Consider the following 141212-nt stretch of genomic DNA (forward strand, 5'->3'; position numbering starts at 1 on the left):
CACATATGTCTGAAATTGGCGTGATCAGACTAGAAACAGACTAACTACTAACATGTACAGCGGACTAGAAACAGACTAATTACTAACATGTACAGCGGACTAGAAACAGACTAATTACTAACATGTACAGCGGACTAGAAACAGACTAATTACTAACATGTACAGCGGACTAGAAACAGACTAACTACTAACATGTACAGATGACTAGAAAGAGACTAACTACTAACATGTACAGCTGACTAGAAAGAGACTAACTACTAACATGTACAGCTGACTAGAAACATACCAACTACTAACATGTACAGCTGCCTAGAAAGAGACTAACTACTAACATGTACAGCTGACTAGAAATAGACCAACTACTAACATGTACAGCTGACTAGAAGGAGACTAACTATTAACATATACAGCTGACTAGAAAGAGACTAACCTTATGTCCTCTCTTGTCTCACTCCGTCACTGCCCGGTGACAAGAACTACTTGTCGTCTGCTACTGCTCACTTTTAAATCAACCCAGTCGCGGGCGGTAGAGGGGCTCGGGGATGCTGTGTGTGTGTGTGTGAGGAAGAACTTGCAAAGGGAGGTAAGTGAAATCAATTAGTGCCAACAGGCTTTTTCTGTGCAAGAGTAGAGGGCCTTCATTGATCTCGATTGATGTAGAAGCTGATAAATTTGTTTACATAATGAATGAGCATCCCGCAACGTTGAAACTCATTATTAATGAGACGTCACAATTGTTTTGTACACAAAGATAGCCCGGCTAAAGGACAAGTTTGGCTTTTAGGGCCATTTGGAGCTTAGAATTTCTGTTACTCACTGTCATTGACTACTCCATACCTGGGTGAACATATAACTATTTCTGAAACTTGCTTATCTCTGATAATGATCCCGTAGGAAAGAAGGACGCTTCATTGGTATTAACTTGATGTCATTTAAGCGTGCCGATTGATTATATAAAGTAGCTCATGGGCGTAGCCAGTGGATGGGTTAAGTTTTCCCACCTTATCAAATAAAATGTTTCCAACGATGATTTGTATTTCTACCAATTCCTGGAATCCACCAATAAAGTAAATCTATGAAAATTTAACCGACAGCCTGAGAACAAGTAAAGTAAAATACAATTACCAAATTATGTGTACGTAGCCGTGAGGAGTTTCTTCTTCTTCCTCGTTCTCATTGTTATGCTGGAGTGTTCAGATGACTAGACCAATGAGAGGAACTGCGCAGTGGTTTCCAAATCAGGGAGTTCTCCATATAGTTTTGTATTTGTATTGGAGTGTTTTGGGGCCAGTGTCTTGTTCGAGCCTCTTGGTAAAGAATGCAGTTTTGAAGGACATTGTCAGCATTCTCTGGTGACTCACTATTTCCAATTTTGAGCTTCCAGGACCTATGTTGTCTCATTCCGTTGTGTCCGGTTCTAAGGCGAAAGATTTAGACGTTGATCTTGTCGCGATAGCTTATAATAGTCGTTATATGAGGGGTGTGACCCCCCAATTCAAACATTTCACACATTCATTTGTTTCCCTATTAAAAGCTGGGCACTAATAAAAAAGTAAAGTGAATAACAGATTTGATATTTGACCTGCACATTTCTTTGGATAGAAGAATAGCCAAATATAGCGCCACAAGCATCTCAGAACATGCACATTTGAACTACATACTTAGATAGGCTGTTCGTAAATCTGGATCTCTAGATCATGGGGACTTCAATTTGGTTTTAATTCAATACAATCGTGACGATAACCAAAAAAAAAAAAATAACAATAAGCAATTACAAATAAACGCATTTTTTTTTTTCTCTCTCTCTTTCTCTCTCTCTCTCTCTTTCACTCTCTCTCTCATCAGCTTGTCACCTCTCTGTCTCATTCTTTTTTTTTTTTTGACAGGGAACTGACTGAGAAAAAATAAATAATGGAACTGTATAAAAGCAATTGATGGCGCTGACCAAAACAAATTAATTAACTTTCCAAGACTCAATCAACAGACATCACTCAACGATAATACCAGCAATCTACCCAGTAAATAAAGCTAGATAAAAGAGGATTTCTTTTTTTTTTCCCACCGACACCAACCAATATCTGTACAAGTTACTCCATCCAAATGTTGTATCTGAAAACTGTCGAAAATTTCTAGCAGGAGCTAGCTCTATGAAAATAAAAAAGTAAATGTTTCCCCTTTCAGACCATGTTTCTGTTTCTGTGGCCCATCGTTTACTAGGGTGTCATGTGGCCAGCACAACTATCAGCAGCCTTAAATTTTCCTGCGATCCTCAACTGATCTCAGGTACCCATTAGAGCTGAGTGGACTCAAAGGTACCCTTAAGATCACGGTATTAAAAAACATTGTCTTCACCAGGACTCGAACACGGGACTATCCGGCTCCTAAGCTAAGTGCTTTGCCACTTAGACACCTTTTTTTAGTTATGAATTCTGTATTCTCTACTCATTACACTCCACGTGTATAATATGAAACACTAATTATTAATTGCTATTTTCAATCATATGCCACTTATACTTAATAGATTTTTTCTCTGTAAAAAAATTTAACTTGTAAATGTCGGTAATAAGTATGACAGAAATTATTACATTTAGTAATACAATTTAAAAAAATGTTTGACAAAAATTTTAAACCGTTTGCATAATGCATAAATGTGTTAAAAATAAGCTACATAGTCATTTCTCGTACGAAATCGTCTCTAGTATCTCTTGCTATTAATAGTGCATAGTTGTAAAAATGGTGCATTTTTTATGAAAAAAAAAAACTGCTTGCATAGTTGATTTTTAAAAGTAAATTTTTCGCTTTCAGAAAAGACAAAAGTAGCCATTGCATCAGAACTTTGAAAAATCTAAAATATCCTTCTGTCGGATTTTCCATATCTTTTCTAGTTTACGAGATCTAAACGGGACAGACGGACTGACAGACAGACCACACAATACTAATAGCGGCGGCTAATAAAATACACAAAGATAAAGGTGAATTTCTTATTCCACATGTTAAGAAAAATTAGGTAAATGTGAAAGTAATTCAAGAGTTATTGTTCCCTGGCCTTCAAAACGTAAGCAAATATTAAGTGTAGACAGAAAACATCAATAAAGAGTCTGGAAACAGTTAGATAGACTTCAACGTAGGGTTGTGCAAATACCAACTCCGTTACCGTATTGTAAGCTTATATCATGAAAACACTTTGTGCGAATGTTTGTCTACAATAATATGCAGCAAATGCCTGTGGCTTTGTTCAGACATTGATGATATCCGTGACTGGGACGCACCAGTCTGCGAAAGGACACCCTGACAGCGGAAGGACAAAACGGTCAAGAAGTGTCCTGAATTAGAGTGTCGTTTTTTTCGTTATTGCACCTCTACTCTGCCAGGTGATGTGATAACCTCAGCTACTGCTAAATATGTCAGTCAAACTTTACTACACATAATCTTACAAATACATATAAGGGTCCTGATCTTCTTATCTTATCTTATATAATACAGACGTTACTTCAAAAAAGAAGATGATTACGTCCTACGCGTCATGCATTTAGTCATGCATATTAACCAATGACTTAAATTCTGCCAAGTCACTGGTTTTCCTGGCTAGCTCAGGTTGATTGATTCATTGACAGACAGACAGTGGTTAAATTTCGACAAACATATCTCTAATTGTCCCACTTGCCGTGGACGAAAAAAAAATCGAAAATTTAACCTTTTATCTCATATACCTTGGAATTTAGGACAACTAAGATATTTTTATGATAGAAACTGCAGTGGTTGAAATTCGACCCAATATGTTTTTAAAAGACGACATAATAACATAATACAAAATTAGCACTTCATGTTCGCTCCATCTTACAGGCCTAATTTTAACTTTTTCTCTCCGCAATTATTTACCACATTCTGGTGGAATCAACGTTGGTATCGTTAGTTAGGAGAGAAAGAGTTAATTCTACAAAGTGATACTAGAATTCAAAAGCCAAAAACATACGTGCGTGTGTGTTCCGGTGTGGAGCGTTTTAAAGCGGGTCGGGGAAATTACAATGTGTATGGTGGAAAAAATAACTAAAAATGAGAGAGAGAAAGAGAGATGGAGAGAGAGACAGAGAGTGAAGGAAAGAGATTGGGCCGTTTAATTTCATTGTAACAGATACACAAATTCAAAGGCTAAAAACTATTCTAGGAGTATCGTAATAATGTGGCCTGTTTATTGAAATTTAAGAAGAAAAAAAAAGAATTGGGGGCACCAGCCACAACAAACAATTTTAAAGCCTAGGAACAAATCAATGGTCGTAGCTGGCGTGTAACATCGTGACCTCCGTGTCCAAGGTGCCGGTAGCATCCTTTTATTTATGTGCCTTACGTCATTTCCGTTTCCTTTACAAAATAAACTCAAAAACATTTGCATGATTTTTTTTTTTAAATCCTTTATGCGAATAAATACACTTCCGTTCTTTTTGGTCAATATTTCTTTGATAGTTTTTTCTTTTTTTAAACACTCACAAACACTCTTAGCATTTCGTGGGTGTACCGATACAAAATATTATGTTGTAAATTACGCAGACATGTGTTTTTGCTACCTCGTGTTTGCTTACTAAGAAACAGTTTGTATAAAACTGAGGAGGAGGTTAGGGCGAATTTAAACAAAACAAATCAACAGGCGTAGCCAATGGGTAATGCTATTTTAATCTATATTTGATATTGGTTTAGCATTATTTAATATAGGCCAATATCATTTTTTTTTAAATCGATTGTTAACGAGTAGTAGTGCACTTAATTTAATGTTGCAAAGAACACAAAAATAAAAGAGGCGAACTATCTTCTTCTTCTTCTTATACTATAAAGTAGAAAGTTAGGCGTACCCTATAATAATAATAATAATAATAATAATCTTTATTGTCCGTATGGAAATTTGTCTTACAATTTGTACATTACACCAAACAATAAACATTATAACTATAAGAAACCAATGTATACATTCACACCAGACTCACTCATAATTTACATGTGACAAAGTTTATACCAGATTGTTCTTATTTAATGATTTAATGCCAGGGGAACAAAAGAGTGTTTGTGTCTGTTTGTCTTTGCTATCGGTGTCTTGTATCTCTTTTGTGATGGTAAAATCACAAAATCCTGACACAAAGGGTGATTCTTTATCTCGAGGATCTTGTTAGCTTTTTTTTTATAGATGTTTGTCTCAAACAACTGCCCAAATGGGGATTGTTTTTTGCCAATGATGTAGGCCTATGTATGTATGTAAGTATGTTACAAATAGAAATCAAAACCGTTGGACCAATCTTGATAAAACTTGGAACCGTGACATATGTATAGTAGCCATAAAACAAACTTAAGACCCCAAAAAAAAAAAAAAAAAATCCCCAACTCTATGAAAGTATAGCTATTTTATGGATCTAGGCCACGTTTAAAATGTTGACACGAGAACAGATCGAAAGGATTTAGATCTAGATCTAAGTTTAAGAACTACAATTTGCCTAAATAGTTTTTTACTTCGACACATGAAAATTACAAAATATAGTCTATTGATTTCATTATTTAATAAAATTAAGCTTCAATTTCGTCTTTCAAATGCATTTTTACATAAATTAGTTCCTTATATCTGCGTAGTTAGAAGTCCTGACGTACATTCTTTCATTAGACAAGACTGAAATGTTACACATCTCTCTAATAAACTCTATTCCTAGATCTAATTTAACTCTAAGATGATAGAACTTCTATTCGCAAAGATAGTTTTATACTTTAACACATGAGCATAATAAATATTGTCCATTCATTTCATATTTTAATAAAATTAACTTCCAAATTTGTTTATCTAAAGCATTTTACATACATTCGTTTGCTATAGTGTTGACATACATTTTAATAGTTCCATTCATGTATCGCACAAACCTTACACGCGCAGTGAAAACACACTGTGATTGGATAGGCAAATGAGGCTCTAAATGGATGATATTAAATATACTAACATAAAATAATTAATAAGCTTATTGAACCTTAAATTCAATCTTAAACTGATAGATCAAGCATGTTTAGTGAAGGTAGATGTATTTTACTTAGTGTCGTGTGGTGCAGTGCTACAGGGAGAGCCTGAATAGTGTCGTGTGGTGCAGTGCTACAGAGACAGCCTGAATAGTGTCGTGTGGTGCAGTGCTACAGAGACAGCCTGGATAGTGTCGTGTGGTGCAGTACTACAGAGACAGCCTGGATAGTGTCGTGTGGTGCAGTGCTACAGAGACAGCCTGGATAGTGTCGTGTGGTGCAGTGCTACAGAGACAGCCTGAATAGTGTCGTGTGGTGCAGTGCTACAGAGACAGCCTGAATAGTGTCGTGTGGTGCAGTGCTACAGAGACAGCCTGAATAGTGTCGTGTGGTGCAGTGCTACAGAGAGAGCCTGAATAGTGTCGTGTGGTGCAGTACTACAGAGACAGCCTGAATAGTGTCGTGTGGTGCAGTGCTACAGAGAGAGCCTGAATAGTGTCGTGTGGTGCAGTACTACAGAGACAGCCTGAATAGTGTCGTGTGGTGCAGTACTACAGAGACAGCCTGGATAGTGTCGTGTGGTGCAGTACTACAGAGACAGCCTGAATAGTGTCGTGTGGTGCAGTACTACAGAGAGAGCCTGGATAGTGTCGTGTGGTGCAGTGCTACAGAGAGAGCCTGAATAGTGTCGTGTGGTGCAGTGCTACAGAGAGAGCCTGGATAGTGTCGTGTGGTGCAGTACTACAGAGAGAGCCTGGATAGTGTCGTGTGGTGCAGTGCTACAGAGAGAGCCTGGATAGTGTCGTGTGGTGCAGTACTACAGAGACAGCCTGGATAGTGTCGTGTGGTGCAGTACTACAGAGACAGCCTGGATAGTGTCGTGTGGTGCAGTGCTACAGAGAGAGCCTGGATAGTGTCGTGTGGTGCAGTACTACAGAGACAGCCTGGATAGTGTCGTGTGGTGCAGTGCTACAGAGAGAGCCTGGATAGTGTCGTGTGATGCAGTACTACAGAGACAGCCTGGATAGTGTCGTGTGGTGCAGTACTACAGAGACAGCCTGGATAGTGTCGTGTGGTGCAGTACTACAGAGACAGCCTGGATAGTGTCGTGTGGTGCAGTGCTACAGAGACAGCCTGAATAGTGTCGTGTGGTGCAGTGCTACAGAGAGAGCCTGAATAGTGTCGTGTGGTGCAGTACTACAGAGACAGCCTGGATAGTGTCGTGTGGTGCAGTACTACAGAGACAGCCTGGATAGTGTCGTGTGGTGCAGTGCTACAGAGACAGCCTGGATAGTGTCGTGTGGTGCAGTACTACAGAGACAGCCTGGATAGTGTCGTGTGGTGCAGTACTACAGAGACAGCCTGAATAGTGTCGTGTGGTGCAGTGCTACAGAGACAGCCTGAATAGTGTCGTGTGGTGCAGTGCTACAGAGACAGCCTGAATAGTGTCGTGTGGTGCAGTGCTACAGAGACAGCCTGGATAGTGTCGTGTGGTGCAGTGCTACAGAGACAGCCTGGATAGTGTCGTGTGGTGCAGTACTACAGAGACAGCCTGAATAGTGTCGTGTGGTGCAGTGCTACAGAGACAGCCTGGATAGTGTCGTGTGGTGCAGTACTACAGAGACAGCCTGGATAGTGTCGTGTGGTGCAGTGCTACAGAGAGAGCCTGAATAGTGTCGTGTGGTGAAGAGCTACAGAGAGAGCCTGGATAGTGTCGTGTGGTGCAGTGCTACAGAGAGAGCCTGGATAGTGTCGTGTGGTGAAGAGCTACAGAGAGAGCCTGGATAGTGTCGTGTGGTGAAGAGCTACAGAGAGAGCCTGGATAGTGTCGTGTGGTGAAGAGCTACAGGGAGAGCCTGGATAGTGTCGTGTGGTGCAGTACTACAGAGAGAGCCTGGATAGTGTCGTGTGGTGCAGTGCTACAGGGAGAGCCTGGATAGTGTCGTGTGGTGCAGAGCTACAGAGAGAGCCTGGATAGTGTCGTGTGGTGCAGTGCTACAGGGAGAGCCTGGATAGTGTCGTGTGGTGCAGTGCTACAGGGAGAGCCTGGATAGTGTCGTGTGGTGCAGTGCTACAGAGAGAGCCTGGATAGTGTCGTGTGGTGCAGTGCTGCACAGATCCTGGATAGTGTCGTATGGTGAAGAGCTACAGAGAGAGCCTGGATAGTGTTGTGTGGTGCAGAGCTACAGAGACAGCCTGGATAGTGTCGTGTGGTGAAGAGCTACAGAGAGAGCCTGGATAGTGTCGTGTGGTGCAGTGCTGCACAGATCCTGGATAGTGTCGTGTGGTGCAGTGCTGCTGAAGAGCCTGGATAGTGTCGTGTGGTGCAGTGCTGCACAGATCCTGGATAGTGTCGTATGGTGAAGAGCTACAGAGAGAGCCTGGATAGTGTTGTGTGGTGCAGAGCTACAGAGACAGCCTGGATAGTGTCGTGTGGTGAAGAGCTACAGAGAGAGCCTGGATAGTGTCGTGTGGTGCAGTGCTGCACAGATCCTAGATAGTGTCGTGTGGTGCAGAGCTACAGAGAGAGCCTGGATAGTGTTGTGTGGTGCAGAGCTACAGAGACAGCCTGGATAGTGTCGTGTGGTGCAGAGCTACAGAGAGAGCATGGATAGTGTCGTGTGGTGCAGTGCTGCACAGAGCCTGAATAGTGTCGTGTGGTGCAGTGCTGCACAGAGCCTGGATAGTGTCGTATGGTGCAGAGCTACACTTACCAGATTTTCTTTGCTAAATTTCCAGCCACCCCAGATAATTTGAGATTGTTAATTAAAACGTCTAATGTAGGCTATTAATAGATAGTTTGAGATTGTTAAATAAAACGTGTAATGTAGGCTATTAATTCTTTCTGTTAAGCCTACACAATGCCCATAAGTTTTGTTTGCTGTTCAAATGCCAGGAGGGGCGTTCAGCGTCCAGGACAATTAAATGAAGATGTTGATCCTGAACAAAGAACACATTGGCAACAAGACATTCCAGTGAGTGTACAGAAACAAATAGATAGGATGTGTATTCAATGAAATGTGCATTGATGAGTGTATTGATTATTTCCGTTGTTTGTGTTTCATTAGTTCACGCCCTCCTTGCCAGTGCGTCTGCTCCGTGCAGACCTTGTGGAAGGTTAAGGAATTTTTTTTTCAAACTAGACAGAAAAAAAAATTGTTGCATGTCAGCAGAATTTAATTTTTTTAAAATGTATTTGTAGAACACACGAAAGTTGTCTCGAAAACCACGTGACATGGTCTGCAACTTATTATTATTATCTTTTTGCAAAGCTTATACAAACTCACGCTGTCTGTCTGGTCAAAAGTTTCTAAATGTTATTTCTTCAACACCCGATCTCTGATCAAGCCCTAATTTCGCGAACTTTTTTCTTTTACCTGACAAAAACAAGAATCGATTTTAAAAAAGTAACCAATGAGTTAATTAACTATTAGTCATTAATTATTTTGTTTGGTATCTCGAACAAAGGAAAGAAATTGTACTTGACTGAAGTGGTGGTATAAGCTGAATTATAGGTCGCCGCTTCAAAGTTACTTTATACAAACAATAGATAAAACTATATCATTTTCTATTTTCATAGGCGCCTCACTAGTAGGTAGTTAGGATGTGGGCTTGAACCATGAATTCACACAGAAACCCCCCTTTAAAAGCGAAGGAACTACTTGATTGGAGCTCGTGGCTCACGCTTCCTCGGGCCGACGTAGTGACCCCTCTCCTAGTGAGCTACTGATGACTAGAGAAGATTGTTATATATATATATTTCAATTTAGAGCGCTGACCTATATTAGCCAATAGTTAATTAACTCATTGGTTCATTTTTAAAAATTGATTCTTGTGTTGTCAAAGTAAAAGAAAATAAATGTGCAAAATCTCAGTTTGATTGTACACATTTTTTTTATCAGATCACAGAGGGAGTTGATAAAATCTTTGTAAAAACAATTGATAAAAGCATTTGTAATCTCACAGATTTATTATTGTTGATCTAGAACCCCTAAATCTATTACAAATTTAATTAGGAACCAAGGTATTACATCTAAAGACTGCATCACAAAAGAAGAGTATATGCAGACAGGGTTACAACAGCGATTGGACCCCCCACGATGACCTTCTAATTATTATTTAAACAAAAATGCTAACTAAAACTCTATTGTTATAGAGGCTCGTAAAGACCTTCTTTCAGGGAACAGCATAGAGTTTGGCAGTAGCCAAATGGCTTTGGCCTCTCAGCCAAACCCAAGGGAACTTGACAGTACCATTGCTTTCGCTATAAAAAGTACTCATGTAGACATTTAACGGTACTGTACAGTGTTGGCTTTTGTTCGTCTATGTAAGAAGTCTTGTTCATCCCCATGATATCAAGTGTCAATTGCGAGAGGCAGTCTTTGGTGCACATGGCACACTGGAAGAAAGAAATACTTGTTGACACTGTCCACTCTTTCCTTCATCCCTCACGACTCAATCAGCTGTGTACTTCTGGTAAGTGCTGTGCCATGCAGTCTACTTCTCTTCTGGTAAGTGCTGTGCCATGCAGTGTACTTCCGGTAAGTGCTGTACCCTGCAGTGTGCTTCCGGTAAGTGCTGTGCCATTCAGTGTGCTTCTGGTAAGTGCTGTGCCATGCAGTCTACTTCTCTTCTGGTAAGTGCTGTGCCATGCAGTGTACTTCCGGTAAGTGCTGTGCCATGCAGTGTGCTTCCGGTAAGTGCTGTGCCATTCAGTGTGCTTCTGGTAAGTGCTGTGCCATGCAGTCTACTTCTCTTCTGGTAAGTGCTGTGCCATGCAGTGTACTTATGGTAAGTGCTGTGCCATACACTGTGCTTCTGGTAAGTGCTGTGCCATGCAGTGTACTTCCGTTAAGTGCTGTGCCATGCAGTGTGCTTCCGGTAAGTGCTGTGCCATGCAGTGTGCTTCTGGTAAGTGCTGTGCCATGCAGTGTGCTTCTGGTAAGTGCTGTGCCATGCAGTGTGCTTCTCTGATTAATTCTCCCTTAGGATGTTGGAAATGTATCTCCAGGTTTGTCAGATTTACCTTAAGTTTACTGGAGCACTTTCTGACTTAGATATTATCCTTGATTATGTTAATATATAAATGTATTTTGTAGACTCAAGACTGTGGAATTTATTGTAACTACTTTGTAGTTGTGTAAGTTGTCCAATACTTTTGAAAGTACAAGTTTACTCTGCTGGACCGTTGGAGCACCACGCAAGATTTGTCTACCATCTTTTGGCTTGAACAGAACCACTTTCAATGGCAGGCCAGTCCATTCTTTTATGTTGTCTCCCCATCATTTCATCCATATACCTCCTCTTTTTCCTAGTACTGTTCCCCCTAGGAAGGTCTTTGCAAGCCTCTATGGACATAGTTTTAGTTTGCGTTATTTTTTTTTTATTACAATAGTCAGCAGGTCATCCTAAGGACCAATCGCTGTAGTAACCCGGTCTCTATTCTCTTCATTTGTGATGCAATGTGGTCTTTAAATGTGATACCTTTAAATGTGATACCTTTAAATGTGATACCTAGGTTCCTTCTGTACCACCAATATTTCATTTGTATTCCCTATACCGGTATCTAATTAAAAAAAAAATATGTATCTAGATTAAATACATAAGAGAAAGAAAAAAAGTGAATTTTGATTGTTTTATTCAGTTCATTAAAAAACATTTGAGCCAAACATAGCACATTTGTGGAGTGGAAGGCAAATAAACATGTTAGCCTCACATACACAAACATTCAACAACTTGGATAACAAGACTCCACCATTACATTCACACAACTAGAATAACAAATTGACCAGCCAACTGGATTTACCACTGACTCTATTTGATTGAATAGAGCCTTTTTTTTTTTTTAAATGAAAAACAACTGACTATGTTAAGGTTATGTGATCCATGAATACCAGTACAATGATAGGATGCACAGACATCTAATGTATATACAAGTCAACTTAAAAAGTATTCTTGACTTCAGTTTCTAGAATGAATGCAATGAAACAAAATATTCCTAAGTGAAATAGCCAGAGCCTGAGATCAAGCCAGAGTTCAAGCTAAGTGGCAACTTTACAATATAAACAACAGATACAAAAAATATAATGCATCACTCATAACATAATTTGACATAATATCACTGTCACTATTCATGACAAAAAAAAAAAAAAGTAAAGTGAAACAAATACATTTGAAAAGCCAAATCCTTTGTTTCAATATCAACAAATAAACAAAATGCCGTCTAGATCTTGTAAAGTAAAGATTGCCAATCTAAGCCAAAACATCCATTAAAGTGGAATATTGGCATGTTTCTTCCATGGGTTGGTCCTCGTCTTGCTGGCCAACATGCCCAGGTCTCTGTTAATCCTCATACGTGTCGTTCTTGGTTCTATGATGTCATCCACAAACCCTGAAAAGAAAACAATTTTAAATGTAAACTAAGACACTCATGAAATGTCTAAGTTGGCAGAACATTTTATTTTCAATGCAATATTTAATCAACAATTAAAACAATTTCAGGACAAAATAGCTAAAAAGTTAAAGGGAATTCAAGCTTCAAAGAAATTAAAAATACATTTCTTGTTTCAAATACTTGAACTGTCTCATGTAAGAACTCTTTCTAAAAAAAATAATTCAAGCATGGAACAGATTGGCTAAACCAGTTAGGAAAGCCAAACTCATAATGGAGTTTGAATATTTAATCAATATGACAAATGGAGAACATCTGTCAAATTTAAAAAGATAAATGAGAAGACATCCAGAACTGAATGAATCAGGACAGAACTTAATAGTGCTGCAGGTTATATTGTCAATGGAGAAGACTAGGGCTGGGCTAAACATGAAAGAAAAAAAAAATCCAGTGTTTTAATGGCACATGCACTGGAGATCAAACAGACTTTTTAGATTTAAAAAAATCTGGATATCAGATACTTTTATTTATGAAAAATCAACAGAGTGAACAGTCTTTGCCTTCATTTTATCAAAGGGATTTTTATCTTAAGGACACCTCTGAGGCCACCCAGCTCTAATGGGTACCCTGACATTAGTTGGGGAAAAGTAAAGGAGGTTGGTCATTATGCTGGCCACGTGACACCCTTGTAAACCATAGGCCACAGAAACAGATGACCTTTACATCATCTGCCCTAGTCTGAATGGGGAACTTTACTTATTGGGAGGATATTACAAAAAAATGTATGCTATGAATCTGGAACACAGCCTTCAGACACAAGTGCATGTAGTGGCTTCTTTACCACTAAAAGAAAGTTCCTTGACATGCTGGTGATGTAACAAATCAGTTTGTTGGTTCCAAATTTACAACTAGTTGGCAGCCCTTAACATTTCTTCTTACTTTACGGTTCTTGTACTTGTAGAAAGAAATCTTAAATAAAAGTCATTTTTCTTTTTCTATCCAGTTCCACTGTAAAAAGTAAAGGGATCATCATGTTTCAATGTTAACTTGCTAATGTATGCATTATCTGGCAAAAAGATATGCCAGCAATAAAAAATTCATCATCATTCTTCAGCTTAGCTTCTTATGCCACTGTGTTCTATTATCTTTGAGAAGCAATATGCTCTTGTAGTGTGACTATACTATTCAAGATTTGTGAATGAATTTAATGCTAAACACAAAATACAAACACAAAATACAAATCTTAATAGATTGATTTTGATCTACATCCTAGATTGACTTTTATTTCCATAAGCTATTAAGCATTCTCTTCACAGAACATTCATTGTCAATGAAAAAAAAAATGTAATGAATGGAAATAATAACAATGACTTTATTCAATCTTTTTTTTTCTACTTTGTTAATAAATAGTTTTGAACTTGTTTCTCTCGCCAGTCTGTCTGGACATCAATGCTTCAGTGGAAGTTTAATGGAAAAATCCAAACCTCTTAGGACATGAGATGTTTAGTGTTGTAGCAATGGCAAAAATACATACCTCTAACAGCTGCTGGGAAAGGATTAGCAAATTTTTCTATGTATTCAACTTCATTCTCATGTTGGTTTTTAGAACCTCTAAATATAATAGACACAGCTCCCTGGGAAAAAAAGGGAGACAATTAGAGCCTATCATTTCAAGGGAGACAAATAAAATAAAATTTAATATTTAATCTTTATATCAAGACAGCCAATTATGAAATTTTCAAATATATTACTAGTTTTATTTTGTTAGTATGTTATCTTATTGTTAAATAAGTAAAAGTTGAATTTAAAAAAAAAAAAATCAAATGCTTCAGAAACTTAAGCATTTATTATTGCAGACTTAAAATAGGGCATCAAAAGCTAATATTACCATTCAGAAATTCCCTACATTTTTAATAATGCTCTTTTTAAAAAAAGAAAAAAAAAAAAAAAAAAAAAAAAGGATCTAAAAATAATAAAAAAAAAGATACAAAAATTAAAAAGAGCACTTGTAAAGAGTTTAAATTAACAAGAGTCAGATGAATCACACCCACCTTGGCACCCATGACAGCTACTTCAGCAGTAGGCCAGGCATAGTTGATATCCCCCTTCAGATGTTTAGAGCTCATGACATCATAGGCACCACCATAAGCCTGAAGAAAAGAATAGCAAAGAGTAATTTGAGGAAATTAAAGGTGAAAAATTAATCAAAGACATTGGATTATATGAACTCACACACAATGAAAGCCAATTTCTTAAACTCTACTAGCAAGATTTCATTCTTTTAAAAACATTCCCTTCAATTTTTATTGAACAATTCTTAAATGAAATATTCTTTGGGCATTTAGGAAAAACAATTCTGATTTAAGACAATTGCTAAAAATACTAAAAAAACAAACAAAACTTTTTTATTATTACAAATCTTGAAAATTTTTTATGTTTCAGTAAGTTGGATCAAATACCATTTTTATGAAATGAAGAACAATATACTTGATTTTTTTTTATATAATATGAACTCAGTAAAAACTTTTTAATTAGCTAATTTTTAAGTAATGTCTGACCACTGTCAAAAAAAGGCTAACTTAAACCATGGCTGTATCACAAAGTCCAGAGGGCTGGTAAAGACCTTCCTTTTAGGGAAGAGTACCAGAAAAAAACAAAAGAGGTGGAAAATGCATCAGAAAGACAACACTGAAAAATGGACAGGCCTGTGACCAGTCATTCAAAGAGATACTATTCTTAAAGAGAGGACTGGAGAAAGTTGGTCAACAAATCATGTCAGTTTACATGTGAAAGTAATGTCTTACAGGATGTGTCCCTTCTCCATCCCATCAAACAAATAAAAATACAGTGCAACAATTTAAAGTTTTCACTATTATCACTTTAAAATATTATTACAAGTTTTGCATTAAATAATTCAATGTCAAAATTACATGCTGTGCTTTTTATATATGAATTTTTTTGCTCAGAAATATTTGCTGTTTTTTTTTCTTATATATGGAGTAAGTACTGACCTTCCGGGTAATGATTGTGATCTTTGGTACAGTTGCTTCAGCAAAGGCATATAACAGTTTGGCACCATGGCGAATGATACCACCAAACTCTTGATTAGTTCCTATAGAATGAAAATACAATCTTCATAACTAAGTAAAAACAGCTTTTTAAAACACAACTGAACTAAACATTCAACTACTCAAGCTGGATTGTGAAAAATGTGTATTTTAAGATTCAATCAATCCTGACAATTTGTAAGCTATCAATATATAGTGTGTCCATAACTTTATTTTTAGGGACAGTAAGACAAGAGCTAAAACAATAATAAAAAGTCTTTTAATCTTGACAGTTAAATTTGCACAATTTGTTTTCACATTTCGTTTTATTTATGCAAAATATAAACATTGATTGTAAAATTGTATCTGATGTCATTTTGGCTTAATAACTATAAAGTATTGTGTTTTTTTTAAAATTAAATTAACATAGCCTTGTTTATGAGTTGAATGATAATAGGCTCTCTCTGAAAAGAGAGAGATAAGGAAAAAGAAAGTAAAAGGAATATTACTTACCAGGTAAAAACCCAGGTACGTCAACAAATGTAATGATAGGTATATTGAAAGCATCACAGAACCTGACAAAACGAGCAGCCTTCACTGAAGCATTGATGTCCAAACAGCCTGGTGGGAGAAAAAGTTCAAAACTATTTATTAACAAAGTAGAAAAAAGATCTGAATAAAGTCTTTGTAATTACGTTTATAGGGGCTTGGTAGCTGAGTGGTTAAGTGCTTGGCTTCCAAACATGGGGTCCTGGGTTCAAATCTCGGAGAAGACTTTGAATTTTGGGATTTGTATTTTGGGTTTTTGGCACATCGGCACAATTTAGGCTACGTCATGCCCGATTTGGGATTTGTAGCAGGCCCCTGTGTCCACCCTACTCTAATGGGTACCTGACTTTAGTTGGGGAAAGTAAAGGCTGTTCGTCATTGTTCCAGCCACATGACACCATGCTCATCAACTGTTGGCCACGGAGACAGATGACCTTAACATTATCTGCCCTATTTACTTTACTTTTTTTATCACGCTTATAAGATTAAGTTACAAGAGAGGAAATAATATATGAGATACTGTCTACTTCAAAAGAGTTCAAAATGACCAGCTGCCAACAAAATTTTGATTATAAGAATATTGACTTTATCTAAATTTAAGTAGTGCTCAATAATTAGTGCCAAACTTTCTAATTACAATATGAATTAATGAAAAGTAAAGCAGGCTCAACTGCAAACAGAAGTGTAGAAAGAAATTTGAAACAAAAATTACCAGCAGCTACTTTAGGTTGATTGCCGACTATGCCCACTGTGCGTCCATTCATCCTAGCAAAACCAACAATGATGTTCTTGGCATAAGTGGGCATGATCTCAAAAAACTCTTGTTCGTCAATGATCTGTCAGAACAAGAAAAGTAAGTGTAGTGTAAATACTACGGCAGATTAAAGGCTTGTAAAATATGAGAGTATTGTAGTTATAAACTTCTACAGACTTAAGCTGGTCAGTACCAAAGCTCCCTATATATATATATATCTGATAACAAAACATACTTACACCTGTGATAACATCCAACATATCATAAGCAGCTGAAGACTCAAGAGGAACAACTGTGTCAAGGCCTGGTACTATTCTATCCCTAGGTAAAAAAAACATCTTGTGTCAAGTTAAAATATAGACATTGTTAGGTGTAGATGGAAACAAACAATTTTGAAGTTGATCTATATAACTATTTTCTTGTATTTGTGTTTAGTATTGTAAATAGCACTTGATAGAATCTTGGTTGTAAGATGTAACAAATTCAAGGTTTACTTATTATTATTTGATTGGTCTATTAGTTCAAGTAGAGATTGACAACCCTTGAGAGATTGTTATTGTTGTCAGAGGCCTGAGTTTTGAGTGTAAATCATAAGTCAGGGGGCGCGGTGGCTGAGTGGTTAAGTGCTTGGCTTCTGAACCTGAGGTCCTGGGTTCAAATCTCGGTGAAGGCTGGGATTTTGAATTTTAGGGCGTCCCTGAGACCACCCAACTCAAATGGGTACCTGACTTTAGATGGGGAAAGTAAAGGTGGTTGGTCGTTGTGCTGGCCACATGGCACCCTGCTTGTTAACCGTTGGCCATAGAAAACAGATGACCTTAACATCATCTGCCTCATAGATCGTTAGATCTGAAAGGGGAACTTTACTATACTTTTACTATAAAAGTCAGTTCATAGTTGTGTATATTTAATAGTTTAATATTTGATGCCGTTGTCTACAACTAGTTCTTCTGATTGCTTTTATTAACTTTATATTCTGTTATTAATTGATCTCTGGCATCTTTTGAATTAAAGAAAGGAAGTATGTTTATTTATGTATCCAGGTCAAAGTCATGTCAGGAGTTCACAAAACTTACTTATGATATTTTTGCATGAACTTTATACCATACATATTATATACATGGTATGGTTGAAATAGTTGATACAGTTGAAATAGTTGGTATGTTTACTTTGACAAGGACATTTTTTCTGGCTTTTAGCAGATAGCATCTCTCTCTCTAGATATATATCAAGAACTGCTTTTATTTTTTTTCCTTACATTATTATTCCTCTCAAAATACCATGTTTTGATCATGTTTTGTCTTCATCTTATAAGCATCAGTCTTGTCCAACATTTTACTCTGTATTATCATCCATTAACACTCTACCTAATTATATTCTAATTACTATGAAGACATTTCAGTCTGCTCTGTCAGCCATTATTACAACAGTTCAACAGTCAATGGGTTAAAGGTTTGAATTAGTCATCTCACCAAGGATCATCACAGTCTCTGATTGGCGCTTCATCCACATTACTCAAAGGCAGGTAGTTGAAGAACTCCCGCAGGTTCATTAAAGCATCCACATCATTTTCAAATGCTCTGTGAGCCACACCTTAATTTAATGAAACCAACAATGTGACAATGTATTACACCAATATCATTTTGATTTTCAATCAACAATGTTACATTGTATTAAAATAATAATATAATTTTGATTTTCAATCTATTTCTATTATATTATATGCAAAGGGTCACAATATCATTGTTAGTTCCCCTGGGCCTCATAGAGTGAACACTAGGTTTTAATGAAATGTGTTGTGACCCTGCAAGAGCTTATGCATGAAATTTTAGCTTGTTAGGCTAATGAAAAATTGTAAAAAATTATATTTTTTACTATGACGAAATGTGAGTAAATAGATCTAGTAGGAATTAAACTAGAGTCTAGTTGTATTCCAACTGCAAAAGTCTAGTTGTATCCCAAGTGACAACAAATTGGCATTGTTTTAAACTAAAGTCTAGTTGTATCCCAAGTGACAACAAATTGGCATTGTTTTAAACTAAAGTCTAGTTGTATCCCAAGTGACAACAAATTGGCATTGTATTAAAATAAGTCTAGTTGTATCCCAAGTGACAACAAATTGGCATTGTATTAAAATAAGTCTAGTTGTATCCCAAGTGACAACAAATTGGCATTGTATTAAAATAAATCTAGTTGTATCTCAAGTGACAACAAATTGGCATTGTATTAAAATAAGTCTAGTTGTATCCCAAGTGACAACAAATTGGCATTGTTTTAAACTAAAGTCTAGTTGTATCCCAAATGACAACAAATTGGCATTGTTTTAAACTAAAGTCTAGTTGTATCCCAAGTGAAAACAAATTGGCATTGTATTAAACTAAAGTCTAGTTGTATCCCAAGTGACAACAAATTGGCATTGTTTTAAACTAAAGTCTAGTTGTATCCCAAGTGACAACAAATTGGCATTGTATTAAAATAAGTCTAGTTGTATCCCAAGTGACAACAAATTGGCATTGTATTAAAATAAATCTAGTTGTATCCCAAGTGACAACAAATTGGCATTGTATTAAAATAAGTCTAGTTGTATCCCAAGTGACAACAAATTGGCATTGTTTTAAACTAAAGTCTAGTTGTATCCCAAGTGACAACAAATTGGCATTGTTTTAAACTAAAGTCTAGTTGTATCCCAAGTGAGAACAAATTGGCATTGTATTAAAATAAATCTAGTTGTATCCCAAGTGACAACAAATTGGCATTGTATTAAAATAAGTCTAGTTGTATCCCAAGTGACAACAAATTGGCATTGTATTAAAATAAGTCTAGTTGTATCCCAAGTGACAACAAATTGGCATTGTATTAAAATAAATCTAGTTGTATCCCAAGTGACAACAAATTGGCATTGTATTAAAATAAATCTAGTTGTATCCCAAGTGACAACAAATTGGCATTGTATTAAAATAAATCTAGTTGTATCCCAAGTGACAACAAATTGGCATTGTATTAAAATAAGTCTAGTTGTATCCCAAGTGACAACAAATTGGCATTGTATTAAAATAAATCTAGTTGTATCCCAAGTGACAACAAATTGGCATTGTATTAAAATAAGTCTAGTTGTATCCCAAGTGACAACAAATTGGCATTGTATTAAAATAAATCTAGTTGTATCCCAAGTGACAACAAATTGGCATTGTATTAAAATAAGTCTAGTTGTATCCCAAGTGACAACAAATTGGCATTGTATTAAAACAGATCTAGTTGTATCCCAAGTGACAATCTAGTTAACAGACTAATGAAGAGAGAACACATGGTGATTCCAGTCAGCACTGATCAATCAAAGGGAGGTTAGAGAAGACCTGTCTGGCAGACTACATTCCAGTGCCACTCACCTGATACAGATGTGTGAGTCTTGGCTCCTCCCAGTTCTTCTTGTGTCACATCTTCATTGGTTACTGACTGTGAACAGAGAGAAGAGATTCATTGTCAGTTTGACTAACAATAGATTCTAGTGATGGGCAAAAGTTAACTAAAAAGTTGCTAACTTTTAGTTTAACTAAAAAAAATTAGTTAAGGCCAAAGTTTAATTTAAAAAAAAAAGTTTAGTTAAAATCCTAGTTTAATTATTATTTTTTAGTTACAAACTAAAAAGTTTAATTACAAAGTTTACAAACTTTTTTAACATACATACCAATAAATATTTATATCTATGTAATTTGGAGAATATATATAATGAATAATAGAGAGGAGAATAAACTAGAGGGTGCACAGGTCACTAGAAAGCCTTTTGACCTTTACTCTATAATGGTAGCTATTCCCGCCAATTCAAGGTATTTGAAAGGCGAGAAAAATAAACGTGTTCATTATATTTCTAGCAAGTTTCGCTGCTTGATAAATCCTGATAATTCCTTGCTTCTATAAATCTACATTTTGCTGCTTTTATTAAACACCAGTGTGTTCCTGTATAGCTGCAGGAAAAAGAATTTTGCTTTACTATCGATCTAAAAGAAATGTCGACCCTTTTTTATTTTACAATTTTTACTAGATAGATCTAGAGTTAAAGTCTAGTGACGTCTAGTGACAGTCTAGTATATTAGTATTAGTCTATTACTACTATTAGATCTATAGTCATAATAGTCTATATTTAATTATTTTAGTCTCTTAGTCTTAAGTAGAGTCTAACTCTTAGTAGTCTTAGTCTTATATCTAGATGTAAATTTAAAATTATAAGTCAATAATATTAAATATAGTATTATAGATCTATTAATTAAAATCTATATTACTTTACTTTATTAGACTAGATCTATTAGTTTAGAGATTCTACTATTCTAGAATTAGAGTCTAGATCTAGATTCTAGATATATCTAGATTACTTATTATAGGCCTACTAAGACCTAAGATGCATAGATGATAGATCTATAATGACTGTAATACTAATAGGCCTAATAGTCGTCACTATACTAGATCTAATACTAAATTAACTAAATCTACACTAGATCTACATCTACTTCTATTATAATTATACTTATATCTACTATCTAGAGCTATTAGTAGATCTAGATCTAGTATTATCTACTAGAGTATATAGATCTAAATACCCATATCTGGTTATTAAGATATATACTAGACTTTAGATTTTAGATCTACATCTAGTAGTAGTAGTAGTAGTAACTAGTATTTCTTAGATTATTTTTAGATTAAAATATTAATTATTTGATCTAGGTCTAGTAGATAGATCTAATTCTATATCCAGATTATATTTCTGATCATTTCGTTAGTAGAAGATATTAGATCCAGAATATTCTAGAATCTAGAGTTAGTTAGAGAGTCAACATCCAGTTTTATCATTACTTCTAAAGGTAACTTAGAATATTAGAACTTGGACAATTAGGCCTACTTCTAATTTCTTTCTATAATAGTATCATTCTAGTGATTCTATTAAGATCTACAAAAAATATATCTCATAAAGACGTTTAAATCTTGTTTCATGTGCACAAATAAATGTTTATTACATTTTGCTAAAGAGATTGGTTGTGCTTTATATTTTTCATGTTTGGCTGTTTCGTCCTTAAAAAAGGTCAAAATAGTTAGTAAAAGTTTAACTAAAGTTTCTTAGTTTAGTTTAACTAATTTTTTCAATTTGTGATTAACTAAAAGTTTAATTACTTTTTTTTAGTTCAAACTTAGTTTTAGTTTAACTAAAAAAAATTAGTTTAGTTCCCATCACTAATAGATTCAAGGTAACACAACAGGTCTCCCTGATTGATGTCACTGTCAGGAGCAAGTTGAGCAGTGATAGTAGGAGGGCTTGATGTGGAACTCAATCTATGAACATTGTTTGCCAAAGAAACTAGAATATAGTGAAACCTCAGCATAACACATGACTTCACAACAATGCACATTTTGCTTTCTTTAATTGTACACAACATGTGAAAACAAAGTCTAAGAACACAGCTATTTGAGAAGTAATTTGTTTATTTTTATATTCAGATACTTCATCAGTCCTAATCTACTGCAGTAAAGCAGGGGAAAGAAGAGGGCAGTGTTCAAACCTTGCACAAAAATCCAAAGTGCATACAACACAACCAGGTTTGAGTAAAGGGTGTGTATATTCAAGGTTAAACAATAGTCAGAACAGAAAAAGATTTTTTTTTTTTACAAAAGTATAAAAATAGTTTATCCATTTATAGGGAGTTTAAAGTTGAATTAATTGCCTTAGGATCTACATAAAGTCTGTTGTTTTATTCACAAACTTGTCCACAACTTAAGAAACTAAATGATTAGCCTGTTTAAAGGCAACACAAAATCTACAGTAGGGTGGGCAATACTACAAAACTACTTGTTCTCTTGTTATCTGTTTCACTTGGAGACTACAATGTGAGGATCTAGCAGCTAAACATTTACCAAGTCTCTGGTTATCTTTTTTTTCTTTCAACAATAACATGTTCGAGTTCAGAGTATCCAGTTCTATTAGTTCTACCCGGCATGACCCATTGACCTTACTCACTCCTGTTGAAACGGAGGTCCACGAGTAAATATTGATAAGTAGCTTAAGTTACATTCAAGGAATGAGTTTTTTTTTTCAATTTAGCCTGAAGAGAAATAGTTGAAGAGAAATAGACAGAGGAAAGGGGATCTAATAAGAGAAAGATGGAATGTGGTCACCAAGATCTAATAAGAGAAAGATGGAAAGTGGTCACCAAGATCTAATAAGAGAAAGATGGAATGTGGTCACCAAGATCTAATAAGAGAAAGATGGAAAGTGGTCACCAAGATCTAATAAGAGAAAGATGGAATGTGGTCACCAAGATCTAATAAGAGAAAGATGGAATGTGGTCACCAAGCTCTAATAAGAGAAAGATGGAATGTGGTCACCAAGATAGTACACAGTACCAAGAGAAGAGAATATGAGAGAGAGCTATGTGCAAACTACTTTGATCAAAAGGCCAGTTAGTCACAACTTTTTGTTTTCTTCAGTTTAGTGACTCTACTGTCAGTCATAAAAATGTTTCCTCTTTAGTTAGATGATATACATTTCATTGGAATGCAGTGAGGAATCTCAAACTACAGCTTAGAGAAAAGTGGTCCATGTTGAAATACAAACATTTCACATGTTTTTAAGTTAATTTTTTTTTTTAAATCTTTGTACTGTCAGAGTGTTTCTTTTATTTCCTGTTAAAAGTAGAAATCTGACATTTTCTAATTGGGGTCAGGTGTTTTTAAGCATAAGGATATATCTCTTTTCAGTTTCAATGCCCCTAAATCTTCACTCTTTGCTATTTACTGTTTGGCTTGTCAACTGAAATTTTTTTTTCCTACTCACAAAGCAAATGTCTTTATGAAATAACTCTTAGTAAGCAAACAGAATGTTTCAGTATATATAAACATTACTGGTTGTGGTTTTTAAAGTTGAATTAAACCCAGATCATTCAGGGTTGAATTAAAGTTAAACCAGACCAGTCAGTGTTGAATTATCTTATCTTATAAATTACAGACGTTTCTTTAAAAGCAAATATACATATGTATCAATCTAGTCATGCATGTTAATTACTTAAATCTTCTAAGTCCTTGGTTGTCCTGGTTGATTCAGGCAGCCCCTTTCATGCTCTAATAGCAATAAGTAAGAAGAGGAGAATTATCGTATAAGCCCAAGCCACTCATTGTATGTTTCTTAAAGGGCACACATAAACTTGAGTTCTCTAGTCAATATTGTATACAGTATTTTCTGTGTCAGTAGACCCAAGACATTATCCCTCCCTTCATGTGGTTGAAGAGACAATGCCTTGGTTTTAATTGTCTAGGGCACATTCATTATTGTTTCCAGACAGTATAATACACTCAAATATTCTCTTTCCCAACGGCTACAATACCGACACACACACACAAATGTAAACAAATATTACAAAAGGATGCGACGAATAATCAGTCAACTAGTCAACTTGGTCATCTGATGCTCAGTATGAGGACTGACAAGTCTAATAAGAAAGTGCTACTGTTTAGGATTTAATTTTCGATTCCTGCATTTCTTTGTTTCAGAATGAGTTCACTTGGCGCGCAAAGTCTATCAGCTAATAGCGCACATTTCTAAACTGAACTCTTCAGAGAGTAGCACGCTATTTCTTTCCTCGTGTGCTGTAAAAACAACGGACGCACTTTTTTTGTTGTCTCCTCAGATAGTCGGAATGTTTACATTTATTAAAAGCAGACGAACGTAAAATATACTCGATTACTGGAAGTTTGTTTCTACAGTAAATTCTAGAAACCGCTTGGTGCCGAGAAACAGAGAGCCTTTATTTTGCGTTGTAATATTACGTGTGATTGTTAAGCCTGTTATACTTTCTTCAATTCCTCTTAACGATAACTTTGAAAGCGGATTAGTATCTCCAGTGGTATAACAAAGAGAATCTTCAAACAAAACACCTAGATCTACTTCCGTTAAAACAACAACACACACACTTTTAAGTAAGAAGGGAAAAAAATGAGTGTGGTAAAAACATCTTATGATTTCCTCTCATGAGGGGCTGTGAAATAAATAGAGAGGGGAGGAGGGGGGAGCCCACGTAGCCGAAGCACATGAGTGAGAACCACTTAACTCTGCTCCATCTTTCACCTCCAAAAGTCCTGACATCTGTACATGTCAGTTTGATCCTTTCGGAAGTCCGAGAGTGTCGGGTGTCATGCCGCGAGGGTAGTGAAAGGGGAAAGACAACAGCCAAGTAACAAAAACGTAGAGTAGAGAGAGAGAGACGGGCGTGGTTCCTTGTCAGATACGCACTTGCAGGACTACTCTCTATAGTGTCAATTAGGTAAGACTTGTACATAGATATATCTAGTTTTTTGTTCAAATGTGAACATATAGATCTATGTTGTGTGGCTATAGTGAAAACCACGCTGTACTGTGTTGTAATAGATTCTATTTTTTTAATACAAGTTTTCAAAGGGCTATAAATAAAAATGTCTAAAAATATCCTATCCTATCTGTCAGTGTCTTCCTTTTCTGTCCTAATCAGTTCATCAGACATATTTTTTTTTTAAAAGTATACCAAGAAACCATTTTTTTTTTTAAATACAAACAACTGCTGCATGAACAAGGTAATTCAAAGGGGGACTATTTGGCAGAGGACGGACAGGTTAGAGAGAAATAGAAGTTTAGAGCCGTAGATAGACAGATAGAACGACAGATAGTTAGGTCTGACAAAAAGATAAATAGACAGACAGATAGCCCCCCCCCCCCAATCTTTCACATTATTTTTCCAAACGACCCATTACATATTTAAACCCTAGCTCTCCCCACACACCTACTGTCAACTAGCTCTTACCATTTGTGCCCCCCTTTCATCAGCTCATTCAGCTCGCCATGCCATTAACAGAGAGTTCACTGGGTTACATTACAATAACATTACTGGTCAGACAAAACGCTATCACATACTCTCCCCTTCCACAGCTCAAATAACGACAAGTTTTCACGTCTTTGGTCATTATCTGTTTGAATGTTTTCTCATCAAGTTCAGACAGAAAATGTAAAACCTTACTATCTCCGGCAAGGTTTCAGTGACATTTGGTTTGATCTGACATTGAACTACTCTACGAGTGGAATTATTACACAATACATTATAAATCTATTTTGTTGTTGTTGAGATTGAGGTGGTCAACGTTTAAACATGTCGGCCCAGAGACAATGTATGAACTCACACGTTGATCATAGAACTGAAAAAAGGAACATTTCTTCATAAACAATAACAACAAACAAAAGTCATTTCTAGCATTCATGTATTGTGAACAAAAAAAAAGGGAATACCATCATTCAATGTAACAGTAAAAAGCAGAACGGGAGTACCATCATTCAATGTAACAGTAACAAGCAGAACGGGAGTACCATCATTCAATGTAACAGTAAAAAGCAGAGCGCGAGTACCATCATTCAATGTAACAGTAACAAGCAGAACGGGAGTACCATCATTCAATGTAACAGTAACAAGCAGAACGGGGGTACCATCATTCAATGTAACAGTAACAAGCAGAACCGGAATACCCTCATTCAATGTACCAGTAACAAGCAGAACGGGAATACCATCATTCAATGTAACAGTAACAAGTAGAACCGGAATACCATCATTCAATGTAACAGTAACAAGCAGAACGAGGAATACCATCATTCAATGTAACAGTAAAAAGCAGAGCGCGAGTACCATCATTCAATGTAACAGTAACAAGCAGAACCGGAATACCATCATTCAATGTAACAGTAACAAGCAGAACGGGAATACTTTCATGCAATGTAACAGTAACAAGCAGAACGGGAATACTTTCATTCAATGTAACAGTAACAAGCAGAACGGGAATACTTTCATTCAATGTAACAGTAACAAGCAGAACGGGAATACTTTCATTCAATGTAACAGTAACAAGCAGAACGGGAATACTTTCATTCAATGTAACAGTAACAAGCAGAACGGGAATACTTTCATTCAATGTAACAGTAACAAGCAGAACGGGAATACTTTCATTCAATGTAACAGCAACAAGCAGAAAGGGAATACTTTCATTCAATGTAACAGTAACAAGCAGAAATGGAATACTTTCATTCAATGTAACAGTAACAAGCAGAAAGGGAATACCATCATTCAATGTAACAGTAACAAGCAGAACGAGGAATACCATCATTCAATGTAACAGTAACAAGCAGAATGGGAATACCATCATTCAATGTAACAGTAACAAGCAGAACGGGAATACCATCATTCAGTAGCAACCAATATTTGGTTATCAGAATATAAAGAAAGAATTTAAAACCTCATTTTCCATGGTAAAGCCTCTATTAAAAGACAACACGTTGGTACACTCCTGCAGGTTCTATCACCTCCTCTCTTTGCCTCTTATTCCATCAACCCTTGCATCTGACAACCTCAGCATCACATCCTCCTAATGCATCTCTTGTTTGGACTCTTCCTCCCTTTCCTCCAACGGACCAAATGTTTCCATAATTTATCCCCTTTATACATATCTGGCATCTTGCAACCCACCCCACCTCACCTATCACAAGCCAGGTCGAGACAACGACGGATGAAGAGTGGGGGAAAAGAAGGCGGGGGGGGGGTGGGATGGTGTTCGTAGAAACCCGGTGTGCGGCGTCGCTCAGGAAGCGCCAGGCCTCAGGTAGATTAACTCTGGCGTCGTGAGTACATTTTAATACACATTGATTCAATTTGATAGCCCTCAGGTCACGTGACGCACACACCGGCAGATCGGCACAGACTAGCTCAAAATAAAAACCTCAAAAAAAAAAATAAAAAAACTTTCCGAATTTCAGTTTTTGTTTGTCTCTTCTGAAAGGTGTGGGATACATCTCAGGGACAAGATGAACAGTTTGATGACGTGTCTTGTGGTCTGATGGTCAGCTCATGGTCAAGGTGAAGAACAGGTAAGCAGTTCCTCTTTAATTAAGTCGGTCTGTAAATTCAATGTATTGAGCTAAGATAAACAAACGTAAATGCAAGTTGTATCCATCATGTGTTGAAGATGTTTTGAAACTTATCTAAATTTTAAATTGGAAATGATTCTGGTGATTGACGCAATGCAAAGAGAGTCTGGACATAGATCGAGTTTCGGGCTCAGACTGTATACATATTTATAATGTGGGAGGAATTATTTGAGATTGAAGTATCAAACTATTTTTATGTTCCCATTTCAGACCTTGCTATGGATAGAATAGACCAGGTCAGTTTTGGGAATTAAAAAAAAAAAAAAAGAAAAAAAAACTTGAATTTCTGGACCAATAAAATACGAACGATAACTTCCTCTGCCTATCAATTGACTTCAATTAGTGCGTCTAACAGAAAAACAAAAGTTCTAGAAACATTACCTTCACCAATCCTTTAGTCCAGTGGCGGACTGGGTGTCCAATTCGGACTGGGCATTTATTACAATCAGGCCCTGAGCTGTTTTTTACTAACTCAGTGTGTAGGATGACTCCTACTGGTAGCCCTGTCTACAGATGTAGGCTATTTCATGCTATAACATTAGTTCGGACATTTTGTTAGATTCAATTAGTATTACACTGTAGAGAGATTTCTTTCAAACTCGATTCTCAGAGGGCCCTTTTTGTAAGAGAACATTATAAAACCTTTAACAATTTAATACCTAGTGGCATCCATGCGGCCCTTTCGGTGGCCCTAACGGACCTATCGGGTACCGGCCCACCGGGCATTTGCCCGTTTGCCCATATAGCCAGTCCGCCCCTGCCTTAGTCTGTTGAACCGTTGGAACACCACACATGATCTATTAACCGTCTTTCTCCATTCCTCTGTCTTTTGCCTTGGGTAGCAGTTGGGCCAATTGCAGTTGTAATCCTGTTTCTAATCTCTGTGATGCGGTCTTTGTATGCGTAACCTAGGATCTTCTGTATCTCAATTCTATTGCTAGGTCTTCCAAGATTTGCAAACCTATAAGAATGTGTCCTTGACCAAAGAGCGCATCAGTCGGATTTTATAGTCGAGGACTGTGCCTTTGTCTTTCCAGATAGTTTTGAGTTCTGCTGTGAACTGTGCAGTTCTGGTCAGTAGTTCAGGTTTGGTTCCTTCCTCTGAAACGATAACGCCGAAGTATTTAAAACTACTGTCACTTGACAACTTTTGGCCTCCAATACCTGAAGTACCTTTTAAAGCCCCGTTCATTATTTGTGTTGTTTTTGTTGATTAGCTAACCCTATGCCGTGGAAGTCCTGTCCATGTCTTCTATCCCTAGCATACCTTTTATGTCATTCATAAAGCGCAAGTTTTGTATTTTTTCTTCTTCCTCCAATACTTACAGAACCTTCATAGCCCTCCAGAGAATCTTCCATTATCCTTGCAAGGAAGATATTGAAAAGGGTGAAAGAAGGCAGCCTTGTCTCACTTCGTGATTTTAAACCAGTCCCCAATGTTATTGTTCAGGTACATCGCACTAGTGGCCTGCTTGTAAAGTTTCAAGATGACTTTTGTTATGTTTTCATTTATGTTGTAGACTCTACTTCCCCATTGTCGCCCAGAATGCACCATGCCAAACTTTGGAGATTCTGTTGGTGTTGAAGGTGCAGAGTATTCTGAGGTTTAGGATTTGTTCTGTTGTGCTGTGACCTTGTCTAGAAACATTAGTCTACTAGCGTTCAAACAAGTTTGTATAAATTTTTGTTGTGTTGATTGAAAGAATTGTCGCATTTCGCAGCCTTTCTTTAAGCAATGCGAATGACCTAATGACCTTTTATCTCCAATATTTCTCCCATTTGAAATTTTACAAATAAACTGTTGGGTGATCGACTTATTACAATGATGAAGGCATCTCTCAAAGAGTTATATAGTTCATGGAACACATTCATATCAAATAATGAGAACTGTTTTGTCTGTTACCAGGCTCTTAATCATACAACAAACAGACCCAACAATAGTAGATTATGAGACCTTTAATCTTGGTTCAACAAATAATAATGTCTGAAATAATCTCGTTTACATGACTCCATTTTCCAATCTATTTTCTATTTTCCTCTTTCAATGCGCACGTAACCTAAACTTATAGTTGATTCAATTCTACTGCATTTTCAGAACGATAGATAAACTTAGTTTACGTCTAAAAATAGGTTTCATTTCTAAACGACCCGCAACATTCTTATTTGAGTGTTAAGGCCAGCTTATAGATACAGAATAGAAAAACAAGCAGGCAAGCAGACTCTTGTCAGAGCAGGTCGATGCTTTATCATCTAGATTCTAGGAGCTTTGCTGTTGAAGTGATTTTTTTTTAATTTTAAGACTTACATTAAAAAACAAAACTTCACGCTACAAAGAAGCAGCAAGCCAATAGAGTATCAAGTGTCACGTGTGCCCCATCCAAATACAAAATGGGGGGGGGGGGGGAGCCAGCGTTCAGATTGACAAGAACACAGATGTTTTTATCTGCAGGTAGAAAGATGCACTCGGTGACTGGACTGACTCACTCGAATCAAGTAGCCTACATCTAAGAAACACCGAGGGAGGGGAGGAGTAGGCCTTTCTCGAAGTTCTTCAATCCATTTCTATAGTCAGGATCTATACAGCTCCACTTCTCCCTCCAAGATTAACAGTTATCACATTCGGATGGTGATGTTTAAGATTGGAGTTGAGTTTTTGAGTATGAGTTTTTTGAGATTGGAAATATCACATTCGGATGGTGATGTTTGGAGTTTGGAAATTTCACATTCGGATGGTGATGTTTGAGTTTGGAAATATCACATTCGGATGGTGATGTTTGAGTTTGGAAATATCACATTCGGATGGTGATGTTTGAGTTTGGAAATATCACATTCGGATGGTGATGTTTGAGTTTGGAAATATCACATTCGAATGGTGATGTTTGAGTTTGGAAATATCACATTCGAATGGTGATGTTTGAGTTTGGAAATATCACATTCGGATGGTGATGTTTGAGTTTGGAAATATCACATTCGGATGGTGATGTTTGAGTTTGGAAATATCACATTCGGATGGTGATGTTTGAGTTTGGAAATATCACATTCGAATGGTGATGTTTGAGTTTGGAAATATCACATTCGGATGGTGATGTTTGAGTTTGGAAATATCACATTCGGATGGTGATGTTTGAGTTTGGAAATATCACATTCGAATGGTGATGTTTGAGTTTGGAAATATCACATTCGAATGGTGATGTTTGAGTTTGGAAATATCACATTCGAATGGTGATGTTTGAGTTTGGAAATATCACATTCGGATGGTGATGTTTGAGTTTGGAAATATCACATTCGGATGGTCATGTGTGACGATTACACTTGCCGGGGATTATATGATCAAACTTGACAATTCAATGAAATGAAGAAAGAAACATCTCTCTGTATTTTCTTCAAACTTCTTTAATAACTTCTTCAACTTTCACATCAAATTAACTTCTTAATTCAATAACAACTTGACACTTCATAAATAAAACTTAAAGATACATAAATCTTCACTTAGTATAACTTCAACTTCAACTACTAAAACTTTACTTAATGGACTTATTACTAATCAAGAACTGAGCGAGGACCATCGCTCTACAAGAACTACTACTATGCGAGGACCGAGCGAGGACCATCGCTCTTCAAGAACTACTACTATGCGAGGACCCCGTCTAACTCACTTTCCCCTTATTTATACTTTCTTTGATCGTACGTTCCAGAATCATGGAACCTTCTCAGATAATTATTTTAGTAACTTTGACCTTCTAGAAGCTGACGTGTGCTATTTTTTCCTTAACCCCTTTCTTTGATTGGATACCTAAAATTAACTTGTTTACGCTGGACACTTGCACTGGTTTGAACTTGCTTCTAGAAACTGGTCGAAATAGGTCACAGACTCGACTCGTGACACATGTTTGAGTTTGGAAATATCACATTCGAATGGTGATGTTTGAGTTTGGAAATATCACATTCGGATGGTGATGTTTCGAAATCATTTCGCTAGTCAACAACATCTATGGACTAGAGATAGAGATAACAGAGAGTTTGTCAGGTGACACACATACAAAGGTTGGGGGGGGGGGTACAACGATGAGTGGGCACCACGACTTGAGACACTGGGGGTGTGGATTTCAAACTCTAACATAACGTTTCTAAATGCATACAGGAGAGTAATGTCTAGTACAAGAACCACTACTCAAAGTCTAGACACAACAATGGAGTTGTCCTCATGATGAGATTCATTATGTTTCCACTCTTACTTCTATCATCGATAAAAAAAAAGGGGGGGGGGCTATGTATGATACAGGTCAAATGTATTCTTCACTTTGAAATGTACATGCAGGCACACAAGGGAGGTTCAGATTGAAACTTATAAAGAAACAAGCCGGGGAGGTCCTATAGTTCAGAAACATAAACATTTCAAGAGTTGAACCTCTTCCCCGTATCTACATTTGATGTCAGACAACTCGTCAGCTGTTTCTTAGTTTTTGCACCATTATTTGTGCTTCTTGTTTGCCTTTTTTTCTCGTTTTAAAACTCAAATTGAAAATCAGGTAAAACAAAACACACACAGACGAAACAAACTTTTGTTCAGTAGTTGTTTTTCATTAGCCTACCATTCCAACTAAAAACACTAAGCACTGCAGACGATTGGATGGCATAAAAAGGGGGCCACTAAATCTTTCACTAAGGCAATAGAAAGAAATGGGTCGGAGCTAAGACTGTGGTGCCCACCTGTCCAATATATTCATCCCCACCTCTTCCCCTCCCCCTTCTCACTTTTCTATCACATCAACCGTAAAAACAAACTACTTTACCAGGAACCATCACCGATAACAGCAGAGAAGCCGAGAGAGCCTGTTATCTCCCCTGCCGACACTCTCAAATACATATAACCAAAAAAAATAAAAAAATTCGGAGTATTCTAGAACGATCTCAGCCCAATGGTACATTTTTTACATAAAATACAAGGCAAGTGTAGGTGTTTTTGTTCATGTTTTGTGTGTGTGTGTGTGTGTATATTAATGTAGCACATATATACACTTATCAATATTTCTTTTAAGTTGGTGCAGTTTCGTTCGGCTACAAACACCTTTGGGGCGCTTCTATTCTCTGATCCTCTACATTTCTTTGGATCAGCTAAATCAACAATGACTCATTTCTAAGTATTGATCATGGCAACACAGAACATTAACCGGCATAATGGACGAAAGATCACCAAACACGTTCAACAATAGTGTGTATTGGCTATTGTGACGGGTGCCACGCCTAGCACTGACATTGTCCCAACTAAGCCCAGTGTCAAGCCGTTAGCTCATTTCAGCTTTGATTTGTGTGTGCTAATAGCGTGAAAAGGTCAAAGTGGGCGGAGGGTTATACAACTTCTATCAGAGAGGTGTGCTGGACTACTTCCAGTGGGCTGATCACTGCAAACTGATGGACGTCACTGCTATTCTTGGAACTCGGGATGTGCTCTGAGATTTAGGTTAGGGTTAGCCTAATAAGTGAATACAGAGTTAGACTTGGAGTAAAGTTTTCTTCGGCTTTGGAGGACATATACATTTTGGAGACAAATGTTGCAGGTCGCACCACAACCAAATGGCCTGCCGAGTCCAATAAGGAGGAACCTCAGCTGCTTCAAACAAGCTGCTTCAAACGAGCTGCTACAAACACACTGCTAGCACTGCTCATAAGTTTTCGTGGGGCCGGATAGCACCACGGACCGATATGGCCCGCGCAACGCATCTTGGGCCGATTTGGCTGCGCACCACACCTAGGGCCGATTTGGCACGAGGGCCGTTGTTTGGGCATCAATAGATCTCTAAGGAACAGAATTGGGCTAAAGTCAAGAGCTCGTCTAAGGAACAGCAATGGGTTAAGCTAGTCTAAGGAACAGCAATGGGTTAAAGTCAAGAGCTAGTCTAAGGAACAGCAATGGGTTAAAGTCAAGAGCTAGTCTAAGGAACAGGTCAGTGTGTTATGTATAGGTCAGACGTTTTCAGATTTTCCGAAGACCTGGCGGTGCATTTGTTCGTGCTTTCAGCTCGAGTCAGTTTTCAGTTGATGTACTGTGGGATTAAGACTTTAGAATCTTGAAGTTATCTTAATGAAGAAATACCACCAAACTGTCACTAGCTACTTCCAATACACGTCTAGTCTACTGTTTTTGGAAGTTGAAGAAACATAGACGGGGTTCACTGGTTTAAAAAACATATCATAAAAACCTAGACTGAGAGACGAAACAAAAAAAGGGTAGCAAGATAAATGCATTAAAAAAACTAAATTATAAAACAACAACAACAACATCCAGAGGCAATCATTTCAACCAGAATTAGAAAAACAAAATCTGCTTCTTGACTTGACCAGGTGAGCTGGTGGGGAGGAGGAGGTAATCACAGGGAACGTGTCGGCAAGCAATTTGTACTTGTTCAAACCTAGTTCATTAACAAGATGAATATGTCATATGAATATGTTCAGGTTAATTCATCTCCCTTGTAAATTGATTTTAGAGGTCCCAGTGGCGAAAAGACGCAATGGGTTTTGTGTTTTGTGGACTGATTAGGAGCCCCAGTAAGAAACAATGATGGTCCCAAGACTTGTATGGATTCTAACTAATGTATCTGGAAGTACTTACTGCAGAAAAAAGTGGAAGAGCCGAACTATACCAAACTACTGCTGTGGTACGTGAATTGTGAACCAAGCGCTTTTCATTTAACATAAATAAATAGCACAAACATCTTCCAATCTTCAAATGGCAATTAGCCAAGGAGTTAACAATAGATAAACTTGTTGCCCCATTCAAACTTTTTTGTTTGTTTTTGTTTTAGACGAAACATAATGAAAAAGGACAGGAAGTTGGAACATATTGTAACCTTGAGTTCAAATTAAGGTCATCAACTTCGATCAAAGGGTTCATTTTGGGTCATGAGAGTACATGAAAAAGTCGCTCCACCAGGACTGCAATCACAGAACGTGTCCCCTTGAGTTCTGTGTTACTGCGATGTCACAACCTAGTTCAGGAACTGAAAACCTTCCAAGTCAACCAAAAAGGTGCGAATGTGTTCACAATTCTATTTCTACCTTGCAGCCGCCCATTTCGCTTCCGCCACATCCAGACGTCTGCAGGAAGTACAGAGACTAGCCAGATGTGCCGTGTTGTGATCCAATCTCCAGGGCCTGCAGTTTGTCACGAGGGCTAGATTAGGGGGGAGAATTGGTGCTAACGAGCTGGAAGAAATGACCAGGTGTGTGGGACGGTCCATCTAGAGCTTGTGGAATGTTTTATCACCACACGTGGTGGCTGTATTTTATAGCTACTAAAATTTTACCAGACAGCAATGACTATTTCGGTAGAAACAGAAACTCTGAGAAAATTTGGTATTCTCTGGCTGCCTTATAGTAATCAAGCAACGTGGGTATAAGAAAGGTTTAGAAACAACTTCATGAAAAACCCATTTACCAATTCAGAAATCCTAATACTCAAATATCATCATGAAATTGTAGTCAAACTGAATTTCCATTTGATTGGACCAATAACAAAACGACCAATCATACCGACAAATCCGAACGCTTTAGGTATAATTGGTTAGAAAGGTGCAATAAAACCGCGAAATATCCAATGAAATGAACAAGTATAGCCTGAACTCAATATATTTCCTACACGGTACAAACCAGGACGAAACAGTCTTTAACTTGAGTGCTGTATATTATGATCTACGTCTGATACGAGCTCAATAACAATAGTTAAACATTTTATTAATTGTTTCATTTATGTTCATAATTCTTTACACTTTGACTTACATTGACAATATATTTTGTATTTCAGACTCAGCCAGGAGCTATGAAACGACAACATTAAAACAAGAATGGGCCTGTACAGGACCTTCATTAGTCTACTTTTGTTTTCCACAATGTGTCTCAGTTTCATTTATCTCATGCAAGTGAACGATATGGAACTTAATGCCCGACAGGTGGACTATGGGAATGGAAGCCGATCTACAAAAAATAGCGAAAGTTTAGCAGATCATGAGGGTAAATACTTCGATGGCCCTAGAGAACTGCATACACAAAGTCACTGGGCGCGCGTTCCATTCACAACGTTGACAGACAGTCTCCATGCATTCGGTGTTTACCTGGATGACAGATACCGGCCCAACTATTTTCTGAGGATTCTCATTCTCCAAAGAGGTAATAACCCCACCGAAAGGCTGGCATGCAAGGCTGACGGTGAAGCTTTCAACACTTGGGCCGAGAGGTATGAAATGTGTGAGAACCATGGGAAAACATACACAGGATGGATCTACTCATGTCTGGTTACATACAATACAAAGCCAGACTTAAAGTCAGTGATACTAAATGTCTACAGCCAGAATGGATCGCTCATCAACAGCCAACAGTTTGCAGTCACATCACTAAGTCCAGATTCCTCCACTTCAACCGATATTTCAAATTTACACAGAAACATCAGAAACTTGAGTTTTAAAACCAACTCAAACCTTGGGGTTTTAAGATCAAATCAAACTCTTCCGATTCTTGGATCACAGAATCAAAAAACTCCTCCTAAACCTAAAAATAAAGTCACTTTCAAGACAGATCAAAGACCTGGTGTTTCTATAGGTGTATGTGTGCCACCGTTACACAGTAATCTTTACATTCAAAACTTGATCGACTTCCTAGAATTTTGTTGGATACTGGGTGCCAATAAAGTCTTTCTCTACATCCATGACCTCCCCACTGACTTCATCCATACACTCAGTTTCTACCTCAAAGACAAAACTCATTTGTTTGAGATCCTCCACTGGGATCTGCCAGCAAACATTCGACAAAAGTCATACCAAGTCATATGGAACAATGGTCAGATACTGGCTGTCCAGCACTGTCTCTACCAAAACATGGCCAACTTTGATTGGCTCTTATTTTTAGACATTGACGAGATGCTGATACCGAAAAGTGTGTACAATTGGCAGGATCTACTGCCAACAGTTCTAAAAGGCAGTGATGACAATGTAGCAGCTCTGAGTTTTGAGAGTGCATTTTTTTCTTGGGACTTTGACAGCCAAGTGAGTTCGCCTATCAAATACCTCCGACACCTTCACAGAACGAAGAGAACTACTGTCTTGCACTCCAAGCTTTTGATTCAAGCCAAAAATGTGTTTGAGGTGGGTATCCACCACCTGAGCCGAGCAGTCACGGACTCCATGAGAGTCATCAGGGTCCCAGCGGAGGTGGCACTGCTCCACCACTACAGGGCCTGCATTCAGAGTGACACTGAGTGGATCCAGTGTGACCTTGTGATCCAAGACACCTCAGCCCTCAAGTATGAGACACAGCTGTCAGCCAGTAGAGATCACATAAACAGGCTGTCTCAGTTCACATAAACAGGCTGTCTCAGTTCACATGAACAGGCTGTCTCAGTTCACATAAACAGGCTGTCTCAGTTCACATAAACAGGCTGTCTCAGTTCACATAAACAGGCTGTCTCAGTTCACATAAACAGGCTGTCTCAGTTCACATAAACAGGCTGTCTCGTTTCATCAGAAATTCTACCAGAGTGTGGTGATTGAAACAGGCCAATATTCAATAAGATCAAATACCCAAGTCAGTGCTGGCCTATATTCAATAAGATCAAATGCCCAAGTCAGTGCTGGCCTATATTCAATAAGATCAAATACCCAAGTCAGTGCTGGCTAATATTCAATAAGATCAAATACCCAAGTCAGTGCTGACTAATATTCAATAAGACCAAATACCCAAGTCAGTGCTGGCCTATATTCAGTAAGACCAAATACCCAAGTCAGTGCTGGCCAATATTCAATAAGACCAAATACCCAAGTCAGTGCTGGCCTATATTCAATAAGATCAAATACCCAAGTCAGTGCGGGCTAATATTCAGTAAGACCAAATACCCAAGTCAGTGCTGGCCAATATTCAGTAAGACCAAATACCCAAGTCAGTGCTGGCCAATATTCAGTAAGACCAAATACCCAAGTCAGTGCTGGCCAATATTCAATAAGATCAAATACCCAAGTCAGTGCTGGCTAATATTCAATAAGATCAAATACCCAAGTCAGTGCTGGCTAATATTCAATAAGACCAAATACCCAAGTCAGTGCTGACTAATATTCAATAAGATCAAATACCCAAGTCAGTGCTGGCCTATATTAAATAAGACCAAATACCCAAGTCAGTGCTGGCCAATATTCAATAAGATCAAATACCCAAGTCAGTGCCGGCCAATATTCAGTAAGATCAAATACCCAAGTCAGTGCTGGCCTATATTCAATAAGACCAAATACCCAAGTCAGTGCTGGCCAATATTCAATAAGATCAAATACCCAAGTCAGTGCTGGCCAATATTCAATAAGATCAAATACCCAAGTCAGTGCTGGCCAATATTCAATAAGACCAAATACCCAAGTCAGTGCTGGCTAAGAACAAAACTTTTATGGACAAGGATAGTTTTAAAATAAAACAGTATGTAGATATGTTTAAACATATATTCATTCCAGCAACTGTCCTGCTGATATACTCATTTTAAACTCTGTTGAATCAACATTCTAGTCACTTTACACTCACTCACATTTAACATGACAGACAAGTCAACATTCTGCACTCATATTCAACCTTTCAAAAACTAAAAACCTTTTAAAAAGAAAAGGCAAGTTTTAAGAATCTTTAGAAGGTTTTAAGTGATGACTAGCTCATGACACAATCTAACTGAATTGTTTCACTGCATTCGTACATTTGATCATTCCATTTTTTTTTTGCATCGTCTTTGTTTTCTTTACCAAAGCACCATATTTATGTCAATGTTAAGTTTGTTAATGTAACATATTTGAATAAATTATAAATAAACTTTGTTACAAATTAGACTTTGACTACATCACTAATACTAACAGGGCATTGTTGAAAAAAAGAATGAAATCAGAAGAATGCCTAATTTAATTTAGTACTGCCACACAACAGTGTCAAAGACTGATTACTCCGTTTTGAAATTTAAGTATGAAAAATTGTAGTTCTTTATGACATTATGTTAAGACTTCTCTCTTAGTTGTAAAAGCCTAGGTTTTGGTTCTTTATAGAATTCAATCATTTATTTCCATGACTCAAAGATATGGTGATATATTTTTTTTGGAAATAAATCAACATAAGATGGTCACAAAGTGATACTGCTTTTAGATTTTAAATAATGATTCTAAACAGTTGTTTCTCAGATGAAACTCTAGTCTACAACTGGTGCCTAAACCAGGAAGCTTTGGACAAGGAGGGGCTGAATGCAAACCTCTGCTGCCTTGAGGCTATACCCAAACATGGAAAAGGATTTAGGAGACAACCCTGAGGACCAAAGGCAGCTGGAAGCAACACAGTGCTACACCCTGATAGAGCCTGCAATGCCACTGATCCCAAATAGTATCGACACCTGCCTTTCCTTTGACACATTAGCTTTATGAAGGGGAGGGGGGAGTACTGATGTGTAGGTCACTCATTTCTATGAGATGATTCATAGTCACTTTGCGGCTGCAGGAGGTCATAGATAAAACAGACATTCATAAGAGACCCTTTATTGTAACGGACAGGGATAGGGTGAAGTGAAGCAGCTGTTACAACACAATGTAAACTGCCAAAATGAAATGAAAGTGAAGTGATCAACCTCTAACATTTATTTTTTCGTATTTCATAAAATAAATATGCTTTTTCATCTATTATATTTTTGCTTGCACACTAAAAAAAAAATTGAACAAATAAAACAATAAAAAAAAAAAAAAAAAAATATATAATGCTTGCCATCAACCCTCTCAATTTAAATAATAAAAACAGAGTTATGCCCCTGGTTGCATAGCAACTAGAAATGCACTTCCCATTGTTACCTGAGTTTAGGTCACAATGATTCTAAGCTGGAACAACGCCCTACGCAAACCAGCATAAAGTTGGGCTAAGATGCAATCTTCATTTCTGAAGGAACATCTCAAACTTACAGGTTGTCAATCTTCACTTTACAAGAGTAATGACACAGAGAGGAGACATCCTAAAGTCTAGACTCTATGTAACAGCTAGAAATGAAAAGGTCTAAACTTCTTACCTTGACAACGTCTGGTCCAGTGATGAACAAATAAGATGTGTCCTGTAAGATAATACAATTCATAAGGAAACAATCTAGGCTTGTAATCATCATGTTTACCCATTACATTTACTAGTATTATCCAACAAACAAATAGCATACTAGTAATTTGGTCATTTGGTAGCTTCCAATCAGGAGACACACACTTGTCGCTTTATCTTAATAATTATCTCAACAGAAGCACCAGTCCAATCTAACTAAACATAAATTACTTTCTGCATGTTAAATGTTTTAAGAAAAAAAAAAGACTGGTGTTTTATCCAAGTACTATTTTGCCTTCAACTTGAGTGTAAAATACTCAACTAGACAGCTCAGAGTGAAAAGCATTTATTTTAAGCTTTCTTTTTTTTTTAAGTTTTCTGGTGAATGTTTTTCTGGTTCACAAAACAAAATCTCTTAGAAATGGTGGAATTGTTTTTTTCAGCAGTTTTCTTTTCAAGATTGAAAGTGCTGGGATATTTGATTTCAGCTCTGACATTTTATGTCAAAATTATTAGTGAGGCAGTTAAGGTGGAAGCAGTTGAGTTTCATGGCTGCCATCTCAAAAAATCTCAAAGGGAATTAACCAATGTCAAATGCACAAATGTCTGACAAATGTTGAGTGATGATTTAAATATGTCTGGTGAGTTACAGCAAGCTCAAGTCAGCAGCAGCATTCATATTTTCACCATTATGTCTCATACATTTTTTGGACTATTTATAAATTTAAAAAAATATAATGAAAAAAAAAAATAATTCCTGTGACTAGATCAGCCTTCAGTAGTTATATCAGGTTCAAATCATTATAGAATTGACTCATCTACAACGTATAACAAGCCTGGTCTAAACAATTTTACCAGAATAACTTTAGATGAAAATCTGATATAACAAAAGAACATCTAATTAAGTATAAAACAGTGCCCAATGTTGCCACTTAGCTTACCTTGACCATGAAAGTAAAATCTGTGAGAGCAGGTGAGTAGACAGCCCCACCTGGAAACAAACCACAAGTTTCATTATGCTGTTAACATTTCATTATAAGAATATAAAGATATTAAGAAAATGTTAGAAAATAATATCAAAGACTTAAGATTGCATCCCTTTACTTTAAATCACACTAAATTGTTACAATTTTATGTATGCTTGCATGATAGAATCAAAACCATTAACCAATTTGCCTTTTAAAATAGAGATTTTATCAGTATAAGGGCTCGTTTACAAGTAAAGCATTTTTTAAAGTTTCTTTTAATTTCCTTTATTTGTTTGCTCTAGACTTTTGGGCATTCGACTAGCAAAGACAAATTTAAATACTATTCAAAAAGCAAAACAAATTTCATATCACAAAAGTAAATCCCCCCCCATCCCACCACAAATTTGCTTATTTCCATTTCTCTATTACCCATGATCTGATAAAGAGACTTTGTCTTATTCTTAGACATCTAAATTTGGTTAAACATGTTTGAAAAAAAAAAAAGTATGATTGTAATTAATTGTTGTCACAATAAAAGTAAGGGAAAAGCAAAGTCTAATCCAATTAAAGTCTTGGGAGATAATATTTGTAGATGGCTACATAATGGACACTCACACAATAATTGAGAAATAATTCTAAAAAAAGAAATCAAATTACCCACTTTAAACACATAGTAGAGTGTAATGAAATTTAAAAAAATTTGTTTAACAAAGAGAAGCTAAGCTATTTTAGATTGAACATTTAGCAATAGAAAACATCTACAGAAGAAAGATAAGAAAATTAATTGTATAATAGAGTATCAATCTAAGAGAAACTACAGTCTTTTCTTGTTAAAGCTGTAGATAGGAGTGTCATTACAGAGACAAAGGAGTTAAAACAACTGCAAGCAAAGAATCTAAATAAGGTTTACCTGCACAAGGTCCCATAATCATTGAAATCTGAGGGATAACTCCAGATGATTCAACATTTCTCTGAGGAAAAATAAATAAAATTATGAAATGTTTTCAAAATGTTTGCATTTGAAACTCAGGTAAGATTATTTATAATTGAAGAATCGAATAATGATCTTACATATTGCAGCCAATGTTTCATTGTGTGAACTTACTTGAAATATATCAGCATAGCCAGCAAGAGATTCAACACCCTCCTGAATACGAGCCCCACCAGAGTCATTCAGGCCTATCACTGGGGCACCAACTAACATGGCCTGGTCCATTATCTACATATTTTGGATGAAAGATTAAAATCTTTTTAGTTCCTTTCAATATGTTATAATTTTTTACAACTATTTGGTCATCAACAGAAAATAGTGAACCATGTCTCCTATTTCTTGCCATGATTATTTCACTAAGTAGAGCTTCACTGCCTTACAAATATGCTCACCTTACAGATCTTCTTAGCATGAGCACCAGATAAACTCCCTCCAAACACAGTGAAATCCTGAAACAGTTGAAGCACAGAGTTAGTACTTAGAGAAGAGAACACAAAAATTTACAAAAATAAAATATTTGTTGAGATAATATGGTAATAGGTGGGTGCTATATATAAAATCTATTTGTGAGAGGTTGAAGTGGGTGTAAGTGAATTGAGTCATGCTGTTGTTATACAGCAGGAGAGGAGCCTGGTTGACACCCCCTGGGATAACATTGTTAAGAATGTCTTGTTTTGGAGTACATACCTTATATTAATTAAAAGAGTAATATGCTAATAAGCTAATAAACTTTAAATCTGTTTAAAATCTTAGAGACTGAAGAAAGAACTGTATACTATAGAAATTTAGTAGTCATAATAAAAGATTGATCGTTTAATAGAATTTGACTTTGCTGTTTGTTCAATAATTAAATAAAAGAACTCAATCATAACAATATATACATTCAATTTAATACAACTCACTCATTATAAACGCTTTACAAAATCTAGATATTTCATTTATCAGTTCAAGTTCTCTCCCCTGTTTCATGTACATATCAAGTTAATCTGAATATATAATGTAAATAAAGATTTACAGAAAATACAATGATATACCTGACTAAATATAAATACAGTCCTTCCATTAATCAAGCCTCTCCCAGTCACAACACTGTCACCAGGGTACTAGAGAAGAGAGAAACAAAACAATACGCTTAAAAATATTGCAGAGAAAAAGAAAATAGACAGAACTTAGAAAATGATTACTGTAAAAATAAATTTCATTTGTTCATTCTGATTTAAAATGAATAAAGTAAAAAGTATGGCTGACAAGTCTTAACTACCTTTTGTTTCTCCATCCCAAAGTCAGAACAGTCATGTTCCAGAAACATGTCATACTCAATAAAGCTTTCTTCGTCCACCAACAAATGAATGCGTTCTCTTGCCGTCAGTTTGCCCTGCAAGTACAGAATGCAAATAATAAATTTAAACTGTCGATGGGGATACATCAGAATAAAATACCTTCTGGAGCGGTAAGGTTAGCAACAGTTTTTAAGGCTACAACGCTAGAAGTCTAGATAAAACAACAGTCTTTGCTAAAAAAATACTGAATTTAGAGGATTAGCCTAGAATTCATTTAAAGCGCAGGTCGTGTGTGTAAGGGATGTGAATGTTGTTCTTGTTTTTATCTCTATATTGTTTAAGTAGTAATGCCGGGGTGGACAATAGTAGTCAAACTGAGTTAGAACCAATAAAATTATCTTATAATAAATCTTATTACATTATTGTGGCTAGGTTTCCTAATTACATAAAAAATTTGGCTTATCCCTAAAATGACCTGTGCCAATATAGTTATGAATAGATAAAGTGTGAATATTTGATTAACTTTCACAAATTATAATCTAACTTTTAATAACTAAAACAATGACCAGCTTATGAAGTTTGGTTAAAAGGGGACCAAGAGTCATTCATCAAATTATGTTACCAAATGGTAGGTAAAACTTTATAACATTTTTTTTCCTGCTTCCCCCCCAGCTGATATGTTTTAAAATGTTAAAGGTAAGTGACCTCTACCATCACCTTTGTAAACAACCTTTTTATAAATTCTTTTCTATGAATACAATTAATTAAATAGTATTAATTAACATCTACACTTAAACATAAGAAAATGTTTTTAGATTAGTTTTTTATCTTAACTCTCTAGATGTCTGTTATAATATCATACCCCCTTAAACCTACATTATGTTTATTAACATTGCTATATAAAGTATCATTATTAGTTTTATTATCTTTGTCTATAGAATAGTTGCTAACAAAGGTGATGGGCACTATCATTCTAAGATGAAAATCTCTGTCCCCTGAGTGCAACATTTAGTTTACAAAATTAAATAGGCTAGATATTAAATGTAGGTTTACTATTTAGAAGGGTTTTAAAGTTTATTTGAATAAAAAAAAACACACTACACGTTTGATTGTTGGATCAGACCACCTACACAATCTTATTTTTAAGAATTAAATATGTAATGATTCTAATTTTATTTTAGCAATGACATTTTACTCCTGTCTGTGTTTGTAACAAATGTGCACTAATGTGCAAGGATAGAATAGATAGAAAAAAATGGCATCTCAGAGGATTGCAACAACTGAGTCTGTTAAAGCCTCCAGTTAATTTCTAGTTGTACTGCATCTCTACTATTGATTAACATATATTAATATTTATACTGTTTAATAAACAAGAAACAAGGTTAATCAAGGATTTAACAAAAAAAATATTTTTTAACACAGTACTATATCTAGACTAAAATGTGGGCTTAAAAGCAGTTAATGTACAGCCTAAATGCCAATTAAGGTAAAACAGCAGTATAGACTGGGTAGTATGCCTTTTAATAAATAAAAAACTAAAATGTAAATGCCCACTAGATCTAGCCTAGATTGTAGGATTTAAAACTAGTCGAAATCTAGTTGAGTACATAAAGTTAAGCAGTTATTCTGGACATAAAAGAAGTTACACTTTAGATCATTAGACCTTTATTCTACAACTATAACCTTCAAGAACGCTGTAATCTAGCTAGGTCTCTTCCTTCGTCTTCTCACTAGATCTCTTTATAGACATTCATTGTACACACAATTACAACAAAGCCTAATAGATCTAGAAATGTAATGGATCTAAATGTAGATCTAATGGATTTAGTCCACCTTACTTGAGTCACTTGTGATTAACATTGTGTGGCCTGAACAACCATGTAGACTACAGGCTATTATAGCCAGGTACATCTAGATTCTAGATCTAGAGTAATCTAGAGGGTGGGTGTAAAAGATGAACTGTCTGCTCAATTCACTAAAATTTTATCATATATTATATTTTATTATGTCCATGACTGGTAGGGCATGACATAGATCTTCTATAATCTAGTGACAATCTAGTCTATATTTAACTACACTACTACAGTGTACTCTATAAATTCTATTAGATAGAGACAATAGAGTCAATAGACTGAATAGAGTAATAGTCAGAATTTGACTGACTCAATAAAATTTGAGACTTAAAATTAAAAACAAATGGTGCATATTCATCATTTTAAGTTTAAGTCTATTTAGATCTGTTAGTGTAACTAACTGTTGTCAATATAGTTTATATAGATCTAGATCTAGTAATTAAGGCAATTAAGCCATTCTAATCTATGAATAGATTACAGACTACTCAGTCACAGTCACTAATCTATCTAGACTATCCCTCTAAAACTCTTTTATTTAATCAGAAAACACTAATCAGAAAAATCACACTCAAGTGTCAGTGAGGAAGCCGGCATAAGTGTGTAGCTGGTGTAAATTCAGGTGTGTGCACATTGCCTCTAGAACATGATAACATGAATATAATATGTAACAAAATAACAGATCTAACAATAAATCTAGGACAACCTTTTTGTGCTGAGCTTCAATCCTTTTTTCACCTCCCCCAAGGAGTGCTTGTTGTCTGATTTCTTCAATTCGTCGTTTGACATCTAGCGTCAGTGCTACGCTCGCCATTGTGGACTGCTTGACGTGCTGCTGCTGGCTTGCAAAAGCCTGAATAGGACATGACAGTGTGCGCTGGAGTAAGCCATGACATCGTAAGATTCGTAAGATCGTACGGGAACGATGTACAAGTCTCGCCATTATTGTTGACACTACAAAGGTCACTTTAGCAATAACAGTTTGTCCGTGAAACGAACAGGAAACTCCTATTTTTTTTCTTACTCTCGTGAAAGGAAAACAAAAACATAAACTTTATTTAATGACATTTTGAAATAGGATAGACTCTCTATACCTACCTAGATCTATAATTAGATTTTTTTTTCTCCGTTTCATCACTTCATTATCAGATCTAGAGACAAGATCAATTTCTTTTCGGATAGACCTAAATCTAAATCTGAAGACTTATATTATTAAATATCAATAAATTGAGATAATTTTGATACAGTTTCGATATCTATATATATATGTAGGCCTATTATGCCAAGATTATAATGTAGGTCAAATTTAGGGGAAAAAAAACATATTGGCGAAATTCCTTTTCGGCTCAGCAAAAATACTTTTTTTTGTCTATATCAAATTACTAGTATTACCCACCGGTTACGCCCGTTTATTCCCAATCTCTCTCTTTTTTTTTTTTTTTTATATTTTTGAACTTTCAATATAACGGTCTACGTTTTAACGCTCACGAGCACAACACAAGTACACTTTTGGCCCTTGATTTCTAATAGGCCTATATGTTACATTGAATTCGAACTACCCGCTTTAAAATGCCCTCACTTACTCTTACACAACTATACTGGCCTGTGGATTCTATTATCTGTATCTGTAGCCTATAGGCTATAACTGAAGCAATCCCTGAGCCTTTTGGGACGTTGGGGAATCATGCAAGATTCGTCGACCGTCTTTCTCCATTCCTCTCTGTCTTTTGCCATAGTTAGAAGCTCTTTCAATTGCAGGCCCGTCCATTCTTTTATGTTGTCCTCCCATCGTTTTCCCAGTCTGCCTCTTCTTTTTCCGGGTACTGTTCTTTGAAGGAAGGTCTTTGCGAGCCCCGAAGATCTTGTGATATGGCCATTAATTTTTAGTTTGTGTGTTGTTGTTGTTTTTTACGATAGTTAGCATGTCATCATGAGGGTCCAATCGCTGCAGTTACCCTGTCTCTAATCTCTTCGTTTGTGATGCGGTCTTTGAATGTGATACCTAGGATCCTTCTGTAGCATAACAGAACATAAAGGTCATTTGTTGCTATGTCCTTCATAACAGAACATCCTTTATTCTTGTCTACCATTTTATTTTTGAAATCTTTAACCTGATTGTCAAGCGCCAAAGAACCATTTTTCAAATCCATTTTGTCGATATTGTCTGATGTAGTCACTATATGTACACAAGTAAAGGTACATAGTCTTGAACACGATGTTTCACAGAAAACCTAAAGAGTTCGTGCTTGATGTGCCTTAAGGCTAATCTGACTCGTTCAGCACTTCTTAAGGCTAAGCCTCTTATCTATAAGCCTACATCCATCCAAAAGTTAGGGGCGTAAATACGTGGCCGACTGGCATGAACGGGTTGGCTACCTATCAAGAGAGCTCCAGTTCAAATCTCGAGCTGAGTTGCATGCACATACAAATGATTTATTAATTTAACGAAGAATTTCTAAAAGAAAATCTTGCTATGCGTTTCTGATTGCCTCGTGGAAGCTCTAACACTAGAGCTGCGATAACGCTGAGTGTCCGTTACCTACTAAATACTTCCCAACAAGTCTCTCAATTGTCTACAACTGAATGCTCTTACCTTTAATGACACTGATGCAGACAATGTTATCTCGATATCAGGTGCATCACTTAAAAGTCAATTGACGGAGTTTAAAAAAAAAAAGATAGTATAGGCAACTTGGTTTGCAGAGATCAGCTGAGAACGTGTTTAAGGATGTTTGTCTTATGTCTCACCATAATAAGATTTGTCTCATCTATCCCATATCGATTTATGGTTTTTACAAAGCTTAGGCCTATATCAACTCACTCTGTCTGTCTGGCAAAAAGTTTGTACATGTTATTTCCCCCACGCCCAATCGCGGATCAAGCTGAAATTTTGCATAAATATTTCTTTTATCCGAGGAAACAACTGGAATTAATAATAAAAAAATATAACCAATTAGTTAAGTAACTATTGGTAATTAATTATTTTGTTTGGTATTGAATAAGGAAAAGAAATTGTACTTGTCTAATGTGGTGGTGTAAGTTGAACTAGTCCTCTCTAAACTATGTAGAAAGAAATAGGTTGCTGCTTTAAATTTTTAAACTAACAATATATAACTATAAAGCATTCTATTTTCATAATTATTTCCCTGGCACAGGGAAGTCGACCTAGAATGCCAGTAGGTCGACTTCCACAAGACATTCTGTATGGCGATCGCTCACTTTTACGATATATAGATGTATGTAAGCGCGAAATGAAGCTCTTCAAAATCGGCACTAGCAGTTGGGAAAAAAAGTGGCTCTGGGTAGATCCACATGGAGAGAGAGAGAGCATAAAGGAAAGGTCTCTGATTACAGATGCCATACACAGCTGCAGAAAGATAGGTGAAAATGCAACGGCGCCTGGCGATTACAAATGCCCAACCTGTGACCGCAGCTGTTTATCAAGGATTGGCCTCTTTAGTCACACAAGAAGTTGCAACGGGAAAAGATTGTCTCTGGAGACGTAAAATGCCACATAATCACTTACCCTGTCACAGTGGTTGGTGTATTGGTTGAGGAGGCTTAACTTGGCTTGAGCCATATAGAGTTTGAATTCAGGTCGTTCAATTTTCTTTTCTTTAAATGCATTTAAAAACCGATCACAGTAACCTTCACACAGATATCTCTTCTTACCCCCCCCCCCCTTTTTTTTCCCAACTTGTCTAGACAAGTGATAGGATTATGAAACTGCGCTAAACAAAAACCATCGATAAAAATATTTCTAATTGCACAGATTTACTATTGTTAGTCTAGACTCTAGAACACTCTAGATCTATTACAAATTTAATTACACGACTGATCCAAACTAATTGTTAATATAAATAAAATTCACTTGTTTTTGTTTTTATTGAATTTTTTTTTTTTTTTTCTTGTAGTTTTTTTTTATTGTTACAGCCACTCCGTTTTTTTTTTTGTAACTACTTTGAATGAATCAATGCAACTCAACAGACACGATTAAAAATATGATGCGTTAACTACACGAATAACAAAAACAAAATATGCTGCCATTTTTTTTAATTTAAAAAATATTAATTTGTATTTGGCAAATGCTTTAGTCAAATATGTATATTCCAACAAAATGATGTCAATTTAATGGCATGTGTAAATTATGATACATTTATTACAGTGGAAGAAATACATGTATGTCTTGTATATGACGGAGACACACAGTGTTTATCAACATTGGAAGACTTTCCTTTACGACACCATGTTTAGCACTGGTAGTCTGGAAGACTTTCCTTTACGACACCATGTTTAGCACTGGTAGTCTGGAAGACTTTCCTTTACGACACCATGTTTAGCACTGGTAGTCTGGAAGACTTTCCTTTACGACACCATGTTTAGCACTGGTAGTCTGGAAGACTTTCCTTTACGACACCATGTTTAGCACTGGTAGTCTGTAAGACTTTCTGACATGGTATTTTTATGAGATATGTTTGCACAGAAAGAAAAACATGACAAATGTATTAGCACAGTGCTGGATTTATCTATAGGCAACATAAGCAATATTTAGGTGCTCTACTTTTAACCCCCCCCCCCCCAACCCAAATATTGTTTTAAAGAAAAAAAAATGGAATCAATTTGTGCCTTGTATTTATTACAAAGGGCCCACTATCTCAAATAGCTTATGGCCTTATCAAGTTTAAATGAGTCCTGTATTAAAAGCACCTCATCAAATTCTTGCAACACAGGCTACAAAGTTCTAGGAACATGAAATAATTAGTGCATTGTAAAGAAAAAAAACCACACTATTTTCATCACAAGTATTAATGAGTACATTATATAAGATTTTCAAGTGAACCAAACAATGTCGAGGAAGACGTTTCAATGTTGCCAACTAAAAAACAACAACAACAACAACAAAAGCTACAAATGACAGAGCTTGGAAACTTTGATTATGCATTGCTCAACGTGAATACATTTCATGGAATATATATTAGTCAACACGCTATGATATAATGATAACTAGCCTACATTTCATTAAACTGTGAGCTTAGAGATATTCACAAATTGTGAACTGACACTGACCATAAAATAGCAATGACAATAGTATTATAATGGAATGATAATAATTTAATCAAATTAAACAATAAGATTAGAAATACTTGTCCCTTTTTGCTGGGTGGGGAATAAAGTAAGTTTTTTTTTTTCATAATTATAATTGATAATAAATATTCCCGGTCGCTTTACAAAAGATAAGACTTGTCCACAACAACACTATTAGGTCCTACTTGCTTTTTTTTTTCAAACAACGTACCATAATGAACTTCCCCCCCCCCCATATATATATACTCATATAGCCAGCCCTGCATGCAGAAAACATATATATATATATATATGTTTTCTGCATGCAGGGCTGGCTATATGAGTATTCTGGCAAAACCCGATGGACTGACACCCAGCAGGCTATTGGGTCGGCCGCCTTTTTTTGCTTTAAATGATAGTAGCGCCCGTAAAAAAATATCGGGCCTATGATCTGAATTGAAGAGCCTTTTCTTTGTAGAATGTACAGTCACTACAGTGTAAAACTAGCCAACACGTTGTCTTTAATTAATGATGGAACAATACGGTACGAATTTTAGTGTATGATACCGCAAGGTGCAGGAGGCGCGGTGGCTGAGTGTTAAAGTGCTTGGCTTCAAAACCGTCGGGGTGCCGGGTTCGAATCCTGGTGAAGACTGGGATTTTTAATTTAGGGATCTTTAGGGCGCCCCTGAGTCCACACAGCTCTAATGGGTACAGGACATTAGTTAGGGTTGGTCGTTGTGCTGGTCACATGACACCCTCGGTATCCGTGGGCCATAGAAACAGAGGGTGCAGTATTATTGATGAACTGCTTTGTACAATTTCACATATGTACAAGTTTTAGTCATTGATGCGAGTGTTCATTTTTCAGGGAAATGTACATACGTAGATAATTACAAATGAATGCTTATTATAAGGCACACAATTAGTGGCCCAGATTACATTTTAATGCTAGGGATGATTTTGACACCCAATAAAATTCCAGGATGTTATGAGGGGAAAAAAGGAGGAAAGAAATTAACCAAAATGGTATTGGTCTGTGTGCGTGTGTGTCTTGACTGATGTAAGACTATGATGCTATTGCATACGCTGGGTATAAATGAGGGAAACGGATGATAAAATGGTGCCACAGACTGAGATCGTGAGACGGAGCCACTTGTGAATTCTAAATGGTGACACTGATTAGATTTGATTTGAAAGATAGGCCTACATTGAAAAGAACTTTTACATCTCGTGATTTAATCTATATTTATGTATTTCTACACAAATAGTCAAAGCCTGTAGCTTATTTAAGCTTATTATGGTCATAAAATAGGATTTCAAGCTTGTATTTAAATGTGTGTGTGTGTGTGTGTATTTATTAACACCATCAGTTTAGGTTGAATTAGCTGTTTGTAAAATACAACTAAATTTACGCCTCTAGGTTGAACTGTTCTTATAATTAATAAAATTTATCAAATGCAGTAGATCATTCCATAAAAACAAAGTGGACCAGACCAACAAGAGTTCTCACATATACGTTTTATCCTGATAGGCTACAACATAACATTCTCAATGAGTAATGAGATGAATGAACTTCACGTATTGATAATAAATACAAATGATTGAAAGTACGCCTATGCAACAATAATCTCTTACACAATTCATAAATACACCTTGCTCCCAAATACTACATTATAACTAGTCGTTGCTTGACTGATTCAAATATTCCAAAGTAAACAAAAAAACACATTTGATCCAAGATGGATATTTTAAAAGCAGCATACCATGGTAATGTTAGAACATCTAGTATGCTATTGCAATGTCTTCTCTTCTTGCTTCTTAACACAATATGTTAATGTAAGGGTGTACAAATTGCAAAACAAAGTAGTCAACAACGCTGAGGTACGGGCCTTAGTGAAATTTTGAAATGATATACAAAAAGCCTGTTATGTTGTTTCTATTGTCTTTTTGAACAGAGCCACAAGATTCGAAAAGTCTGCTCTTGGATCCAAACAAATAAATGTCTAACAGTCTGGCTAGTTTGTTGTTTGAATTTGTTTCGAGTATTCATGTGTCCAATTAAAAATCAAAATCTGAAGATCCTATCGCAAAACGTTGAAAAATGTCAACTCTTCTTGCTGTCTATTTCTTGGTCAGCACCTATGCTTTTGTTAGGGAGGACATTTTATCCCTTCTATCCTTTTTGCAAGTAGGCAAGTAGGCTACTGTGCACTGGAGTAAGCAATGGTTTAATAAAATGGGCAATTATGCATTTTTAGGCAGTAGTAATCTTGTAATTTTTTAACGCCTTAGCAGTTTAACCTTTTGGATCAAAAGTGGTGGAATGGTGTGAAATAATTTTAACTTGTTTTTTGCTTTGTCTTAAGACTTGGAATACAGAAGAAACACTGATGCTGTTTTTGTTTTTTGCTGGAGACAGTCTTAACAATTTGACAAGTACAAAGGGCTGAAATCAAATCACCCTAGGCCTTCATCACGGGAGGCTTTTAGCAGCCTACTTTTTTAAAGACTGTTAATCAAATATTGTTATTTGGCAGTGTCCATGAAGAAATAAAATCTCATTGGGTCCTAAATTCCATATGCAAACAGATTCTTATAAATAGACATAGAGATATAAAAAAGCAATGAATGCAGTCATATATACTTCGTTGCTCCATTGTAAAAGTCAACACTTGCAGCCTCCTTAGTCCAGGTCAGGTGGGCTGGGGGCCGGCCAGGATACTTTACATGGAACGTTAGTGACCACTGCCAGCCGGCTCCTTTGTAAACAGTAATTTAAAGACGTGTTACCAATTACATATATATGACATGTTGATAGCTTACATCATCGCTAGATTGGTAGGCAGTCGAGTATTAGTAGTATCATACATCATGAGAGTTTTGTTAGGAATTATTGAAAGAATGTTATAGTAATAAAATATACACTTTTTTTTAAATGAAGAAATAATAAATTATCAGGAATTTCAAAGAGCCATAATCAGAAAAAGAATACTTAAGTTGTGCCCCTTTTTTTTTTTTTTGACGTCAATTTGAAATTATTAAAATTTGGTTCACTTTATACACTTATAACATACAAGCTATAAGGGTCATCGAATGAATTCGAATACCACACATACTGTCATTGCAACAAAGCTCGTGTCTTATATACCTTTTTATCACAAAGCTGTATGAATTTCTTAAGTGATTCGAGGTTATTAACTTGTATCACACGAATATGACCTTTGAACTTATGAGAATCTCCTGATCACAATTATGCACGCACTGGCGGTGGCATGTTTATCACACCATTAAAGGGCAGCAACCTGTGTAAATACATTCTATGGTCCGCCCACAAGAGTTACTTCCCACTTTTCCTTAGCGAGTCCATTTTATCAATCTTGATGCCTAGAGTCTCGAAGTCCAGGTCAAGCATCTCCTCGTCATTCTCCCCGCCAGACTCTCGCGTGCTGTACAGCTCCCGCATGGCCGTGTTGGTGGCCTCGTCCTCAAACTCGGACTGGCCAAACACCTCATCGTAGAAGTACTCTTCCTTGTTGGCCACTTCCTCGTGGGCGTCGTCGTACTCTTCGATGGTGAACATGTCGTCCTGGGCCTGCTTTGGCACAGGGGGATCCATCACATCGTTCTCATCTAGGGCTCTTCTGCTGCTGGAAGTGGAAGACCTTCTGGTTCTTTGATATTTGTAGCACGATAGCCTGGCCAGTTTACTAAAAGGAAAGAAACACGCAAAAGAAAAAAAAAAGATTATTTTGAAGAAAAAAAGCAACAAAGCTTATCTAAGAAGGGAAAGAACCGCTAATCACTGCCATTTTTTCTGAAAATAGGGTTTATCTACCTTTCTGCTATATAAAGCAAAATTAATAAATTAGTACTAAACTAAACAAAACTAATTGTTTAATTTTTTGATTGATTCATGTATTGCCATCGACTATGAATAATTTTGCCAAATTTATACTTGAGCCGAGAATGGGAAGTGGGAGGAAACAAACACGGTAAAACGTAATAAGGGGATTAAATCCATATGTACATCCACATCTCCCATTAAGTAGAAATTATTCCACTTATTTGGATATTAAACAAAATAATTAATCCCCAATACTTAATTAACTAACTGGCTAATTTTTTTTATCAATTCGTGTTTTGATTTGGTCCAAGAATGGGAAATAGGAGAAAAAATATGTTCAAACTTTTTACCAGACCCCCGGTTCATAAGCTAAGCGCTTTACCGCTCAGCCATCGCGCCTCTTCTTTCGTTGATATAAATAACTCTAAGAATGCATTTTCTAATGACAAAACAAGAGTAAAACCTTAAAAAAATATATATAAAGGAAAAGACTGTATTTTTATAGCTATGTCAATTAATACGGTAATATTTATTTTCCTTGATCAATATCAAACTAAAGTTTTAATTACCACTAATTTATCAATTCAATTGTTAATGAGGTGATTTATTCGTGTGTTGTTAGTGACAATAAATAAATGTGCAAAGTTTCAACTTGATCCAAGAACGGGAAGTGGGAATATAATGTGTACAAACTTTTTAGCAGACAGACAGAGAGACAGACGGAGCTAGTTGAAATAAACTACGTAAAAAAAAACACCGTAATGTAACTTTTTATTTTTTTTAAATATGAAGACACAAAAGAAAGTGTGAAAGAGCGCGCGCACGCACACACACACAAAATTAGGGGCCTTCTTGTATTAGAGACGTGTTTATTTTATGACAGTCTAGGGCCTAGGGTGTCATGACCTGAACAGAGAAGTCGGAAACAAACAGAGAAGTCCTCTATGCCAAGGAGCTGGAACATAATAGATCTTGTCTTAGATGAAAGGCTTCAAGATCGATAGGCGCAGATAAATCAAGTGAAAATAAACAAACCCAGCCATGGTTTCACATTGTTAGAATAAATCACAGCTTGACTGGTGCGTGAGCGTGTTCTCAAATGTCTTTTACTGTGTCTGTGTGTGTCTGTAAAGGCATTACTAGATTACTAGATTACACTTTTACGTTATACGGATGTAGGCAAACGCGACATGAAGCTCTTCAAAATCGACACTGGCAACTGGGAAGAGGTGGCACTGGACAGATCCACATGGAGAGAGAGCATAAAGGAAGGGTCACAGATTGCAGATGTCATACACAACAGAAGCAGAAAGAAGGGTGAAAATGCAATGGCGCCTGGTGATTTTATATGCCCAACCTGTGATCGCAGCTGTGTATCAAGGATTGGCCTCTTTAGTCACACAAGAAGTTGCAAAGGGAAAAGATCGTCTCGCGAGACGTAAAATGCCACAGACATATTTGGATTCATCAAATTAAAACTATGTATACGTAAAAAAATCAATCAAACATTTTAATTATAACCTAATTTAGCCTAGCTCCCAATCACACCCACAATGCATATCTCAATGGGAGATGACCCTATCCCAAAGGCAATCTTTTGGTGAGACGAAAAGTGGTCGGCGTAGCAGAGGTGCCCCAAGAATGCTTTCAAGACCAGCCTAGGCGCCAACTTGCTTTAATTGCCATAGAAGTGAGCTCTTGGCAGTAGCCGGTTTCCGAACGAGACAGCTTGAGCTTTCTTAATAAAGCCGAGGGATACACAAAAGAAAATCCATTGCCGATGACAGACGTAGAACCAAGCGACCTCTGCAGGACAACGGATATGTCCGCGCTGGCTGTTGCAAAATATGTAGCTCGCAGCTGGGACTTTGTAACCACATGAAATACTGTAGACCCCTACTCTCCCATAATCTTCGAACTCGAAGAAAGGTCTTATGTTAAAAAAAAAAATCACAAGGCAAGGTGGCTTATCTGCCCTCAATTATTTCGCCGTATGTCTTTTCATCCTTCATATCCACATGACACGAGAAACTACATTTTACAAAGCAACTCACATGGATTAGAAAAAAATTAATGCCTAACTATAGGTCTCTGACAATAACCGTTTGATTGTCAAAAGAGTTGAGCCGAAGGCTCTTCGAACTACAGGCGTGTAAACCTGCTTGAACCAACCGTTCTGTCTGGAAGATGTCCAAGTCAATGCCTATCTAAAACATTGCTATTTCCGACGTATCCGGCATTCCGGGCGCATGGACTAGAAGACATGGCCGATGGCCGAGCACACCGGGAACCCCGCCATTTTTCTATGTTGTACCAAGCTAACCGTGCTGGACTCGCCATTAATGTAACGGTCCCTTGAGGAACGGCGCATGGATTATTGACAGGGACATGAAAGCTCTCTTTCAACTCCGCACCCGTGCGATGGGAAAGCTCTCGCATTCCCTTGAACACTCCCACAGGAGTTTTGTTTTGCTATTTATTTAGACTAATCACTTCCTCAAGCGATCGTTTCCACCCGAGTGCCACGTTGAGGCAGAATAGCATACCCGGGCTGGCAATGACCAACTAAACATATAGAGTCTAGTTACAGAACCTACAGATTAATATGGACTCAACTACATGGACACACTGCATGATTAAACCTGGAGTCAGTGGTATTAAATCAGTGCTCGTGAGAGTATTCACCTACCCCCTTCACCTGAATTTCATATTCTTTGCTAACTCACTACACCGATGTGTTCAGACTTACCCGCTTCTCTTGAGATAACAGTATCCCAGGACAGCTAGAACTGCTACAGCAGCCAGCGTGATAATAACAGCGATGGCTTTCCCAGCGACGTTCTCATCGGCGCCTGAAAATATAAACAAGCGATGCAGTTAGTAGCTTCAAAAAATAATGGGATAATCATGAATCTGTACAGATATATGCTCACCACGGAGACACTGATAAGCGGGATTAATAACAGTTGTTGATAAGCAGGATTTGTTAGTGAGTCTGGTAGTTTATATTTGAAGGTCTGGGGGGTGTTAGAGAGATGCAGGATCTCGGATGGCTGCCTGGTCGTGCGGTTTGCGCGCTGGACTGTCGTTCGGATTTATCGACGGTCGAGGGTTCAAACCCTGCCCGCTCCCATCCCCCGTCGTCCTGCGGGAGGTTTGGACTAGGAAGTAAACTATCTTCAACTCTGAAGAAACATCCGAATCATGTAAAACATTTTACAAACAAACATATACGGCTCGTAGTTTGTTAATAAAGTTAATTGCTTTTAGTTGTTGTAACAATGCTAGATTTTTTTTTATCAATGAGGTTGCTGTGTAGTGAGCGGGCAAAAGAAAGAAAAAAATGAAAACACTATTACAATTATTGATGTAGGTAGGGCCTACCTATACGCATATATCAAGTTCAGCGTAGTTTATTTATTTATGTATTTGTTATCCGATGTATCTTTATGGATGTTTTAGGTATGGCATGGGGAACGAACGTAAGCCAATAGCAGTCTTTTTTTGGTGAGCTAAAAGGTGGTGAACGTGAGGTGCCCCACGGAAACACTTAAAAGACCAGCTTAGGCGCCAACTTGCCTTGACTGACATAGAAGAGAGCACCTGGTTGCATGCGGCTTCAGAACGAGACAGCTGGAGGTCACTTACAAAGGCCGCGGGGTACACATTTGAGACCGAAAGAAAATCCGCTGCAGAGGACAGACGTAGACTGCGAAAAGAAAATCTTATTCGACCATCGGCGGACAAGGGTTGTGCTTGACATGGATGTGGCAAAATATGTAGGTCACAGCTGGGGCTGCGTATCCACGGAAAATACTGCATTCCTGATTAATCTTCGGACTCGAAGACAATCCTTATTATTATTGGGAATAGTATGAAACTGTTTGGCTTATTGGTGTACCTATGTGTGTCCATCATGGAGATGTGGATATGTCCATCATGGAGATGTGGATATGTCCAGCATGGAGATGTGGATATGTCCAGCATGGAGATGTGGATATGTCCAGCATGGAGATGTGGATATGTCCAGCATGGAGATGTGGATATGTCCAGCATGGAGATGTGGATATGTCCAGCATGGAGATGTGGATATGTCCAGCATGGAGATGTCTTGACCATTGAGACGCAGAGTGTTGAGATGTTGGGGAGGGGGGTGAGAATGTTGTAGAGAGAGTTTATAGTTGATACTGGACTGCACTACAAACGAATTAGGCCGAGACCAATCGTTACAGAAGCCTAAACACTTGACCTGCAAGGTCGCAACCTGTGGGCAGTGGAGACCAATAGCTCTTTGCCACGTCACAGGTCTGTAGTGCGTGGCAAGGAGTTATTGGTCTCCACTGCCCACTGACTACGACTTTTCGCAGGTCAGTGTTGAGGTCTATCAAAACGAATGGTCTCGATGAGGCGCCATATCTGACTAACTTCATATTTTTCCTATAACAAATTTAATCTGACAAGTCGTTTCAAGCGGTTGTTACAGTGATATTGTTTCCGATAACTTTGTGGGAAAGTAATCCTGTGGTATCATACCCTGTTGTGTTCCAAAAGTACTCACCTGACGTATGATGAGACGGTGACGTCATTATAGACGCGTTTCCAAGCGTCGTTTCGCTGCCCGTGGTGAAAGTGGTCAGGTTAGTGAGGTTGGCAGGCAATGATGTACCGGTGCTATCCATACTCTACCAGGTTATTTATTTGGCAGGCAGGAAAGTCTTTTTTTTACAATGTACCTTTAATTTTCTTCAAGTCGTGCTTCATTTCAGATTAATGTCGTCCCCTTTTATACGTCATGGCTGACCATAATCATGCATAAGTGGGAGACCGAGGTTGCTATTTTTGCACTGCTCTGCCTGGCTATTTAAAAAAAAGAGAAAGAAGTAGTTAGAAAAGCTAAGTAATTATTCATCAAACTATTAAGCTAAATTAAATGTTATTTAAATGTCATATAGACAAAGTGGTACAAACAATAGAATATCTTCTAGATCCAATATATAAAGCGGTTAGTAATCGTTCTGTATGTATGTATGTATGCTATAGGTTAGTAATTTGACCAATCTTGATGCTATTTGACTTAAATATTCCTTAATTCGTTGATGGTGCCGCAGTGGCGTTGCAAAGAGATTTGGTGGTCTGGAAGGCTTGGCCTCTTTAGGGACCCCTGCATTTTGACATTCGACATCATGACATGAGATAATGTACTTAATAAAAAAATAATAAAGTCTAAGGTGTGGAATACATGCAACATGGTCACTAATTTACATAGCAAACGAATAGCAAGATAACATGGCATTGGCTTAATATTTAATGTAAACACAATTTTTGGACATTTATTTGGACCACCATCCTAGCTACGCCACTGTGGTGCCGTTTAGAATATTAGAACTCCGTCGACACCTAGGGAGGAGGCTAAATAAAGGTTTTTAATTCAAGAATACAGGCTTTTAAAAAAATCTTTTCAAATAAACAAGGGCAACGCAGTGTATTTCTGTTTGTACAAAAGATATACTAACTTTACTAAGAATATGTAAAAAAAATGTACTAAATGTATACCAAAATAAAGCATAAACACCAGATTGAATTTAAGATAGACGAGTCAATGTAGACATCAGACCATATACAATCTAGACAAAACCAATGTAACAAATGGAGATTGCTAGGCCAGTGAATGTAGACGTCAGACCATATACAATCTAGACAAAACCAATGTAACAAATGGAGATTGCTAGGTGAGTGAATGTAGACGTCAGACCATATACAATAGAGACAAAACCAATGTAACAAATGGAGATTGCTAGGCCAGTGAATGTAGACGTCAGAGCATATACAATCTAGACAAAACCAATGTAACAAATGGAGATTGCTAGGCGAGTCAATGTAGACGTCAGACCATAAACAATAGAGACAAAACCAATGTAACAAATGGAGATTGCTAGGCAAGTGAGTGTAGACGTCAGACCATATACAATAGAGACAAAACCAATGTAACAAATGGAGATTGCTAGGCGAGTGAATGTAGACGTCAGACCATATATAATAGAGACAAAACCAATGTAACAAATGGAGATTGCTAGGCGAGTGAATGTAGGCGTCAGACCATATACAATAGAGACAAAACCAATGTAACAAATGGAGATTGCTAGGCAAGTGAATGTAGACGTCAGACCATATACAATAGAGACAAAACCAATGTAACAAATGAAGATTGCTAGGCAAGTGAATGTAGACGTCAGACCATACACAATAGAGACAAAATCAATGTAACAAATGGAGATTGCTAGGCCAGTGAATGTAGACGTCAGACCAAATACAATCTAGACAAAACCAATATAACAAATGGAGATTGCTAGGCCAGTGAATGTAGACGTCAGACCATATACAATCTAGACAAAACCAATATAACAAATGGAGATTGCTAGGCAAGTGAATGTAGACGTCAGACCATATACAATCTAGACAAAACCAATGTAACAAATGGAGATTGCTAGGTGAGTGAATGTAGACGTCAGACCATATACAATAGAGACAAAACCAATGTAATAAATGGAGATTGCTAGGCGAGTGAATGTAGACGTCAGACCATATACAATCTAGACAAAACCAATGTAACAAATGGAGATTGCTAGGCCAGTGAATGTAGACGTCAGACCATATACAATCTAGACAAAACCAATGTAACAAATGGAGATTGCTAGGCGAGTGAATGTAGACGTCAGACCATATATAATAGAGACAAAACCAATGTAACAAATGGAGATTGCTAGGCAAGTGAGTGTAGACGTCAGACCATATACAATAGAGACAAAACCAATGTAACAAATGGAGATTGCTAGGCGAGTGAATGTAGACGTCAGACCATATATAATAGAGACAAAACCAATGTAACAAATGGAGATTGCTAGGCGAGTGAATGTAGGCGTCAGACCATATACAATAGAGACAAAACCAATGTAACAAATGGAGATTGCTAGGCAAGTGAATGTAGACGTCAGACCATATACAATAGAGACAAAACCAATGTAACAAATGAAGATTGCTAGGCAAGTGAATGTAGACGTCAGACCATACACAATAGAGACAAAATCAATGTAACAAATGGAGATTGCTAGGCCAGTGAATGTAGACGTCAGACCAAATACAATCTAGACAAAACCAATATAACAAATGGAGATTGCTAGGCCAGTGAATGTAGACGTCAGACCATATACAATCTAGACAAAACCAATATAACAAATGGAGATTGCTAGGCAAGTGAATGTAGACGTCAGACCATATACAATCTAGACAAAACCAATGTAACAAATGGAGATTGCTAGGTGAGTGAATGTAGACGTCAGACCATATACAATAGAGACAAAACCAATGTAACAAATGGAGATTGCTAGGCCAGTGAATGTAGACGTCAGACCATATACAATCTAGACAAAACCAATATAACAAATGGAGATTGCTAGGCCAGTGAATGTAGACGTCAGACCATATACAATAGAGACAAAACCAATGTAACAAATGGAGATTGCTAGGCGAGTGAATGTAGACGTCAGACCATATACAATCTAGACAAAACCAATGTAACAAATGGAGATTGCTAGGCGAGTGAATGTAGACGTCAGACCATATACAATCTAGACAAAACCAATGTAACAAATGGAGATTGCTAGGCGAGTGAATGTAGACGTCAGACCATATACAATCTAGACAAAACCAATGTAACAAATGGAGATTGCTAGGCCAGTGAATGTAGACGTCAGACCATATACAATCTAGACAAAACCAATGTAACAAATGGAGATTGCTAGGCGAGTGAATGTAGACGTCAGACCATATACAATAGAGACAAAACCAATATAACAAATGGAGATTGCTAGGCCAGTGAATGTAGACGTCAGACCATATACAATCTAGACAAAACCAATGTAACAAATGGAGATTGCTAGGCGAGTGAATGTAGACGTCAGACCAAAAACAATCTAGACAAAACCAATGTAACAAATGGAGATTGCTAGGCCAGTGAATGTAGACGTCAGACCAAATACAATCTAGACAAAACCAATGTAACAAATGGAGATTGCTAGGCCAGTGAATGTAGACGTCAGACCATATACAATCTAGACAAAACCAATATAACAAATGGAGATTGCTAGGCCAGTGAATGTAGACGTCAGACCATATACAATAGAGACAAAACCAATGTAACAAATGGAGATTGCTAGGCGAGTGAATGTAGACGTCAGACCATATACAATCTAGACAAAACCAATGTAACAAATGGAGATTGCTAGGCGAGTGAATGTAGACGTCAGACCATATACAATCTAGACAAAACCAATGTAATAAATGGAGATTGCTAGGCGAGTGAATGTAGACGTCAGACCATATACAATCTAGACAAAACCAATGTAACAAATGGAGATTGCTAGGCCAGTGAATGTAGACGTCAGACCATATACAATCTAGACAAAACCAATGTAACAAATGGAGATTGCTAGGCGAGTGAATGTAGACGTCAGACCATATACAATCTAGACAAAACCAATATAACAAATGGAGATTGCTAGGCCAGTGAATGTAGACGTCAGACCATATACAATCTAGACAAAACCAATGTAACAAATGGAGATTGCTAGGCGAGTGAATGTAGACGACAGACCAAATACAATCTAGACAAAACCAATGTAACAAATGGAGATTGCTAGGCGAGTGAATGTAGACGTCAGACCAAATACAATCTAGACAAAACCAATGTAACAAATGGAGATTGCTAGGCAAGTGAATGTAGACGTCAGACCATATACAATCTAGACAAAACCAATGTAAGAAATGGAGATTGTTAGGCGAGTGAATGTAGGCGTCAGACCATATACAATCTAGACAAAACCAATGTAACAAATGGAGATTGCTAGGCGAGTGAATGTAGACGTCAGACCATATACAATCTAGACAAAACCAATGTAACAAATGGAGATAGCTAGGCGAGTGAATGTAGACGTCAGACCATATACAATAGAGACAAAACCAATGTAACAAATGGAGATTGCTAGGCGAGTGAATGTTTCCTTATAAAGGGACACGCCGATATATTATCTTATCTTATATAATACAGACGTTACTTCAAAAAAGAAGATGATTACGTCTTACGCGTCATGCATTCAGTCATTGACAGTCATGCATATTAACCAATGACCTAAACTCTGCCAAGTCACTGGTTTTCCTGGCTAGCTCAGGCAACCCATTCCATGCTCCAATAGCGCTAGGGAAGAAGGAGTATTTGTACAAATTTGTCCTACCATATGGGACGAGGAATGTGCCTTTATCTTTGTGTCTTTCAGAGTATTTTATTAAATTTTGTTTTTGTATTTGAAGATTATGGTTCAGTGTTTTATGTATAATTGCTACTTTACTTTTGAGTCTTCTGTCCCGAAGGCTTTCTAAATTTAGTGATTTTACTAAAGGTGTTACTCTAGTCAAATGTGAATATTCGTTTGTTATGAATCTCACTGCTCTATTTTGTGTCTGTTCCAGTTTCTTAATGTTTTCTTGAGTTGAGGGGTCCCAAACGGAGGATGCATATTCTATTATTGGCCTAACCAATACATATTAGACAGGTACATAATCGGAGAAGCAGTTGGGTTAAGGGACAGCTACATCCACTAACCAATGTCTGATATACTTCTAAGGCGACTTTGGCGACTCTCTAATATACCTGTTCTATATTAAAGTAGCATTTTGGCCCGCCCCTTATTCAACGATTTCGCACTCAAGTACGAGCCAGTGTTTCCCAACTTTTGAGTACACACGTCGCTCTGGGCAGGAAGGTTTGTACGAAGTGTGTTTTAAAATAGTAAAAAAGAGGAGGGGGGGGGGAGAGAATGGGTACTTAAAATGTGATGGATGATAATTATCATTGTGAAATGGCGGTATGGAAAGAGAAGGGGTATTAGGAAAACGCATTTGATATAAAAAGTTGAGAGTCGTTGATGTAAGCACTTAGAGATAAGCAAATGAAGTCATACAGTCGTCAGTAAGGCTTGACTCTAATCTAATATGAATGGTCTTGGTGGACATCTTCAATGCTCTCAACGATATCATTTCCCATGAAGTCCTTTAATATTGTAGAATGATGACTATTGCTTTTGTATGATTTTGCTCTGGTCCTATATCCATTGTAAAAATGTAGAGTATCTGGGATAAGTTTTCAGCGATGCTATTAGTCGCCCGGCAAAAAGCAGTTCACATATGAAATTAAATTTATTAGCCTACGTCGGGATTCGAATAGGTAGCCATGCGATTTATGCAACTCAGACTTAGATCTAAGTACATTTCCCAGATTCAAACCATTCTGGGCGTATGTACATATGGATAAAAATACAACTCAAGATAAACGAGGGCTACAACTAGGTTATACTGTACTCGGGTGGCTAAGTACTCATGGGACTGGGTCATTATATTAAAGTTAAAGACATTACTTAAAAACAGAATATAATAATGTCCTACGCGTATCTGCGTGTTAAAATAATCATGCATGTTAGTTAGAGACTTAAACTCTGCCAAGTCTTTGGTTTTCCTGGCTGATTCAGGCAACCCATTCAATGTTCTAATGTTACTATGGAAGAAGGAGCAGTTGTACGAATTTGTCTTAGCATATCATCGCCATATGGAATTAGGGTTTATTAAAACAAATTTCTATAAATCAAATTAGAACATAAAACTAAAATGGTATTTAACCTTGGTTAGGCCATAGACTATATGTAATATATAGTCTATGGTTAGGCCAATAATAGAATATGCGTCCTCTGTATGGTCCCCTCAATTAGATGCATTACGCGTAGGACGTAATCATCGTCATTTTTGAAGTAACGTCTTTATTTTATAAGATAAGATATGAAACGTGTCTTTCTGGGGCTTTCTTTAGGTTGTGTTTTTCTATTTGTAAGTAATGGTTGAGTGTTTCATGTGTTATAGCCACTTTACTTTTTTATTCTTCTGTCCTGAAGTGTCTCTATATTTAGTGATTTTACTAATGGTGTGACTCCAATCAAATATAAATATTCTGTTGTTAAAATCTCACAGCTCTTTTATTTTTTCAAGAAAGCAGTGTTAGGCTGTTGTGTATTTTGTTAGGCTGTTGTGTATTTTATGTTTCTTGTTGTGAACTGATCTGTACTGGTGTGTTAACCTGGTTTAGTGTCTAGGTCAGCTTGTGTGTGTGTGCTGTGTTATTATGAACTGTTTTGTCCTTCTTGTGTAATAAAGCCTATGATAGAGACATAATTTCGTAGTGTTCTACAAGGTTACTATATAGGCCATCCCCCTCCTGTAGTTTAAGTATTACAACAAGCATAAGAAAAAAAAAGAATACTTTTTATAAATATAGCTGATCTAAGGGAAAGAACCGCCAATTACTGCCATTTATCTCAAGATTGCAGGGTTAAGCTCCCTTTCTGCTATATAAAACAAAATAAATCAACTAGTACTAATTGATTAATTAATTAGTTAATTTTTTTATTGATTCGTGTATTGCAATCGACTATAGATAATTATGCAAAATTTCAACTTGATCCAAGAATGGGAGGTGGAAGAAAAAACATGTTCAAACTTTTACCAGACAGACAGAGTGAGTTGATATAGGCGAATCATCCCGTGTGTATAATTTCATTGACAAAGGACGTACTACATTGGTAAAGACTTCGCACCATCGAGAAGGCCTCAACACTGACCTGCGACGTCGCAACATGTGGCCAGTGGAAACCAATAGCTCGTTGCCAGTAGTTGCCACATCGTAAAGACCTATGACGTGTATGTGTTTGTGTATCACCAAAAGACACCAACGAACTCAAAAGTTCTAGAACCTCTCTTATCTTATAGAATACAGACGTTACTTCAAAAAAAAAAAAAAAAAGAAGATGGTTACGTCCTGCGCGTCATGCATGTTAACCAATGACTTAAATTCTGCCACGTCACTAGTTTTCCTGGCTGGCTTAATTTGATATTAACCTCGTTTTGAAAGCTTTGGCATGTGGCTTCCGACTATGGGCAACAGCGATGACAGTAACATTGCCGCCCAAACAGCAACCCGCCCATGTGGCTGAACAGCAGACGCGGATACATTTTGGGATCAGCGGCGTCGCCGACTCTACCAGGGTGTAGCACTGTGTGCAGCAAACTGCCTAAGGGTCGACTCCCAAAGCCTTTACCAAGTCTGGGTAAATTTGCAAGGCAGATGAAGTTTGGATTCTGAGTTTTCCTTTGTCCTGGGTGGGGGGGGGGTAGCCAGCCAATGTTATCAAGCATTTCCTGCCCGAAGCTTACTGGATTAGGTGGCCTGTCACGCGCCTTTGACCTTCTCCTCTTAGTGAGTTCCGCTGGACCCAATTTCTAAGCCTCAGGTGGAGGTCAGAAGTTGAATTGGTCGTCAGAGACTGTTTAAATCGCATGCCATTGGAAGCATGTATTGGCTGTAGAATGCTTATAGGCACTATACACCTAATGATATAACAATGTCTAGAAACTAAAAACTAATATACCACAGTGAACTGTTTGAGAACCAGTGAAACTTTTTTTTTTTCGATTTTATTTTGTATTGCTGAAGACTAAAAGCAATCGCTTAAAACTAAATCTGAAGGATTGTGGTCCATTTTACACTGTTTACTGCAATAATCTTTCTGGACGATCTGATTGATGGTTTAAATTGTCCTAAAGAATGTAGCTAGAGCAGCCACAGGGTTCGTAAACAAGTCTTTCCTGTTGATATTTGTATTAAGCCACTCATTTATCACGTATCTACTATGTGGACGAGTTCATTCATTGTTTATATAGTTTAAAATGTATTGGAATTCAATTTGATTTATTTATTATTTGTTTCACACTTTACGAGCGATATACATTTTATAATCCGCCTCTTGTTTGTTTTTAAAATTGTTTTACATGATTAGGAATGGTCTTACTACATCCTAATCCAAACCTCCCGCACGACGGTGGGGGGATGGCAGCGGGCAGGGTTCAAACCCGGGACCGTGGAGACGAGTGTCAAGCGTGCATACCACTAGACCAGCCAGCCATTCATGTCTTGAAAGACAGCTGACATAGGGTTGAAGCTTTTTATCTAGCACGTATAGATTTGCCTCCTTTTTATTAATCATACATTTCAGCCACGCTCGGTGTTTTGATCCTGATAGATTTCTATCATTCAAACTAAAACGAGGCTACATCCAAAGACAACAGAGTTTATAGGCTGAAACAGAAAGGAATTGATTGATATCAAAACTAAATACCAATGTTGGACTGGTATCAATAGGCCTACCAATGTTGGACTGGTATCAATAGGCCTACTAATGTTGGACTGGTATCAATAGGCCTACCAATGTTGGACTGGTATCAATAGGCCTACTAATGTTGGACTGGTATCAATAGGCCTACCAATGTTGGACTGGTATCAATAGGCCTACCAATGTTGGACTGGTATCAATAGGCCTACCAATGTTGGACTGGTATCAATAGGCCTACCAATGTTGGACTGGTATCAATAGGCCTACTAATGTTGGACTGGTATCAATAGGCCTACCAATGTTGGACTGGTATCAATAGGCCTACTAATGTTGGACTGGTATCAATAGGCCTACCAATGTTGGACTGGTATCAATAGGCCTACTAATTGAAAATGTTTGTTTGTTTGTAAAATGTTTTTAATTTTGTCCAATGTTCATCCAGAGTTGAAGATAACCTACTTCCTAGTCGAAACCTCCCGCAGGACGACGGGGGATGGAAGGGGAAAGTGTATGAACTCGGGACCATCGAGAAACCGAACGACAGTCCAGCGCGTATGCGGCACGGCCAGGCAGCCGTCCAGAGTTGACTTGAGATCAAAACCAATGTTAAATATTCACTTTAGGGCTCGAATAGGCCTAGAGACATTTAACATTTTATGGGGCCAACGGTAAAGGCGTTTTCGTTAGACTTGAGATACACGAGTAGCCCTCTTACAGTGAGATCTGCGCCTCTGAATAAATATTACAAATATTTTATTTTTAAAATTCAGTCGCTATTTCAATGACAAGAACACAGAAACATAGATGTTAACGGATCCCCTCGTCTAGACGGCGCAACACGGTCAAGCAGTCAACAATACCGAGAAATAGTATAGTGTTCATGACATTGGCGGATCCAGAACTTTGGAGTGGGGGGGGGGGGAGGAGGTGATCGCCCCTACCGCCCCCCCCCCTTTTCCTGGATTCCCCTAGTGGCTCATGACCATTTAGAAAGTTCATTTGGTGTATACCCGCAGCAGTTCATGAATTAACTCTTTCTTTCCTAATAGACGATACCAACGTCTATTTGAAGTCATTAAATGAAATAAATTTTCAGTTTTATTTACATTAATTAGCAATGTGTAAAAAGAGCTTTATCTCTTTCTCTCCGTAATTATTTACCACATTCTGATGGAATCAACGTTTGTATCGTCGGTTAGGAGAGAAAGAGTTAATTCTATGCAAAATATAATATTTTCTGATAACAAACAAAAAAATTATTGACGTTTAATTAGAACAGAATAATTAAATAAACATGACGAAAATGAATAATTCTATTGGAACATGGAAGAATAATTACGGAGAGAAAGAGTTAATGAATTCATCGTCGCTAATATAGTTCGTATGTGCAAGTAGCCAGCACGGGATCATTTATTAATGTTTTGTCACAAAGAACGAAGACCACAGACTTCTAAAACGAGTGAATCCGAATTTTGAATAGAACACGATAAATGTAGAGTATTGTCACTTTTAATTTGGATTGACAATAAATTATTCGGATTTTACTTTAACTTACAATAAAACATAAGCCAAACATGTTAACTGAACAATGTCCAGATCATGTAACTGTGTGCGACACTAATTTGAATCTGAAGAAAAAATTAAAGTTCCCTTGCGATCTAAAGGGCAGATGATGTAGAGTTCATGTTTCTGTAGCCCACGGTTAACGAGGGTGTCATGTGGCCAACACAACGAACAACCACCTTTACTTTTCCCCATCTAATGTCAGGTACCTATTAGAGTTGGGAGGACTCAGAGCGCCCAAGGATCCCGAAATTAAAAATCCCAGTCTTCACCAGGATTCGAACCCGTAACCTCTCTCAGCCATAGTGCCTTATAGTGAAGTTGAAAAAGATTTACAAAATTGGTTACAAATAAAATGAATGGACCTCATTCACCAATCGTAAACAAACAACATTTTGCCACGTGGTTCTCTGTATCTTGTATACAAATTACGCAATCCATAAAGGCTGTGATACTTAATTTTCATTGTTTTATCAATATTATCACGTCGCTAAATGTTGTTTGTTTACGATTGGTGAATGAGGTCCATTGTGTGCATTTATTCTTGTCAATAACTCTTCAAACTCGTCCATTTTTTAACAATTCCATTTATCACTATCAGCTTGCACACTCTTCTAGAATTATAAAAGCAATCCTGTAATCTTTGTGCTAGAGACGTACAAGGGGGTTGCATTCGTGAACTTTTGTTGTCATTTCCACAATACATTTAGTACGCTTACATGCCACTGTCGGTTAAAGTGTTACAAGATCATGTCATCATCAAGAAGTTCATAGAAGTCTAATTCATAAGGCGCTGGTTATGAGTGTGTATGTGTATCGTGTGTGTTACGATTAAGCCGACGGAAGGGAGAGTGTCGTGTAGCCAGCACAACGACCAACGGTCGTTACTTTTCCCAATTAATGCCAGCAGGAGACCCATAAGAGATGGGTGGACTCCGGGACGTGCTAAAGGTCCCGAAGTTCAAATCCCAGTCCTCACCGAGACCCCTCAGTTCGGAAGTCAAGTGTTTTAACATTCAGCAACCAGCCCCCATATTTAGCAAGAACAGCAATCTATTTTTAGATATAACGGACTTTAATAGAGGCGGCATCTCAGAAGCGAATAGCTAACTAAAAGTATATAGACTCTGGATTGTTTATCTTGCCTGACAATAAGATATTGAATGCTAGGCTAAAGGAAACAAATCATGGAAGTGAATGTCTTCAGGTTTATTATATTATTTTTTTTTACAATTCTTTTTATTAGCTTGTACTGTAAACGTTAAAGTTTGAGAACGGCTCTAACGATTTTCTTACTAATTTGTCAGTTGATGTATTTTGGGGAAAAAAATACTACTTAATTGGCCATACAGTGAATATTATGTTTTGACCGGTATACTTTATTTTTAAAAATATAATCATCTTAAAATTAAATTTGGCTCATGTCTTTTTTTTTTTTTTTAACGTCTTTATCGGGAATTACCGCATTCGACCGATAAGTCGATTCGGCTCCAAAGTTTCTTTGTATTCAGTACACAATGAAATAAATAAACGTCTATGAACATTTTGATTGGTAACAAAAAAAAAAAAAAAAGGAATTCATTAACAAACTTTTTTATGTCCCTTTTCTTCAAATCTTATGGAACTGTGTAGATTATTGATGCCCAACCCAATTTGACATGCGGGCCATTTTCATTTCAGACACTCGTGTCGCGGGCCTCATGACCAAAAATGTACAAAACTACATGAAATTGACCTGAAACAATTTTATGAGAAACTTGTGGGTCTAGTTCTTACATTAATTAATGGGATAGGACAGGCTCATCTTTTTTTTTCTCTACTTAGAATGAGCTACATTATAGATAGCTTTACCAGAATTCAGGTCATTGGTTAACATGCATGACTAGATGCATGACGCGTAGGACGTAATCAGCTTCTTTTTTGAAGAAACGTCTGTATTATGTAAAAGATAAGATAAGACTCATCTTCGTGTCTTTTATTGTTAAATATTCCCATCGATCCTTCAGGAGTAGTTTAATCATCTTTAATTCGCAGCTCAAACTAAGAATATTTCATAATCCGTCTATATGTTGTTGTGCTATATAACAGACACATCTTAGAAAACAAATATATTGGTTTATTATCATGTGCCACAAAAAAAAGTAAAGATCCGTTCACTTTTCCTGGTAGATTCTATATCAGTTTTAGTTTCTTCCGCTCTCCAATTTCATAAACCTACAATTTAAATGTTATGGTTTCAATCCATCAGAGAAAAAGTCAGGGCCCTAACGTAGATTAAGATACATTTTTCAAACTTTTTTTTTTTAAAGTGTGATTTTCTAAACTTTGTATTTACGTTTCGGGGGGCCGGATGAAACCACGTCGCGGCCGGATCTGGCCCAAGGGCCGTATTTTATGTATTAGACTAATGCAATAGCATGAACTAAGGGTAGTGTTAAGGCGGGAACCGGAAGAGAAGAAAGGTGACGACAGAAGAGACACGTGAAGAAAATAAATGGCGACTGCAGAGTTTCAGTGACTTTTAAGTATAACTCAAAAACATCTTGTATTTAAAATTATAGTTTGGATAGAACTATAAACATTGGGGAGAAAAGTTAACTATCCCTATTGCAAAGGTCATCTGTTTCCATGGCCGATAGTTAACGAGGGTGTCATGCGGCCATTACAACGCTCTACCGCTTTTATCATCCACAACTAATGTCATGTATTCAATAATAATAATAATAATAATAATAATAATAATCTTTATTATCCGTAAGGAAATTTGTCTTACAATTTGTGCATTACACCAAACAAAAAACATTATAACTATAAGAAACCAAAGTGTACATTCACACCAGACTCACTCATAATTTACATGTGACAAAGTTTATACCAGATTGTTCTTATTTAATGATTTGATTGCCAGGGGAACAAAAGAGTGTTTGTATCTGTTTGTCTTTGCTATCGGTGTCTTGTATCTCTTTTGTGATGGTAAAATCACAAAATCCTGACACAAAGGGTGATTCTTTATTTCGAGGATCTTGTTAGCTTTTTTATAGATGTTTGTCTCAAACAACTGCCCAAATGGGGTTTGTTTTTTGCCAATGATTTTGCCAGCAGCATTTAGGATTCTATTAAGTTTATTTTTATTTTTAATGCTCAGATTGCCATACCAGGCAGTGATATTGAAACTTAAAATATTGCAGATGTGAGCGTGATAAAACATAGCCAAGGCCTTTTCGCTAACATTAAACGAGGACAGTTTTCTTAGTAGTCGTAATCTTTGCTGCCCTTTTTTGCTGATATAATCAGTATTTGCAGTAAAATTTAGTTTATTGTCTAGGATAGTACCAAGGTATTTAAAGGTTTGCACAATTTCAATAGTCTCTCCAGCTACAGAAACAATATCATTTCCCTTCTTGTCCCTACGAAAATCGATTATCATTTCTTTGGGTTTTTTTACATTTAATAATAAAAAATTATCTTTACAGTATTCCTCAATGTGTTCTAGTTCTTTGAAATACTCATTTACAATAGAGTCGGTGTGTCCTAAAAATCATTAAGTTCACCAGAATTCGAACGGAATACCGCACTTTTCGGAAGCAAAGCGCTTTAACCCTCAACCACCGCGCACTAAACATTGAGAAAGTCTACAGATATTTGTCAATAAAAGTTGACTTCATTAAAAAAATGTCTCCGAGCTTCTGTCTGCATTAAAAAAATTTTTTTTTAATTTTTTCAAATATTTTACACATACAAAACTATGTAATATTGGATTAGTTATGTGGCGCTTGATCAAAACTTTACCATAACAATAAACAATTGTTTACAAGGGTGTTATGTTTCCAGCTCAAAGATCATCTCTCTTTTCCCCGGATTTAGCAAGGTATAAAATACTAAAGGATCGGATTTCTAGACAAAGTTACACATCAAAGAACATCATATGTGTAACTTTTTAATCATTTCTCTGGTTACGGAAAGACATATGTACCATCTATGCTAAAACTATATATATATTACATTTTTTCCACACTTAAAACTTTTGAACTAAATGGCGTACCGGATGGTACTAATGGCGACCTGAGGTGGTGGCGAGATCCCAGTACCCGGGTCTTAAAAAAAGGGGGGGAGGGGGCGATAGAAACTATCTTTTGTCACCACCAGCCTATCGTAAAAATATTCGTGGCCCTTATATGACACTCCTCCACGGTTCCGTGCACTGCTAAGGCCGCCTCTGTCAGTAGTCTCGGTACGCCACTGGTGGAAAGTTAATAACCCTATTCACCTTACTGGTCTCGTCCATTATCTGAAGGGCCACACATGCATCATGCTGAGACGTTGAACAAGACAGACAAACAACAAACTTTCTGTTTTGAAAACTGTACCCCCCCCCTCTTTTTTTTTCTCCATGTTAACCTGTTAACTTTTATCAGATAAGGCAAATAGATTCGCTTCACATTCTCCCAGAGTAAAAAGAAACTGTATTTCATTTAGGTCAAATTGCACAATATCTGAAATAGTGGATCTCACATTTGTCTTGTTTAAACACTTTATATTTAATGAGTGCATGCATTTTTTTTCTTAACATTTGTTCATTCTAGAATATGAAATGCAAAAGGAGGTTTCTAAGTGATGAAAAAAACAAAATGACAGTCCCATGTTCAGATTTTTTAAACTTGTCTGTGGGTCAGCGTAATCTGCAGCGTGGACAAAAATTCGTGAGAAATTATTGCACATTATAAAGAGCATAGAATAGTTATATGTTGTTATTGCTGTTTGTATGCTAATATCACTTTTTATATGATGTTATAGTTTGTTTGTTTTGCATGTTTCGCATGTTCCTTCAGAATTGAAGACTAATTCATCCCAGTCCACACCTCTCGCATGACGGCAGGGGGGAGGGCGGCGGAGAGAGTTCAAACACGAGACCATCGAGACGACAGTCCAGAGCGCATATCACACGACCAGGCAGCCGTCTGTATGCTACCCCCCCCCCCCACCAGACAATTCATCTATACCCGAGCTAATCTATATAAAAAAGAAGGGGAACTCGCTCTTCATTGAGCTCATTTTTTTACATTAGTTTTTCCTTTTTAGCCATGAATTAACTGTTACGTGATCCAAGACAAAGAGCAACATTCAAGTTCGATAACGTCGCTTTCAAAATGGCACAATTATTATACGAATTACTTATTATTCAAGAAAACGTTATTGGAGTCAGTGGAACGAAATGAGCAAAATGTTTGTTTGTTTGTAAAATGTTTTACATGTTTCGGATGTTCCTTCAGAGTTGAAGATAGTTTACTTCCTAGTCCAAACTTCCCGCAGGACGACGGGGGATGGGAGCGGGCAGGGTTTGAACCCTGGACCATCGATAAGTTCAAACGACAGTCCAGCGCGCAAACCGCATGACCAACCAGCCATTGGAAAATGTCAAGGGCATATCATGTTGCCCCCCCCCCCCGAAATTCTTTTTCCTAAAATTAATGGTGAGCCCATCCTCATGTATGAAAAAATGGACTCTTGATTCATACCAAGCAGGCCGATGGGGGGGGGACAAGAGGGTTCTAGTCCAGGGCTTCAACAGAAAGGTGGCCCTACTTGACGCTTTTTAAATGTATCTTTTATACAAATATTAAGTAATTTAGCATGGGGGGGGGGGGTAAGGCAAAGGGGCCCACACGTACCCAGTTGTCTGACGGCGGGCCTGCTTATATGGTCTCTTCTAATGACTAATGGACTATCCAATTGTTCTGAACTCTTAGATGGAACTACCACAAATTTTAGCAAGTCTTGACTTGACAGTTCTCGTAATGAACACACTGTAAGGTCACAACCCCATGAAGGTAGTGGATGATGAAAGCAAGCCACTAACCAGCACTAGTGACTTTGATCGATAGGGTTTACCTGCCAGGTAACCTTTAACCTGCAGATATATTACTACAGATCGTATTCATTCTGAGTTTTCAATTAGAAGTGGGGCCTTGCTAGTTAGCTTCTAGTGTTTATTAAATAAATCTTTAAAAATATATTTTTGGTTCGCTGTATTTCCTAGACACTAGGCTCAATAAATGAAAATAATTAAAGAATAATATTCAAAACCTATATTAGGTTTATTATAGATCTATTGAGAGGGGTATTAAGTTACATGATTAATATAGGAGGATCACTAAAACATAATAGTAAAGAGAAATTATGAATGAGATTTAATATAGGGCCTACAAGAAGAAATAGTGCATGGCAGAGAGAAAGAGAGAGGCAGTGAGAGAGAGGGGGAGGAGGGAGATAGAACATGGACGAAAGAGAATGAACCTAAAAAATAAGTGCAAGAAAGAGAGAGGGAGATAGAACATTATAAGAGAAAGAGTGCTATAGAGTATAAGAAAGTGTGCAAAACAACTAATACTAAACGAGACGAAACAAATAACAGAAGAGAGGGGCGGGAAAGAAAGGAAGTGAAAGAGAGGGGGGGAGAGGAATACGAAGAAAGGTATGTTTTAGTGACAGAGAGAGCGAGAGAGAGGAGAGAGAGAATAAGAAATGTTATATTAGAGAGAGAGGGGTGGGGGTGGGGAAAGAGACCGGAAGTTCACGTGTATTTTACCTTACTTCTGCCAAGACAAGACTAATATAACCATACAGGTATTGCCAATAAGACTCCCAATAACAACTGAGGACTGTTAAGCTTTGTGATGTCAACCCAATTCCCTCGCTCTTATTAGTAGCCCATGAATGTAATATTATAAATATATATATAGTTTGACATCTCTTTATCACATTTGATCCAATATGTAGACTAGATCTTAGTTAATTTGAGTGTGTCTAATATTAGTAATATCTAATCAGATAACTGAATATGCCATTATTTCTAACGCGTATAAAAAAGAGCTGAGTATGCCGATAATAACAATAATCACTTACATTGATGGTGTGTTTCAATATGGCGTTATCCTGGTGGGCAAATACCTCATCTATATTATGAAACGAGTGTAGTAAATTGCCTAATCCCGTCAGGTCATTGAGACAATAGCTCCATAAACCAAATGTTATGTATTTTAGTTTGTAATCCTTCACGAGTAGACCCTCTTATCTGGGTCAAATAACGTGTACAGCTAGAGATTGGCAAAGACAGACTATCTCTATAGGGACCTTTATCAGTACACAGGTAGGTCATCACACATACACCCTTGAACTAAGTGGATATAAAACGTGCCACTGTATTACACAGAAATATGTATATGCTTTTTTTCCCCCCCTCTTACCAACCAGGATTTTCATTTCTGTAAGCGGACACACGCTTCTAAACACACACACACAAAGGCCGACACATATCTCACAGGTTGATAGAAACACACCAGGCCATGACTTCACTCTAGACGACCCTTTATGTGTGTCAATACATCGACCACGTTTCGGAGACCGTGTCTAACTTTGAAAGAAGAAGAGTGACTATAAAAAATTAAAGGTTTACTAATGACATGGCTAATCACACGACGGTGGGGCTAGCTACATATAGTTTATTTTTATGAAGTGTGGTCTCATTAGGTAGTCTCATATACACGAGGATTATCAATGAGTTTATTGGAATGTACTTTGATAGACAAGTCAAGGCCACGTGAGGAGGTCGTTTTCTTTGTGTTAATAACAAGAAAACCATACTAAATACTTATAAACGAAACAAAACTTATACGTTGTGTAATTGTATCAAAATTAATTTGGACCAGTCCTGTAATGAAATTTGTAATAGATCTAGACCAACAACAATAAATATGTGCGATTAGAAATATTTTTTACCAATTGTTTTTGTTTAGCGCTATTAGCTTTTTCAATGCTCTGTGACCCTATCACTTATCTGGACCACTTAGGAAAATGGGAGGGGGGAGGAAAGAAAAGGATGTCTGGTGAATTTTACCGTGTTCATTTTTTAAAAGCATTTATAATATTTAAAAAAAAGGGGATGGGCTTGAATTCAAACTCATGGCTCACACCTCCTCATGCCGACATACTAACCACTCTGCCAATGATGTGAATATGAAAAGAGAAGATTGTTATCTATTGTTACTTTTAAGCGGAGACCTATAGAGGGGAATAATTCAGCTTATACTACCACAATCAAGTTCAATTCCTTTCCCTTGTTCGAGATACCCTAACATAATAATTAATTCCCAATAGTTAATAAACTTATTGGGTTTTTTAAAATTGAGTCTTGTGTTGTCAGGTAAAAGAAATAATTTTGCTTGACCCGAGATTCGGTGTCAGAGAAATAACGTGTACAAACTTTTTAAAAGAAAGACAGTTGATAGAAGCAGTTTGCTACTGACTATAGAAACTAGCACTAGGTAATTCAGATTTAACGTTTCTAATAATCTTAATATAAACATCAGAATGGGCTTTAGATTTAATGACTAGGCACTCTGTTACAACTCTAAATGAGAGAGATAGTGTTGGTTTTCGCGATGAAGTTTTGGCACAGTAATATCCCCTTTGTAAACATTTCAGTTGGGGTACATTTTTACTCTCTTTATCTTCTCTAAGGCCTCTCCACGAAGTTTTATAGTCAAAAATTCGTTTTTCCTTATATATCCTTTGCATTTTGCAAATCTGTTATTAAAATGAAGACTCAGCATTTAAGAAGCAAATCTCAAAGAGAAAAAAAAAATCTCTACAAAAATACGAAGAGTTTGGACCAAAGCTTATATAGGTATGTGTTCAAAATCTTCTTTCTTAACTTCAGTTTTGGAAATTGAAGTAAAAACTGTATGTCTGACTTCCCGGTATGGATCTATTTATACTTAAAGAAATATGCCCCATTATTAATAGTTAGATCCGGCTTTAGGCATAGATCTAAGCAAACTAGGCTGCCACCTATATAGGGCTTACGATTGGTGGGGGCCTCGCACCGGACTTTTTTTGAAGAAATAGCCAAACTTGTCATCAATGTTATTGTTAGCGTACATTTAGGTTTTTGATAAATTTTAAATAATTTTAGTTATTTTTTCGCTTTTGTTTTTTAAATTTATTTTTCTATTTCATTCGGGGCCACAAATACACTTCGTCTAGGGACTCCAATTAAGGCCGGCCTGGATCCGGAAATAAAACACAGTAACATAGAAGAAGAGACTGTGATATTAAGAATTGTGGAGATGATTTAGAAAAAAAAAAGCTTAAGAGAATAAAAAATAGGGAGAGATTTTGAAACGAAACAAACTTTTTACCTTTACTTATCCCTTAGTCTGTTGGACCGTTGGGGAACCATGCAGGATTCGTCGACCGTCCTTTTCCATTCCTCTCTGTCTTTTGCCTTAGTTAAAACCTCATTCAATGGCAGGCCTGTCCATTCTTTTATGTTGTCCTCCCATCGCTTTCTCTGTCTGCCTCTTCTTTTTCCTGGTTCTGTTCCCTGAAGGAAGGTCTTTGCAAGCCCCGAAGAACTTGTAAAATGGCCTTAGATTTTTAGCTTGCGTTTTTTTTTTTTTACGATAGTTAGCAGGTCATCATGGGATCAATCGCTGCAGTAACCCTGTCTCTAATCTCTTGGTTTATGATGCGGTCTTTCAATGTTATACGAGACAAACTAAACAACGTAAAAGATCGTCATATTTAAAGAGGACTAATGCCAACCAAATAATAACCGTTTGTGCTAGAAGCGAAAGAGTTTATACATTTGATTTTATAGCGATGAAAAATGCATTAGAAATTATCCAAATCCTTTTATAAAAAGATATGAAAAACACCTCCTTTATTCCGTACACCGGATGCACAGTTGCTCCTTCTTCCCTAGTGCTATTACAGCATGGAATGGGTTGCCTGAGTCAGCCAGGAAAACCAATGACTTGGCAAAATTTAAGTCATTGGTTAACATGCATGACTAGATGCAATGGCGTAACTAAGGGGGGGGATGGGGGGGGAGAATTTTAAAATCCCCCCGGGCCCCCACCTAGGGGGCCCCCAAATGGGTGTCCGAAATTTATTTGTAAATACATAAATTAATATATTTGATTGACAAATAGTGTCAACGGGTGTCTTTTTTTTTTTCAACATTTATGGATTAAATTTATCACAAAGACTAAACCTAGATCTAGGTCTATCAGTACGTTGACTTTGTTGACATTTAAAAAATATTTTTTTCCAGAGAGATCAAATTATTTTTTAAAATTAGTCTTACATTTTAAACTTTGTTGCCACGAATATAACTGCATGATATACAGCGAATTACAGGTATCTGGTTACTTTTACTAATAATAGATCTAATAGATTATTATTATTATTATTAAATGGCGAGAATTATAATTTCAGAATTAAACTTCACACTCTAGTTGTTACCCCTTTATTCATCTTTCCTCAATCCAATGGAAACTCTCTTTTTATTTACATCTAATCCTTTTGCTTTCGCACAAAACATAAAAAAAAAATAATGACGTAATATCATATAATATTAACACATCCTTCCTTTTGAAGTTATTATCATACCCTTCCTTTTAAAGTTCTTAAGAGTGATATCTACTAGCAAGGCCGGCCCTAGCATTTGCGGGGCCCCTATGCGAAACGGATCTCGCAGGGCTTAGTCTGGGTAGGGATAAGCATAATGTCAAAATTATCTTTTTTGAATTAGAAAATAGGCCTACTTTCGTATTTGCAATAAATTTTTATGCCACTTGTTATTTATAGACACCCCAAAATGTCAATTTCGTCTATTCTTCAGGAGATTTGAATAAATTCAAAAAAAGTTCAGGACTTTATCGTATATTTTGCCATTTCAAGAGATTTCCTGGAGGCCCTGGAAAATCAGGAGGTCGCGAAAACCCTGTTATTTTATATATGTTATAATGGTTTAATTTAATAATGTACACTTGGAATTAGCGCGGGGCCTATGAAAGCGCGGCGCCCACTGCGACCGCATAGGCTGCAGTGGCCTAAGGCCGGCCCTGTCTACTAGGAACTTTAACAATTCGTCCATTTCTGGTTGTCTTGACTGGCACAACAAGTTCTCTAGACGTTGGTCTATAACTGTCTGTTTCGTTTGTTCCAACAGTTTGCAGTTCATTATCTTCATCGGTATCATAGTACCCAGAGATGTCTTCATCGAAACTCTTATTCAAAAAGCGTTGATTTTTTCTGTATGTTTTACCATCGTTTGTCTTTATGATGTAAGATCTGGGTGCTGAATGTTTTTTTAGGACAACTGCTTTTTGCCATGATTGACCTAGACGAACTCTCCTACAGAATAATCTTTAGGTAGTCTTGCTTTTGCATCGTATTTCACTTTGCTTTTCATCTGTCGTTCGTTGAGTAATATCTCTGCATTTTCAGCTACCGATGGTTTCAATATTTTGTGATCAGTTGGAATGATTCCCTGAGTCTTCTACTCGTCAGCAGTTGTGATGGTGAATACGGCAGTCCACTTATCGGACTATTTCTATACTCGAGCATAACGAGATATGGATCTTTCCCACTTTTGTATGCTCTGAATCCTTTTGCTTTCGCACAAAACATAAACAACCAACAATGACGTAATACCATATAATATTAGCACAGAATCTTCTTCATGCAGTGGAAAATTAAGAATTTTTTGCCTATCTGGAATTCTGGTCAAAGCTCCTGCGCCCAATTAATATAGTTCGGAAGAAACTACAAAAGTCTGGACTGCATATACGGGAAGCTGCTAAAGAAATTAGTACCCTTTCATGCTTTCTGCAAAATGATGAGAAACTGACAAAAACCCAATCCATCGAAAAAGCAAAAGAAGGTAGTTAATACTATGGATTCCATGTAATCAAAACAACCAGAAGAAAGAAAAGAGTTGATGGGGAGTTGAGTTCTAATGTATGACTGTCAATAGAACTGCAATTCAAACGTGTTGCGACAGAATTGCTGGACAGACTTTATATGGAGATGAAGGGCAGATTCCAAAGGCTGGAAAGAAAATGGATACCTTTGGGTTTCTTCTTGAACCAAGACACCTGTTAGATGAAGACACGCTTGTGACAAACTGTGCTACTTTTCCTGTTTGTATGATGAAATAGATGGAAAATCGCTTTTTCAATGATGTCATTGATGCACGAGCACTTTTCATTAACAAACCAGTAATACAATCACCAATAGACATATTGAGGAAACATGCTTCATATGGGAATTACGTGTGCTCAAACTTTGCAACCTCCTCCGAATACCGCTAACACAGGCCACTTCCATTACGTCATGTGAGAGATCATTCTCAAAGCTCAAGTTCATCAAAAACTATTTCAGGAGCACAATGACGCAAGAAAGACTTATCATGGTTTTAATGTCAGTGAAGTCACAAACACTAGAAAGTATCGATGTAGTTGATGTTATAGATGTCTTTGCTGCACATAATGCACGACGTGAAGCGATATCAATTTAGATTTGTCACTTGTGCATTATTTAACTAATAAACAACGGTATTATTAATTAAAAGAGTCTTGATGATTACTTTTTGTTAAGTTTACTGATATACTGAACCACTTTGATTTGTGGCTTATTTATTTTTGCGTACATTATCTCATGTCATATGTCGAATGTCAAAATGCAAGGGGCCCCCAAAGAGGTCAATCCCCCCGGGCCCCCTAATCCTTAGTTACGCCCCTGACTAGATGCATGACGCGTAAGACGTAATCATCATCTTTTTTTAAAGTAACATCTGTATTTTATAAGATAAGATAAGAAAATCTCCGAAAGACGTATTTTACGATCATACATTCAATAATATCTCAAGAAAGTAGAAACATAAACTAGCTACAGCCCCTACCCCCCTGACCAAGTCCCCCCCCCCCCTATAAAAAAGAGACTAAAACAAGAGAAATACCAATGATAAAGTGACACAACTTAGAAACACTCCAGGACAGAAACTTTATAAGTAAAGAAACAGTTAGTCCTAAAGCAAGAAAACTATAAATACACCTTAAATAAATGTATAAACTATTCTGACAGACACATTCATGTTAGTACCCCTTATGCTAGGACACACTGTCTGTCTTCAAAGTGGAATTCGAGTTTGGAACTAAGTTGAGTTGGAACTGGAGTTGTCCCTTAGTCTGCTGGTGTTGGGGCACCACACATGATCTGACAGCCGTCTCTCTTCATTCCTGTGTCTTTTGCCAGAATTAGAGTCATAGACAGGTCCGTCCAATCTTTAATGTTGCCCTCCCATCGTGTCCTCTGTCTGACTCTTTCTTTTCCTTGGTTCTGTTCAGGGAAAGTCTCTGCGAGCCCAGGGAAAGTCTCTGCGAGCCCAGGGAAAGTCTCTGCGAGCCCAGGGAAAGTCTCTGCGAGCCCAGGGAAACTCATTTTAAGGCCGTACAGTCTTAACTAACGTTTTTTTAACAGTGGTCTGGGTCAGAGGGTAATCATGGCGTCCAATTGTCACTGTGATCTAATTTAAAACTGGCAACATGACACCCTCGTTCACCGTGGGCCACAGAAACAGATGACAAGGATGTCTGAAAAGGTCTGAAAAAGGGAACTTTTTTCTTTTCTTTATGTGTGTGCCTGGTTTCGATGTAACTAAGAATAAAAGTGAGCGGATGTTTTGGTTGTGTAGGCTGAATGAAAGCATGCTGTGGTAGTTCGCATTACTAAATAGTGGTGTGAAAGATGGGGACGTGGAGACCAAGTGCAAGTCGAGTGACAGAAAGACTTGTCTTGTTCAAATTTCTTGTTTCAATTATTTTTATTTCATTTGTGTTTCTACATAGGCCTATATTAACGTTGAAGCCGAAAACTGTGCAAGTTGGTTAAACCAAGATACATTCATTAATTTTTCGAATGTTTATTTCAAGACCTACATCAAGAATGTAATACGCCAAAACCGGTTAGAATTTTACTACCTGCTTGCAGCTACAAACCAACGAACGAGTATTCAATACCTTGGAAAAGAATAAATGGTTGACAAATGAAACTAGTCCATTGACATACTAGAGTGGGTGACGTTTTTATGTGATATCTTGTGACACAAGGCGAGACACATACACAAAAAAAAATTAGGATGCATGCCCCCAGACTACATGTAAACCCAACAGGATATGGAGTTATACGTAATGTCAAAGAGAAATGGGTTGACAATAGAGTTACCTGATACTCCCAAAAAAGAGAACAGAAAGGAAGGTAACTCCTTACAAACTTGGTGGGGGGAAGATATAGTTTTAAAATACTAGACTTACAATAAAACATGTCAGTCAACCAAAGGCTGTAAAACTACCAAGCTTTATAAAGTTATCATTTCTCATTTGAGCCGACCATTTGCAGTAGTTCATCATTGACGCAACCATTTGTGTGGAACTCCAAGCACTGCTTCTAGAGATCTTTATGTGTGTGTGAAACTAGTCTCTCACTGGGTTCCTGAAGAGTTTTTTTTTTGTCTCTCTATTTACAATTCCTCTTATTAGCTTGCAAACTCTTCAAAAGTGGAAGCTGCGTGGAACCTGGATGTCAAAACGGTTATAACGATTTCCCTAGAAATTTGACAGTTTATTCATATATGGAAAACAACAAACCCACCTAATTAGCCACACGTTGAAAACTCTGGTTTGATCGTTATAATTTTTCAAAATATAATATCTCAAGCTTTATAAGTTAAAATATAATACGCCTACCAGCAGTTCGATCGACGACCGGAGTATGTTGTTGCCGGGAGTTGACTTAGAGCATCAAACTGCTGGGTAGACAACTAAACCGCTGTAGCAGTATTATATTTTAAGTTATAAAACTGAATTTAATAATTTAATTTACTAATAAACTTCTTTTATGAACAACACTAAATAAAACTTTTATGACAATAGAGACGAATTCAACCTGAGAGGAAATAAGTGTAGTTGACTTTAGTCATAGTATACAATTTAAATGGTATTTTGAACGAAATCTAACTCACTACAAAAACACGTCTTTTCACTCTGGCATTCTGGGAGTCGTCTGTCGTAGCCATGAAAAGACAAGTGCCGCTTATCTTGTATTATTCACACTGCATAGCAACCAGCCAATCGCTAACTTCTCTCTGTCACATTAAAAACACACACACATACACTGTATAACAGTGATGTTTACTAATTGCCCTACATGACATGTGTGATGTTTTAACAGCCCTGCATGGCGTGGGGTGTTTTAATGATATGATGTTAACCAACAGCCCCAAATGACCTGTATGATGTTAACCAACAGACCTAAATGACCTGTGTGATGTTAACCAACAGACCTAAATGACCTGTATGATGTTAACCAACTGTCCTAAAAGACCTGTGTGATGTTAACCAACTGTCCTAAAAGACCTGTGTGATGATAACCAACAGACCTAAATGACCTGTATGATGTTAACCAACAGTCCTAAATGACCTGTGTGATGTTAACCAACTGTCCTAAAAGACCTGTGTGATGTTAACCAACAGTCCTAAATGACCTGTGTGATGTTAACCAACAGTCCTAAAAGACCTGTGTGATGTTAACAAACAGTCCTAAATGATTTGTGTGATGTTAACCAACAGTCCTAAATGACCTGTGTGATGTTAACCAACAGTCCTAAAAGACCTGTGTGATGTTAACCAAATGTCCTAAAAGACCTGTATGATGTTAACCAAATGTCCTAAAAGACTTGTGTGATGTTAACCAAATGTCCTAAAAGACCTGTATGATGTTAACCAAGTCCTAAATGACCTGTGTGATGTTAACCAAGTCCTAAAAGACCTGTATGATGTTAACCAAGTCCTAAAAGACCTGTATGATGTTAACCAAGTCCTAAATGACCTGTGTGATGTTAACCAAGTCCTAAAAGACCTGTATGATGTTAACCAAGTCCTAAAAGACCTGTGTGATGTTAACCAACAGTCCTAAATGATTTGTGTGATGTTAACCAACAGTCCTAAATGACCTGTGTGATGTTAACCAACAGTCCTAAATGATTTGTGTGATGTTAACCAACAGTCCTAAATAACCTGTGTGATGTTAACCAACATTCCTAAATGACCTGTGTGATGTTAACCAAGTCCTAAATGACCTGTGTGATGTTAACCAACAGTCCTAAAAGACCTGTTCACATGATGTTAAAGACAAAAAAAAAAAGAAGAATGTAGAAAATTAAAAAGATTTTATTTATTTATTTACTTATTTACAAACATGGAATTTTGAAAGTTACTTTGTACATGGCACAAATGCTACACAAATGATAGTTGTTTTTTTATAGTTCAACACAAAGATTGAAGCCTGAAGACTTAAGAAACAAAATTATGCTGTTGCAGAACATTCTAGAGTTGTCTGACAAATGTATACCAGATTGTAACCTAAAAGCAATCAACTAATATGGTAAAGGTTTATAATAGGCAGTCTAGCAATGGATAATAAGATTAGTATTGATGGCTTAATTCAACCATGTATAACACCACCACCTTGTACTTGTATAATGTGTTATTATCTGTGGCTTGATCAGTTAAAGTCTTTTGACATAATAATGTACACTAGCATCTTTAGTTATGTCTTGAACCAGTGTAAATAAAGCATATATGTTATACATGTGACATAAATACTTCTGTAACATAAAAAAGAAACTAACAAATCTTACAAACTCAAGGGACCCAACTTCAGCTGTTTCCAGCAGAGTGGTCTCCCAGGGGTAAACCTGCTTGTCCCATGAAATTGATCTTCTTGTCCTTACAGTAGAGAACCAGCTAGCAACTCCAACTGAGATTTCATTGCTATAGAAACTTCACAAGTTAGTCCTGATAAGCCAGATTTTTATCACAATAAATTGTGTCAATTAAAGTGCTGGTAACTAAAAATCGCCTTTACAGACCTAGCCATAGATTATTTTTAAAGAAATAGATTTTAGATTAAGTATTCAAATACAAGATTTCTTTTTTAAACCCTTTATTTGAGTGAACCATATTGACCTTGTAATATTAATATAGAGGTTTTATGTATACAAGTAAATGATTGCAGAAGCCTTAATGATGTGCCAAATCCTAAAAAAAACAACATAATTCTTAAAGTTGGAAATACCTTTCTAAATCATTAACTTAATAGTAAAAAATGGCAGCACACAGATCAACTTTTAAGTCGCAAAAACATAAGTAAAAGATGAAAAGAGACCAGAAGCTTGCTGAACATTTGTTAAAATTAGTGCATTTTGTTATCAAGAGAAAAAGAGATCTGCAGCCAAACATAAGAGTTAAAAAAGTATGTTTAAATGATATATAGGCTTAAATAAATATATATAGAGAGAGATGCATTGAAATTAGCTTTTGTTATTGCCTTTCTCTTGTCATGATTGGAAATGTTGCAAAAAAAAAAGTTATAACAGTATTCATCTTGAAATAGGTGCTTTTAATTAACTGGATATATTTACATTATATACAAGTAATAATTTATTGGCCTAGAATGTCACTATGTCAACATAATTAAGTGTTAAGTAGTTTGCCAGTGTCACAACAAATTACTCTAGCCACCAACATATGTGACATACATCCACTAACCATTGGACATTCCTCAATAACATATGAGACATGCATCCATCATATATTGGACATTCCTCAATAACATATGGGACTTTCTTGTGGCATACATGAGACAAATCTCTGGTATACAGGCTGGTACAAAGACAGAGCCACACCTGGAAGCACTTAAATTCACTCCCCATTAATCCATTAATCAATATGCTTCGCTACCTTCAAGAGGAATATTAATACCTATCTGTTTAAAACATTTTAGCTTGTCATTTTAGCTTTTGTGTTTATGTTTGTTATTGTCATAGGACCTTGAGCCTACATTGGGGGGTGCGGTGGCCGAGTGCTTAAGTACATGGCTTCCGAACTTGGGGTCCTGGGTTTGAATCTCAGTAAAAGCTGGAATTTTGAACTTAGGGATTCTTAGGGTACCCCTGATTCCACCCAACTTTAATGGGTACCTGACTTTAGTTGAACGCAGTTGGATGTTGTGCTGGCCACATGACACCCTGCTCGTTAACTGTTGGCCACAGAAACAGATGACCTTAACAACATCTTCCCATTAGACTGCATGGTCTGAAAGGGGAAGTTTACTTTGTTCAGCCTACAATATGTTTGTTAACAGCTCTCTATAAATTATTATTACTATTATTAATCTTCTTTTTTTTTCGAAGGAAAGCTTTTTATTTATAAGATAAGATCAAGACCAACACAGAAGTCAACTAAGTCATTCTGGTATCAGAGAACACAGAAACTGGCTTCCAAAAGAGTAAGAAATATCTTTCCAGGGCAGTGATGCAAACCTTAGAGACTTCTAAAAACATGTGCTGAGAAGGAAAAGAGAATATAACGGAATGTTTCCATTTAAGTGTGAATATATGATTTGGTCACAACTGAGGACTCATAGTCATGTACAAGGCTCCACTCTTTGTTTCAATTAAATTAAAATACTTAATACATGAGACACAACTCTAGTATTCATTAGACATTGCTCGGGTCTGTATTTGGACATTGCATACAATCAAAGACAGATCAATCAACTCTAAAATATGACTGTTAAAAAATCTAATTTTGCATCAACATTATAATTTTATTTATAATTTTGAAAGAACTTTGTTGTTGTCCTACCAAAGACAATGTTACTTGATTGTTCCGTCAAAATAAATAAAAACCTCCACTGTGTACACATTACCATCATGAGGAAAGGAGGTAAAATAAAATTAATGAAAGTCATATATCTTATAAGGGAAAAAATACTTTACAGCACTTATTGCTTGTAATAAGGTTAAAAATGAATTACTTTAACAACACAAGGTTAAATGCAGCACAAAAGTCCCTCCATATAAAAATTATACAAGTTAATATCATAATATATATAATATATATTCACTGCTTTTTTTTTTTTAAGCTTATGAACTTGTGCCGTTTTTTAAAATTTTTTTTATATGGATTCAGGGGCACTAACTCAGACGATGCTCTCCCCTGCTTGGTCTCCTAAGTAGCCATGCTTTTTGCGCATTTGATAGTTCATAATCCATCCAACATAAGACATCAGAAGATCATCCATGTTATGTCCCTTAGTGTGAAGAAACAATTATATATACTGGAGTCAATGTAAAGAATTCAACACAATTAGAATAAAAAGATAATAACCATCAAAACACAAAGATCAAAGTATTTTTGTTAAATTCCATGTTAGGACAAACTCCTATAAGTGCTCCTTCGTTCCTAGAGCCCATTAGAAAAATGGAACAGCTTGCCTGAATTAATCAGGAAAACCATGACTTGGCACAGTTCAAGCCTCTAATTAACATGCCCATCAAATTAACACATGGGTATGGGTACAACATAATTACATTCTGTTTTTGGGAGAAATGACTGTAGTTTATAAAATAAGATTTGTTGTTGAAATTTCTCAGTAAAAAAGAAGACAAAGTGATTTCATGTTTGACCACAAAAGGCGGTGAGCTGGCCATTTTAACTTTTCAACAAATTACTGTCATGACCAGAAAACCAACTCTTTCATCCCAAGACATGTAAATGCTGATATTAACTGCAGAGTAACTCATAAAATTGGGGGCATGGTGGCCGAGCAGAAGACTGAGATGTTTTACTGAGAATTTTAAGATGCCCCAGAGTCCAGTGACTCCAATGGGTACCTGACATACATTGGTGAAGTAAAAGTGGTTGGTCATTATGTTAGAAACCGATGAGGTTGACATCCTCTGCACACATAGGTCCCAAGGTCAGAAAGGGGAACTTTTAACCCTTTTTTGCTAACTCACAACAATTCATGGAGCTTCCATTATTTCATCAGGATATCAACAAAAAAAATGTTAAAAATAATTTTGAAACAATTAATTGTTTTTCTTGTAAAACATAGACACTAAGGTGTTAATTTAATTAATATTAATTAATATAATCAAACATCTTACCACTTTAGTTTCTAACAAAATTTTGTTTGTACTGCTGCCCTCTACCACAATTAAAGTGAAAGATTGCTCATCATAAGCCCAGTTGGGAATCTGATCGTAGTTGTAACTTTTGACAACAATCTGCTCAAAACAATATTATATACATATAAAAAGTTACTACTACTACTACTAATAATAATAATCTTTATTACCTTTGAGTTGTACAAATGTGCATTCCAAAAATAAAAATACATAATTAGAGCAAACAGTTTGTACAATAGCACATAAAATATATGTTCTCTTAAACATTACATGCAAAATTAACAACAGTAAGTTACATTTTGTTCAACAATTGAATTGCCAAAGGAATAAAAGAGTTCTTGTGTCTATTTACTTCTGTGATTGGGGTCTTTCTATCCATTTCCACTGAGCTGGTAAATGTTAAAATCATTAAGAGATTTTGTTTATGCTTAGAACTTTTATAGTTGTTTAGGAATTTTTTTTTCTCAATTTTAGTCTTATAGTATACATTTATTTTGTCTAAATATGGCTTATTTTTCACTAGGAGTTTCAAGTACTGACTGGAAGATGTGGTATAGATATTCTGTAATTTTGTGACAGAAGCTTTTTTAATTTTTCTTGTTAGATTGCATAAAGTTTTAGAACCATTTCTCCCCTTGTTGAAGAAAATTAAATGATGCTCTCCTCTTGTTGAAGAAAACTAATGATGCTCTCCCCTTGTTGAAGAAAATTAAATAATGCTTTCCTTTGCAACCATTAGAATATTGCTACAGCTAATTTGATTTTGTTATTTTGCTCTTGAGAAAAGAAAAATGTACAAAGAACTAGAACAGTTTTGAATGAAGGAAATATTACCTTGTTTTCTGTTTCTATTATATGAACACCAGAGTAATTAATAGCTATGAGGCAGACTTTAGGAAGGTAATCAACAACACGTTGCTAAGGAAAAAAATAAAATGAGTATCAAGAATCTATTTCATTATATTTCAAACCATTTTACATAAATCCCCAACCCCAATTCAAAGAAAATATCATGTTTAATTATAAAAAAAAAACTAATGTGTTTAAGTAATATTTTTAAAAAATGTTCAAAGGAGCATACAAAGTCAGTCTAAAGAAAAAGAAACGCACAAAAATATATAACAATTTTGTTTGTCCTAAGTACTGACCTTGACCTCAAAGAACACAGAACCATAAGTATTAAGCTGTGAAAGGTATTGAAGAAATGTTGACCTGGCTTCTTGCTGCGACAATGTCACATCTGCTTGATATTGTTTCTCAACAGCCTTGTCACAAATGTGTAGTACAAGAGAACACAACAAATGATACATCTTTGTACAATTAGCAATCTACATTTCTATCCTATCTATCCTATCTATCCTAGTATCATATGTGCGGTCTGCACGCTGGACTGTCGTTTCGATTTATCGATGGTTCTGGGTTCAAACCCTGCCCGCTCCTATTCCCCGTCGTCCTGCGGGAGGTTTGGACTAGGAAGTAAACTATCTTCAACTCTGAAGGAACATCCGAAAACATGTAAAACATTTTACAAAACAAAACTATCTGAATCTTTATATATCATTTACCTCCTTATTTCTTAAGGGTGAAATTAAAGAGAGACCATAAATTATCTTTTCTTATAAATTAGAGATTTCTTACAATAAGATATTTTCATCCTACACATACCAAGTCAAGAATGCAAATAAGAGACTAAAACTCTGCTGAGTCATGGCTTTTCTGGCTGAATTCCCATTTCATTATTTATGGCATATGGAATATAGACATACATTGAACGTCTCTGATGGGTACCTGACATTAGCCGAGAAAGTAAAGGCTGTTGGTTGTGCTAGCTACATGACACCCTCAGTAACCACCAGCCAAAGTTCTGAAAATACTTTTAACTATTTCCCATTTCTGTCCAACCAATAACTCTTTCATAAAAATGAAGAAAAAACAAAACAAAACATAACAGTCACTATTGTGATAAGTATATCTTACCTTCATAACACTGTTTATATCCTTACCATTTAAAAAGTGCTTTGGGATGATGAGATTTATCAATGCACTTTAAAATGAAAAAAAAAAAAGATATAAACTGTTCAGTTGCTTTAGATATTTTCAACTTTAGCCATAAATGACTACAAAGTTGTTGGACTCTAGGAGTTAATAATAAATGAAATTTGTAAAGGATTTTGAAGAGAAGAAAAAAGTATAACAGCAAATATATCATCAACATTTGAATTGGTTATAGAATAATCATTGAAGATTTGATTACATCATGTTGTGTCTTCAATGCAATACCTTGGCTTGGAGAAGTGTTTAGTTTCTGAACCAAATTGACCCCTGTAGACTAGTGCTGCCAGTTTGATGATAAGATCTTCAGGAATATTGTGATAACCTCGCAGGTAATTAGGCATTTCCTGAAACATGAGACAAAAGAATGTATAGAATGAGAATAGAGTTAATGACTCAAAAAACCTATGATGAATCAAACTATATCATATTTTTTGCTATATTTCAAAAGAAAGAATATTTTTAATTAATTATTGCTACATCTTTCTTTTCTCTTTAGATCTCAATCATTCATTGCTAGATTATTAGATTTCATTGAATATTCACGAACATATGTTGTGAAATAAAAAAAAATAATTAAGAAAAACACTTCAGGAAGAATTTTAGCTAGCTCTCGATCGCTCCTCATGGCGTGAAGCTGTGAGTCTCGGTTTTGAAGCAAGAAGAGTTGCTAGGGTGAAAGAGCGCCGAACCAACCAAAAACTGAGAGAAGAAACAGGCCTATCTGCAACTGACCTAACCCACCCATGCCACATATGCGGCCGGCTTTTTAAAGTGAGGATTGGACTTTACAGTCATCTTCGAGTCCATAGGAAATGAGAAATGTGCTCATCTTTGACCACGAATGAGCTATATAATAAAGAAACTGTAATGTACACAACTGATCAGCCTAAAAAATTAGCACTTCATATTTCTGTTTACAAAATATTGTGAAATAAAAGAATCTAATAGTCTATTGTATGTGTGCACATACTTTTGATAGAATAATAATTTAGATATTATTAAGATCTATCAAGCTTCAAATTGTAATGTTTTAGAAATTATTTAAATTTTTTTCATTGCAATTCATCTGGAAAACAAACAACTATTTCAACCTACCCTTTTGTAAAATGCATTGAGAATGAACCTGATAACTTCATTTTAGATTTGTGTGCAAGAGAGTAAAGTGACAGAAATCTTTTAGGGAAAATAAATCATCAAAAAATTATAGTTTCCTAAAATTAGTATCATTTTAGGAGTGTTTAATACAGATACATCAATTCACTAGCTAATTATTTACTATTGGAAGAAGTAGTGATAAGTGAGTCAGTCAATTTTGGCTTTGGTTAATATAAATAGATTATATTTGAATATTTAACACCTATATTTAACACCTATGATACCTAAATGACAGTACCTGGGAATAGTGAAATATTTGATCAGCAACTGGGTCCGTTCCTGGTTGACCATTGACCCAGATTTTTTTCAACATGACCAACAGAGGCTGGTTCTTGGTAACAGAATCTGTGGAAACAATAACAATGTGCTTAATAATTAAATGAGAAATTCATAAAGGCATTTTATCAATATAATTTCAAAACATCATATGAACTATAATAAAAGTGATATTGTACTATACAACAAAAAAAAGTACTAAAAACTTTTAAAAATACAAAAATAAACAATAACCCTAAATATTGATATTTTTGCTTATAGCCAAACTTACAGTCAAACTATTTAAAAGCAGATAATAATATTAATACTAAAACAAATAATCTTTATTATTCTGGAGGAAATCTGTCTTACAATTATGCATTACAAACAACAATACATTATTAGAGCTAACAAATTATAGGCCTACAACTGCACATAAAATATACATTCATACCACAGTGCTACTTAAAAATTACATGTGAAGTTTACAGCAAAACGTTGTATTCAATGATTTAATGGCTAAGGTAGCAACAGTTCTTGTGTCTGTTTTTGTGCTAAGTGTTGTATCTTTAATGTGACTGTGAAACGCTAAAAATCTAGAAACTGAAGGTGTCATTTAATATTCTTTATAGCTTTCTTAAGAATGTTTTACTCACATATGTGTCCAAGTGCAGCTTTTTGTTACCAATGATTTTACTAGCAACATTTAGGACTTTATTCAGTTAATTCTCATTTTTAATGTTCAGCTTGCCAAACCAGACAAGCTGAAACTTACAATACTCTAGATATGAGCTAGGCCTACTTACAGCTGCTCCTTTTCCCTTGTTTGAACCAATACACTTCAGCATGAGACAGACAATCAAAATAAAAAGCTCGGTCAGACAAACAGTTCACTGTAAGAAAAATAAATAAGATTTGACTATTTAGTCTGAACAGTTTGCATGATAGTCATTAAGAAATATTTGCTCCCAATCATCCCCTACTCTTTATATAAACATAGAACACAGTGACAATAGTTCTTGAATTGATGTGAGATCTATTTTGAAAAGCATAATTACATTCCAACTAGTTTTTGACTTTACTTTACACACAAAAAAAATTGCTTTTATTGTAAAAAAAAAATAATTCTGAAAAAGTGTTCTATTTACAAATTTAGATAAAACTAAATAGTTCACCTTTATCACCACAGCTGAAGAATAAACTGTATTCACTGGAACTTGACAACTTAAGACGAGTGGTGATGCTTTTCTTAATATCAAATATTTTTGTATGACTTGTGACTTCCAAAGTCTAGAGAACATCAAGTTATTATTTAAAAGATATTATTATCATAAATTAAAAAAGCTTACAACAGATAAAAATAAAACCCTTTTTTTCTTTTAGACCAGGTATAATTTTGTTATTTAAACTTTGTATATCAGGATTGAGAGCAAACACAGAGATTAAAAATTTTCAAAATTCATTAAGAAAATCCTATTGGATAAAACAAGTTTTTGTAAAAAATAACATGTAAAAAATTAATCATCATATGTTATGAAAGCATGATTCCTATTTAATCCTAAATATACCTGAGTTGTTTGATTTGGTAAAAATAGTTGTATTCTGACATTAGGTAGTTGCTTGATGACCATCTCATGTTCTAGGAAGTGGGAGGAATATAGGCGGCAACCACCTCGTCTGGAGAAACCATCAGAAACAAACATATAGAAGTTTTAAGCAGTGAATGAATACTATATTTGTATACACACCAAAGATGTTTTCATGATTTCTAAATGTAAATATGAAACTCCACTAATTTCGTCTGGGGGGGTTTCATTCAACAAAATACAAGTTGGCTTGAGCTCTTATGTATTTAATACCGCTTAAAGATGGCATTGAAAGAAATTAAAACATGAGTAGGAAGAAGAAGAAGAAACTTAAAGGAGAACGAAGACGAATTAAAACATTGAATGTAAACAGCTTCTTCTTTGATATTACTTCAACTCAACGATGCATTGCACCCCACTGCTGTTAGTGAGCTTTTGAACCATGTTTTTTTTAGGACAGAGACACAACCAAGGGATTTCAGCTCTGAAATATTCCTAGACATCTAAGCTCACTAACTCATTAAAATAAAGTAAAGTCAGACTTTTGAGGGAGCCATAACATGGATAACTTATTCTATTATTACCAAAAAAGCAATCGTAAGCCATTGTCTGTCACAAGCCATAATTAAAGAAATGAAAACAACACTGATTCTGGGCACATTTCAGCCAGAGACCTTCTTACATGAACATAAAATGTTATGTGAAAAATCTGGGCAAGAAACTAATGACCTACTTTTTCTTCAGCTGTAGGTTTGACTCACAAATGGTAGACAGTGGATGTGTTGAGGCTTTCAGAAATGCTCTGACATGCTCATACAGTTCATGACTAGGAGGGCAGATGGATGTCAGCAGTGTTAGCGCTGACCAGCCTCTGTCTGTTTGTACCCTGACACAAAGGAAAATATCAGTTAACTTTATGGTATGGCAGAGGTAACTGTACTAATTCATAAATAGTAACTTTCAATTGAAGTGACATTGACACAGAAAACAACAACTTATTTACTTATCATTGTTGTTTGTAAGCTGTTTGATTATCTGGCAGTAGATCTCATCTCGCAGAAATTTCTGGAAATAGAAAATCAATCCATAAAAAAATTGTGGATACATTATTTTTATCCTAAAAGTCTTTTTTTTAACAAATCAAATTTTGTAGGAATTTATACATAGGTAAAATTCATATATTAAAATTCATATTCATTCAGAGCTACAAAAAAAAAAAAAAAGGTCAAAATCAATCATGTTCTAATTTTTGTTAATTAATGTATTAGTATGATGATGAAGAGATTGTCTATTTCAAAACTTGTTTATTAATTTCATATAACAGGGCAACAGTAACTCACATTCCTTCTGGCAGGATTCAATATCCATTCTGAGCAAAGAACATAGTTGGAGACTTCATCATTGCACACCAAGTTAGACATGTAGGTCTGCAGAGGTGGAACTAGTCAAGGTATAAATGTTTACAAACATGAGATCATTAAAAATGAGTTTTGTAAGCCTGTAATTATAACAGACTTTACAGCACTTGGGGGTGTGGTGGCTTAGTGGTAAAGTGCTTGGCTTTCAAACCTAGGGTTCAAATCTAGACTGTGATTTTGAATTTCTGGATTTTTAAGACATATGTGAGTTTACCCAACTAATGTGTACCAGATATTAGTTGGGGAAAGTAGAGGTGGTTTGTCATTGTGCTGGCCACACGACACCTTCATGTTAACTTTCAGCCATAGAAATAGATGGCCTAGAGATCACAAGGTCTAAAAGGGCTAATTAAGTGTTTTTTTTTACAGCAGTGATGTGTACAATTACCAACAGTTAACTTTCAAATGACTTAATATTTATATATGCAAACCATGTAAGTATGCACACTAATAAATTCATGGATTGAACTAATTTCAATTATTTGATTACAATCTAATGATATCTTAAAATTATGACAAGCTTGTGTCTTTCAGACAAGATGAGCTAAACAAATGTTTGTATGTAATGAAAAAATTATTTTAAAAAGATTTTAGCCATTATAAAAAAAATAATACAATTTTTATTTTTTCTAACATGAGCAAAATTTAAAGAAAAAGGAAATTGCTGTAAATGTAACTGAAAATTAAAATCTATTTAATGAGTCAACATTTAATGATTCTATGAAAGGATATATGCAAAGCAGTGAGTGGCTAACTTCCTGACATCATCCCTGGCACAAGTACGTTTCAGCAGGGGCTTTTTGAGACCATCTTTACTGTAGCTCCACAAGGCTTCACTGTCTTTCTTCTTGAGTGTTGCTTTACTCAGTAACTTGCTGACAGAGTTCTCATTAGAAGGCCTGCAATATACACAGCACAGTCAAACATAGAATATTCATTAGAGGGGTTGCAATAAACACAGCATAGTCAAACTTAAGAGTATTCATTAGAAGTTTTGCAATAAACACAGCACAGTCCAACTTATAGTATTCATTACAAAGTCTGCAATATACACAGCACAGTCAAACTTAGAGTATTCATTAGAAGGTCTGAAATATACATAGCACAGTCAAACTTAGAGTATTCATTAGAAGGTCTGCAATATACATAGCACAGTCAAACTTTAGAAGTTTTGCAATAAACACAGCACAGTCCAACTTATAGTATTCATTAGAAGGTTTGCAATAAACACAGCACAGTCAAACTTAAAGAGTCTATTTTGAGCATCTTCCAATGAAACAATGTTTAAACCTTGTCAGATAATCCTATTTATTAAACCAAAGTATGGGAAGAAACTCAATGCTTTTAAAACAAAGGCAACTCTGTAACAGAATGTTATATAGAGGTAGGGGATTTGAAGGACTATTTAAAGTTGTGAAAAATGAAATGAAAAATAATCACCTGAAGTGAGATTTTGCATACTGTTGTAAATTTGGCTGTTGCTTTGGTTCCATGATATTATTACCAGTTGTACCTTTACGTAGCTGACCAACAAGTCGCACCTGTTTAGAGATGAACAATAAATGAACAGCTTGAAATCTTAGAAGAGTTGTATTTATAAGGTACACAATGATAAACTCACACCACATGTAGGAAACATATTTTCCATTAGATTATAGACTCTCATCAAATATCCAAATAGAGTTCATAAACAAGCCAAATAATCAACTAGTCAGTATTTATAAGACAGTAAAATGGGTTATTACAGTCACATCCAGCTAATTAGACCACATCAGAATGTTATAATATCAGTCCCAATAATCGGCTGGTCTTGTTAACTAGATTCAACAGTATACTAGAATATGTTTTAGAACTTTAGGATTTCATCAAAATAATTGAATGGTCAGATAACAGGTAGTCTGATTAACTTAATTTGACTGTATAATATATGTTTATGTTTGTGTAATTTAGGGTTCTGTCAAAAGAAGCAGCGGTCTGATTAACCAGCATTCCGATTAACCAGATTTAACTGTATTCAGTTAGACTCAATCAACAAACTAACATCTTTTTATCTGCGCACTCACCATCATGTCCTCTGGTAAAGGTTTTACTGTGGCCACCACATAACACAAATTGACAGGGATGTCGCAAGGTTTGTGGGTTCTCTGACACAGGACTGTCACTGTTTCATTGCCTACAAGTTCTGACACAGACTGGTTCATTTCAAGAATATCTCCTTTAATGATGTTAGCATCTTGAGGTCCATCTGGGGAAGTGCAAGAGAGGCACAGATAGGCTGACATTGACTAATTATTGACATTTTTGACAGAGGACAGAACTCAGTGACCTAGATAATTCCTGAACTTAACCATGAACTATATAGATGGATACCAATTGTACAACTGAATGTGCTTTACTATGAGGCTGTATAAAGATGGTATAAAACAGCTATAAAGTTCTGACGTTAGAAACGACTAACCCTTTTCAAATTATTTCTAAACTCATTACTTTATGTCCTTATTAATCTAATATGTTAACATTATGGTTGTCATGCTTGACTGCACAAATTGAATATGAGTGTTTAGAGAATGTCAAGATATGGGTCAATTTTTTTTTATTGGGTCAGACCAAAACATCGGCAAGTCCTGGAAAAGATATTTTTGTAAACCAATAACTGGGTCACAGGAAAAGTTCCATGGAAATGTTAATAATGACATAATTGTCTACAAAAGTCTTTTTGAGAGACTATATAAAGAAAAGATGGCAAGAAACTAGTAATCAGTATAGTCATTTTAATCAGTATAGTCATTTGTCATTATTCACTTTGCTTTGTTCAATATTGATAACTTTTCATCAGTCAAGTAACTTTGCTGCTGCTATAATTTAAACAAGTGATTTGTGTTGGACGTAGATCTAGTTCATTGCTGGAGTATTTCTTTGAATTGATTCAGATTGAAGATATGAAACTCCAAACAGATATTAACACTTCATTTCTTCTGTGAGCTACTACAGAGGCACCTCCAACATGCAGAGGTTTTGTAGCAATGTCTGATTGAACAACACAGCTCTCAAATAAAACATGAAAGTGGGAAGTTTCAGAGAAATAAAAGAATGTATCATATCTGCCAATAACATTAATACATAACCATGTATATGTGGGGCTCAGTATATGAAACACATAAAATATTTAGTTTGGCCGGGGGGGGGGGGGGGGGGGGGGGGTTCAGTTATATTGTGTCTATTTTTTAATAATAGTATGCTTAGTCCTTTTAATTACAAAAATAATTTCAATTACATTTTTTTATTCAAATTAAGTATTGTACCTGAATTCATTAATGTATCTACTTTGTTCATGTGTGTTCATTTACAAGCTTACACCACATTCAAGCAAAACAACCAACTGCCCAATAAGATAAAAACTTTAAAATCAAATATTCCTCTTTGTTTGACCCTTTGTTAAAGTTTAAACCTCATTGTACAAGTCATTGATGTGCTAGTGTGAGTAAGATAGTAAATATATGAAATATGAGATCTGTGACAAAGACTTACCCAGCTGAGTAAAGTCCTCTCTGGCTATTGCTGTGGTCTGACCTTTTTGTCAGCTCCTCGATAAAAGTGGACACCAAGTTGTTAAAGTCATCAGAGTGGTTGGTGCTGAACACAACACTCTCTTGCTGTGCTACACCCAGAGTCAAGCTATGCCTAAAACAATGATTGAGAGTCAAGCTATGTCCAAAACAATGATTGAGAGTCAAGCTATGCCCAAAACAATGATTGGGAGTCAAGCTATGCCTAAAAACAATGATTGTGTGTCAAGCTATGCCTAAAACAATAATTGAGAGTCAAGCTATGCCTACAACAATGTCTGAAACATAAACTGAAACAATATGAACTGCAGACAAATGAATGCATGTTCAATGAAGTCTAAAAAAAACAATTTTAATTGCAGATTTTTTAAAATTTTTGCCTAAGTTTCTACACAATGAAAGTGTCTCATTTTTATAACCAGTGGATTAATTGATTTCTCTTTACACTTGAAAGGTTGTAGTGAGGTTTGTTAATAAACAAAAAAATCTATTTTAATAATTGAAGGGGGAAGTTCAAGATTAATAATAAAAATAATAATAATCTTTATGATCCATAAGGAAAAACTTCACAACAGAATGTGTTACCACTACAGTACTACAGATGGAGGAATTTAGACTTTTCCATCAGTAATCAGCTAGGCAATAGTTTACAATGTATGCAACATGGCTTTAAACTATTACACTTGTCTAGACTAGCTCAAAGAAATTAACATCTCCAAAAACAAGAAACCAAAAAATTGAGAGAGTAACAAAGTCAGCTGCATCATCACCCAAACAATTAAACAAGATAAAATGTGGCCAGCTTAAAAAATTGATGCTTATGTGTCAGCTTTGAACTTAAAATGTCTGCTGTTTAACCAGTTTTGAGAGCCTCATTCTAGAAGAAAACTAACAAAAAGTAGTTAAAACATTAAATATGAAACATTCAAACATCAAGAACATATCACAGCTCTTCCAATCAACTCTATCCCCACATAAGTAACAGTGGACAGAAGAAATATTTAGTGAACATCAGACTTACTTGGCCTTAACAATATTGACGATTTCTGCAAAGTCCAAATGCAGCTTGAGTTTATCGGTGCTGTCTACAACAAATATTCCCTTGTGATTTACCCCGACCACTACTTCAGTCAGCTGCTGGTTGGAGCTGACAACTTTACTCACATTGTAGTAGCGGGAAAATAAAATATCAAAATTATCTTTTCCCAATGTTATAATTTCAGCCTTGATGGTGGACGCTGAGGGTCTTTCTTTGTCTAATTTTAAATTATAAAAAGAAGCCTTTAGCTTGCTCTGAAAAAGAAAAAAAACCCAACAAGAATAAGTTAAGAAAAATTGGCTTTAATTGTTGAACCTTACTTTTTTAATATATTAACTTCTTTAAATTTACAGGGCTGATGCATAATCAGATTTGTTAAATTTGAGCATCAAATTTACTGTTAGAGAACAGCACTAGAATGAAGGGTTGTCCAGAATAGTAGTTTCAAGAAAGACCAGATAAAACGCTAAAAAGCAGAAATCACAACAGACACTATCATTCAAGATTTTGACATCGTAGCTCCAAATAAGCCATGTAGAGAAACCCTAATTTAAAAAAAAATATTTTGACAAATACTATCACTGTAAACAAAATAACTGTAATAAGCCTTATCTTCAAGTCAGAAGATTAATGAGGAGTGCAGCATTTCACGTAGATAAAACACAGTCCCAGCTGCGAATTACATATTTTGTCACACCCAACGCAAAAATAACCACTGTCTGCTGATCATCAATTTATGTTCTCTTTTTGCCTTCTAAATCTGTCCTTGGCAGTGGAGATTTCAAACAAAGGGTCAAATTTTTAAAAATATTCTCACATTGAAACATTTCTCTGAAACATGGTGCTTATGTTGCAATATATAAAATATCCTTTGAATTTATTCAGATTGGCCTGTTATCTTTTGTTTTTTCTAAATGTCAAATGTTTTCTTGCACGTTAAACTTTAACAAGGAGAGAAGGTAAAACTATGGAATGGATTTCTATCACAATAAAACAACAGTCATTTATAAACTTCATTATTCTTTTAAACCATTATTATAGAAACTTGTAATTCCACACATTTTTGCATTCAGCAATCTCTTTTAAGCTTTTCATCTCCATACCTGAACTCTTGAATTGTAGAACTGCTTCTACATCACCATAATCGTGGACTACCTTTGGGCCACCTGCCTTTTGTTTTTGGGGATTTTTTTCTTTTGCAGGTTTACTATTTTCGCTCCATTCTTCTCAGACATTCTGTCAAGGTGACCTGCCCATGCAGTCTGTTCTTTTTTATTTCCATCACTATAAATGGTATATCTCCAGATTTGTGCATGTCTTCCTTACAGTTTCATCTTAAAAAGCACCATACATTTTACTCAAAAATTGTCCTTTCCAAAGCATTGAGCAGATTTTTTTCTTGATTTAGTCAGTGTCAAAAACTCCTGATTAACCAATGCAATTGTGATGATTGCTAAAAAAAAGATTTTGCATATACAAATGTAGAACAGTGTTTCAATGAAACTTACAGGGAAAAAATCTTTGGGTCTCTTCTCTAACAGAGAGTCTGGTATGAAAGAGTTGACAAAAGCCTCAAGTTTGAGGTGACCAACATCATCGGCATGTTCTAGACAGTAAACCTTAGCAGCTGTGTTCAGAAGTAATTCTTCCTGGCAAATGAAAGGTAAGAGAACAATGACACTTGTGAAGTGATAAAATATTTGAATTCTATTTGTACAGTACAAAAATAAAAAAGAAATTTAAAGCAGGCATAAAAAAAAAAATTACAATTTTCATATATATTTAATTATAATAATAATTATTATTCTTAGTTTTGATAGAAAAATAGTTGAAACTATAATTCTTACAAAAATATGAATCAAGTGATATCAGCCTAAAGAAATAAATTTAAGTAAATTAGCCAATGAATATACTATATAAGACCTTTAAACTATGACTTTATAGAAATTAGCATTTTAAATTATTGATGATATTATTTACATTTTCTAGTCTATATTCTGACATTTTTATGCCTCGTCGTATTTGCTGAAAAACTAATTCTGAAACTGCATCATCTTCTTCTGGATTGTGCCATGAACTGAAAATATAAATAGGCAAAATCTATTTAATAAGATAATTAGTTATCTGTGTAAAAGAATAAAAGGAACAAAATGTCCACCAATGAAAATAATATGGTAAATAGCAGCTCAAATATAAAAATAGTAGGCTACTATATGAGGTGCTATTATTAAAGATACGTAATACAATTTAAGGCATTTTCAATTTATTATTGATGGGTTTGCACCGCTATATCTCTATACATAAATGTTTTGTGCCATTTTGTATTGTGTACTTGAAAACAACAAAGGTTTTGTCTCCCTTGATATTTCTGGCTACGCAGAGATATAAAGAGGGGTTGTTTCTTTGTGCAGTCTACTATTAAAGTGTTATTGTTCATCCACCTCTCTGTTTCATTTTACGCCTCGAGAGATGATCTTTTCCCTTTGCAAGACTAAAGAGGACAATCCTTGGTAAAAAGCTGCGGTCACAGGTTAGGCATCTGTAATCACCAGGCACTGTTGTACTTTCACCTTTCTTTCTATTTCTGATGTGTATATCCATCTAAGTTAATAATATTACTATCAAAGACCTACCTGAAATATTCTAATCTAAAAAAAATTCTCCATATTGCATTATTCTCCCGTATCCCCATCTGTTTTGAGAACGTCTCACTCTCTGATATAGCATCTAGTAATCTGTGTTGACTATTCCCTAAACAGGAGATCTAAATCAAATAGAAAAATGAAAACACATTGTATTGCTTTTTACATTTAAATGTCTATATATTTGTAGACATGTGTGTAGTGTTAAAGAGAATTAGAAATGTTGTTAAATAAAAAAAAGTTAAGTTAAAAGAAAAGTTTCTACACATTTTTATACAATTTGAAATAAAAAAAAACAACTCTTTTGTTTCTTTGACCATCCAAATACTGTGTTTACCTTGGTGTGCAGTGAAATGTATAAAGAGAATCCAGTTAACTCATTCATGCCAAGTCTCTCCCCGATATTTCTGATGACTTCACTCACTGTCATGGCAGCATCTACTTCACAAAGCATTCGGTGACCATTCATTAGAGATATTGGCACCAGCACTGGCTTGCCATTTTTTGCAGCCTATATATTAAACAATATATTTCTTAATTAGATGTTAGTATTCAACAAGATATATATTTTTTTTAAAGATGCCACCTTCTTCCTTTTATAGAAATAATAATTTTCTTATGTTTGGAAATAAAGAAGATTATAGAATTTGAAATGGTTAAGAAAATCCAAATAAAATTTTCATCATTGATGCCACTTAAAATTACAGTTTGTTGGTCAGGTGTGGGTGTATGTATAGTTTTCTTGCACCAATTCTTTTTGTGTGCTGAATCTTAGAATGCACATATGTTGCTGTATTGCTTTAGTACTGTGTTTTTAGGAGAGTATGTAAGCCATCATGACAATCTCCCAGTTGTTTCATTGCCATAGTTTTTTGCATCTCTACAGGAAACCAGCAATGGGACGGAACTTTGGGCTAGTACTGGAGCTAGAGGTGGCTCGTGTTTGTTGTATCTGTCGACATCATGGCCTAATGAGTGAATGTGAGCCCATATTGACTATACTAGTCTGCGGAAGATGTTGTGGCAGGTGAGCCCAATGTTAATAGTATTTCCTATTAAGTGATTCATTTGCATCCCAAATTGTAAATAAGTCATCATATTAAATGTTATATTGAATTCATTATTAAGCATGAATGTGTACAGTAGAATGTCAGGCACCCGGGCAAACGAGCCAAGGCTTAAAAGACAACCCTGACACATTTTAATACATCATATCTATTTTGATATAAAATTCGAAAAGAAATGTTGAAAAAGTGATCCTACTTGAAACTCCAGCCAACTAGGTGGATAAGTTCTTGTCCCCACACTGCAAGTACGTCTAAGCATCCAGTCTATCTTATCCGAGAATTCTGGTGGCCCTTCGGACAAAAAACTGTTGAAACTTGGGGCTAACTAGGTAAATAAAAAGGTAAAATAAAAACTTACTTTGACAAAGTCTATAAATAATGAAATTAAGTGGTAAATGAGGATGGACAATTCATGTTTTATTTTTTAAAGCTCAAGTACTATATTAAGTATGCTGACTATAAAAAGGTTGTGTAATAAATTGTAAAGCTGAAAAAAACAGTGATAATAGTTTGTTTTCAGTCAATAATCTTATGACTAATAAATCAGTTCAATACAGAAGATCTCAAAGAAGTCTTTACAATTTTAATTAACTATATATAACTCAATGTTATCACATTGATGTAGGCCTACACCTCTTGTGATTTTCACTTTTTATGGTATGAAACAACAGACTAGTTGTGGATACTTGAAGCAGTGGACACTCCATGAACCTTAGAGTTCAACAACTTCACTTAGCAACAACACACCATTTGACCATCCAGATCCCCCCCCCCCCAAAAAAAAAATAAAAAATAATCTACTGTTTCACTAACTCATGCTTGCCACCCAGAGGGACAGGGTGGATCATGTGACCATTATCTCTCATTAACATTTAGTCACTGGTGTTGCCTTTAGAAATGTATGCATTAAAATACTGGACTCACACTTTCAGTTGGTGCAAAGCTGCCTGCAAACATGTACATCAGTACCCAGCCTCGGACAATACTGTTCTTTGAAGGGTTGTTACTTAACTGTTTGCACAGTTGACAGTATAGTTCATCTCTGATAAAAACATAATCAACAAAATTCACGTAAATGAAATAGCCTACACAAAAATGTCATATTTCAATTATTAATGTACTTTTTTTTTAGACCTCTCTGCAAAGGAGAGTAACTAATTGGAACTGTTGTGCTAAACATTTTCTACGAGCCCATGAAATGTGAGGACAAATCTGTTTTAAGTGTGTAACTGAGGAATGTGGAATGTTTGGCATAAACTGCTAGGCTACCTAGGCTACCTATCAAGGAGGCTTGAGCTGGGTTAAGTTTTCTGAGTGCATAATTTTCCCAGATATCCCCTGTCCACCAGTCTACAACCAAAGAGCTTAGAACATAGTGCAAGAAGCATGCTATAAGCATGAAAGATATGAAAAACAAATGCAATTAGAAAAAAGAAAAACTGACCTTAATGATGGCCTGTAGATCCCCATTGCACATAACAACTGAACTTTCTCCAGAATTGTGTCTGTCATGCCAGACAGGAATGGGAGAGACTTTGTATCAGTTCCAGTAGGATCCTTAAACTGTAACGTTTGGAAACACACAATGTTTTAAATGTTCATACAATGAAAAGAAAAACTAAAAGCATAAATAGTTTAAGATAATTTTAAGATTTTATCATGCTTACCAAGTTGCGTAAATAATTTAAGATAATTCTAAGATTCTATCATCTTTAACAAGTTGCATAGATAGTTTAAGATAATTCTAAGATTCTATCATGCTTACCAAGTTGTGTAAATAATATAAGATAATTCTAAGATTCTATCATCTTTAACAAGTTGCATATGTAATTTAAAATATTGCTAAGATTCTATCATCTTAAGATAATTCTAAGATTCTATCATCTTTAACAAGTTGCATATGTAATTTTAAAAATTTCTAAGATTCTCTTATCTTTACCAGGTCTGAATACTTTCTGTGGGCATCATCAACATCTTTTTTAGAATATTTGGTTTTGAAGTAAGATCTGAGTTTGCTTGGAATAGGTGACTTGCTCTAAAAAGAGTATTAACAGTAGGATGATCAACAAAACAAGAATCTTGATATTGAGTAAAACTTGTTTGGTTTAATGCATAAAAGGTTTACAGTAATATTGCTGTGCAGAAATAATTTCAGTGTTTCAAAATAGCTAAAGCCTATCACCTAAATGTTTAGTAGTAGCTGTCTGTAATTAAAATCAAGTTTTGTTAAGACTTAGGCCTGTCCCATATTTACAGTTTGGTTATGGTACTTACTCCAGTTACAACCAGTTTATCAGCAGCATCATCAGGTATATCTCCCATAATTCTAAGAATAGTTACCCATGATGCCAACGAAGCCTGAAATCAATGTGACAATATTTTTTACCTTCTTATTTTTTAATTAAAAAAAAACAACATATTATTTAAAACTACAAACATGATATCCAAACAGTAAGAAACCTGCTTACTAAATAGTCTGCTTTGTCATCTTTAGGCAGTAAGGGATGAGTCAGAGCTGTGCAGCTGTAGACAGGAGAAGCTTTCATCACGAATCTGCTCTGTGCAAAGGAGGAGAAAGTGGTGACTGTCAGGTCAGTTTCTTCACTGTCTCCACTGATGCCACTGGCAGCATCAGATTGATCAGGAGATCCCCCTGAAGACTGGAGCTGTCCAGTAGTGTGTTCCCCATTCTCTTCTTGATCGTGTACTGAAGATTCCTGTCAATTTATAGGTTTGGTAAATGACTGACTATCTCATACATATGTCAGCTACAAATGATCTACCTATTATAGTCTTGCATATTAAATTGAACTGACCATAGTTATTGACAGTTCTTGAGAGGGAATCAGACCTATGATTATATCATAATAAAATCTAGATCTATTACATCTCTTTTAAAGTAACGTATGTAATCTTTAAAATAAGAAAGCATGAAATGATTGTATAAAATGTATATAAGGTCGAGAGACTAAGTGAACTTGGCTTGGCTACCTATGAAGGGGGCTCAAGGTTCGACACCCGACTCGGGCAGAGTTGTGTTTACTGAGCGCCTAAAGGCAGCACAGAGAAACCTTCTCCTAGATACCCCTTCCCCTGGAATGTTTGGCATAAACTGCTAGGCTACCTATAAAGGAGGCTTGTGCTGGGTTAAGTTTTCTGAGTGCATAATTTTCCCAGATATCATTTGTACTTTCTCTTTTATTAGCTTTGATTATCTTCATGCTTCCTGTCAAACTATCTCTGTTTCTATGCCACAGGAACTCACCTGTCTGTCAATGTTGAGGTATATAGTTTTAATGAAAGCTTCTTCTTTATGTTTGCCATGCTTTTTGCTCTTGTCCTCCTTATATTGGGAGAGTTCTGGAATTGAGTAGGAAATATCCGCAAGGTCATCTCCAAAGGCTGAAGCGGCTGTTACTGTTGCTGAGACTCCAAAGCTATCTTGTCTTGACTGAAGTACAGAACACAATATATTAGCAAAATGGTAAAGATGACTAAAACTATGGTTAGATCATGTTAAAGAGCTTATTTCATGCAAACTTGCAGTGTATCAAAGATTTAATAATATAATGAAATATTAAAAATCATCCCTATTTAATCCAATAAAGAAACTGAATATAATTGTACATCCTCTGTCCCTTGACTATCTTTATAAAAGTGCTCTGACAGTTTGTTTAACCATATCCCTCTGCTCTTAATAATCAGCAGCTATTCTAAGCAGAATTAGTAAGGGAGAGGCCTGTCCATTCTTTCTAATTGTCCAGCCAGCTTTTTTTCTTTTTTTTTTTTGGACAACCCTTTCTTCAGAATACAAATACTCCTAATACTTCAGTAATAGTAGGAATTTATGTCCAGAAATGATAATTTAACTGGAATAACGGCAACAAATCCTCTACAAAACTATAATAAGCATCTACTCACTACTGTCTACAAGTTCAGTACCCTCTGTAAAATCATTTCCTAAAGACTAGATTCTAAGTCTAAAGTGGGCTAAAGTTAAAGCCCCAGTTAAACTAACTTAAACATGACACCATCAATCCATCATGATTTTGATCATCATGTTACATCAACAACAGACTGAATTATGAATACCTTTCAGTTTTGACTTTGACAGAAACGGTCAATCTTAAATAGGAATATTAGATCTAGATTCTAGACTCTCTAAAGGCTATATATATCTATATATCTATAATCTAGACTAGATCACTCAGATTTATATCTAGATTCTAGATGATATCTAGATCTAAAAGTAAAGCATTCAAAGAAAATACGCAGACATACATACACAAATAAACCGGTAAAGGGAGTGTACTATAAATAATGTGATGTTATTCAATATAAGTAAATTACCTCCCCTAATTTATCACCAAAATCTTTATGACCTATTCTCTTTTTTTTTTTTTTGCGGCCCACCATAAGCCGATATTAGTTGTGATGTGATTAACTTGTGATTGGTTCGTCTGTCAGTCCGTCCGCACGACTCTCAAAAAATGGAAAAGATATTGAAAATTCCATTTCATGTTATTTTGCAGCCTTTAAAGTTCTGGTTGCAACTGCCATTCAACGGCTACTTTTTTTTTTCCTTCTGAAAGGAAATCGTTTTGCTTTTTGAATTAAATATTCCAGGCGTTTTTTTTTTTATTTATTATTTTATTTAGGGAACTCCTTTTTAAAGCTGTTATCTATTAATAAGTACAATAATTTAAAAAAAAGTGAGAAGAAAAAGCGGAAGGACACAATGTCACGTGAAGCAGATAGGTCAGTTACAAACTGTAGGCCTACTTTTATTGACCAAAGTTCCATATGTTCCTTCCGAAATGGAGACTAGAACGTCCTAGCTGAACACCTGCAAGAGGGCGGACATGCAAGCGGGCAGGCTTCGAACTCGGGACCGTCGTGACAAATGCTGAAGCACATACTACGTACAGGACGGGGTTAAGTTAGTGAGTAACCTTTGTTAAACTGTGCTAGATTTAAGACTTTCTCAAGTGTTATGTGCACAAACTTTGTAGTTGTTTTAGTATATACATTTCAGTATTGAAGTATCCGGCAGCAGATGGCCTCTAAAGAGATAGTTTGGGAACTCTCACAAAGGCTGCGGGACACACATTTGAGACCCAAAGGAAAGCCATTATTGAAGACAGGCGCAGAAGACGACAAGAAAAGACAGCCTGCGATCGGCGGACAAAAGCTTTGTCTGCATGAGTTGCGGAAAAATAAGCTGGTCGCAACTGGGTTTGGGTAGTCATGTGATACACTGCACTCATCCTTAATTTTCGGAATCGAAGACATATTGCCATTAGATTGAAGCATAAAGTCAAAGTAACGCTCCCGTGTGGCCCACATCGAGCAGACGACCAACCGCCTTTACTTTTCCTCAAATAATATCAGGTACGTAGTAGAGCTGGTTGGACTCAGAGGCGCCCTAAAGTTCCCGAAGTTATAAAACCCAGTCTTCACCAGGGACCTCAGTTTCGGAAGCCAAGTGCTTTTCCACTCAACCACCGCGCCTCCAGATTAAAGTATAAATCAAGTGAAAATCGAGGTGTACTGTGAAGAGAATTAGCTTGTGACTAGTTGTTATTATATAGGCCTATTATTGGTATTGTCATAGACCTGTCCAAGGCTAACAAATATAATCTATACCTCTTCCTCCTTCTCACACACCTAAAGAAGATAAATATTATAAGGTCATTTTGAAACAATTGCGAGATCTGGCCGACACAAGGAAGTATCTGTCATAAGTCACCAGACTGGAACGTGATATCGTATTGTGCTTTCAACGTTTTGGCACAAGGAGAATGGTGTGATCCAATTACCGAAAGAATACAGTGAAAATTCTTATGTAAAAATTATTAACTACTCGTGCTACAAGAAAGAACTATTAGAACTAACCACATATGTAAGAGGGTAAAAAATACTTGAAAAAAACAAAAAGTTTTTTTTAGAGGAAGAACTCTACATTTATTCACACACATATATATAAAAAATGTAGAATTTATTTCCCTTCTTCGATATCAAACATAATAATTAATTACCAATAGTTACTTGACTAATTGGTTAATTTTTTTTTTATTGTTTAATGTTTTGTTATGTAAAAGAAATATTTTGAAAAGTCTTAACTTGATCCGAGTGTGTCTGTTCAAAATGTGTACCAGACAGACAGAGTAGCTTATATTAATAAAAGATATATAAGGCTTGTCTTCGAGTTGAAAGATTAAAGTAGAGGACAGTCAGTGCCGGAGTTACCTATAGGCAACATAATCTATAGCAGAGTTTCCCAAACTGTGTTCCGCGGAACTATTAGTGTATCGCGAGGCTTGAATAGGTGTTCCACGAACTACTGGAATATTTAACTAGTAGGCAAAGACGTCAATTAATCTCTCTAGAAAAGTAAACAAATTCCTCCGCTTATTGATCAAAATGTGCGAATTATTCCGTTAACTCTCTCTCTCCGAAACCCGAATTATTCATTTTGTTTATTTGTAGTTCATTTCCCTGTTATGGTTAAACTTCTACAACTTTTGTTATCAGAAAATATTTTATTTGGTTTATATATAACACAAATTAATGTTAGTAAAAAAAAAAACAACAAAAAATAATTTAATGGGGGTCTAATCAACGATGATATCGTTTAATAGGAGAGAAAGAGTTAAAGAAAAAGTTTGGGAAGGGACACCAGCCCCAAAAATTCTAGTGATATTTCACAATCATTTTGAAAAACAAAAAAGCAAATAGAAAAATGACATGATGCTGATTATGACGCGGGAGTTGCCAGTGGGGAATTGGATGTATAAGGGGCCCCATATCTCAAGTAGCTTAGGACCTCATCAAGTCTTATATTCAGTCCTCAGTACAGTATCGGTCACGTGGCTACACATCACAATTTAGTACAACAATCCACATATACAAAATACATAAACACATTATGAGCAGCGTAAATATCTGCTGGTAGATGTAGTAGACAATGATTAATAGTGCATTGTATCGTTACAGAATAAATGACGAAAGAAGGATTATAAATCTCAGGCGTTTAAAAATAATTTGGTAACAATAGACATGCATATAAAACTCAATCTGATCAAAAGTATGATTTTTTAAAACTCTTTCTCTCCTAAATGAAGATACCAACGTTGATTCCACCATAATGTGGTAAATAATTACGGAGAGAAAGAGTTAAGCAAAGTTCATTTGACAATAAGGACTAGAGTAGCATATTCAACTTTGTTCGGCTTATAGGATCCCGAGTTCAGTACAACAATATCATTAGGATCTATTATTTGCGTATTGTATTGAAAAAAAAACGTAGACAATGCATATTTTCCATATACATGCAAAGTCCATGCGTCAGTAATCTAAATTATTACAGTGTATATATTTGGGAGCAAGTGCGTATTCAACACTTAGGCGCTTGTGTTTACAGACACAATTCAGACAGATATAATATATGGGCGCGTGCCGTGTAGGTATTGCGTGCTCTCTTATGCAAATGTTTACTTTTGACAACTAGACTGAGTATTTGGTGACGAAGAACACATCTACTTTATTTGAATTGCCTGCGTCTGCACTTGTACACAGATGGTAGCAAAGATTGATGGCATCTGATTAGGATGGGGCCTCGGGAAGGTCGTAAAGAAAAAACAAAACAACAAAACAACGAACGATGTGTTTCGATAATGAATATATTAAATCTAAGGGAGGCAACTCAACGAGGAAAGGTGTTTATTTACAGGATTAATAAAGATTTACCAGGTAGTTCTACTTTGTTGAAAATAAGTATAACTGCATTACTATTATTAAACTATTTCTTTTCGAGAAAAGACAAATACACTCCAGAAGAAGAATCAGAAGCACACATTAAATAACCTAAACTAACGGTAGCATATTTTAGAAAAAGTTACAAAGTTTCCCTTTCAGACATTGCGATCTATAGGGCAAATTATCTGTTTCGGTGGCCCATGGTTAACAAGGGTGTCATGTAGCCAGAACAACGAACAAAGCCTTTATATTCCACAACTAACGTCTGGTGCTCATTGAAGCTGGGTGGACTCAGAGGCGCCGTAAAGATCCCCAAATCCCAAGATTCGAAACCGGGACCAGCGGTTCAGAAGCCAAGCACTTTACCACTCAGCCATCGCGAATCCTAGCCTATCATAGGGGAGAACTTAAATTCAGATCTACATTTGAGTCTTTCGTATCAGTTCCAGCTAATTATATGTAGGCTACGTTTGACAGTTCTTCTAAGACTTCTTTTTTGAAGTAACGACTGTATTATATAAGATAAGATATCAACAAGTTATAAGTATGTTTAACAGTTTTTTCCAAGACTATTAACAAGTTATAAGCATGTGTGACCGATTAACAAGCGGAGGGAATATGAAATTAATTATGTTAGAAAAACAATCAAAAGATTTTAGGCGACACTGACTAGGCATATTAAAGTACACTTAACAATTACAGAAGAAAATTTGGAATGTTTATAAAAACAAATGAAAGAAAATCTAAGAAACTTACCAAATTAGTTCCTGACGAATTTTGAGACATGGTGTTGGGACAGCTTGAAAAGAAAGGGCTGACTCTAATTGATTGGTGAAACAAAACAATTGAATCGATTACAAATCAATATCTTTGATTCTTCGGCTGTGCTTCATTCTTCTGATGTGTTTGACGTTGAGCGCTGATGCGGAACCAATGTGTGATCTTAAAATATGCAGGTGTATCTCTCCTCAGCACAGAAGTGTGTTGTTTTGCTTGACAGGTAGATCTACACCGAGAACGAGTTCCTGTCTGGAATGAACAGAGAGGTTGTCATATATTAATTAGCACTGTTTTCTTAATTAACTTAGAAAAATAAGAGACGTCTCTTCTTTTAACTGAAGATAGCTCCGCCCTACGCGTATCCCTGTGTCAATCTAGTCGTGTATGTGACTAAGAGACTTAAACTCTACTAAGTCATCGAAAATAAATTGGAGTTATTATGAAACTTGTAATGGAGGGTGTGAACGTGTTTCTACTAGCTGATGTATTCTGATGTAACTTCTTCTTTTTTCTTCTTCCTCGTTCTCATTGTTATTTTGGAGTGTTCAGATGACTAGCCCAATACATGAGATGAACTGCGCAGTGGTTTCCAAATCAGGGAGCTCTCCATATAGTTTTCTCTCTATTGGGGTGTTTTGGGGCCAGTGTCTTATACGGGCCTCTTGGTAAAGAGATCAGTTTTGGAGGACGTGGTCGGCATTCTCTGATGATACTCCACATGGGCAGATTTCACTGGTTCCAATTTTGAGCTTCCGGTACATGTGTTGTCGCATTCTGTTGTGTCCGGTCCTGAGTCGAAATATTAGACGTAACCTTTGAATTGGATTGATGCAGACGAGTGCATAAAAAAGGGTTAACGAATGATGACTGGGAGCTGAAGTCGGAGTCACGAGACAGAACGATTTGCGATTATTTGTAGTTTTTAAAGTGAATTGAAACATAATTTTAAAAAATCGTTCGATATATTGTAATTTATTTGTGTTTCCACATTAAAATACATTAAAATTAAAAGCTGTTTATATTTTTCCTCAAAAGTTAAAGTTTACTTGGTTAAAGATTTTTTTATTCAAGCTTTATTCAAGAGTTTTGTATCAACTAAGTTAAACGCCTGCAAAGGTTTGGACTAGCTGATTGCTTAGAAATTCCTAAATGACGATCCAGATTTACGACAGGGGCATAACTCTTGCTACTTCTTTCAACGTTAAGAGCATTGGTTGTACATATCCCATGATGAAAACACATCTACATGCGTTGAGCAAAGTTCTGCATGAATTATCCTACTGCTAAAACCATCTTTCAGATTTGTCATTAGACAATATGTTTGATTAAATTGTATTCATATTATACTGTTATTCTAACAGTTAAATATTAAAATAAATATTCAGTCTTCGATGTAGGACCATTCAGATGTTTGATCTTCCCAACAGCTGCACACACACACACACACATATCCAATCCATAGGCCACCAACCAGCTTACTCCAGGCGCCTCTCTCTCCCTCTCTTTCTCTCTCTCTCTCTCTCTCTCTCTATATATATATATATATATATATATATATATATATATATAGAGAGAGAGAGAGAGAGAGAGAGTATTAGAAAGAGAGAGAGAAATAGACAGAGACATTGAGAACTAAACATAAAAGAGGTGAGTGAGAGAAAGAAATAGAAAGATACTAAGAGAGAGAGAGAGAGAGAGAGAGAGAGAAGTAGATCGGAGATGATGTTGAGATCCAACATTGCGATAATAAAATGTTTTTAAAAAATCTTCACAATACAACAAATACACAATCCCATGTTACATCTGTACATACCTTGCTAAGCATTGTCTAACATTCTGTACACTACAAACATACAGGCACACAACAATAGCACAATAAATACAAACTGTGCCTATTCATCATCTTCAAACATCTACAAACTCAAGCCATTCATTACCGAAGTTCAGAATGTGAACTCGCTCCGCTGACTTCCAATGAACTAGAAGCAACAAAGAAAGAACTTATTTGATATAGACAGACATCCACATATGCAGGCTCCACACACTGGGCTATTTACAAAACCATGTTATTCCTTGTAGCAGAGTCAACTGTTAAAAATAATTGCAAACAAGTTATGAAAAGCTGCTATGAACAAATTTTGTTTCAAAAGGGTACCATTCATGAATGTAGAGCGATACAAGAACCAAGTACCGTAGACCCGGGGGTCAAGATTATGATAGTGGCCCTGTTCTACAGCTGCCCCTATTTTTCAGTATTTTCAGTGTGACATATCCATGTATCAGTACATATATATATTTTAAAGAAAGCTATTGATGCGAGGTAGTGACGTGGCTGGTCAGTATTAAGGCCTTCTATAACAAATGGTCTCCGATTAATACATGTAGCATCTTTTACAAGTAATAAGGTCTTCACACTAAAATCGGTTTTATGACTTCTTTCAAGAAATAATGTCAATCCAATCGATACTTGGACGACTTCCTAAATGTAGAAACGACTATTGTTGTTTTTTTTAAATATTAATAACTAAATGTTTTATGAAATCATTATCCATTGCACGCATCTACATCTCCTAAACAGTTTCATTGGAGAATTGTAGAGTTGAACATACAGCTCTGTGTCCATCAATTTGTTATCAGTCGATTTCTATTTATATATAGGTACTACCCACTGTTGAAAAAAAAACACAGAACTGAAACTTTATGGCCGTATCATAAGGTTCTCAGGACACACAAAGAATGTGCCAGAAAAAAAAAGAAGAGGCAGACAACGCAAAAGAATGGACGAGCCTGTCATCCAAGGCAAAAGAATGGACGAGCCTGTCCTCCAAGGCAAAAGAATGGACGAGCCTGTCATCCAAGGCAAAAGAATGGACGAGCCTGTCCTCCAAGGCAAAAGAATGGACGAGCCTGTCATCCAAGGCAAAAGAATGGACGAGCCTGTCATCCAAGGCAAAAGAATGGACGAGCCTGTCCTCCAAGGCAAAAGAATGGACGAGTCTGTCATCCAAGGCAAAAGAATGGACGAGCCTGTCCTCCAAGGCAAAAGAATGGACGAGCCTGTCATCCAAGGCAAAAGACAGAGAGGAATGGAGTGGGACGGTGGACAGATCATGTGTGGCGCCCCTTAACGGTTTAACAGACTAAGGGGTAGATGAAGGTTGTGAAGGTTATAGCCGGGTATGTTATTTATTTACTAGAATTGGTCATGGATGCGGGCGTCATGAACTTCTTCACACATCGGTCGCTACGCCGCTGACTGAAACATGGATCCTTATACTATCACGTTCTGGCACACATACACTGACTTTTCGCGCATTAACTCTTTCTCTCCGTAATTATTTACCACATTCTGGCGGAATCAACGCTGATATCGTCAGTTAGGAGAGAAAGAGTTAAGGTTACGCTCTTTGACCCAATTCGTAGGGGTCTATTCTCTAATTTAAGAAAAGGGAGTTCAAGCTAAATAATTCTCCTTAAAGATGTTCAGTTTGTGACCGTCCCTTCGCAGCTTTAACCCTTACACTTTGAAGGACTGCAGGAGATGACAGCGGGCAGGGTTGAAACTCAGGGCGACAGTTTGAAGTGCATTCCACACGCCTGGCACACACACAAAAAATAACGCCTCTCAAAATTAAAAGTTTACTTTTTTTTTTATTCGAGTAGAAGGGGATGAGGTGGGCAAGGTTTTGTGTGATTCATTCCAGGAAGTGAACTCGATAAATCTATGAACTCTACCAAACAGTTCGTATCAGACAAAGTTTTATTATTTCTACAGGCTGTGAGAGATAAAATAACAGTAGAGAATGTCAGTAGTACTAAAAATAGACGAAAAAAAAATCGAATACAGGGGAAGTTAGCGCGCTAAAAAATAACATAGATTGTAATGGTTCTTTAAATTTTTATGACAAAAGACAAGCTTAATTTTTTTTTTGGGAGGTACTTTTCAAAATTGTTCCTATGATGTGGCCAAGAGCTCTCCACTCTCAACAATATCGTTAACCATAAAGCTATTCGGACCGTCCGTGACATTTGCATAATGCACAATCAACTTAAAAGGAACCACTATGTAGATGTACTAGAGGCCGAAGGCTGAGTTAGGTACGTGGGAATTTCCTCATAATTCTATACTGTAACCCCCCCCCCACCCACAAGAACTGTGTAGGGACCGCCAGCGACCAGCTCTCACGGCTCCCCTGTGTGGAACGGCGTGGCGGACATTTTGGACTGGGTTACCAGATTGTCTGTTCCATCACCACCCCAATTGAGGGTAACATGGATAGGGGCCTGCTAGCTCTCGTTTTTAGCCTATCTAGTTCCAAAGGAACCCACGAGGAACCCTAGGTGCCTTCTATAGGGCAATACAAATCTTTCGTTTCAAGCTTATTATAATATTGACAAAGCTGTTCTTTGAGTTCAAAGATTAAGGTTACACTAACCTAATTGTGACCTACACATTTATTTTTATGGTATTGCTGTAATATAGCGCAACTTTCAGGCTTATAGCATGCTTAGTGCGACATTGTCCAAGCTTTTTTGTTGATCAATTGGGAAGGGGGTGTCTGGGAGAAGGTTTTCCGTGCTGCCTTTAGGCACCCAGTATATCACAACGCAGCTCAAGTTGGGTGTGGAACTCGAGCCAACTCGTAGGTAGCCAAAACGGTTTACAACCTCTAATTCACCTCTAATCCACACGTCCCACTTTTGTTCTACATTGAACACAGTTTTGATTTGTAGCTTTTATTTCAAACCCAAAAGTGCATCCCTGCGGCCTTTGTAAGAAATCTCAAGCCAATTCTAAAACAAGCAAAATATGAAAATCCTTTTTTAAAAAAGGAAAGCTTATCCAACTATGTAGAATTAATTTCCCTTTTATTTCAAACAAAATTATTAGTTACCAATAATTAATTTTCTAATTGGTTAATTTTTAATTTATTAATGTTTTGTTAGGTGCAATAAATAATTGGGTAGTTTCAACCTGATCCGAGAATGGGAGTCAGAGAAATAAGGTGTGACAAAACCCCACATATTTAGCCATTTCGATTAATAATGAAGAATTGATTTCTCTTTTTGGTACCGGTATTAAACAAAAATAATTAATTACCAGTAATTAATTGACTAATTTGATATTGATTCGCGTATTGTTAGGGGCAGTAAATATAATTGTACAATTTTTTAACTTGATCTGAGAATAGGTGTGGGAGAAATTATGTGTTCAAAATTTTTGCCAGACAGACAAACTGTTAATGTAAGCTTTTTAATGAAATTGGATTCAGTTATATACATTTTCCAGGGAGATAGTGTTGTTGTTTTTTTAACCCTTTCCAACTAAACTGTGAATTCGTGGAGTCGCTTGTTCAATGTGTAGACTTTTCTGTTTCATTCAGCGAGTTACAGAATGAGGTCATGTGTACGTGTAGATGAAAGGCGTGGAAATATTTATTCCTGTCAAAGAGTTACCAAATATTTTTATGGGCGTTATATTGCCTTGACACCAGGGCGTTATACTGCCACCCCATCGGGGTGTTATACAGTCATACCAATGAAATTTTTTTTAAAGTTTAATTTCTCAGTAAGTTCATTAAATTATCCATAACTCCTTAGTTATTTGAACTTTAAGAATTTTTTTACTAGTAATGTTGCATCTAAAACATAAAGCGGTTTATTGAAGAGTCAAAAGTTGTTAATCCTTTAAGCCTTATTAACTATTTTTTTTGCGCTATTGTGAAATGAAATTTCTAAAGGATAAGAAAGATATTATTGTAAAAAATGAACTAGTATTCATTCTGGCACTGCCAAGTTCGAGATTAATTAAAAGGAAACAAAGCTCACTATAGTCCTCTGATGATCTAATGCCTGCATATATGTAGAAATAACAATGATCTTCCTAGGTATGTACAGTGCTTCAAACCTGTCTGTAAGGCCAGTGGTCACCACCTCGTAATATTATTATTAGATAATCTTGTAACTGCTTGCTTTCCAAACCGTGTTCCGCGGAATAGGGCCGCCCTTAATTGAAAGTAATTGGAGGCCCTAGGCTAAGCGAATAGGGGGCCCTACGCAAAGTGAATATGGTGGTTCCAAATGAAACAGAAAAACAAAACATTAAGTCTGAAACGCAATAAATTATAAACCATACTGTATTTCTATCTAAATCAACAAATAAGTTTTATTCATAGAGCGCCGATAGCACTAATGTGTGTCTTAGACGATTCATCATCCAGAGACAAGAAATAAAGTCTCGACATTTCACCATAAGGAAGAAAGAATGGTCTTCTAACATACGGTAAATCTAACAAATAGATATTTGCAAATAAATTATTAATCATAGTAGAGACTTGGAACTAGGCTAGTAGACATAGAGCCATAGAGTTAGAGCCATAGAGTTAGAGCCATAGAGTTAGAGACATAGAGTTAGAGACATAGAGTTAGAGACATAGAGTTAGAGACAGAGTTAGAGACATAGAGTTAGAGACATAGAGTTAGAGCCATAGAGTTAGAGACATAGAGTTAGAGACATAGAGTTAGAGACATAGAGTTAGAGACGTAGAGCTAGAGACATAGAGTTAGAGACATAGAGTTAGAGACATAGAGTTAGAGACATAGAGTTAGAGACATAGAGTTAGTGAGGGGAGACGACTCCAAGAACATGAGCCGGAAAGGTTGTGTTACTGTAGTGAGTTAGATCTTGTTTAAAATAGTATTACTAAAGTCTAGTAAAGTTTTTTTATATCTCATATTAACTTGATTTTGGCTATATTATAATATAAAAAGTCTTGTTCACAAGGAAGTTATTCAAGTTATTTGAAGTTTTATTAGTTAAGATACATTACGCCTACAGCGGTTAAGTTGTCTACCAGCAGGTTGGTGCCGTCAGTCAATGACCGGCAATACAAAAGGGATTGGTGCGAAAGGGGGATGCGAATATATCTTAATACTCCAAGGGGCATTACTGGTGTAATTTTGAGAAACACTGTAATGTTACCATGTTATTGATTACTTAAGATATAAAAAAAATGTCATGATTGTAACTGACGAAATAACAGGATCAGAGAGGGAAGCCAACAAACAATAAAACTAAAAACAACAACAAAAAAAAAAAAAACAAAACAAAAAAAAACAATAAAATTTTAAGATAATCGAGGTGATAGATTGTAACTATAAAACTGTCCTACGTCTGTTTTTTTTTTTTTTCGTTTTGTTCACTCTTTATAAGTAACGATAGTTCCACAATGGTCTGCTGAATTTTATGAGATACTATTTTGGTACCAAAACAACTTTTGATGAACAACAAAAAAAAATCTTCTTTTTTTAGTTGATTGATGATTAGATAAAGAAAAATGTATACAGAGTTTGGAATGAAAAGAACTAAAGAAGTTAACGCGATGTCTAGAGAGGCTTGAACCCTAGCACCTACACTGCATACTGTATTGTAGCATTAGGAGATAGAAGAATTGGTCGAAGAGAAAATAGCACTCAACATCATCTGTATTAGTTTAAAGTACACACAAGTATAGCACTGCACTCAACATCATCTGTATTAGTTTAAAGTACACACAAGTATAGCACTGCACTCAACATCATCTGTATTAGTTTAAAGTACACACAAGTATAGCACTAAAATACATATTCACATTTTGTTAATTAACCCTTAACACGCGCGTGGTAGTTTAACCTTTAAACATCAGAATTGTAATTCCATTTTGTATGAGCTCATTGTAAAACAGCTAAGCACTTTAAGGGTTAAATGATTGACCAACTCAACTAAAATTAGCGGTGTAATGAAATGGAGAATAAACGTGAAATTATTTTCTATACTCGAGTTCCCATAATCCTCATTTGATACTTTGTAATAGTTATATCAAAATGTACTTTAATATTCTGGTATTTAAAGTTCATTTTTTCATCTTTAAAACAGAAGCTGCTGTTGTATAATTTAGATATTACATATAACTATGTCAAGTTGTATTTAAACTTAAAGCATTGCAAAGTAAGTATCTACCCCAACAATAAATTAAGAACAGACACTAGTCATAGTGCTCTATCTAAAAATTCACAAGATTCCAAAAAAATATACAGTCAGTAAAATGGACATCATACGGTAGAACACAACCTCTCAGCCACAGTTACATAAAACAAAACAAAACATACAAAAATTCCACAAAATAACTCTTACAGATACCTGGGTGTCATTGTAGACTACAGGCTTTCGTGGGAAGACCATCTTGAAAACCTATTAAGAAAGTCACACAGCGGCTATTCCTTTTGTATGAACTGAACAATTTTAAATTGCCCAAAGAACATGTTGGTTAATCTTTAGTGTGACGCTATACGAAATTTGCTAAAACAAATGCAATAACTTGTTGTCAAGGTAACGTGTGATTCAAACTCTTGAGCAGGCTGTCTTATAAAAAGAGCGCCAAAAGAACAACAACCTGGAAGAACTTTTTCAAACAATGCGCCCCTATCTCAGTCGGTACAATTTGAGAAGCTCCAAAAACTACATCAAGTCGTCTGGGAGTGGGAACACACATCGAACGTGATCATCTTGTATTTTTGAAGTAACGTCTGCATTTTATAAGATAAGATATACGAAGCGGACTGCTTCTTATCCAGAGAACGTGAACGATGAACATATCGGTGTACTGTATTCACTCAACGATTTCCATTTTGTACTGTGCCAGCTGTTTTTTTAATGGAATGTTATTGTTATTAATTCTAAAGAGCGTCTGACACATTTAAATTAGGATCAATTAAGCAGCCTTAGTCTTAGTCAATAACATCAGCAGAGTTACGAGGGGGGGGGAGATGCGAGTTACACAGTGTGACACCGACCCTAGTGACGCCACTGGATGACATTATACCAAGCTATATATATAGTTTGGTCACTGGAATAATGATCATTTTATTCGGCGTAACTCAAAATTCCTTGCGATAAAAATATAGAGAAGAGTTTCCTCTAAATGTAGATCTTTCCAGCAACACTTAAGTTTCAAATTACACGTGAATGTTTTCAAATGCCCACCAATTTATAAATTAATGAAATAGCAATTAGGCTTTTTTTTTTTGACTTGACACACATGATATTTTTAGGCTATAGTATGTTCGTAAACCATTCAAGCGTGTCGACGTGTTATGACTGTTTGATTGTGTGCGTCTATCCCATGGGCTAAATTCAAAACTGCAAACGAATCCACACTAGGAACGTTTATTTGAATTATTTTGTTATATTACAAACAACATAAAAATGAGCTTACTGTAGTTTGATATATTTGCATAAGTTTTCACATTCCTACAAGTGCTCCTTCTTCCCTAATGTCATTAGTGATAGAATGAAGCAGATTGCCAGTGGAAGACCAATAACTTAGCAGACTTGAGACAAGACTAACACATGGGTACGTGTAGGACATAATTATCTTCTTTTAAATGAAAGTCTGTAATTCATACAGGTCTGGATTTACGAATGATAAGGTCCTAATCTATTTGAGATATCGGGTCCGTTGTAATCAACATGAGGCAATTGATTATATTGCTTGTTCTTCAAAGCAATTTTTTTTTGGGGGGGGGAGGGGGGCATTCACAACAATTGGGATCCCTAATCTATTATGTTGTGCCTATAGGTCACTCCAGCTCTGATAAGCTAGAACGTTACCTGAAATTTTTTACCTTTTTTCTACTTTAAAAAAAATTGCGTATGTAGAGCGTATTTTTTTATTGTTATACGATATACTCAGTGCGCAATGGTTCAGTCTCTTTTGTTAACCAGTTGGGGTAGGGGTGGAACCCGAACTCCCTTGATAGGTGGCCAAGCAGTTTATTCCTCTCAGCCATACATCTCAGAGTTCAAGTCTTACTTCCATACATGACGAGCTAAAACATGTCAGATATCTTGAAAGTTTTGTGAACAGTTTTGTACAGTATCATTTATCAATGTCTGAAATATTATTGTTAAGTGACCGAATTATGAAAATTATCAATTAACAAGAAAAATAAAAAAAAGGGTGTGTGTGTGGCCTACTTACTATGACTCAAACCATTAGTAAACTTGTCTTCTATAGGTCAGTGAGTCTTAAGAAATTGTAATATTGACTCTAAAGATTATACAAAATAAACTTAGACTACAAAGTCCCCCGCATTGCATGGCTAGGGGCTAAGGTATAAAACCTTGTCATTACTTAAAATAAAAACTTACTATGCTATGCATGTAAGACTAATGAGATATATGGTAATTGTTTAGATATGTGTAGCTCGTGTCTCAGAATGACAATCTATGTCAGTGTTGTCTGAAGAACTAAACCAGTGGTTCCCAAACTTTTTTGTCTCGTAGACCCCTTGCCATGTTTTCTGGTTTTCCGTAGACCCCCTGCTTAAGTTATATTGAATTTTTGAAAATTTATCAATTTCAAATTACACATTTTGTTTAAAATAATATCTAACCAGTGACACGAGGAGTGAAAAAGTAATTTAAAACTACATTTTAAGTTGAATCTATTTTTTATATAAATTTATTAACAAAATTCAAATTTCAACCCATAATTTAATAGTTAACACGTACAGCATACAATTACTAAACACATTGGAACATTTGTTTTTCAAGGCTTGCAAGCTCACCATCCGTTGCTACAGAGATTATTTTTCAAATACGGATTTGTTGTTTTATGAAGTAGTTCTTCAAAACATTAAAGATTAATGTGCCTAAAGTATCACGGTAAAAGTTTTCACAAAGAACAGTTCTTCGTGGATTTCTTGAGCCATAATAATTTGAATAAAAAAATTATTACCAGACAAGGTTGATTCAGCCAGCTGTATAGAGAAATATGTCGTTTGCAAAGACTTACATAAGAAGAAAGAAATATTTGACTATATTCCAACAGAGCTTAAGAATTTAGTGAACTCTTCTACAAATCCATCGCCCTAACAACCGATAAGTCAGAGTTTGCATGGATGGTTCTCAGAAAACCTCCACAAACGGAGGAGATGAATACTCATTTAACGGCCAAATGGAGAAAAAATAATTTAAAAATTAAGTTCATTGTAACTAATGAGCGCTCTATGAGAACCACAGAGAAGAAATAGGAGCACTGAATCTAACAGCTACCATGCTAGCGAATCAGCCAAGTTCACCAAACAGTTACATTTTTTTCGTGACTAATCTAAAAACAGTCCTTCCAGGCTTGACAAACTCTGATGCCTCCTAAATAAAACAACTCATGATGCCTGGACTGACGTTCGGTTGTCACCTTGCCTGCTCGCATCTCCCGTCGGAATATTTGGGATTGGATGTAATTATCCACATAATCTGAAGGAACATCCAAAAGATTTTGTACAAAACATATTGTGTGACCTTGTAAAGCACAATAACAGCAAGATCACTATTCTCCAATGTTGAAATAGAAGAAATAGAAGGCTGATTGACTTGCCAAATGTGAGAAAACAAATACACACTTGAACATAGCACTCTATCAGGAAGAAATGAAGAAACTAATAGTGAATTGTAAAAACGAGAAATGGACAAGCACTCATTCGATATACACGGAAGATGAAACCTATTATAAACTATCCAATAGGACCACCTATTACTGTTCACATCAGAACCGTACACATTATAATGAGAAAATATATGTTCCGGACGCTTAAAATTGGAACCATTGTAATTATCCCTTTTGGAGTCTCACCAGAGAATGCCAACCATGTCTTCAGAATTGCATTCTTCTCCAAAACAAGACACCGGTCACAAAACCCAAACATGAAATTCTTTTAATGATAAAAGTTTGTCTAAGAGTTTTTTACAATTTCTTCAACGGCTGGTATAATCATCTTCTCAATATCAGGTCAAAGAGAGATTTTGTGGGTGTATTCTGAACTTTATCTTTGAGTGTTTGAAAGTTTTGCAAACTTTTATCTTTTTATTAGAGTGGCATCATCTCAAATGATCGACCTGCTTAATTGGTTTCATAGCATCATAAAAAAAGGGCACATTAACACTCGCTTATTTGACAAGGAAGTAATGAAGTTCAATTTCAAATACTTAACGCTGTACAGTCTACATTTGTTTTGGTCAAAGTTATAACTAGACAAAACTACACTATTTAAATATAGTTATTAAATTAAATTAAACAATATTTCATTTAATCAGCAGGACAAAAATTTTAAGGATTTCCTAAGGTACAAATCATAAATGTGTGGATGAAAAAATTCCAATTGTCAGAATTAAAGTCACGACATGCCGAATTGCGATTATTTGTCGTGGACCCCCGAGCACATCTCATAGACCCCCAATTCCCATTTTAACTTTCGTAGACCCCTTGGAAGTCTTCATAGACCCCTGGGGGTCTATATAGACCACTTTGGGAATCACTGAACTAAACGGACAAGTGGTTCTCACTGACTCTATATTTGGATAGTGCATTTGTGTGTCAGGAAATCACTCTCAGCGTGTAGACAATAGGTGGACCATAAATTTACCTGATGTCATATTTTTTTAATATGCGGACCCATACAACGTGTGCCCTCCACCGCTGGAGAGACTACAAAAAACGTATACTTATAGAAACTTCTTTGTGATTGGTGATGACCAAATACACTATACATACATGGGTATAGGGAACAATCTTATTTTTTACCTACATGGATCTTAGGTCAATCTTTTTTTCTACCTACATGGATCTTAGGTCAATCTTATTTTCTACCTACATGGATCTTAGGTCAATCTTATTTTCTACCTACATGGATCTTAGGTCAATCTTATTTTCTACCTACATGGATCTTAGGTCAATCTTTTTTTTTCTACCTGCATGGATCTTAGGTAAATCTTATTTTCTACCTACATGGATCTTAGGTCAATCTTTTTTTTCTACCTACATGGATCTTAGGTCAATCTTATTTTCTACCTACATGGATCTTAGGTCAATCTTATTTTCTACCTACATGGATCTTAGGTCAATATTTTTTTTCTACCTACATGGATCTTAGGTCAATCTTATTTTCTACCTACATGGATCTTAGGTCAATCTTATTTTCTACCTACATGGATCTTATGTCAATCTTTTTTTTCTACCTTCATGGATCTTAGGTCCATCTTATTTTCTACCTACATGGATCTAGGTCAATCTTATTTTCTACCTACATGGATCTCAGGTCAATCTTTTTTTTTCTACCTACATGGATCTTAGGTCAATCTTATTTTTACCTACATGGATATTAGGTCAATCTTTTTTTTTCTACCTACATGGATCTTAGGTCAATCTTATTTTTTACCTACATGGATCTTAGGTCAATCTTATTTTCTACCTACATGGATATTAGGTAAATCTTATTTTCTACCTACATGTATCTTAGGTCAATCTTATTTTCTACCTACATGGATCTTAGGTCAATCTTTTTTTCTACCTACATGGTTCTTAGCTCAATCTTATTTTTTACTTACATCGATCTTAGCTTAATCTTATTTTCAAGTTACATCGATTTTAACTTAATCTTATTTTCTAGTTACATCGATCTTAGCTTAATCTTATTTTCTAGTTACATCGATCTTAGCTTTATCTTATTTTCTAGTTACATCGATCTTAGCTTAATCTTATTTTCTACTTAGGACTTTTCATGGATGTTAGCCTAGTCTTATGTTTCACCCCCCTTCTCTCTCCCTCACTGATTGACAGTGGTCGAGTGGTTTACGATCCCGAAGTTTCATCCGGGTTCGATTCTAGACCTCCCCAGCCCTCCGTCGGGAGGTTAAATTATTGGATGTATAATCTTCCTTTCTGGAGGGACTTACAAATAATAGTACTCTTACTATAATAGCTTACATTTTCATTAGCTAGACATTGAATGAGAATGAAAAGCGTCAACAGCAATAGCCACAACGTATGACTGGGTGATGAATTTCTAATTAGTGAAGAAAGCATCAACCTGGTAGTTGAAAAACAAAAAGTGAAATCCGTCCTCTACTTCAACATTCTGTAGTTTTCACTTCGCTTGCAAGCTTAGTGAGACTGGACAGTTAATCATTGACATACTTTATAATTCACAAGGCCTCGAATGGTAGCACTCTACTGACACATGCAACACGCATCACGCTTACGTCACACAAGGGTCACAACAAGATTGATTTAATCTTATTGTTGAAGTTCTGACAGTTGTTTTCAACATAAAGATTAATTTTGTTTGTTTGTTTTTTTTGTTTGTTTGTAAGGTGGGGTTGGGGGGGGGGGGAATTTCCAATGACGTAGACTCACTTTACCGCTTGGTTAATGCAGGGGCGTAGTGAGCAAAACGTGAGCAAAACGTGCGCCCTGGGCAAGGTACTTTATTGACCCTCCCCCATTTTCCATGAACATCACATAGAAATATAGACTGCGTGTGGTGCCCGCCCCCCCCCTCACCACGCCTCTGGGTTTGTGGAACACTATGTCGCTGTCGTACATTAAATAAATGTGAAATGAGACAGAATGAAATCACCAGATCAAAGAGGAAGGTTAATTGAGTGCCTGGGGTAGGTGGCTAGCAAAGTCTTTGAAACAAAATGACCGACGGAGACAAAATGTAAAGAAAAAAAAAAAAGCTTACGAAAAAGAAAAAAAAAAGGGAACCAAAAAATAAACTTTTGATCAACACAGAATCGAAACAAAAAACATTGTTAAGAGTTTCCAAAAAAAACACGAAAAGTTAAAAACAAGAATCACTAATATATTATAATATATATATATATATATATATATATATATATATAGGCCTATATATACTAGCCGGATATGACCCGCGGCCCGCTTGCCTTAGTTTGTGTATCACTGATCTAGTGCCATTTTCCTTTACATAGCTAATACAAAATACTATGAAAATGGAATTACTTCGATTTGTTAAAAAGTTTAGTTCTTCAATAGAGATAAACTTAGGCTTTTAAAAAATAAATTTCAGGGCCTTCTTGTTGTGGAAGAGATATTTAACATACTCTTCGGTCTCCGCCGTGATCAAAGGAACATTCATGACAAGTTGTATTAAGATTTGTCAAACGGTTTCGATTTCAATTCGGGACATACATACATACTCCTTTATATATTAGATATAGTTATATATATATATATAATAATAACAGATAATTGTAGAGTGCTTTCGTGGCCGGTCTCTAGGTACAAAGGTGTAAGGTGTACTCTATTGCCAGTTCATGTCTCGTAAGCTAAACAAGTTTTTGAATATTTGTAGTGTACGAGTGTCTATTACTAGCCTGTCAAAAAATGTTAATTGAAGTCTTGATCTAAGAAATAGAGCCCTATTGAATCTACGAGGTTACAGAAGGCGTGGCTGCATTGACGAGGCCAGAAGCACGTTGTGGAAGAGAGGGACCTATATCCAAATAAATACGTGTAACTATTGCACTCTCTAAGGAGGAATGTTTTTTTCCACAGGTCTTTAGAAGACCAGTCATAGCAAATGTAAAACTATACGTAGAACTCAAGTAAACAAATCTACATACGTAGAACTCAAGTAAACAAATCTACACAGAATCAAACAAGACAAACTAACATTTTATACACTTAGGGGCGTGTCTTACGTTTATTTCGGAGATATGTGGGACCAAATTATTCACACTAATTAAACAGGAGAAAAAAATAATTTTATAACAACGCGATTTTTTTTCTTTCCAATAAGTTGTACGATAATGTTGGAGAGCCGAGCTTAGTGGAACACTACTGGAAATATTTCGTCCCACTTATCTTATCTTATATAATACAGACGTTACTTCAAAAAAAAAAAAAAAAAAAAGAAGATGATTACGTCCTACGCGTCATGCATTTAGTCATGCATATTAACCGATGACCTAAATTCTGCCAAGTCACTGGTTTTCCTGGCTAGCTCAGCCAACCCGTTCCATGCTCTAATAGCACTAGGGAAGAAGGAGTATTTGTACAAGCTTGTCCTAGCATATGGGACGAGGAATGTGCCTTTATCTTTGTGTCTTTCAGAGGACCATCAGTTTATCCTTTCCCCGTACCGAAATGTATCTGGCTAGCTGTCTGCTTGTGTTTACAGGTCGTTTTTAGGTTGTACTTCCAGAAAACCTTTTACAAGATGTCTATATTCTTTAAATTAGGAAAAGTTACAATAATTCAATTGATTTAATTCGAAGCTCTTCTCTCTTATAATACTAAATTTGGTCTATCTTGAAGATTGAAGTCACATTCTGATAAACTTATACTGTGATATATCATGTTTATGCGCAACATCTTTACTATTGATTCTTCCAGATCTTCATGGAACAAAGCACGAGATTGACCTCGTTACTTTGCCAGATTGTTAGTTCTCACCAGCCATAACACCTTTTCCAAACGTCATTGCGCCATTTCCAATTTAGTTAGTTCTTAATCCTCTGCCACCTGCCTAGAATCCCAGTTGGTCTCTTGCCCCTGATCCCACGTTAAGCCAAACTACATTTCCGTGACTTGCCTTCTAGTTATTACAACTCTCAATTCTCTCGTCTTCCTAATCTTATTTTTTAAAAATTCCCAATACATTTTTAGACGATGTCATTGTTTGGAAAGCTTACACAGAAAGCCGGATTATGTTAGCCATTAAATGAAAAGTAGCCTAATAAAAAAAAAATGTGTGTGGGGGGGGGTGGGGGGGGAAACATGAACACCCACCCCTCCCCAACACAAACATGATGAGCTCGAGTGTAAAAAGAAATCAAACCGATTTCCCAGAATGCAGCACTGAAAGAATACTCAGCGCATATCTAGAAGGAGAGAACTCACTGACAACCCAAAACCTTCGACGGAATCGTACCTAATAATCGTACCTAATAATCGTACCTAATAATCGTACCTAATAATAGTACCTAATAATCGTACCTAATAATCTTACCTAATAATCGAACCTAATAATCGTACCATATAAAGGTAGGAGAGATATCTCAAGAAGACACCGCCCTTGACGGCATCCAACGTGGAGGTTTATACTTCATTGACATGTTAGTAGCAAGATGTTATTGTAAATACGCTTTAAGTGCATGTCTTCTAGCGTACTCCAAGAAGATAACACTTTGACATCGCCATGTAATGAATTAATTTAGTTTGCCCAAACATTCCCAGAATAAAGTTAGTATGTGTTAGTGTGAGGTAGTGTGTGTGTGTGTGTTGTGTTCGTTTATGTGCGAGTGTATGTTTGTGTATGTTTGTTTATAGGGAATCGATTTGAACTATTTCTGCACCACAGGCATGTTTCCTAGAATTTCTAGGTTACGGTATCCTCATTATTGGTGAAATAGCATTAGAGAGGGGTTGTATCTATCTATCTATCTATCTATCTATCTATCTATCTATCTATCTATCTATCTATCTATCTATCTATCTGTCTGTCTGTCTGTCTGTCTGTCTATCTATCTATCTATCTATCTATCTATCTATCTATCTATCTATCTATCTGTCTGTCTGTCTGTCTGTCTGTCTGTCTGTCTGTCTGTGTGTCTGTCAGTCTGTCTGTCTGTCTGTCTGTCTGTCTATCTATCTATCTATCTATCTATCTATCTATCTATCTATCTATCTATCTATCTATCTATCTATCTATCTATCTATCTATCTATAAGAGAATGAACGAGAGAGAGAGAGAGCAAAAAGAAGGATAGAAAGAAAGTAAGGGAGAACAAAGAGTGAGAGAGAGAGAGAGAGATGGGTACGTGTGGAAGAAAGGAGAGAGTTGTGAGATTCAAAGAAAGTCAAAGCTCACACTTTAACCAATGTTGAAGTTCAAATCTACTATTTAAAAAAAAAATAGCATGCTCAGCAACCAGACAGAAAAAGAAAGGCAGCAGTGTGACTTCAACAGGCCACGATACTGTCAACGTTTTACACTTCCTAATGGTATTGAAATGAAAGTTTCACTCTTGTCTATCAGAAATATATAATATTTAAAACATCTCTCGTCTCCCCTCAAGATTTTCTCATTGTAAGATTGTTTATAAGGACATAGTCACAAGTTGTTAAGGTTAGTATCAAATGTAAAATATAATACTATTATAAAGTAACAAAACTTTAAGCATTACACCTTGCCAAACACATACACACACACGCCGTAAATAATGGGCAGATTTAAGGATAAAGAAATAAAACATCTCATATACACTCGCTCCCCTACTGCCCCTCCCTCCTGTCTTGTCTACAAGGACAAACACAAAGTGGGCCACTTCTAAGAAAGTGTCATACGAGGATAGATTAGTTTGCCTCAGCAAGCCAAGGAACCAAAAGAAGAACATTTTTTTAAAACCTATTACCATCAGGAAGTTTCAGAAATAACTATCAAATACATAAGCTTATTATACTTCTTAAACAAGATGTATAACATCTAAACGTAGATACTTACTAGACTAGATATCCTGTGAACTTCCAATATATATAAATCAATATTTATAGTTTAACGTCTGCTATCCGTGTGTAGTAATTCCAAGTAATTTGAAAACTCTACAAATACCAACTGATAAACTTGACATTCAACTTTTATGTTTTCTATTTATCAATGTAGATGTTAGCTCGGTGTTATATAGGCCAGTGTTCTTTCCTTTACAACTGACATAAATGAGCGTCATAGGGGCTTTAACTCTGACAGGTTTCTTACCCTCCAAGCCCTATTCTCCCACCTTCTATTCCAGTCACCGAGTCTTGAAGCGATCTAACGAATGGCACAAAAAAAAAATTGTGAATTTTTTTTTTTAGTAAAATAAGGGGGGGGGGGAATAAAAATGGGTGCACGGGGCAGAGGGGGGGGGGAATGGGAGACTTAAGTGTAACAAATGTTTTTAGGAAAAAGAAGAGGAAAGAATGAATGCAATTTGTAGTCAATAAGTCTATTCTGTCAGCTGAAACGTAATAAGGTCGAAGACAAGGAACTGTTCTGTTTGTTCAGTTCCAAGTAGAATTCTTTATTATTATTAGTTAGCAGCGGGAGGTATGCTGACAATTTTATGTCACTGACAATTTTATGTCACAACCATAGAGTGTTTGTGCTTGTGTGTGTTTGTGTGCGGTACGTATGTGTGGGTGTTAACTCGTTTGTCCGAGAGATGGGAACAACGGTTGATTGTATTTATTTCTGGCAGAGACATGGATCCAGCACCGGCTAACATGGTGTGTGAAGTGTGCGATGCAAATAGGTCGAAGAGGTTGCCCACGAAAACTTGAAATTTGAAATTACTTGTTCAATGCTCGGATTTGATTTTTTTTTTTTCAGGATGGGGGAGCACTAATCTTTCTCTTGCGTACATACACATGCGTACATTAACACACACAAGTCACAACCATAGAGTTGTTCGTGCGGTTTGCGCGCTGGACTGTCGTTTGGATTTATCGATGGTCTCGGGTTCAAACCCTGCCCGCTCCCATTCCCCGTCGTCCTGCGGGAGGTTTGGACTAGGAAGTAAACTATCTTCAACTCTGAAGGAACATCCGAAATATGTAAAACAAACAAACAAACACAACAAGCAAAATATAAAAAGATACTTTAAAAAAGCAAACTCCACATTTACAGTCATATATCTCAGTACTGTAATATTTATTTCCCTTTTTAATAACAAAAACAAATAGATTAATTATTATTTACGTCGGGACGTCCGGGAAGGGTTTGGGATGATCTAGGCATGTCCCGAGTAGGCTACATACCACACGACCAGGCGGTCACCCATAGTTCGCAGTGTCTGTTCACGAAAACGTCAAATATATTTTGTTTTGGGTGGGTATACTATATGTAGTAGCTATAGTATAGAATAGAGAAGTAAGTAAAAAACAATGTTTATTGTAAAAGGTTTTGTATTTTATAAATTATCGTGAGAACTGCTCGCGTCAAAGAAAACAAAAACGTCTGCGCCAAAACGTCGTGTGCCCTTGATGTTATCATAAGACATAACAGAAGAATAACTTAACATACGAGCCGACCCGCGGCGTAGCATACGCCCCCCCCCCCTTTTTTTTTTCTGAGTCTCGCTCTCTGTCACCGCGAAAGTTAAGTGGGGGTAACTCTAGTCTGACTTGCAGATATAAAAGAGTTATCTTTCCATGACTTTTTCATCGAGGTTAGGCCACGAAGAAAATTATATATATACTAGCCTGACATTACCCGCGGCCTGCGGGTCTTTGTGTTTACTAATCTAGTGGGTTGGATTTAGATGTATGTTAAACTAAGCTAATGATCCTTTCAAGTTTTCCTCTTATGTCAAAATGCTTTTGAAACACAAATTTGAAGGTTAATTTTATTAAACAATAAAATCAATAGACTATATGTTGTATTTTCATGTGTCAAAGTAAAAAACTATATGTGCAAAGTGTAGTTCTTAAAATTAGATCTAGATCTAAATCCTTTCGATCTTTTCTCATGTCAACATTGTAAACAAAGCCTAGATCCATATAATACTAAAGCTGTAATAGAGTCGGTCAACTTTTTTTTTTTTGAGGGTCTTTAGTTTGTTTTAGGGCTACAATACATACACTACGGTCTAAGTTAGTACCCAAGGAACATTTCTACCAGGTTTTATCAAGATTGGTCAAGCGGTTTTATTTCTATTCCTAACATACATACATACATACGCCTTACTTTCTACTTTATAAAGTAGATATAGATTAGCGTTTTGTTATTTCATAGACGATGAAGGAAACAGTCCCAGGAATGCAGTACAAACTTGTCTTATGCATTGAATTCTTGAACTCACCTCTTCGATTAAACTTAAGAGTCACTAGTAAATTTGAACCTTATCCGCAGCTGTGAAAAAGCTACCTTTATTATTGTAGTATTTTGAACAAGACTATATCTATGTATTGTTCCCTGTATGAACTAAAATATAGTTACTGAAAGTGGCTAAAATTTAAAAAAAAATGTAATTCAGCCTGTAGCAGACCAGAGAACACACGTTGTTTCATTTACTCGCTTGGTATCAAAGCTATAAAAGTTCCTACCAGAGTTTCTTGACTAGATACATCAGGGTTAGTTACCTGCTTTCACCGCATAGTTCATTTCAGTCAAGGGAAATAATTATTTAAAAAAAAAGGAAGACATTTTTGTATCTAATTATCCCCCTTTATGACTGAATAAATAAATAAATAAATAAATATATTTGTAATAATAAGGCTTGTCTTCCAGTCCGAAGATTAATGAGGAATGCAGTATTTCTCGATCCTTTTTTTTTTTTTTTTTGGTGAGCTTAATTGTGGAGGTGCCCCACAGAAACGCCTTTGGGGTGTGCACTCGTCTTAGCTGACATAGACGAAAGCACCTGGTTGCATGCGGCTTCAGAACGAGACAGCTGGAGGTCACTCACAAAGGCCGCGAGATACATATTTGAGACCAAAAGAAAATCCGCTGCCGAGGACAGACGCAGACGGCGAAAAGAAAATCTTCATCGACCAACGGCGGACATAGGTTATGCTTGCCCTGGTTGTGGCCAAATATGTAGGTTACAGCTGGGGCTGCGTACACATGCTAAGCAATAATTTTTTAAGTTTGGTCTCCCTTGTTTGACATAATAAGATATAAGTATATATAAGTAATACATTCATAATTTTGTTTTCTTCACGCGCTTATTAATTCTATTTGTTAAACATATTGTCTGTCATCCCCCACGGTAAAGCGCTAGGCTTTCGAACCGTGGACCGGGGTACGAATCCTAGTGAAGACTGGGATTTTTAATTCCAGGAACTTCAGGCGCCTCTGAGTTCACCCAGCTCTAATGGGTACCTGACAGTACTTGGGGAAAAGTAAAGGCGGTTGGTCGTTGTGCTGGCCACATGACACCCTCTTTAACCGTAGACCACAGAAAGAGATGACCTTTACATTATTTGCCCTATAGACCATAAAGGTCTGAAAGAGGGACTTTCCTGTCATTCCCCCCCCCCCCCATACGTTGCATTGCATGATAGGAAAATCTACTACAAGGTGTTTCTTCATATGCATAACAAAGAATAAAAAAAAATAGCGGAGAGAAGTGGGCCTGACGCTACGTAATATTCGCAGAAGTACACTCAAAATATAGACTAGATCTTGGATACTCATCTTTTCTTCTTGAAATGACTCTTTTGGATTTAGGGAGATTTTCACGAAAAACTAAACAATGTCAAGGACGCTCAATTAGACTTTACTGTTGCCAACTAAAAACAAAAAGAATTGGGCTTTAATTTGAACATTAGCGCAAGGTTGTTCTTCGTTTCAAGTCTCATGTATTACAGCTAGTTATTTGACTATTTGTTTTTTTAAACGTGTTTTATACCATAGAGTGAAAGTCTGAGGCTTCCGTTAGATTGAAATTATTTTTGGGCTAAAAAACGGAGGAGCTTAGACCATTTGATTCTGCTGGGCTAAAAAGTGCACATACCCTAAAACAAAAAAGCTTATCTACACTTAAGTCCCTTTATTCTGCACACCGGATGCACCAAATAGCTATCTACTTTTAGTTTGTCCGCCATCTATGTCTCTTTGACATAAATAATGAGTCCTAGTGATATCTACTTTGTTCGATGCTTAGTCCAACTGAATAGCCCATCTCACACTTAGATCCTACAGCGCCGTTCGGGCGTATTGGGCGGCAAGCTGTCTCCATAAAGATCTGTCACTGGCAATGTCTGACGCCTCTTCCGACCTGGTATTCACTGCTCTGAAGTCCTCCATGAATAGCCCACCAATATTTTTTATATAGATATTTTAGTATTGCTGATGTAGAAGCGAAGATTCTTTTATCAGGAATTATGTGAACTACAAAGCATGAAGTCATTGTATAAAGCTATTCATGTATATATGTAAACAGGGGCCCAATTGAAAGCATTTAACGGGTGCTATTACAAAGCAGCACCAAGAACGTATTCGAACTCTGGGGAACCACCTTCCACGACACCCCACCACTCAACTTCCTCACATTACAACAAATTACCTCTGGATCTACAGTTCCACACCTCTCTGTTGACTCGTCAAGTAGTGATAGCCTCTTCTGTTTCTGTTGGGGGGGGGGGGGGGCGGAGCCAACTCTTCCCTTCTAATGCTGGCTCTAGTTCTTACTGCTGGACTCGGGACGGTATGTTTTTGCAACGATGAGTCTTGGTACTGCTGTGAATGGCGTATTCTTAGTCGGTGATGACAGTAGCGCGCAGAGCAGATATACGACAGTTGTCTTTCTTTGACCATATGTTGATACAAAGTAGGTCTATTTTTACAGAATTACTGCTAGATCTCACAGCAGAAGTTCAGTTCTCTGTTGGCAGTGGTGTTACAACAGGGGCCTTTTTTTCGCCATATGTAGTTACTAAATACTTTCGCTTGATCTCACAGCCGAAGCTCCTTTCTCTTTGTTTTTTATGGTTTTTTTTTTTACCTTTACCTATGTCTGTAGGACCGTTGGGGCACCATGCAAGATTTGATGACCATCTTTCTCCATTCCTCTCTGTCTTTTGCCTTAGATTTAACCTCTTTCAGAAGCAGGCCCGTCCATTCTTTTATGTTGTCTTCCCATTTCTTTTTCTGTCTGCTTCTTCTCCTTTTTCCTGGTACTGTTCCTTGAAGAAAGATTTTTGCGAGCCCCAAAGACCTTGTAATAAAGTTTTAGTTTGCGTTTTTTTTTTTACAGTAGTTAGCTGGTCATCGGAGGGTCCAATCACTGCAGTTATATCTTTAATCTCTTCGTTTTTGATGCGGTCTTTGAATGTGATACCTAGGATCCTTCTGTAGCATCTCAACTCCATTGCTAGGATCCTCCTCTCTAGCTCTGCAGTCAGCTCCAAGACTCTCTTCACAAGTACTCGGCCATGCGTGATAACATCCCATCAAAGACGAGCAGCTTCCAGATTGTTTTTGCAAGGAATCTCAGAAGATAATTTTTCTACCTCTTGAACGACTAGCTCAGTAAGCATTCTGAGTAGATCTTATTGCTGTCAGTACAAGCACAAAGTACTCGATACTCTTCACTCACTCTTACCTCACAACCTGTTGCTTAATTATACATTCTCTCCGCCACCCCCCCCCCTCCGTTCAACTTCCCCACTCCTCCCCCCCCCCACCCATCCCAGACATTTTGATGTGAATCAATGTCTCCCCTTGCTACCTGGTTTATTAAGTCCTGGGCTGAGCTCCATGTACTATCGATGTTTCAGATCGATGGGGAGCAAGTGAAGCAAGATGCTCTTATCAATGATTCTCAAACAAAGATGAGCTTTCCCTTACCGGCTCTATGAAAAACAATATACATCTATTAGTAGTTAACTCTTTCTCTCCGTAATTATTTATCACATTCTGGTGGAATCAACGCTGGTATCGTCAGTTAGAAGAGAAAGAGTTAATAATAGTAATAATCATAATAATAATCAACTAGCTTAGAGATTAAGCGAATACGGAAGCTGTCTACAATTACAACACACTCTGTTGTTATATTAACCGAGGGGATAGTGACAACTGACATCTCAGACACATTCGAAGCCCCAAGCATTCCTAAGAGGATCTTAATTACAGGTCAAAGGGCAGTACGGCTGCAGAAAATTTCTCAGTCAACACTTTTAAGGGGACAACAATGAATAGTTTCCCTTTAGAGATGCTCGACCCTCGCAATGCCAGAGATTGAACATTACTACACTTCCTGTATTATAATAATATTAATAGGGGCTGTTGGGAGTGCCGAAATGTATAGCCTTTTGATACCAGGTTTAAATCCTGGAAAGTCTTACAATACGTTTCTGCTCAGCTCTATAGTGTACACAGTTTGCTGGTGTTCTGGTACGTGCAAGAATAAAGTATCAAGAGGAAGGACTATGTTATTGATGCAATGGCACTTTCTCTTGATAGCCTGCTAAGACGAGCTGCTGGCCGGGGAGGATTTGGTTACACGAACTGTCACAACCATCCTACGACGAAAGTCAAAGGACAGATAATGAAGACTGGGGAGCTCCGGTATTATAATGTGATGATCGTGGGCTTGAAGCCGTGAATTTCAGTATTTCAATATACGAAGAACGCAGAGAAAAAAAAAGAAGCTGAGAAAAGAAGAGAACAGCTCTGCAATAGATCCAACCTACCCATAGCCACTGGCGGATCCGGGGGGGGGGGCGGTAAGGGCGATCCTCCCCCCCCCCCCCACAACTCGGCCGACACCTCCACTGGGAGGACGAATTTTAGTAAAGAAATCACACAATTTGTATACGAATTTATTAGTTATGTTAATAATATATACTCATTATTTATATTTCAACCAATTTTTAGATTATTTCGCCCCCCCCCCCCTTTTCTAGTATGTTGGCCGATTTGGTGGGGTGGGAAGGTGGCAATGGCGGTCCAATTTATTTGTAGAAATCACAGCTTGCTAACAGAATCAATTTAATATCTATATAATTAAAACTTGTTATTGATCTTTTAACCGATCTTTATATTGTCAATTTCCTATTAGCCGAATGGGGGGGGGGCGAATACATCTACTGCCCTTCCAACCTAACCCTTTGAAAAGGAAGGGGGTGTCCTACTTTTATTTAGAAATCATAGTTTGTGATCAAAATTAGTCGAATCATTTTATATTATATCGCTACACTTCTGATATCTTAGCCAATTCGGTGAGGTGGGGGGGGGTTGCTTCTACTGCCTTCCCAACTCTAGCCCTCTGAGTGGGGGGGGGGGGTGGCCCTATTTTTATGGAGAAATCATAGTTTGACGTTGTCTTCACATCTCTTTTTCGGTCAGCCACTCCTTAATTTCATGGTACTGTTCCCTGTTACAAGTCTATGAGCGCCTTAAGGACGCTGTGATTTTAAGATTTTATTTTTCGTTTTTAGACATTGGTCAGCATGGCATCGTGGGGCCCGATGGTCGTTGTCGTCCCACTTCGATTCTCCTCATTTGTGATGGGGTCGTTGTAAGTGATACCTAAGATCTTGCTATAGCATTTCAATTCTATTACTAAGATTCTCCCTCTTAGTTCTGCAGTTAGCTTAGATTTACAAGCATATAAGAATGTGAACCAAGGAACGCATCAGTCTTATTTTAGTGTCGAGGACTTTTATCTTTCCAGATTCTTTTGAGCTTTGCAAGTGCTGCCGTGGACTGTCCAGTTCTGGTCAGTAGTTCAGGTTTGGTTCCTTCATCTGAAACGATAGCTGCGACATTTTTCAGCTTAACACCTCAAATGCTTTTGTCCATTTTAAAGCCCTGTTGACTGTTGGCCATAATATTGGTATACCATATGCAGCAGAAGTCTTGTCTATGTATATCAGCTAGAAGAGCTATCAGTAAATATAGGATTGAAAATATGATTTTTTATTGATGTTAACCTTTGACTACAATCATAAGTTGTCCCGCTTAAATTAATTTGTTAATCTCAAAGCTTTGAAACAAAATTGTTTTCTATAATAGCTTTGAAGTTTTCATTTCTACAAATTCTAATATAAATAAGACGTGACAAGAACACGTGACATCAAGATGTGACCAGAAATCATACACAAGACTTCAGAAAACGTATTGCGATATTTCGCAGAGATAACTCATATGGAAGTCGTGGAAGTCACGTGACCTGTTTTGCATTGCACACAACCGCCAGGTTTCTGTCGAGGGCTTTTGGAAAAGAGGATTTAGAGCCTCTTAAGCCCTCGCCCACATGGAGTTTGATGACAATTGTGTTGACTCATGAAGAGAGTTACACATTAGTTAAAACATTTTCCCTGTCTCTTCAAGCGAGAAAGGGGGAGCGAAATGGTCTCCTCCATCCAGCCTGAAGGACTCTTGCCTTTAAATCTCAGTTTCTTCAGTGAAGCGTTGATATTCTTATATTCATATTTAATTTTTTTTTTTATTGTTCCGAGAATTTGGATTTCTAATTGAGTATCCGAGTCCCCGAGCTGGAAGAAATGTCTAGGAAGAAGAAAATATTTCCTGATGTCATATATAAACTAATGTTTACTATTTTTTTAAAGAGAAAAAAAAATCTATTTAGTATGCATTTTAAGCTAAACATAATTTAAAACGAATAGTAATCTTGTAAACTGCCTTTTTAAAAATCTTTTTAATATTTCTGTGTACCTTTTGAGGATTCGAATAAGAGATTGAACCTCTTCTAAACAATTAGATCAATTATAAGACATCAGTTAGGCCAGTGGAGGCGCTTTGGCTGAGCGGTAAAGCGCTTGCTTTCCGAACCGGGGGTTCCCGGGTTTGAATCCTGGCGAAGACTGGGATTTTTAACTTCGGAATCTTTGGGCGCCTCTGAGTCCACCCAGCTCTAATGGGTACCTGACATTAGTTGGGGAAAAGTAAAGGCGGTTGGTCGTTGTGCTGGCTACATGACACTCTCGTCAACCGTAGGCCACAAAAAACAGATGAACTTTACATGATCTGCCCTATAGACCACAAGATCTGAAAGGAGAACTAGTTAGGCCAGGTTCACATCTAACGTTACATTTACTTTCACCTATCCTTTGATTTGCTGGACCGTTGGGGCACTATACAAGATCTGTCAACCTTCTTTTTCCATTCTTATCTGTCATTTGTCTTTGATATAATTTCATTCGGATGTTCTTTCTGAAAATATTGAGGCCTGCCTGGGTGGACCACTTCGGGGGCCGATTTTGAGTTTGTGTTTCCACACAAGCTGTCTTTGTAACATTGTTTTCAACAGAGATTATGACGGGGCTGGGATAATCATGAGTTGGGGGAGGGTGGTGTGGCCCAATGGGATACATGAATTGTGTTAGTCTTTTAAAGGCACTGATCAAACTACCAATAGCCCCACACCAACGCTGTAGTGTATTACAATGTATAGTGAACTTAATGTAAGACTAGCAGTCTCCTGCAATCTTCTTTACGAAATCAATAAATGGAAAACAAAACTACAACAAACGGGTAAACACAGGCAGGTGAATGTTATTGACTTGAGTGTCACATTTCAAGGGTTTCTTTATGATCCAGCATCAAACACTGTCCAGTCTGTAAACAACTTACTTACATGGGGGGGGGGGAGGGGAGGGGTAGTATCCTTAACGTTCTTACTTTGTATTTTTAAACAAAAATGTCCCTACTCATGTGGCTGAGTCTCTTCTTTCTTTGGACATTAATCACGCATTTTCTTCCATTGTTTCTTGGTACGTCTTTCACAGAAGCACTGATAACTGTACCCGTCCAATATGGGATGAATAGGTTGTGAAAGAATCAGCTTATGCGCCCAATAAAAAAAGAAAAACACTATAAATAAATCCCATGTACTCTTTATTTTATTACTATAAATAATAATAAGTGAAAATGGTAAATTTTAAAGTTACAACTTAGTTAAATCTAGTTATGAAACAAAATGTATATTCTAATTTCTAAAATCCATTATATGAACTAAGGAGAATTAATAGCAACAAATTAACTGAATTAAATGATTTTAACCATTTGGACAACAAGACAATTGATCTTGTCAATTCAGAGGTGACCTTAGCAGTGCGCGGACCCTGGGCGAATGATAATTTTATTGGTCCAAACAAATGTAACTACAGTTGTCGGTATCGGCATTACTGCTATAACAATAACATCTAGATGCAAACACAAACAACATTATCATACATAACATACACACACACACGACCAGCGCGCATTTACCGCACGGTCAGGCAGCCATCCATAGTTATAAGTATGTGTCAGCGTGGTTAGATTAAGCTCTGAGAATGTCCAATGGTAGCGCACTGGTGAACTTGATGCTAGAACACATTGGCAGTCTTGGCAAGAATTCTAGCGATCGTTCAGTATCTTGCAAAAGACAAAAAGAAAATTTTATGGGAGAACAGAGAAGCCTTATGACAACAGGCTTGGTTGAGATGATTGACAAATTCAACCCAATCATGCAGCAAGAGCCTCCTTCGACGAATTAAGACGCCGAGGCTCACGACAGGAACCTCGGATATAGGATTGAAAACGAACTTATGGACCTGATGACATATTTTCCCGACATCCTTGACTGCACGCTTGATGCTAGCCACAAAGAGCATATGTCTTTTACATAACGTTTAGTGGAACTATCAGATCCAGATTCAAGCAGACGCATAAAATGCGTAGGTTGCCACTATCTCCGTTTTTTGAAATAACGTCTGTAATATATAAGAGAAGATATGATAATACGTTATGGTGAAGAACACTTTGAGTTTATGGAGTTCAAAGGTCAACAGTACAGTACTTACGTAAGGTAGTAGGTTTTGTAAAACAAAATAAGGCCTACAGCGTTAGAGGCGGACGAGTTTGTTAATGTGATACAATACGATAGTCTATAATTACGGCTCATGGCCCAGCATATGACGTTCGCCCAGGGCCCCGCTCACTGTTAAGGCCGTCTCTGCCTATATGAGTAGATGAAGTAGGTCAATTGAAAACATGGATATCTGTGGCTGTACGTCTCCCTCTGCGACTTCTTGTGTGACTTAAGAGGCCGATCCTTGATACACAGCTGCAGTCAC

The 141212-nt window shown here is 36.4% G+C and overlaps 5 protein-coding genes across 8 annotated transcripts in view; 1 reads left to right on the forward strand and 4 right to left on the reverse strand.

Annotated features, from left to right (window-relative positions):
- The window catches only part of LOC106055806 (uncharacterized), a 28635-nt gene extending 28059 nt beyond the window's left edge, over positions 1-576 (reverse strand). Inside the window, exon 1 of one of the 2 annotated variants that reach the window (XM_056012977.1) lies at positions 431-576. The gene's annotated coding sequence lies outside the window, so the exon portion shown is untranslated. Of the gene's footprint in view, positions 1-286; positions 308-430 lie in introns of those variants that run through there. The other variant, XM_056012978.1, reaches the window with a different exon arrangement.
- An 11027-nt stretch (positions 577-11603) lies between these two features.
- On the reverse strand, positions 11604-45912 carry LOC106055804 (propionyl-CoA carboxylase beta chain, mitochondrial-like). Its single transcript, XM_013212258.2, has 17 exons — positions 45569-45912; positions 42994-43107; positions 42767-42835; positions 42125-42181; positions 41847-41960; positions 41652-41712; positions 40715-40764; positions 39754-39795; positions 20110-20176; positions 18196-18316; positions 16963-17044; positions 16682-16805; positions 15934-16041; positions 15385-15485; positions 14425-14523; positions 13908-14007; positions 11604-12373 (listed from the first exon to the last, which is right to left on the reverse strand). Exons 1-17 carry the CDS (start codon positions 45803-45805, stop codon positions 12252-12254), a joined length of 1668 nt encoding a protein of 555 aa, XP_013067712.1. The 5' UTR covers positions 45806-45912; the 3' UTR covers positions 11604-12251.
- On the forward strand, positions 24885-37881 carry LOC106055805 (beta-1,4-galactosyltransferase galt-1-like). 2 transcript variants are annotated; one of them, XM_013212259.2, is made up of 3 exons: positions 24885-25023; positions 27551-27638; positions 35500-37881. In XM_013212259.2, the coding sequence occupies exon 3, from the start codon at positions 35540-35542 to the stop codon at positions 37049-37051; it is 1512 nt and encodes a 503-aa protein (XP_013067713.2). In that variant the 5' UTR covers positions 24885-25023; positions 27551-27638; positions 35500-35539; the 3' UTR covers positions 37052-37881. The 2 variants fall into 2 exon arrangements, with proteins under 2 accessions (XP_013067713.2, XP_055868947.1); XM_056012972.1 differs by lacking the exon at positions 24885-25023 and having other exon boundaries at positions 27335-27638.
- Positions 45913-52121: 6209 nt separating the features above from the next.
- On the reverse strand, positions 52122-75943 carry LOC106055797 (uncharacterized). 2 transcript variants are annotated; one of them, XM_056012513.1, is made up of 4 exons: positions 75505-75943; positions 58332-58626; positions 56523-56625; positions 52122-53636 (listed from the first exon to the last, which is right to left on the reverse strand). In XM_056012513.1, exons 2-4 carry the CDS (start codon positions 58450-58452, stop codon positions 53267-53269), a joined length of 594 nt encoding a protein of 197 aa, XP_055868488.1. In that variant the 5' UTR covers positions 58453-58626; positions 75505-75943; the 3' UTR covers positions 52122-53266. The 2 variants fall into 2 exon arrangements, with proteins under 2 accessions (XP_055868488.1, XP_055868487.1); XM_056012512.1 differs by having other exon boundaries at positions 58332-58630.
- An 8715-nt stretch (positions 75944-84658) lies between these two features.
- On the reverse strand, positions 84659-130407 carry LOC106061713 (myosin-VIIa-like). The gene is made up of 32 exons (XM_056013050.1): positions 130150-130407; positions 111778-112050; positions 106529-106714; positions 105732-105980; positions 105538-105621; positions 105203-105298; positions 104708-104826; positions 104188-104305; positions 103460-103588; positions 102534-102707; positions 102188-102318; positions 101535-101631; positions 101063-101203; positions 99537-99808; positions 98478-98630; positions 97947-98050; positions 97013-97194; positions 96390-96490; positions 95682-95848; positions 94872-94966; positions 94535-94596; positions 94265-94417; positions 93514-93622; positions 93121-93235; positions 92752-92838; positions 91929-92035; positions 90761-90879; positions 90458-90524; positions 89629-89745; positions 89315-89398; positions 88460-88579; positions 84659-87600 (listed from the first exon to the last, which is right to left on the reverse strand). The coding sequence occupies exons 2-32, from the start codon at positions 111805-111807 to the stop codon at positions 87490-87492; spliced, it is 3879 nt and encodes a 1292-aa protein (XP_055869025.1). The 5' UTR covers positions 111808-112050; positions 130150-130407; the 3' UTR covers positions 84659-87489.
- Between the last annotated feature and the right edge of the window lie 10805 nt (positions 130408-141212).

This window comes from Biomphalaria glabrata, chromosome 15, assembly GCF_947242115.1.
Source record: "Biomphalaria glabrata chromosome 15, xgBioGlab47.1, whole genome shotgun sequence".
Classification (NCBI taxonomy): Eukaryota; Metazoa; Mollusca; class Gastropoda; family Planorbidae; genus Biomphalaria; species Biomphalaria glabrata.

Excerpts from the sequence above, each read along its gene's own strand:
- LOC106055805 (XM_013212259.2), top strand. The coding sequence starts at position 35,540 with ATGGGCCTGTACAGGACCTTCATTAGTCTACTTTTGTTTTCCACAATG.
- LOC106055797 (XM_056012513.1), bottom strand. The coding sequence starts at position 58,452 with ATGGATAGCACCGGTACATCATTGCCTGCCAACCTCACTAACCTGACC. Across the intron at positions 56,626-58,331 it reads ACCGTCTCATCATACGTCAG|GCGCCGATGAGAACGTCGCT; the intron begins GTGAGTACTTTT and ends TTATATTTTCAG. Across the intron at positions 53,637-56,522 it reads TGTTATCTCAAGAGAAGCGG|TAAACTGGCCAGGCTATCGT; the intron begins GTAAGTCTGAAC and ends CTTTCCTTTTAG.
- LOC106055804 (XM_013212258.2), bottom strand. The coding sequence starts at position 45,805 with ATGGCGAGACTTGTACATCGTTCCCGTACGATCTTACGAATCTTACGA. Across the intron at positions 18,317-20,109 it reads GACTCACACATCTGTATCAG|GTGTGGCTCACAGAGCATTT; the intron begins GTGAGTGGCACT and ends CATTAAATTAAG. Across the intron at positions 17,045-18,195 it reads AGAGACTGTGATGATCCTTG|GGATAGAATAGTACCAGGCC; the intron begins GTGAGATGACTA and ends TTTTTTACCTAG.
- LOC106061713 (XM_056013050.1), bottom strand. The coding sequence starts at position 111,807 with ATGTCTCAAAATTCGTCAGGAACTAATTTG. Across the intron at positions 89,746-90,457 it reads ATATAAACAGTGTTATGAAG|GCTGTTGAGAAACAATATCA; the intron begins GTAAGATATACT and ends ATTTGTGACAAG. Across the intron at positions 87,601-88,459 it reads TTTTGTTAGAAACTAAAGTG|GGACATAACATGGATGATCT; the intron begins GTAAGATGTTTG and ends CTTCACACTAAG.